A 121,675-nucleotide genomic window follows, 5' to 3' on the forward strand; every position below is an offset into this window, starting at 1 on the left:
ATTTGTATAACAATTTATTTCGTTGTGCAAGACAGCATGTATACAATTCAGCCACGCTACCTATGCTATCCAAAAGCAAGTGTAGAAACATGCAACCCAAAAGAACCAGGTCTTATGCTGAGGCAATCACAAGCCTGCCCAGGATCCAGACTGTGGTGCAAAATCCACCTTCCCTTCTCCCTTGGGTCTCCTTTTAGTCTGAAGCAGCCACCTCTAATAGAACCAGAAAGCCCCACATTGTCATCTCCCTCCCTCTTCCTCTTACACGTCTCTGCCATTTCTCCTGGTTAGTGCTTTTTCTCTACCTGTGCTTTGGTGTGGAAATTCGTTTTGGTTTTGGAAGCCATAGCAGGAAAAATTCACTTCCCCTGAGTCTTAATAGCCCCTTCTTCACCACCCTTGCTTCTCTGTCCTGGGAGATACATTTGTCCCTTGGTCTGAGGCCAGCAAATTCTATATGCCCCACATCCAGAATAAAGTAAATATGAAGACCAGCCTCTCTCAATATTTTTGATCACCTCTCATAGAATAACGTCATTGAGCTGTGATGCGGAAGACCCCATCCACCAGCCGTGACAATGGAGAGGAAGGAACACACTCTCTTTCCATGTTTGTCTACTATTGGAAACGTGGAAGATGCAGAAAAGTAGGAAAGATGCCGAGAATCTCACCAGTCAGGGATCATCAGCTGTTAAACAAAATTTATAGGAGGACATTTATTTGAACTCAGCTCCTGAACTGAACCCAACAGACAAAACCAATATGGAGCCATTCACGCTCAATGAAACTCATTAACTTGGGAATCCACTCAGAACTGAGTTTGAGTTAGTTACAGCAGTTGAGCTTTAGTCAATTGTAGGCAGCCAGCTGACCAAACAAGATGAAAACACAGAACTGTAACCAATGAAGTTGTCCTTTTTCCTCGCTTTCATTCTCTGCCCATTGATGCTGTCTGACCATGTAGCAGGCAGAGCATCTTTGAACCCGTCCAGTTCGTTGAATCATTTATTTAAAGGACGAGAGTTCTGAGTCCAGAGAAGGGAGATACCTTGGTCAAAGCCACATTCAGTTTTTGAACCTGACCTGTTCAATGGAAAGCCCAGGCTCTTAAACATCACCCAAGTCATCCCAAAATGCAGAAACCTCAGACTGCCATCCCCAACCGAATTTGGGTTTTAGTTATAGGAAAGGAACCAACTTCTTTCCCTCCCTGAGTTCTGAAAGTGACTCTTCTCATTCACTCACCACCTCATTCTCAGAACTTTCCAGAACATCCATCCAATAATATTCAGAGAGTTTATAAGATACCAATACTCTATAGCAATTTTGTCTAATAAAAACATAATGTGAGCCACAAATATCATTTTAAATTTTCTAGTAGCCATATTAAACAAGCAAAAAGAGACAGGTGATGTCAATTTTTAAATTAGTTTTGTTTAACCCAATAGCACCAAAATACTATTTCAGTATATGTCACCAACCACATTGCAAGCACTCAAAAGCCACATGTGGCCAATGGGTACCATATTGGAAACTGTATAGAACAGTTTTATAGACTAGAGTGCAGTGTGCATTAGAATAAACCAGAAATCTTACTACATGGACACTCCTGGGGCCCATTCTTCAAGGTTCTGACTCAGTAGGTCAGCGAAGAGATCTGCACTTTTAGCAGGTTCTCCCAAGTGACTCCAATGAAAGCATTCTGCAGAATACACACTGATGTAGGAGATTGTTCAGGGCAGAGTGGAAGGTTCACCTGATCCTCAGGGTACCAGAATAACTCATAGGATCTACTTCCCTAAGAGAAGGCACCAGTACAATTTTCACTATTCTCTGACTCAGTAAGTGGATTTGATAGGTGTATGTGATGATGTGGGTGCCCCAGATTAATAGGACATCAGGACATTGGGTTGGGCCCATTGATTCTTGCATCACATTTATATTTGCACCACAACCCATTTCTTTGAGTGATGCTTGAGGTAAAATATTGATGACCCTAATAAATGGGGAAGGAGCTCAGACAGAATCCCATTCCCTTCAAAGCAAGACAACTTTGAATGACTGTGTATCTACCTAATGTCTTCTCTTTGTTTTATTCAAGAGTCTACTAATTGGTTAAGACCACTTCCTATACACAGACATGCCTCCAGGCGTCGACTCAGTTACAAACAAGGAAGGACAAGGGTAGAAATGGCCAGACCACCTGGGTTTTCCTTCTTGTAATGTTTCTCAAAGCATCGTCTGAGGACCAGTAAGACCAGATAGGGCAGTGATGCTAGGCATGCAATAGACAGTCCTGCAAATTGGCAAAGTCCTCATCTAGGGACAGATTCATATGGTCAGGTGTAGACTCAGAATCTCCAAGGTCCAGTACCCCCATGACCTTCTGCCCCTGGATTATTCTGAAGCAGGGGATTAGGGTGAAACTAGTGGAACCCATGTACAACCTCACTGGTCTCATCAGAATGAAACTACAAAATTCAGTAATCCCTCTCTCTTTTTTAACTTTAATCATACATGTATTATTCACAATAGCAAAGGCATGGAATCAACCTAAATGTCCATTGATGGTAGACTGGATAAAGAAAATGTGGTACATGTACACCGTGGCACCATGGAATACTATGCAGCCATATAAAAGAACACGATCATGTTGTTTGTAGCAACATGGATGAAACCGGAAGCCGTCATCCTTAGCAAACTAATGCAGGAATAGAAAACCAAATGCCGCCTGTTCTCACTTATAAGTGGGAGCCAAATGATGAGAACGCATGAACACAAAGAAGGGAGCAGCAGACACTGGGGTCTACATGAGTGGAGGGTGGGAGGAGGGCGAGGATCAAAAAAATACCTCTTGGGTACTATGCTTATTAGCTGGGTGACAAAATTATCTGCACACCAAACCCCCATGACACACAGCTTACCTACATAACAAACCTGCATATGTACCCCTGAACCTAAAATAAAAGTTTAAAAATTTATGCAAAAGTTATTCACATTCTAAATTTCCAATTATACAATATTTCAACCAATACAAGGAAATTGACTAAAATTTAAAAGTTTCCTCACCTCCTCTATAAATACACTCTTCCCCAGAGGTAACCACTGTTAACACCTAAATTTAAATCCTTCTGGCATATTTTCAATGCATTTACATATTAAAGATGTATACATATGTAAAGATATTTTGTTTTATTGGTAGAGTAATAGGTATGTACTGTACTATGACTTGCTTTGTCACTTAAATGTCTTAGAAATCACTCCACACCAGCTCTATAGGATCTAAATATAACTCCACCTTATTGTTTGTTTGTTTGTTTGAGACAGAGCCTCGCTCTGTTGGCCAAGCTGAAGTACAGTGGCACAATCTTGGCTCACTGCAGCCCCCATCTCCCAGGTTCAAATGATTCTCGAGCCTCAGTCTCCTGAGTAACTGGGATTACAGGTACACACAGCCACCCCCGGCTAAGTTTTGTATTTTTAGTAGAGACAAGATTTCACCATGTTGCCCAGGCTAGTCTCAAACTCCTGACCTCAAGTGATTCACCCACCTTGGCCTCCCAATGTGCTGGAATTACAGGCGTGAGCCACTGCACCCAGCAACTACCTCATTGTTTTTAACCAATGCATAGTATTCTACAGTACAAAAGGTCCATATGTGATTTAGCCTTTCTTCTCTTTATTGGTGAGCATTTAAGTCTGCGCGTGTGAATGTGTGTGTTGCTATTACAAGCAATGCTGCAACAAACTTCCTTGTTCAATTTTGCCATGGGCTTAGGGAATAATGAATAAATAACCACCAATCTTGAGCCCACAAGTCCTCATTCAAAGTTGGAATCTTTTAAGGAACCAGTTCCCTGACTCTTTTCCAGCTGTAGGTATTTGCAGTGCAAGCTCCCCTTAGTCTGCTTCTCGCCGAGAATATTCAAAAGCACATCTCCACTTTCATGCAAAGGCCTATCTCCTCCAACCCCAGAGAGAAAAGGTCTCCTTCCTTTTTCCATTTCAAGATCCACTTCATTTCGCAGTTTGAGACTTATCTTTCCCTGCCAAAATTTACCCAAGAGAATATGCATTATTTTCAGGTCTCGTAGTCCCTGCTCCACCAACAAAAGACTAGAAGCTGGCTTCATGGCTGGCACAGGTCACTAAGTCCCTCTTCCCTCAACACACAATTATTGAGCCCTTTTTCATGTGCTAGGAACCTGAGGCAGAAGGATCAACAAGACGGAACTTGGATCCTGTCCTGATGCAGTTTACAATCTAGTGGGGGAGACACAGCCTGCCCCCACATAAAGCAAGCAAATAAACAAATTATTAAGTATAAACTGTCCCAGTTTATATGCAGAAAGGAGACAGAAACCAAGCTAAAGAACTATGACTGGGGCTGGGCGCAGTGGCTCATGCCTGTATCCCAGCACTTTGGGAAGCCGAGGTGGGTGGATCACCTGAGGTCAGGAGTTCGAGACCAGCCTGACCAACATGGAGAAACCCAGTCTCTACTAAAAACACAAAATTAGCCGGCCGTGGTGGCGCATGCCTATAATCCCAGCTACTCAGGAGGCTGAGGTAGGAGAATCGCTTGAACCTGGGAGGCAGAGATTGCACTGAGCTGAGATCATTCCATTGCACTCCAGCCTGGGCAACAAGAGCAAAACTCCGTCTCAAAAAGAAAAAAAAAAAAAGAATACTGACTGGAGATTGAAAGATTCTTCTTTAGATGCAGTCTTGAGGATGGAGTCTCTGGGGAGACATTTTTGCTAAGATTTCAACTGAAGAGTCAACCATGCAAACGAAGAGTCAGTAGAGTTGGAAGCAAAGAAGGGTCCAGGCAGAAGGAGTGGCAGGTGCACATCCATCTTGTGAAAGGGAACAAGGTGTGTTCTGAGAGCTGATGGAACAGTGTGTTTAGAGCCAAGCGAGGGAAGAAAACTCTTGGCTTGAATTTGGAGATGGGGGCAGGAGATCAGATGATTGAGGGCTTTGTAGCTTACAGGGAGGAGTTTGGATTTCATTCCAAATGTAATGAGAAGCCTTGAGAGAATTTTCACCAGGGTTATAGTGATCTTAACATTGCTAAAGACCATTTTAACTGCTGTGGAGAACAGATTAGAAGACGGAGCTGTAAGACTGAAGGGAGGGAACTAGTAAGAAGACTACTGGACTAGTTAATAGGATAACCAACAGTACACAGGCCAAACTGTGCTTTTAAAAAAAAATCCCATTTAGGGAACCAGCAGGGAAATTGGGGGTGTGCTGGGTCAAACTCCATCCATCGGTCCTCTAACATATGTCAGTATGGTCCTCCCTACCACAATTATTTCATTAGTGATTTTGGCCCATCATGGACTGCAAACAGGACTTAAAACAAGGTCATACACCTGCACACACGGCCCAAGACAATGTCCAGGCATACAGCAGTCTATGTTCAGATCCAGAAAAAAAAAATCTAACTTTAAGATGGCTCAGTTCTGCCACTATGTTCATTTTATATTGCTAGAAGTAGATTTAGCATCTCAGTCTGAAGCACCTGCATTATTGTTACTTTACTATACTTAGAGATTCTCCAAGACTATTGGGAGGTATTTGCCTGGCATCTGCACAGCTAGTTGGAGCCTCCAAAATGGTCCTTCCAAAAGAAATAAAAGGACTGTCCATAAAGCAAATTTTGAACTCCTCCTAAAAATAAAAACTGATTATCACACCCAAATTGGCAGTTCTTTCCAGATTTCAAAACTTGAACTCCAATCTTCACCTGACATTCCTGTTACTCTAAAATGCCAATATGCTAATGAGAACAATGCTGCATGCAGACTGGCCTTGTTTCCCCGAGCATCTTCGCAGGTGGTTGTCTTTTGCTGCATCTGGAAAGCATTTTTATTTTGGGGCTCTGTTTTCTCAGTTGGTCTGCCCACGGTCCAGGTCTGGGATTTCAGGTTAATTTCTGGATGTGCACAAGTGACTAGACTACTTTGACCCCTTCAGACGTCATGAAACATTATCTTCACAGATATTAACCAAAACTGGGTATAAAATGCCAGCTCATTTTGAAGCCCAAGACATTGGATAATGTTTAAAGTCTATCCTTCTCCTGGCAAGACAGTGACAGCACAGTCCGTTAGGGTATATTTTGTAGGTTTCCAGTGAAAACAGTGGCCACTGCTGTATATTCTTAAATAGTTTTAGGAAATATGGCATGCAATACAAACAAAGTGGAAGGAAAAACCAGGTCTTTTACCTGGATTCAACAAAATCCTAAGCTAGCAGGCTCCACTGATATTGTGAAAACCGATTTGCAAACAGTGCTGTCTTCCTCGCCAATGTGTTTCCAGGACAGTTTCTTGATAAACCAAGTCAGTGGTTGAAGAAAGGAAGAACAAGCTAAGGAGTTACGGAGGCACAGGTCTCTTGATTTGGGGCAGGAGTCATTGGAAGAGGTCAATTGTCAGATGGCAGCCTGATCTGGTCGCAGGCTGTCCTAGGATTCAGCCTGAATGTATTGTCATCCATCATAGGGAAAACACAATAAATCCTTCCTCCTTGAGCATTTGTAACACAGCTTCTGTTTCTAAATCCATAAATCCAGGAGGTAAACAGAGATGGCATCTCTCATTTTTCCTACACACACAATTCCTTTTGGCCCTGCACCAATCAGTGGGACCAGTTCACATGCTTATACTTTGCACTTCAGGTCTCTGAAATATTTCGTCATCACCCCACAGCCATCATCACCAACATCAGTAATTTGCATTTACACTGTTTAAAGTATTTTACATTTATTATCTCATCTCACCCAATCAGATCATCCCCATTTTATACAGGAATAACTGGATCCTAAAGTCAATTTACAGCAACAGCAGTAATGAGAGTGTCCACTCATCACACTCTAGCTAGGACTAGACCTTATAATGTTCTAATTGGACAATTTGAAAGGCAAAATTTTTTCTTTCCAGTTTCCATTTATTTGATGCCTATTAAAGATGAACATTTTCTTAATATGCTTGTGGGTCATTTGTATTTCTCTCTTTGGAAATTAACTTTTTATGCCCTTTGCACATTTTTCTTTCAGATTTTTTTAAAGATTTTTTTACATCATAAAACTATTAATCTTTGCAATGTTAGTTGTAAGTCTCTCCCTCCCCCATTGCCTCTTGTCCTTTAATTTTGCTCAACGTGCTTTGTTGTACAAAGTTCTATTTTTTTAATTGAATCCATTACTATTTTTCTCAGTGATTTGGTGATTTTTTTCTGAGTTTTATGCTTGGAAAAATCCTATCTCAAACTGAGATATAGATTTACTTTTATTTTATTCTAGCTTTTTTGGTTCTTACAGATTTTTGAATATCTGTTTAATTCATTTGAAATGTATTTGCGAACATAGCATAATAGTGAAGAAATACATTGATTGCTTCTTTCCCCCTAAACAAACAATTTTTCTAACATGACTTCTTAAGTTTACCTATTTCCATTGGCCCGTGGTGCCTTCTTTGTCATGGTCTCATATGATACGTATGTTCTGGCTTTGGTCCATAGTATTTCATTTCTTTCATTGATTATTTCTTGTGCCAATGCCACATTATTTTCATTGTTTCAGCCTTATAAAACGTTTTCTAATTTGGTTGGGCAATTACCTTTGCTGTCAAAATGTCATTGAATTATCACTTTTGTTTTTTCCAAAATATCTTTAATCTCACCCAGTAATTCTTTTTTTTTTTTTTTTTTTTTTTTTTTTGAGACGGAGTCTCGCTCTGTCGCCCAGGCTGGAGTGCAGTGGCGCGATCTCGGCTCACTGCAAGCTCCGCCTCCCGGGTTCCCGCCATTCTCCTGCCTCAGCCTCCTGAGTAGCTGGGACTACAGGCGCCCGCCACCGCGCCCGGCTAATTTTTTGTATTTTTAGTAGAGACGGGGTTTCACCGTGGTCTCGATCTCCTGACCTTGTGATCCGCCCGCCTCGGCCTCCCAAAGTGCTGGGATTACAGGCGTGAGCCACCGCGCCCGGCTCACCCAGTAATTCTTTCAGGTGGACTTTAGCACAGTTTTTGCAAGATCCTTAAAAGTCTCAATAGCATTTTGGTTGAAATATTGTGAAGTTATATATACATTTTTAAATAATTGATGCCTTGGCAATATCTAAACCCCTCATTTTAAAAAGAGGTATTTTTTAAGATATACTCCTCAGTGAAATTGTATATGTTTATCAATATAAATTACATAAATTTACCATTGTGATTACTTCTAAGTGTCTGTGTGGCAGCTATGGATGAATCGTTTTTCCGTTATGACTTACAATTAATTATTGGTGAGACCTTAAAGGTTTTGCTTTAAAGATTTGTCTATCCACTGTGCTGAATTCCCTACAGATTTAAAAATTTTTTATTATCTTCAGTTTCCTAAGTGTCAATTAATATAATCTGCAAGTAAACAATTAAAAGTTCTCTATTTAATAGTTGTAGCTCTTATTTCTGTTTCCTACATTGTTACATGATCACAAACTTCCAAATTAATTAGGGAAGAAAATGTCTTTGGGAACCTTTATAATTTTAATGTGAATGCTTTGTGTATTTCTCTACTATCAAAGATGTTGACTTTTATTTTACATTAATATTTCACTATATTAAGAAAGTAACCAATTGCTCCACACTTCGATTAATTTTCTGAGTAATTAGTGCAGAATTTTATCTAGTGGTTTTTCTTAACATTTTTGTCTATCATATTTATTGGACTTAGAAGTGGGATGCATTACATTTAAGTTAGTTTAAAACACACGTTAATGTATATTTCTTAAATAAGATTTTTCACTTGAAATATTCAGTATTGTGCCTAGAACATAATAGGAATGTAATAACTATTTCATTCGTAAATTGCTTTTATTATCATTGATACTATTTATCAAAGACTAGAATGAAACACCACCTGTTGACACACCAAGAGACAGAATTAGCATGCTTTTTTCCCTTATTATTATGCCTTTTTTTTGTTTTCTCCAACACGTCTTGTCTTTCCAAACAGGTATCAGCATTCATAATTAATTTTGTTGTCAAAATATTTGCATTGTCAAGTTTTCTATTGTAATTATCCTTCCAAGTGGCTGGAATTCATCTTGAAGCATTGTTTTAAAGGAATAGTTAGATTTTTTTTTCTTTTCTAAGCCATTGCATATGCTAGAACAACCTGAGCATAAAAGAGACAAGTTTTTTCTTTTCTTTCTTTTTTTTTTTTTTTTTTGGAGACAAAGTCTTGCTCTGTCACCCAAGCTTGGTGTGATCTCTGCTCACTGCAACCTCCACCTCCAGGGTTCAAGTGATTCTCCTGCCTCAGCTTCCCGAATAGCTGGGATTGCAGGCACCCACTACCACGCCCAGCTAATTTTTGTAGTTTTTTTAGTAGAGATGGGGTTTCACCATGTTGGCCAGGCTGGTCTCGAACTCCTGACCTCAGATGATCAGCCTGCCTGGGCCTCCCAAAGTGCTAGGATTACAAGTGTGAGCCACCATGCCCAGCCAAAAATATTTTAAAAACCTTTTCAGCAGTGCTCTATCATGACAAATATCACCACCACAAAACAGAGATCAGCCAGCGGCAAGCAGTCATTGAACTCTGGAAGGAAGAGGGGGAAAGAAAAACAAAACAAAAAGTAAAAAAAAAATTTATCCTTAACTGTTTATAAATATCAGGCTTTCTCTGCACTGGATATCAAAATAATTTTGTAGTTCTCAATTCAGCTCCATCAGTCTTATGATTGGTGAAATTTTCTTTCAGATTTTGACAACAGTTTCAGTATCAGCTTGGGTTTTCAAGGTTGTATGAGTTTTCATTTTTCTATGTCTTCTTAGGGTCTTTTAATACAAAGTTGGAAAACACTGTGTCCAGTATCATTTTTAAACAGGTGCCCACTGATCACATTCGACATAGCACTATGTAACTTTTTGGCAGTTTAGAAGAGTTTGAGCATTATCCAAGTATCAGACAGACCTCAGATTGTGTATTAGTTGAGAATCTTTTTGTTTGGTGGAATAAAAACCCCAAACTAAAGTGGCTGAAGCAATAAATATAATTCAGAGATTCGCGTAATGAAAACATCCACAAGAGGGCTTCAGGTAAGACTTGTGCTAGTGAGTCAATGATATCACCAAAGTCCTGGTATCTGTCCATCTCTCTTTTCTGTCTTTCCCAAACAGAGTAGCACCTATACTGGACATTGCCTCATGGCAGCAAAATGGCTGCAGAAGCATCCACTTTCATATCTTCACACTGCACCCTCCAGGGAAAGAAAGCAAGAATATTCTGAAGGCTTCTGCAAAATAAAAGTGAATTTCTCTAGAAGGTTCAAAATTTACCTCCTTGCATCTTAGTGGCTCTTCAGGGGTGAGATACCCATCCCAAAACCAATCGCTGTAGCCAGGAGGTGAAATGCATTGATTTAAACCAATCACAACCCACCCCTGACACAAGAGTCAGTCCCACTCAAAGTGCACAGCTGAAATAGGCAAGACACTAAGTTACTCAAGGGGAAATCATGACCCCTGTGGGAAGAAGAAGAGTAATGGTTGATGAGGCAATCAATAAGCATCCACTTAGTATGAGTGGCACCTCCACCTCTTATCTTGTCAGGATTCTGTTGACTCTAAGTGACAGCAACCCACCAGATTAATTATCTGCTGTCACATAACAAATCAACCCAAAACATAGCAACTTAACAGCAACAAGCATTTATTATTTCACAGTTTTTGTAGCTCAGAATCAGGGTCTCTCATGAGATTGTAGTGAGGATGTAAGTTGGGGCTGTATTCATCTGAAGGCTAGATGGTGCACTCGCTGGTGACGCACAGTTACTTAACCATGTGAGCCTCTCTGCAAAGCTGCCTGAGCTTCCTTACAACATGGCTGCTGGCTTCCACCAAAGGAAGTGGTCCAAAAGAGAGAAAGAGCAAATGGAAAACTGCAGTGCCTTTATAACCCAGTGTCCAAAGTTACATGCCATTTACTTTCACTTTATTCAGAGTCAATAAGTCCAGTCCACATGTCAGGGGAGGAGAATTAGACTCTATTTCTTGAATGGAGGGAGATCTGATTGCAGATTTTTTTTTTTTTTTTTTTTTTTTTTTGAGACACAGTCTCGGTCTATTGCCCAGGCTGGAGTGCAGTGGTGTGATCTTGGCTCACTGCAGCCTCTGCCTCCCTGGTTCAAGCAATTCTCCTGTCTCAGCCTCCCATGTAGCTGGGACTACAGGCATGCACTGCCATGCCCAGCTAGTTTTTGTATTTTTAGTAAAGATGGGGTTTCACCATGTTGGCCAGGATGGTCTTGATCTCCTGATCTCATGATCCACCCACCTTGGCCTCCCAAAGTGCTGGGATTACAGGCACAAGCCACCACACCTGGCCTATTTGCAGATATTTTAAAGCCACCAAACCCACCTCAAACATACTTAAGACACAAAGGAGGTTTGTTGGCTTCAGGGCAGGGAAAGATGATGTGGTTTCTTATAGGGAAAGAAGAGGTGCAAAAATCAAGTCCCTAGGAGCTAAAACTGGACACTGAACATGACCCACATTCTCTCATTTGTTTCTTCTCTTTGCTTTTTCAGGTCCTCTTTACCCATTGGTCTCATTTTATTTCTAAGGCAGAAAGAAGAATTTCTCCACATGGTGGGCAAAATAACCACCAGTCCCCCAGCTTAGCAACCCCAGAAAGAAAGAAAATTGCTTACTTCAGCATTTGAACGTCAATTTATGGGATGGATTCTAGTTGGACATGCTGGGTCAGTGTCCACTCAAGAGCAATCATAATTGTCCAAAAGATAAGTCCATTGATTGGTTTGGCCTGCATCTCATGCTCAATCCTTAGGTCAGGGGTCATTCCCAAATTAAGGAGAGAATGGGATAAAAGAACTATCACTTTTCAAGATGGCTGCTTACTACCTACGTGACTTTGAGGAACATACCCGAACTCTCTACGCCTCGGCTTCCTTGGTTTCAAGTTGCAAACAATAAAGCCTCCCTGCAGGATTGGTTTAGTATTCAACGAGAGGATGCATATGAAGTGCTTAATACAGTAATGGCATACAGTCAATGCTCAGGAAAGATAGCTCCTATAACTTATTATTTCTTGTTCTTGATGTCTTCTGTGAAAACAAGCTCCTTGAAGATAGAGATCAAGTCCCCCTATATAATAGCCCTAGCCTTTATGGTTTTGCCAGGATGAGGGAAGGAAGTGTGCCACCCCACAGCTCTGTATAGAGCCTTAACGTGGCTCATTAGAAAAGTGAGCAGCCTAGCAGAAATCTCTGCATACTCTTGGAGGCCTGCAAAAACCTCCTTCAAGCACGCTCCCCATAATATATTCTGCTGGTGCCATTAGTAATAAAGGAGCAGATGTTGAACAAGGAGCCTGCCCCTGGCAATATCTGTTAATTGATGTGATGTGTGTTCCTTTTCTTTTCTTTTTCTTTTTTTTTTTTTTTTAGATGGAGTCTCACTCTGTCGCCCAGGCTGGAGTGCAGTGGTGCAATCTTGGCTCACTGCAATCTCCAATCTCCAATCTCCACCTTCCAGGTTCAAATGATTCTCCTGCCTCAGCCTCCCGAGTAGCTGGGATTACAGAGACCCGCCACCACACCTGGCTAATTTTTGTATTTTTAGTAGAGACATGGTTTCACTGTATTGGCCAGGCTGGTCTTGAACTTCTCACCTTGTGATCCTCCCACCTCGGCCTCCCAAAGTGCTAGGATTACAGGTGTGAGCCACCGCGCATGGCCTGATGTGTGTTTTAATGGAAGCTTGATCAAGGTGTTTTATGCCTGGCTATGAGGGAAACCCTAGAATTGGGCAGATTCAGGATGATCTTCTAAAAAGAACTTTAGGGAAAATATTAGGGTCTTAGCAAAATCTCTATAATCTCTATACCAGCAAAGAAGTAAATACTTGTCTTTAAAAATAGGAGGAGGGTGGCCGGGTGCGGTGGCTCATGCCTGTAATCCCAGCACTTTGGGAGGCCGAGGAGGGCGGATCATGAGGGCAGGAGATCAAGAGCATCCTGGCTAACATGGTGAAACCCCATCTCTACTAAAAAAATAATAATAATGCACAAAAATTAGCCGGGCAGGGTGGCAGGTGCCTGTAGTCCCAGCTACATGGGAGACTGAGGCAGAAGAATGGTGTGAACCCAGGAAGAAGAGCTTGCAGTGAGCCAAGATTGCACCACTGCACTCCAGCCTCGGCGACAGAGTGAAACTCCATCTCAAAAAAAAAAAAAAAAAAAGGAGGAGGGTGTAGTACAAGTGACTTATTTATAGCAGGAATAGAGAGGGGACCATTTTAAACCTGCCTTCCTTTTTATGAGTTTGATGTGATTCCCATAGGTACACAAACAGTCTCATATACATAGACATAGACATATACACATGGACACAAACACACTCACAGATAATCCTCACAAGCCCACTAAATGGAAATAAGAGAGGCAAAGAGAAAAAGGAAAACACACACACACGCAAGTATAGAGGTAAACAGATCAAGAGAGATGCGCACAGGCACAAGCTCACTTTCTTATGTACCCATCAACCTGGCCAGTCTGCACTTCTTGGGAAATGATAGCTGATTCAGCTTAACAGGGAGCAGCTGTACTATCGGCCTTGAAAGATTCCTTGACCAGAAGAAGGCTTAAATATATGACCACTACCCAAGGCAAAGAGATATAAAGCCTCATGTCAGGTTTCAGCTTGTGGGTCCGGTTAATTTTCAGCTTTAGAAGGGGACAGACAAGATCTATCAACCTGGTACACTCGTCAATCCTCAGTGGTTCATCTGACATCAAGAGAGTGGGGAAGAATAATTTGTGGGGGCTACCTTGCGAACCTGGGATATCCTCCTCCCAGCCTTGCTAATAAGAGGCAAGACAATCAAAATAACAGCTCATAACATATAGCGAACTCTTACCATTTGCCTGGCACCATGCTCTGTTCTGTAAGCACGTCATCTCATTCTATTTCCACAACAACCCAGCCACATTTCAGAGATTAGAACCAGGACCAGAGGAAATCCAATTAGCATCGTCTGAATCATTTTGATTCATTATGTGTAAGTCAGCCACCCAAAAGGTGTTTCCAAGAAGAAAAATTACTAATTGGTCACCGGGATGAACTAAAGTGTAGAAGCATCCAGATGTAGCATTAGGTTAGGTAGTAAACTTCACAGACTGGAATAAATAATGCACCAAGCCTAAATAACCTCTTAGGCCAAATCAAGTGGTGCTGAGTTTAAACCTGGATTGGAAATTGAGTCTATGATTCTAAGGGCATACAGAATCCCCAGTTTACAAAGGGAGTTCCACTTTCCTCATTTCCTTTGCTAAGGACATATGAGATTATTTAGCTACTCTGCAAAGCTGTGGTCAGTCTTCAGTGGATGAGACGGAAAAGGCAGCACTTCTAGGAAGGGGTAGAGTCATCTCAGCCCTGGGTGAAAGGGTACAGAGGAGTTCTAAGTCAGTACTTTTTGGTTGCAAGTAATGACAATCTGTCTATGTCATTGGTGCAGACCAAAAACACAGAAGTTGAGTAAGTAATAGTCATCACACCCACTGCAGCAAAATTTTACCAACATTCAGTAAATAGTGGAAGAGTCACTGTTACAATGTTGGTGGGAGTGTAAATTAGTTCAACCATTGTGGAAGACAGTGTGGCAATTCCTCAAAGACCTGGGGACAGAAATACTGTTTAACCCAGCAATAAATCATTCAATTAAAAAGACACATGCACGCGTATGTTCAACAGCAGCACTATTCACAATAGCAAAGACATGGAAGCAACCTAAATGTCCATCAATGATAGACAGGATAAAGAAAATGTGGTACGTAGACACCATGGAGTATTATGCAGCCATAAAAGGCAATGAGATCATGCCCTTTGCAGGAACATGGGTGGGGTTGGAAGCCATCATCCTTAGCTAACTAATGCGGAAACAGAAAGCCAAATACCATATGTTCTCACTTATAAGCGGGAACTGAATGATGAGAACACATGGACATATGAGTGGGAGCAACACTCCTGTCAGACAGTGGGATCGGGGGAGGGAGAGCATCAGGAAGAATAGCTAATGGATGCTGGGGTTAATACCTGGGTGATGGGATGATCTGTGCAGCAAACCACCATGGCACACATTTAGTCTGTAACAAACCTGCATATCCTGCACATGTACCCCTGAACTTAAAATAAAAGTTGAAGGAAAAAATAATAATAAAGTGCAATCATCAAGGAAAAACAATAAAGTAAGGACTTAAGTCAAATGGGAATTAATCACGTTGTAAGTACTCAGAACTTACCCAAGGGCAGGAATGTAGTTAGGCTACAGAAAGAGGCCGGCAAATGAAAATCCATCAGTAGCCAGTGTCTTTCCACCTCTCACCTGTGCTTCAGAGTCATTCAGAGTCATTCTCTCCCTGCAAACATGCACAATACATAGAAAAACAGAAAAAAAAAGGGTCAGGGTTGGGGGCGTGCCTCTGCTCCTGAGCTGCAACAGACCAGCTTGATCGAAGCTAAAATCTTCCAAATTCCCTGGGAAGAGACTACGATTAGCCCAGCTGGGGTCACATGGACACTCTTGGTCCAATCAGCTGCAGCCAGAGGGCTCAGATCACATGGTACCACCATAGCTATTGGGATTTGCCCCTGTGATTTTTTTAATGGGATGGAAAGTTTCCCTAGCAAGGAAAACTTTTGCCAACTGGTAAGACCCTCAGACAGTTGTCTGCTACAAAGATATAGGAGGAGAAGTGGGTAGAGAACAAACTGGTACCTAACATTTTGGAGTGTTTCCAAGTACAAGGCATTATGCCAAGAAAGTACTTAAAATACATTACATCAAGTCTGTCTTAGTTTTTCTTTTTTTTTTTATTTTTTGTTTTTTAGAGACAGGGTTTCACCATGTTGCCCAGGCTAGTCTCAAACACCTGGTCTCAAGCAATCCGCCCACCTCAGCCTCCCAAAGAGCTGGGATTACAGGTGTGAGCTACCACACCCAGGATGGTCTTTCTTATTTTTTTCAACTTCTGCATCTAAACTTTTTTCATAGGGGTTCAAAATAAGCCCAGGGCACTCAACCAAAAACAAACATCATTCCATTCCCCTCCATTCTCCTGCCCCACACTTCAGCCTTCCAACCCCCATTGTCCCCCGCCCTCAAAATATTTACTTTCCCAGTTACAAAGCAAATGGCAACAAATAATAGCTACTATCTATATTAGCTGCAGTCAGTCAAGAATGTTCAACTGTATTTATTTTGAGCCTAACCCACCTACCTGTAATTTCCATTCACCTGGTTCAGTCCTCTGGAAGATAATTTGAATCTCTCCTTAACAAGCCATCTATTGAAATCTGTATTAGTGTGCTGGTGTTGCCATAACAAAGTACTACAGACTGGTGGCTTAAACAATAGACTTTTATTGTCTCACAAGTCCAGAGGCTGGAAGTCTGAGATCAAGGTGTCAGCAGAATTGGTTTCTTCTGATGCCTCCCTCCTTAGCTTCTAGATGGTCATCTTCTCTCTGTGTATGTGTGGGTCTTAAACTCTTCTTATAAGACAGTCTGATTGAATTAGGGCTCACCCTGATAGCCTCATTTTTAACTTTTTTACCTCTTTACAGACCATATCACTAAATATATTCACAGTCTGAGGTACTGGGGGTCAGGACTTCAACATAAGACTTTTGGGGATATAGAATTCAGCCAATAACAAAGTCTTTGGAGGCAGTTCCCATTCTACCCCCAAGTCTGTAATGTCAGCTTAAAAAAAAAATCACAATATATAAATTTAGAAAAGAAGAGAAGGAGGTTGTATTTATTGTAAAGGGTTACAGCCTGCAAAGTGACCATTCCACAGGCTGAGAAGCACAGCCTCTGGCCAATAGCCCAGAGACAAGCACTTTGAAAAAGGGGTTGAGGCAAGAGATATAGAGATTTAGAGATTTATGCTAAATAGTTTGGCTAAACATACATATTCAACAGGTTAAAGGAGGAACTATGAATATTCATGAAGGAGGTCCTGATGCATGTGCGTTTAACAAACATGCATGTGACGTATGACCCATGTTCACTTTGCAGGGAAGATTCAACATTTAACTGTATTATAATTAGGCCCTACGCATCAAAGGGTCTTTTCAGGACATGAAAGCGTACGAGTCCACAATCTCTGTAAATTGTCCAGAACTAGTCCATGGTCAGTGGTCTTTTTACAGGAGAAAGTTACTGAAATCAGTTCTTTCTCCAATCCAAGCTGTAGTTGTGGCTGGTGAAACAGGGGGTCAGTTAATCAGCATCTGCCAGCTGGATGAGCGTAATTGTTTTAATATTGCGTATCTTGAGGCCAGTGCTTGTTTAGCTGTTAAAGAAAAAGAAAAACCTGTCTTTTAAGTGTAGGGGTGCGTGACTCAACCCTTGCCTGATGCACATGGCCTTAGGTCCTACTTATAATTTGGTGTCTTGTTGTCACAGAGTCTCCTCTGTCAGTCTTATGGTCTCTATTTTAACATTAATGTGGGTCAGTTGTTGTGTCTAAACTCCAGAAGGGAGAGGGCAAAAGGAGCGTGTCTAACATTCTATCCCATCAAAACTAGGAACTAAGTTTGTAAGGTATTGTCGCCTCGGCCACACGGAGGTGTCTACTGAGTTGGTGAGGGGCTTACGATTTTATTTTTAGTTGACAAATCTCACCACTAAAGAGCCACTTCTACACTACAAGTCTTTCTGATTCCCAGGACATACTTTATCAAGGTAAAAAGGTGTAAGACTTCCCCCATGGGAAAAGGCATGTTTTAAACAAATGCCTCAGAAAAGAGCTAGCTGCCATCTCAGATAAAAAACACTCCTGAGAATGGGGCTTGGTGGATACCTGGGTTGGATGCACAAAAATCTCAGAGAGGAGAGAGAAAGGGGACAAGTCCTATGTCAGATTTCCCCCCCTCACTGAAGCTATGCAGATCTAGAGGTAGTTCATATGGCATAGCTTTGGTCCTTCCATGGTAACTCTGAAGACCTACAGAGATGACTTAGAAGGTCAACAATGCCCCTGCACCCACCAAGCTCATACTACATAGTGTTTAAGATGACAGCATCTTTTACAACTTTGCTTTTCAACAAAAGCATCCTACATTTGACCATAGCCTTTGTCCCTCTCTGATGTGGACATAACCAGGTTAAGATTCTGTATCTTTCTCCTCAGTCTCTGCTCAACTGAGTGTCAAGGGCTTTCCTGAATTTCTTTGGGATCCAGGAAGGTGTTTGAATTCCAAGTTTTAAGCTTCACTCTTCCGGGAGACTTCCACAGGCACAATTTCAACTCCTTGGTCCATGGAGAAAGGGGTGGTGATTGGTGATGAGCTAATTTAGTATCTACTGCCAATGTACTCAGTAGTTAAATAGATTAAATTAATTCTCCTTACAGCAGAAGCTTTCAACGTTGGCTGCACATTGTATTCACCTTGGGAGCTTTAAAAAAAATACTGATGACTGAGTCCCACCCCTAGATTCTGGTTTAATTGGCTTGGGGTGCAGTGTAGGCTTTGGGATATTTTAAAGCTCTCCTGGTTATACCAATTGAAAGCAAGTTGAGAATGATTGTCTTGTTGTGGTGGTTCTCAAAATGTGGTCCCCAGACCAGTGACATCACCATCACCTGGGCACTTATTTGCAGATTTTCAGGTCACATCTCAGATGTAGGCTTAGCAATCTGTAGTTTCACCCCTCACCAGGTAATTGTGATACACAATGAAGTTTCAGAACCACTGTTCTGGAGGTCCTCAGGGTTTGGCTGCCACTTGCTTATAAATAGATATTTGACAGGTCCTGCTCAGCTTCTTCCTACTGACTGCTCACAACCAAAGTCCCTTTGTTCCACCTCTAAGTTCAGACCACCTTCATTTCTAGATGTAATTCTCACTTGAGGTGGGAAGGACGCAAGGGACCCAGGCTCAATACTGAGGCTGATTATACACAATGGAGCACTATTCAGCCATAAAAAAGAATGAGATCCTGTCATTTCCAACAACACAGATGGAACTAGAGGTCATTACGTTAAGTGGAATAAGCCAGGCGCAGAAAGACAAACATCACATGTTTCCACTTATTTGTGAAATCTAAAAATCAAAACAATTGAAATCATAGACGTAGAGTGGAGGGATGGTTAGCAGGGGCTGAGAAGGGTGGTAGGGATGGTTAATGGGTGCAAAAAAAAAAAAAGTTAGAAAGAATGAATAAGATCCAGTATTTGATAGTACAACAGGGTGACTAGAGTCAATAATAATTTAATTGTACATTTTAAAACAGCCAAGAACATAATTGATTGTAACTCAAAGGATAAATGCTTGAGGGGATGGATACCCCATTCTCCATGATGTGACTATTATGTATTGCATGCCTGGATCAGAACATCTTGTGTAACGCATAAAGAGATGCATTTAATAAATAGATACGTTTAGTATGTACCCACAAACATTATAAACAAGAAATTTTTGAAGTAATAATTCTCTCTCTCTCACACACACACACACACACACACAAATACTAAAGCTGAGCATAGCGTTCGTCTTCCTAGCAGACTTGTTCTGAACCTTGGCATCCATCTTTAAGGTGTGAACCTGCTTCATAAACCCAGTTCCAATCTGGCCCACCAGTTCTGATAACTATGCTAGTGCCTTATTCCTCAGGGTCAAAACACTTTTTTCTGAGTTATCCCCCTCAGACCTCCAATCCCTCTAACATTGGTAAACCTAATAATTTATATTGATCCCATCTTACCCCCAAACCAATGTCTTCTTCTGAATTTTCTCTGAATTAACTGATTATTTCTCTCCATAGCTACTCTCCTACGTACATTTTTTAAAGGAAGTAATGAATTATGTGGGTGCAGGTTTATTGCCTGACTTTAAAAAATAACACCTACTCAGAAAACTTAGAGAAATCGCAGGGACAAAGAAGCAAATAAAAACCATCTGTCATCCCACCTCTCCGAGACAACCATTGTTAACATTTTGGGATGCTTCCTTCCTTCTTGTTCCCTTGCACATTTATGTTATGATCTACTTTATTCCAAAAACCATACTAGGTGGGTTACAAAAGGGCATAAAACACAAGACAGAAAATGTTTGATATGTCTTATTGATCGAATTATCGGTCTTGATGCTTCAATGCTTCACTGTAGTACGTTATATAACCACAACCTTGACATAACGAGTGGAAGGCATGTCCCCAAACACATACCTTGAGTTTGGGATTGGCTGTGCAACTTGCTTTGGCTAGTGGTATATTAGCAATACATGATGCAAACAGAGGCTCACAACATACTTGCTTTGTTGGGCTTGCTCTGTTATACTCCACAGATCTGTCATGTGAAGAACATACCATAGTGTCCACTGCCCCTTTGATCTGGGTCCCAAAATGGCAGACCTAGAGAAGATTGCCTGTATTAGTCCATTCTTGCACTGCTATGAAGAAATGCTTAAGACTGGGTAATTTATAAAGAAGAGAGGTTTAATTGGCTCATGATTTCACAGGCTGTACAGGAAGCATGATGCTGGCATCTCCTTGGCTTTTGTGGAGGCCTCCAAAAACTTACGATCATGGCAGAAGGCAAAGCAGAGATGAAGTGTCTCACACGGTAGGAGCAGGAGCAAGAGAGAGCAAAGGGAGTGGGAAGGCGGGATGCTGCACCCCCTTAAACAACCAGATCTCATGAGAACTCACTATCATGAAAACGGCACCAAGGGGATGGTGCTAAACCATTCATGAGAAATCCACCCCCGTGATCCAATCACCTCCCACGGGGCCCCACCTCCAACACAGAGGACTACAGTTCAACATGAGATTTGGTGGAGACCCAGCTCCAAGCCGTATTGCCGCACGCCACCCCTCAACGAGCCTATAGATGCGAGAGCAATAAACAGTTTCTTATTATTGTATGCCGCTGAATTGTGTGTCCTTTTTAAATCTACTTTTATTATGGCAATAGCTAATTGATATCCTCTTTCACTTATCCTGAGATGCACAGGTTTTCACATTATAACATTGTTGAAGTCAAAGTGTGTCTTATAATCAATGGCATGCCATAGTTTTCTTGGCAAGGTTGTTTTTTCTTCCTTAACACTATATAAAAAATGGAGCATATTATATTTGGTGGCATCCTAGATACTATGAAATACAGTAGGTGAAAAATCAGTTAAAAAGTACAACATATGTTAATGTTCCATCAAAATTCATAGTTATGCACACAACATATATATCTCATATTTGTGTGCTTTGCAGACATATATTTTATGTACGTGTGTATATGTGTACACATATATATACACACACATATACACATACATATATACACATGCATATCCATAAATTCAAAAAGGAAAACTTGGTTGTTCTAAAGAACATAAGAATATATACTGGGGAGATAACTTCTCTTTGGTTTAGTAGAACAACTGAATAGTAATTTTTGAATGTGAGATTCAAGGCTCTTTGTATAAGTCTAGATGGAATGAAACAAAAAGAGAATTAGATTGTTTATTATACTAACAAAAATTACTAAATCATATGCTGGTTGATCAAGACAGCAATTGGGATGGCGGGAGGCTAGAACTTGCAGAGAAGCATGACAGTAAGTAAAATAAGTAATTCTCCATGGTGGAAAACAGTCAATGAATCTCAAGACTGATGTTTAACACTTTTTGCAATTAACCACAGTTTATCCTAGACCTTTTTCACATCACAGCTTTTCCGAGAAGATAAAAGGAAAGGTGCCACTATGTCCCATTTGGGGTGATAGATCCTAGGAGGCAGAATAGTGAGTAGATAGAGGGAATTTACTAACTCAACAGATACCTTTTTAGGGCACTCAACTACTCATGGGTTGAGAAATAGATGCTCAAGCTATGTTAACTTTAAAGGCAGGAGCGTTCCCAAAGATTCTCAAGAAGAGAAAGCTAGAGTAACACACTCAAAAAGAAAAAAAAACAACAACTAAAAGGAAGTGCGCTAAAACGTTGGCAGCAGTTGTCATTAAGTAATGGAATTGTGGGTTGTTTCTATTTTCCCTTTATTTGTACTTGTCTACGCTTTCTAAAATTTCCACGATGCAGCTGTACTGACTTCATAAGCATAAGAACAAATGTTTTTATTGTGTCCATGAGAAAGGGAAAAGAAAATTATGGAACTGTCAAATGGAGCCAGGCGTGTGACTGAGATCATGAACTATGTTTGTACCTGCTCATTTTCATGAATCAAGAGTATTCCCCCATTTTATTGCAAATTCTTCACAGTATCATTAGTGATGGCTACATAACAGCATATAAATGAATGCATCATAACTGATTTAATCCTCTGCTGTTATACAGTTGGGAAATAATTGAGTTATTTCCATTTCCCATCCTATTGTCTGTTAACTGTGCTGAACATTTTGTATATAAATCTCGTCCACCCCATCAACATTTTAATATGCCTAATTTTCTGACTATCTAAATGCCTTGCTTTCTTACTTTTCTTACCTCCTAGAACACTCCATGACCATGAGCTAAATATCCTCAATGCCTTTTGATTACTCACCCATGTTTGGTCACTGTCTCCCCAGATTACTGTGGTCTGATTCATGAGCAGGAACCCCTTCCAGCTCTAGCCAGCATTTATAAGGCCCAGGCTTCCGTTGCTTCAATTCAAAACAGCATTGTCACTACGCTGCTCACTTCTCTTAAAACTGTGTCTCAAAACACACTTCCAGGAGCCATATGCGTTTATCACTGGAGCAATAAATGATGATGGTGCTGTTATTCATCAAATGGTCAGAGTAACTGTGTCATTGGGTGTGCCCAAGTTCCTATGAGTCCTCAGACATCAACCCCAGTTTCTTATTCGTAAATTTTTAAAAGATTTTTATTTTTCCATAAGTTATTGCAGTACAGGTGAAATGTGGTTACATGACTAAGTTCTTTAGCGGTGATTTGTGAGGTTTTGGTGCACCCATCACCAGAGCAGTATGCACTGCACTATATTTGTAGTCTTTTATCCTTCACCCCTCTCCTACCATTCCCCCTAAGTCTCCAAAGTCCATTGTATCATTCTTAGGCCTTTGCATCCTTACAGCTTAGCTCCTACATATCAGTGAGAAGATACGATGTTTGGTTTTTCATTCCTGAGTTACTTCACTTAGAATAATAGTCTCCAATCTCATTCAGGTCGCTGCAAATGCCGTTAATTCATTCCTTTTTATGACTGAGTAGTATCTCATCATATAAATAGACCACAGTTTCTTTATCCACTCGTTGATTGATGGGCATTTGGATTAGTTCCATGATTTTGCAACTGCAAATTGTTATGCCATAAACTGCAAGTATCTTTTTCATGTAACTTGTTTTCCTCTGGGTAGATACCCCGTAGTGGGATTGCTGGATGGCAGCTCTACTTTTAGCTCTTTAAGGAATTTCTACACTGTTTTCCATAGTGGTTGTACTAGTTTACATTCCCACCAGCAGTGTAGAAGTGTTCCCTGTTCACTGCATCCACGCCAACATCTACTGTTTTTTGATTTTTTGATTAGGGCCATTCTTGCAGTAGTAAGGTGGTATCACATTGTGGTTTTGATTTGCATTTCCCTGATCATTAGTGATGTTGAGCATTTTTCATATGTTTGTTGGCCATTTGTGTATCTTCTTTTGAGAATTGTCTATTCACTTCCTTAGCCCATTTTTTGATGGAATTGTTTGTTTTTTTCTTACTGATTTGTTTGAGTTCTTTGTAGATTCTGGATATTTGTCCTTTGTTAGAAGTACAGATTGTGAAGATTTTCTCCCACTCAGTGGGTTGTCTGTTTACTGTGCTTACTGTTCCTTTTGCGTGCCAAAGCTCTTCAGTTTAATTAAGTCCCAACTATTTAGCTTTGTTTTTATTGCATTTGCTTTTGGGTTCTTGGTCATGAAATCCTTGCCTAAAACACTGTATAGAAGGGTTTGTTGTGGGGTTTTTTTTTTTTTTTCCTACCAGGGGGGTTAGGGAAGGACCATCAGTTGGGGGCAGGGCTAGACATGTCTGACCTCAGACTCTCCTTGTGCGGATCTTGCTGCAGTTGAGTATTTGGGGTGTCTCCTGGGTCCTGAAGCAGCAGTCCACTTCCCTCAGAAGGTCTGTGGGTCCTCTTGGGATTGCTGGTTTGTTCTTGAAGTTGATCTGGAGCTAAAATTCACGAGGTGAGCCTCCGCACCCTGCTCTGTCTGTCCAAGTTGGAGCCGTAATCTAGTCCTACCTCCCGTCCGCCACGATGATCCCCAATTTCTTTTTACAATTTATTTTTATTCTCTTTAGAGACAGAGATGAGTTCTGACTCTGCCACTCAACCTGGAGTGCAGTGGTGTGATCATAGCTCACTGCAGCCTCAAACTTCTGGCTCAAACAATCCTCCCACTCCAGAGTAGCTGGGACTACAGGTTTGCACGACCATGCCCAGCTAATCAAAAAAAAACATTTGATACAAGATCACACTTTGTTGCCTAGGCTTGTCTTGAATTCCTGAACTCAAGCAATACTCCCACCTCGGCCTCCCAAAGCACTGGGAACACATATATGAGCCACTATAGCTGGCCACAACCCTAATTTCTCTCCTCTCTCTCTTTCTGTCTCTCTGTCTCTGTCTCTGTCACTCTGTCATATTTTTAAGAACCATATGAGGCCGGGCGTGGTGTCTCACACCTGTAATCCCAGCACTTTGGGAGGTCAAGGCTGGTGGATCACCTGAGGTCAGGAGTTCGAGACCAGCCTGATCAATATGGAGAAACCCCATCTCTACTAAAAATACAAAATTAGCCAGGTGTGGTGGCACACGCCTGTAATCCCAGCTACCCGGGAGGCTGAGGCAGGAGAACAGCTTGAACCTGGAAGGCAGAGGTTGCGGTGAGCCACGATCGCACCATTGCACTTCAGCCTGGGCAACAAGAGCAAAATTCCATCTCAAAAATAAAAATAAAAAAAAGAAGAACTGTATGAATCAGCAACATTCCCAGCAGGTCATGTAGGAAACAGACAAGATTCACTGATTTCCCTTTACCTGATGGGGCTTTAAGCAATTCTGGTTTTATAGGGATGCAGGGACACACACAGCCCACAGGCTCTGTGCCTTGCATTATGAGAGTTCATAAAGCCTCGTAAGACCTGACTAGCCTTGAGCAAACTGGCCCCAGTTTGCTCATCTGACAGATTAGGCTGTGGCTTTAAGCTCAGAGTCAGTGGAATCTCTTTGCTTGGCTTATAAAATATGCTCAGTCCTCAGAATCCTTTGCTTCTTCCCAGAGGAAGCCTGAGGAGACTGACACTGTTGTAATACCAAGGACAAGCTTGGGCTCCACCCCCATATCCCTCTCTCTCTCTCTCTCACACACACACACACACGCACACGCACGCACGCACGCACACACACAGGAGCCTTAAGCAAACCTTGATCTTGTAATGTTGGAAACCCTATCAGAAAACAGAGTCCCTGTGCCTTCTTATCTCTGTCTCAGCGCAGAAAGGAGGGAGTGATTGACATATGGATTAATGTCAATGACATTCTAGTCTGATAAAGTGCTTCTGTGGGCCCTGGGAGAGATGGATTTCCAAAGTCGTGGGCAGGTAAGTTGGGAGAAGAGGAGAGCTGACTATTGTCTGGACTGACAATTGAGCCCTCTTGAGAGAAAGTTGTCAAAGCTTAATCAGATGCCCCCTAGTGCAATGCCTTGGGCACTCATTGTTTTGCCTTTCCAGAATCTATTTGCTTCTATTAACAGTGTTGCCACCCTACTTTCTTCTAAAGGAATCTCTTCTCTCCCTCTTAGGTCCATGAGGTTTTATGGACCTGACACCACCATCTCTTTGGCTCCAGAGGCAGTCAGGGCATCAAATCTGGCCAGTACCACCACTGCATTCCCTCCCACATGATGATTGGTTTAAGAGTAGGCACGTTACTCAAATCCAGTCAATCAGGGCCCATGAATATCATTCATGAACCCATAGCCAATACACGGGAAAATTAAAGAATGGGGATAAACAAGACTTTCTACCATAGTGATATGGACAGGAGACAGGAAAATACTGGGTAGAAGAGGGCAGTTCCCAGCAAAGGCCTCACCCTCAAGGCTGGATACCTGCAGCCCTAAGTAAGAACAGATATTCCTGTTTTCACACCCCAAAAGTTGCCTTTTGGCCCACCACGCCTCCTATCCTGTACCCATATAAACCCCAAGCGCAGGCTCAAGAAGCAGACGAACAGAAAAGGAGACAAGTAGATGAACAACAGGATGGTGTGACAGAGGAAGAGAAAAAAGAAGAAGCGCCTGAGCACTGAGAGGAGTTTGGCTGGGGGTGGCTGGAGAGGAGTTCGGCCACCACGGGACAGTCAAACTCCAGGAGAAGATCATCTTCCCATTCCGTCCCCCCATCAGCTCCTCATCCATCCTGTTGAGAATCACCTCTACCACTCAATAAAACCCCTGCATTCATCCTCCAAGTCTGTGTGTGACCTGATTCTTCTGGAATGCTGGACATGGGCTCAGGATACAGAAAGCTGTCACACTGGCCCTCTGTCCTTGCAGAAAGTCGGAGGGTCCACTGAGCTGGTTAACACTTAAGCCATCCACAGACAGCAAGGCTAAAAGGGCACACAGTAACACACCCCCACTTGGGCTCTGCACCTGTCCATCTGTGTGCTCTTCCTCCTGTAAGGGGTTTGAACATCAGCAGTGACCGAAAAGACAAGCCACACCCCTGTCACACATCATTCAGTGGGGTCAGGGAACTCTCTCGGTTCAACAGGATTTGAGCACCTAAATGTAGGATATCAAGATTTCCAAATGACGTTAAGTGACTGTGCTCCCTTTTTGTTTAAGTTGATGGGACTTAGGTTTTCTTTTATTTAAAATCAACAAACATCAAACACCTGCAACAAACAGACACTATGAGAAGCTCCAGCCGTTGACGTGTCACTGGCTAAATACAGTGGGTAGAACCCCAAGATGCCTCTCTGTGAATAGGGTTATAAGGAAATTCCAGTGACAATACACACAGAGAAGTTTAATGAGAAAAGCATTGTGTTAGGGATCAGAAAACAGATTTGCACACAAGTTTCTAGCAATATGACCCTAGACAAGTTATTCAGCATTTGTAAGCCTCCATTCCCTTGACTGTAAAATAGGATATATATATATGTGTGTGTGTGTGTGTGTGTGTGTGTGTGTGTGTGTATTCAGCCCTTATAATGATCTAATTATATATGTTTGTATTATATATATATGTGTGTGTGTGTGTATATGTCTGAATAAGAAATGTCTTTGCATATGCACGTGTATGTTCACTGCAGCATTATTCACAATAGCGAAGACATGGAATCAACCTAAATACCCATCAATGATAGACTGGATTAAAAAACTGTGGTACACATACATCATGGAACACTATGCAGCCATAAAAAAGAATGAGATTATGCCCCTTGCAGGGACATGGATGGAGCTGGAGGCTACTATCCTTAGCAAACTAATGCAGGAACAGAAAACCAAATACTGTATCTCCTCACTCACAAGTAGGAGCTAAATGATGAGAACACATGGACACATAGAGGGGAACAAGGCAGACTGGGGCCTCTCAGCAGGTGGAAGGTGGAAGGAGGGAGAGGATAAGGAAAAATAACTTTTGGGTACTAGGCTTAATACCTGGGTGATGAAATAATCTGTATAACAAACCCCCAAGACATAAGTTTACCTGTGTAACAAGCCTGCACGTGTACCCATGAATTTAAAAGATTTTTTTGTTTTTGTTGTTGTTGTTGTTTTTTGTTTGTTTGTCTGTTTGTTTGGTTTTGTTTTTTTGAGACAGGGTTTCACTGTGTTGCCCAGGCTGGAGGGCGGTGGCACCATCTCTGCTCACTGCAACCTCCACCTCCCCGGTTCAAGCGATTCTCCCACCTCAGCCTCCCAAGTAGCTGAGACTGCAGGCACACATGACTATGCCCGGCTAATTTTTGTATTTTTTGGTAGAGATGCAGTTTCACCATATTGGCCAGGCTGGTCTCAAACTCCTGACGTCAAGTGATCCACCCATCTTGGCCTCCCAAAGTGCTGGGATTACAGGTGTGAGCCACCACGCCCGGCCTAAAAGTTTTTCTAAAATGTCTTTAAAGCACCTATTACAGTGCCTTGCATGCAAGGCAGGGAGTGTAAACGTGTTGCATAGTATTTCTCTTTCTCAGCATACCATTAGGTAACTACCTACCCCTTGTGAACTTCCACTTTCTCATGTGTAAAATGAGGGCTTTTTCACTACCTCTGTGGTTTTCAATCCTTGCTGCAAACCAAAATTACCAGGAGAGTTTTAAAACATACAGATGCTCAGGCTTTCTGCCCAGAGATACTGATTTAATTGGTCTGAGTGGGGACTCTTGGCATTGACATCTTTTAAATCCTCTCAGGTGATGCTGATATGAAGATGGGGTTGAGAACCATGGCACTGGATGAGGATCGCTTTACGAGTTAGCAATCTAAGGCTCTTATGAAGAAAAAATAATTTCATCATTAAAGCTATACATTTTCCTGCAGAAATGTCCTGAGATGATGCATTTGAAAATGAGCAATTAGCCCTTCAGCAGAAGATGTTTTAAAACTTTTACTCAGACTCAACAAAGTCCATCTCTGTCTAAGGAGAAAATTCATTAAGAGCAGAAAAGGTTTACCACTCTGAGATTATTCGGCAAACTCTCATACTGCCTCTGCCATGCTTTTGTTAGGACTCTTATCCCTAAGTAAAAAAAACCTTGGGGGAAAGAGATATCAATTTTATTTTGTAAAAATATTTGATGGAGCTAATGAGTGTGTGTGTTTTTAATAGTTCCCTTGGGAAATGCTACACAGTAAATATAATTGAAAGTGGGAGATGGAACTGATTATTCATCAAGCATGTATTTTAAGAACCCAATTATGAAAAGAATAATGCAATGTGGAACATGAAATGGCTGCTAACAATGCTGCATATTTTCTAAAGTGTTTTAGAGAGCTCTCAAATCCCTAAGATTGATAAAATTACAACAATGATATCTTGCTCAGCCCTTGCTATTTGCAGTGTCTCATATTTATAAAAGAGAATAGAACACATCCTCTTCTCAGAACAAAATTCTTGTAGGGAAATAGGCCATTGTCTCTAAAAATCCAGATGAAAAAACACCATATAGTATTCACATTAACAGAAATCTGCAATAACAGTGGAACAAGAACTGAAATATGGCATAATAAAGTGAGATTTTATTTCAAGCTCCAACATAAATTACCTGGATAGCCTTAAAAACTTTAGGCTCTAGGGGACGTCTGCTTCCAGCCAAGACGTGTAACCAAGACTTGATTTACTCTTTTGCCTGAAACAACCACAAAAAAACCCACAAAAATATATGAAACAATGATTTTCAGTACACTGGACTTCAGGTAACAAACAATGGCAGTCCCCGAGAGATTAAAAATAAATGAGGTAAGGCCTAGGACTTCCCTAGCATTAGCCTTGAGAGATGTTCCAGACACAATACCCGGAAGGGAGAAACCAGGAAGAGCCCAGTGGTCTTCCTGAGTTGAGAAGCTAGGTTCCCAAAAGCCCAAAACAGCTAGGGTTTGCAGGACAGGGTGCTGGAGAGGACCCTGGAGAGGAACCTGAAGAACCTGAAGATTTGTCAAAAGTCTTCCTTGAGTATTCAGCAAAGTACTGATTGGCTCATATGCATAGGGAACTTTCCAAGACAAAGAGAGGCCATTTGAAGGATTAGAAGGAACAGTAGCAAGCATTCCCATTAAGCCAGAAATCATCTACAAGCCGAACCGAAAACTTCGTAACTTAGAGTACTCAAGAGGGTCTTGCCTCACTAGTGGGGAACAATTAGCCCTAAACTAAACACTACTCTGATCTCATCTAACGAGTCTTAAAAGCAATATCCAAAAGATTCAATCTGTTTCCAACAACAACTGCATTTCAGAAAAAGAAAAATCTCTAAGTTTATAGGAATGCAGAAATATCCAACAGCTAACTATGTCTGGCATCCAATCAAAGACGACCAGCATGCAAAAAAAGAAGGAAAATACAGATTATGAGGAGAAAAATCAATCAGTTGAAACTGACCCAAAACAGACACAGATGTTAGAATTAGAAGACAAGGACATAAAATCAGTTATTACAACTGCATTGCATATGTTCAAAAAGTTAAGTAGAAACATGGAATATATTTTGAAAGATCCAAACAGAACTTCTAGAGGTGAGAACTACGGTGTCTGAAATAAAATAGATACAGGCTGAGATTAACCAAAGATATTCCAAAAGAAAGATCATGAATTCAAAGAGCAATAGAAACAATCTTGAGTGAAACACAGACAGAAAAAACGTAAAAATGAAAAAGAGCATCTGAACTGTGGAACAACTTCCACAGTTATTATAATTATATATAATTAAAGAATTCAAAGGAGAGAAGGGGGAAAGAAACATCTTTGAAAAAATAATGATCAAAAAGTTTGCAAATCTAATAAAAAAAAAAACTGAACTCACAGATCCAAAAGATTCAGTAAGTTTTAAGTATAAACAAACAAATACAACAAAACATATCATAATCAAATTACTCAAAATCCATGGTAAAGGGAAAATATGAAAAAGAGCCAAAGCAAAATAACATGTTACATAAAGAGGCACAAAGATAGGTATGATGACAGATTTCTCTTCAGAAACAATGCAAGCAAAAAGACAGTGGAGCAATATCTTTAAAATAGTGAAAGAAAAAAAATTCACCTAGAATATATCTAGAAAAAATATTTTTCAAAAAATGCTTTCAATGTGAAGGCAAAATAAAGATGACTGTAGACATTAAAAATGTGAAAGCTGCACTGCAAGAAAGGTTAAAAGAAGCCCTTTCAGGAAAAAGGAAACTTACACCAGATAGAAATATGAATCTACTCAAAGGAATGGTGAGCACCAAAAGTAAATATATAAAATTTCTCTTATTATTTAAACATTTTTGAAAGATAATTGAGTTTTAACAAATTTTTTAAAGTTTGAAGTTTAGAAAATATGCATAAGTAAATATGATAAACATAGCATAAATGCCAGATGGGATCTATACTATTATATATATGAAAGAGTACAACATCCCTTGAAGATAGACTGTGCTAAGTTAGATATGTACTACAAACCTTAAAACAACCACTAAAATACAAAACAAAAAGTTCCAGCCAATAATGGAAACAAAACAAATCATCAAGAAAATTCAATTACTCAAAAGAGGTCAGGACAAGAGAAAAAAGGAACAAAGAACAGATAAGGCAGATAGAAAACAGGCGGTAAGATGAAAGACTCAAACCTATTGTATCAATAGTCACATTAAATGTAAATGGACTAAACGCTTCCAATTAAAAGGAAGAGATTTTCAGGTTAGATTAAAAAAAGTAAGACCCAACTATATGTTACCTATAAGAAAGGCACTCCAAATATACAGACACAAATAGGTTTGAAGTAAATTGATGAGAAAATATATACTATAACAACACTAGTCAATAGAAAGCTGTAGTGGCTATATTAATATCAAACAAAGTCGATTTTAGAGCAAAAAAAAAAACTACCAGGGAAACAGAAAGTCATGTCATAATGATAAAGGGGTCAAATCTTTTAGAGTACATGACAATCCTAAATATTCATGCATCTATATGCACCTAATAACAGAGTTTCAAAACACACAAAACAAAACAAAACAAAAATCTCAAGGAAAAATAGACAAATCCACAATTATATTCAGCCATTTTAAATACTTCTTTCTCAATTATCGATAGAACAAGTGAACATAAATCAGCAAGTACATTAGAGATCTGAACAACACTAACAATCGACTTGACCTAAATGACATTTATAGAACAACTCGGCAACAACAGAAGAATACACATTTTTCTAAAATGCAATAGAGCATTCACCAAGATAAACAATTTTATGAACCATAAAACATGTCTCGGTAAATTTGAAAAAATTTTAGTCATTCAAAGTATGTTCTCTAACCACAATGAAGTCAAATTACAAATAAACTAAAGATATCTAGAAATAAAGACATTTGAAAAATGTCCAAATGTTCGGAAACTAAATACACTTCCAAATAGTCCAATTGTCAAGATAAAAATTAAAAAGAAAACTGGAAGGCATTTTGAAGTAAATGAGAAGGAAATGTATGTATCAAAATTTGTGGGATGCAACTAAAGCAGTTACTTAGAGGAAAATACGTAGCCTCAATGACTGTATTAGAAAAGAAGAAAGCTCTCAAATCAATGACCTCAGCCTGCACTTTAAGAAACTAGAAAAAGAAGAGAAAATTAACTCAAAGTAAGCAGAGAAGGGAAATAATAAAGATAAAAGTGGAAATCAATGAAGTAGAACACAGAAAAATAATAGACAAAATCACTAAAACCAAAAGCTACTTCTTTGACAACAATCAATAAAATTGATAAACCTCTAGCCAGACTTACAAGGGGCAAAAATGAATAGAAGGCATAAATTACAAATATTAGGAATGAAAGAGGTGACATCACTACAGATATTAAAAGGATAATAAGGGAATATTATGGACAATGTTATGCTAAGTTCAACTACTTAAATTAAAATAAATATATAATCATTCAAATTGATATACAAAAATCAATTGTTATTTCTGTACTGAAGCAACAATTAGAAATTGAAGTTTTGAAATAAATATTATTTACAATGGCAGCAAAAAATGTGAAATACTTAGGACTAAATCAATCTACAAAACAGAAATTAAAGAAGACATAAGTATTGGCCAGACTGGTCATGAACTCCTGACCTCAGGTGACCCACACGCCTGGGCCCCCCAAAGTGTTGGGATTACAGCTGAAAGCCACCTCGCCCAGCCACATGTGTTCTCTTGATGCAATAAATAAGTCATGCAGCCTCTCTGTACCATTTTTTTGTTTTGTTTTGTTTTGAGGCAGAGTCTCGCTCTGTCGCCCAGGCTGGAATGCAGTGGCACAATCTCCGCTCACCACAACCTCTGCCTCCCAGATTCCAGTGATTCTTCCACATCAGCCTCCCAAGTAGCTAGGATTACAGGTGCACGCCAGCACACCAGGCTAATTTTTTTGTAATTTCAGTAGAGACAGGGTTTCACCATGTTGGCCAGGCTGGTCTCAAACTCCTGACCTCAGGTGATCTGCCCACCTTGGCCTCCCAAAGTGCTGGGACTGCAGGTGTGAGCCACTGCACTCGGCCTGAACCTGTTCTTTGACTTAGTATGGGGAATAGCAATGCTTGTTTTAAATTGCACACCCCTGTGTTTATGGTTGCACAGTGATCCATGCACTCATTAAACAAATTTTATTGGGTATTACTAGTTGCTGGCACTGGGCTAGAGGACGCTGATGCTCCGTGGAGTGGAAAAATACATGATTTTTGTGCCCTAAAGCTGAGATTTTGGTGGATGGGAACAAATCATGTATACTCACATTTGCACATTCAATAATTAATTCAGATTGCCAGAAATGTTCATAAGGCACCCAGGGAAAAGGGGGATAACTGGAGGAAGGAGATGCCTACTTTGGATAAATTTTTCAGGGAAGATGTTTTTGGGGGAGGGTAACAGTCAAGCTGAAATCCAAGTAAGTGGACAAAGTTGGTCATGAGAAGAGCAAGCCAGGCTGATGGAACGGAAAGAGAAGAAAAGGGAAAAGGGAAGGGAGAAAAATGATTTAAAAATTTAAAATGTTTTTAAACAGCTAGAAGTGGCAGTTAATCACGTGACAAAGGCACCTCCCCCAACATCTCCACCTGGAAATGTGGAAGGCATACAAAGGAACCGGATGGCAGAGGAAGCTGTGTGCATCCCATGACGATCTCTCCAGCCTTCTGCCTCTAAACACCCCACTGTGCCCGGGGGCAATGCTGCTGGCAAAAAGGGGAAAAGAACCTTCATTTTCTCTTCTCATCCTACTGCCAGGCCCCACTTCCAGATTAGAAATAAAAGGGAAAATCTCCAAGCCACCAGTGGGTTAAAAAGGGAAGAAGGAAAATATGACCAAGTGGCAACATCAACTGAACCTACACACATAGATGTTTATGACTGTAAAAGAGAAAAACAAATGTCTAGAAGGACACATCAAATTCCTAACACTGATTGTCTCTGAGAATAGACTCACAATATGTTACAGCAAGCCTGTATTCCCTCTATAGTAATTATTTGGGCTCACATTTATTAAATATTTCCTAGCTGCCAGGCACCCTGTTGAATGTCTAGTTTATATTACTTTGTCTCATCCTCACAGCAACTCCATAAGGTGGGTACGATTACTGATCTGTTTCACCATTGAAATGATGGAGACTTGGAAGTCAGAAGACATATGAAGGTCTCACAGCAGGAGGCAGCACCAAATTCAGGGCTGTATAATTCCAAAGGTTGGTGCTTTTAACCCACACACTGCCTCCTCCAATTCAAAAAGAATCAATTAAGCTTACATTAACAGAGTACTTAGCACATGCTAGGGGCTATGTACTTAATCCTTACAACAACCATATAAGGCTGGTGCTATCTGGGTCCCCCTTTAGTAGATGAGAAAACTACAGGACAGAGACACTTACTGGCTGGTAAGTGATGCATCCTGGATTCAAACCCAGGTTGTCTGGATCCACAATTGGTGCTTCCACTACTAATCAATCTACAGTGCCTTTAAGAGTTGTGCCTGTTTTGTGCCAAGGACTGGACTGGGGATAAAAAATATATGAGATTGTCCCTTTCTTCAAGGAGAATCATGATTAGGAGGAAATGCTGTGCTAAAAAGAAAAGTCAAAACCAGGATACAGCATGGTAGACCTTGTGTGTTTGCAACTGTGTAAAAACTCGTGCATATGGAAGTCTTTAAAACATTCATATACTTGCAGCACATGACAAGTAATTTCACTTCTAGTAACCTATCCTAAAGAAATCAGCTGAAATGTGGTCAAAATGCATGTGCAAAAATGCTTCTTGCAGCAAAGTATATGATAGCTAAAGCCGTCCCCCTGTGGGGATGTTGAATTAATTATAATTCATCTATTTGAAGGGATATTGTGCAGTCATTAAAATATTATGTTGTAATATTTAATGCTTTTAAAATATCTTTAAAACTTTTAATTACAAGGAGAAATGCTCATGATACAGGATTAAGCAAAACAAGAAAATGAAGATTGCAATTTTAGCACAATCTCAGTCATGTAAAATAATAAGAAATAATTAAAATTACTACCAATAATAATAATAATAGTATGTGAAAATAGGCCAAAGAGTTAATAGTGGTTGTCTCCAGGTGGTGAAATTATGGATGATTTTTGTTCCTGCTTCCTTGTTACTGGAAAATAAGTTCTTTGGAAAGTCATCATATATTACTTTTACAGTGAGGAAAAGGTGAGCATAAAATTATGTGTGGGAGAAAAGGCTAGAAGAAAATACAGAAATATATTAGCAGTGGTTATGATGGTTGGAGACAGTTGCTATTTTTTGTTCCTTTTTCAAGATTTTATGTAAGGCAGTTTTGTCACATTTGTAACGAAAAATATATAAAATTAAAGATTAATAATCCCAGCATTATTTATAAGAATGAAAAGTGGCTAACTGTGGTGGCTCACACCTGTAATCCCAGCACTTTGGGAGGCCCAGGCGGGCAGATCATGAGGTCAGGAGATCGAGACCATCCTGGCTAACACGGCGAAACCCTGTCTCTACTAAACAAAATAAAAAGAAAAAAAATTAGCCGGGCGTGGTGGCAGGTGCCTGTAGTCCCAGCTACTCCGGAGGCTGAGGCAGGAGAATGGCGTGAACCCAGGAGGCGAAGCTTGTAGTGAGCCGAGATCGCGCCACTGCACTCCAGCCTGGGCGACAAACAGAGACTCCATCTCAAAAAAAAAAAAAAATATATATATATATATACACACACACACACACACACACACACACACACACACGCTAGCCCCTTTTGTGTTTAGCCACGTGGCTACAGATCAAATGCATCATTTCCAGGATCGTTTGTGAAGGAGATGTGTCACCTGGCTAGATCCTCACTCTCCAAGGAAACCTTAGCCTGGATACCTATATCACAACAACAGCTCCTTTCAGAAGCAAGTGATGCCATACATCAATACTCACCCTCCACATTCTTGAATCTGAAGATTTCTAGGTGGTTAAGCTAATAGTTATCAAGGAAGATCACCCAGGTTTTCTAATCTTTTTATCCACCATGGTGCATTCTTTTTTTTTACCCCCCCATCAATGGCCTTCAGAACTTCTGCTCAATAACCCTAAGTAAAGTGGAATTACTGTGAACAGTACTAGGTGCCCTGCAGCAGAGTGGGAGGGAAATTGAGACAGTAAGACCTTATTCCTGAATTCAAGGAGCTTATGAGGAAGTAGCATTTGTAGCATTCTTAGAGGCAGTCCCCACCGTGGGTAAGAGCAAAAGCATTACAGCCTGACTTCCAGCGTTGTTGCTCACTATGTAAGTGAACTTGAGCAAGCTTCCTACACTTTCTGTGCCTCCATTTCCTCATCTGTGAAATATAGATAATAGTAGAATACACGCCACTGTGAATAAACCTAAAACTTTGAAAGGTGCCTGGAACATAGCAAGCACTCAACAAATTCTAAGGATTATAATAATTACTTATCTTATTGTAATTATCTGTGTCTATGACTATCTCTCTACCAGATATCAGAGGCTATAACTAGTCAACAGTCTATCTCTTGAGTTCAAGTTGCAGGTATGTTGTATTAGGCAGCCCAAGACTCATGTCTACCAACATAGTGATTCTAGCAGACAAAAAGGCCTTTCTTGATAGATCCAACAGAAATATTGCAAGAAAGCCTATGACTGGCCCAGCTTGGGTCATGTGCACATCCTCGTGCCTGGAGGTGTGGACCATCCCATCCAATGGGATGAGTTTCCTAAAGGAAAGAGAAATTCTAGGGAAAACATGATAGGTAGGTATAATTATAGACATCCACAAAGGGAGGTCATGGTAATGAAGCTGAGATAGCTAGCTGATCCCCCAAATCTATCCTTTTAAAAAAAAATTTTCTAAGCATAACAGACAGGCTACACTTCCCAATCTCTCTTGCAGTCAGGATGGTGACTAACATGTAGGCCATGGAATGGAAGCTGGAAGGCTGAATTCCCTTCTGAGCCCAGGCTTTTAAGAAATGATGTGGGGCCTTCTTTTCACTGTCCTTCCCCTTACACCAGCTGGATGAAGCTGATAAGTAGACACTAGAGAATGATAATTAGACCCTCAAGGAGCCACAAGGCAGATGGAGCCTCAGTCTCCACTTAGACAAGGTCTACCCATCGAAGCTGGTTACCCACCCAGCACTGTTATGTGCCAGGAAACACGTGTCTGTCATGTTGTTCCATTACCTGTCTGGGGCTATTTGTTACTCCCACCTAGCCTATCCTAACTCATACAGATAATAATACTAGAACTATAAATAGGGTTCAACTCATAAAAAGTTTTAAAAATCAATTGGTAAAATTGGCAGCCTACAGAACCATGAGCCAATTAAACCTCTTTTCTTATAAATTACCCAGTCCCAGCTATCTCTTTATTGCCATGCAAGAATGACCTAATACACATTATTATCCCCACTGCACAGATGAGGAAACTGAGGAATAAATAATTAAGTGCTTGGTCAAGTTAAGCAGCTGATAGAGCTGAAACTTTACAACATTGTCACCCACAACCTATCAATAGCCTCTGAGAAAGACAGGGAAGGACCCACAACAAACCCTAAAAGTCAAGCTGAGGGAAACAGAGTGAGTGCTCATTAAATGTCAGTTGAATACTTTGGGAGGCCGAGGCAGGTAGATCACGAGGTCAGGAGATCGAGACCATCCTGGCTACCACGGTGAAACCCCGTCTCTACTAAAAAACAAAAAATTAGCTGGGCGTGGTGGCGGGCACCTGTAGTCCCAGCTACTCGGGAGGCTGAAGCAGGAGAATGGCGTGAGCCCGGGAAGCGGAGCTTGCGGTGAGCTGAGATCGCGCCACTGCACTCCAGCCTGGGCGACAGAGCGAGATTCCATCTCAAAAAAAAAAAAAAGTTAGTTGAATGATTAAAATGTCATAATTCTGGGAAGATCCAACAAATTAAAGATGTAGGGAAACTTCACTCGCTCTACCCTCCCAAAAGATGCTGGAGAGACACTGAGAGATGACTCTGAATCTCTGCTTTTGCTGCATTGGACTTGATGAAAGAAGCTCCCTCAAGTCAGCTCAGATGCCCCTGGCAGTCCTGGGGCCAGGGAATTTATTTCAGAAAAAAAAAAAAAATTGGTGAGGACATGCTTGCTTCATTAGCTGCCCATCCATGTGGAAGACTGACCAAAGAAAGATGTACGTTCCAACCTCTCCGGAGAAAGAACCCAACAGGTTTTGACAGATATCCCTGAAGTCCCTGTCTGCACCTTTTAAACAGTTGGCTTAACAACTGCCTTTAATTTCACCGAACATAAGTTATTGATCCTGATCTCTGTTGCCTGGAAGCCCAATCTTGATTGTGAATTGAGCTATTGATTTGGGGCTCACATTAACCATTGCTGAAGGGATGAATCCTGGGTAACGTGGGAAGGTGGGCTAGCGAGGTGGAAAAGGTGAGGGCTCTGCAGGAAAGTGATTTTAATTAGTAATAATAGCTTCATACTTAGCCAACTGGCCTGTAATACATGCAGTGACATACCTATAGATCAGGCAGACAAACCAGCGGTCGTCCTTCTATAGGAAAATTAAATTAGGTCAATTATCTAACTGTTGGGTGATTTTAGATAGTCACTTAACTCAAAACGTACCTCTTGCTGCATGTGTCAGATCCATAGCTCAGCCCCCAAAGCTTACTCCAGTTTGTATAATTAGTCAGGTTGGCCTCTCCCCTACCCCTTTCCGATGTAACATTTTAATGCTTTGAAATTTCCAACAAAAAAAAGGTCATTAATAGGAGAATGGCTATGTGAAAGGGCTTACATCTCTGCCATTGAATTATTATGGAATCACTTGTTGACACCAACGAACTTGGCAGAGCAGATTCCACAATAGATGTATCATAAGTTAAAAAACCATGTTCCAGAAAGGTATATATAAAATGATCACAGTTTCTTAAAAAATAAATTAACGATAATCATACTGATTATATGAGCCAAGAGAAAGACAAGAAAAGACCCACAACAAACCCTAATATTTGTTAACATTGGGGTGGGCATGGAGGTGGGTAGGGGGAGTACAAGTGTACTATTTAAGATTTAGTAGGCTGGGTGCAATGGCTCTCTCCTGTCATCCCAACACTTTGGAAGGCCAAGTAGGCAAGATTGCTTGATCCCAGGAGTTTGAGACCAGCCTGGGCAACACAGGGAGACCCTGTATGTACAAAAAAAAAATTAAAAAGAAAAATTAGCTAGGCGTAGTGGCATGCCCCTGTAGTACCAGCTACTCAGGAGGCTGAGGCAGGAGGATCACTGGAGCCTAGGAATTCCAGGCTGCAGTGAGCCATGATGGTATCACTGCACTCCAGCCTGAGCAACAGAGCAAGACTCTGTCTCTAAAAATATATTTAATGTATATTTACATAATGTTTACTATGTGCAAGACACTATTTTAGGTATTTATAAATATTAACTCTTTTAATCCCCTATAACTAACTGATATAGGCACCATTAAGATATAGTTTGGATATTTGTCCCCACCTACATCTCATGTTGAATTATAATCCCCAGTGTTGGAGGTGGGGCCTGGTAGGAGGTAACTGGATCATGAGGCTAAATTTCTCATGAATGGTTTGGCACTACCCCTTGGTTTTGTTCTTGCCATGGTGAGTGAGTTCTCACAAGATCTGGTTGTGTAAAGTGTGGCACCTCTCCCACCACACACACTCACTGTCTCTCTCTCTCTCTCTCTCTCTCTCTCTCTCTCTCTCTCTTGCTCCTGCTTTTGCCATGCGACCTGTCTGATCCCCCTTTGCCTTCTGCCATGAGTAAAACCTTCCTTGGGCCTTCCCAGAAGCAGGCACCAGCATTATGCTTCCTATACAGCCTGCAGAACCATGAGCCAATTAAATCTCTTTTCTTATAAACTACCCAGTCTCAGCTATTTCTTTATAGCAGCGCAAGAATGACCTGATACCCATTATTATTCCCACTATACAGATGAGGAAACTGAGGAACCAAGAACGAATCAATTGCTTGGTCAAGTGGAGTAAGTGGTAGAGCTGAAACTTTACACCTTTGTCACCCACAACCTAGCAAAATCTCTGGGATACAGCAAAGGCAGTGCCAAGAGGAAAGTTCATGGCCCCAAACACCCACATCAAAAAGTTTGAAAGAGCACAAACTGAAATTGTAAGGTCACATCTCAAGGAACTAGAGAAACAAGAACAAACCAAACCCAAACCCAGCAGAACAAAGGAAATAACCAAGATCAGAGCAGAACTAAATGAAACAGACAGACAAAAATATAAAAGATAAATAAAAAAAAGGTGTTTCTTCGAAATGATAAATAAAAATGATAGACCATAGCAAGATTAACCAAGAAAAGAAGACAGAAAATCCAAATAACCTCATTAAGAAATAAAACAGGAGATACGACAACTGACACCACTGAAATACAAAAGATCATTCAAGGCTGCTATGAACACCTCTATGCACATAAGCTAGAAAATCTAGAAGAGATGGATAAATTCCTGGAAAAATACAACCCTCCTAGCTTAAATCGGGAAGAATTAGTTACCCAGAACAGACCAATAACAAGCAGCAAGACTGAAATTGTAATAAAAGAAATTACCAACAAAAAAAGTCCCAGTCCAGACGGATTCACAGCAGAATTCTACCAGACATTCAAGGAAGAATTGGTACCAATCCTATTGACACTATTCCACAAGATACAGAAAGAGGGAATCCTCCCTAAATCAATCTATGAAGCCAGTATCACCCTAATAGCAAAACCAAAAAAGGACATAACCAAAAAAGAAAACTACAGATCAATATTCCTGATGAACATAGATGCAAGAATCCTTAACAAAATACTAGCAACACCATATCAAAAAGATAATTCACCATGATTAAGCAGGTTTCATACCACGGATGCAAGGATGGGTTAATATACACAAGTCAATAAATGTGATATACCACATAAACATAATTAAAAACAAGAATTACATGATCATCTCAATAGATACAGAAAAAGCATTAAACAAAATCCAGCATCCCTTTATGATTAAAATTCTCAGCAAAATAGGCATACAAGGGATATACTTCAATGTAATAAAAGCCATCTATGACAAACCTACAGCCAACATAATACTGAATTGGCTAACATTGAAAGCATTCCCTCTGAGAACTGGAACAAAACAAGGATGCCCACTCTAACCACTTCTCTTCAACATAGTACTGGAAGTCTTAGCCAGAGCAATCAGACAGGAGAAAGAAATAAATGGCATCTGAGTTAGTAAAGATGAAGTCAAATTGTCACTGCTTGCTGATGATATGATTGTTTACCTAGAAAACCCTGAAGATTCCTCCAGAAAGCTCCTGGGACTAATAAATGAATTCAGCAAAGTTTCCAGATACAAAACTAACGTACACAAATCAGTAACTCTTCTATACACCAACAGCAACCAAGCCGAGAATCAAATCAAGAACTCAACCCCTCTTACAATAACTGCAAAAAATAAATAAATAAAATACTTAGGTATATACCCCAACCAAGGAGATGAAAAACCTCTACAAGGAAAACTACAAAACATTGCTGAAAGAAATCACAGATGGCACAAACAATTGGAAACACATCCCATGCTCATAAACAGGTAGAATCAATATTGTGAAAATGACCCTACTGCCAAAAGCAATCTACAAATTCAATGCAATTCCCATCAAAATACCACGATCATTCTTCATAAAATCAGAAAAAACAATCCTAAAATTCATGTGGAATCAAAAAAGAGCCTGCATAGCCAAAGCAACAGTAAGCAAAAAGAACAAATCCGGAAGCATCACATTACCTGATTTCAAACTATACTATAAGGCCATAGTCACCAAAATAGCATGGTACTGGTATGAAAATAGGCACGCAGGCAAATGAAACAGAATAGAGAACCCAGAAATAAACCCAAATACTTACAGCCAACTGATCTTCTCCAAAGCAAACAAAAACATAAAGTAGGGAAAGGACACCCTTTCAACTAGTGGTGCTGGGAAAATCGGCAGGTCACATGTAGGAGAATGAAACTGGATCCTCATCTCTCACCTTATACAAAAATCAATTCAAGATGGATCAAGGACTTAAATCCAAGACGTGCAACTATGAAAATTCTAGACGATAACATTGGAAAACCCCTTCTAGACATTGGCTTAGGCAAGGATTTCATAAAAGCAATGCAATAAAAACAAAGATAAATAGTTGGAACTTAATCAGACTAAAGAGCTTTTGCACGACAAAAGGAACAGTTAGCTGAGTAAACAGACAATCCACAGAGTGGGAGAAAATCTTCACAATCTATAAATCTGACAAAGGACTAATATCCAGAATCTACAACAAACTCAAACAAATTAGCAAGAAAAAAACAAACAGTCTCATCGAAAAAGTGGCCTAAGGACATGAATAGACAATTCTCAAAAGAAGATATACAAATGGCTGACAAACATATGAAAAAATGTTCAGCTCTACTAATGATCAGGGAAATGCAAATCCAAACCACAATGTGATACCACCTTTCTCCTGCAAGAATGGCCATAATCAAAAACTCAAAAAATAATAGATGTTGGCATGGATATGGTGAACAGGGAACACTTCTACACTGCTGGTGGGAATGTAAACTAGTACAACCACATGAAAAGCAGTATAGAGATGCCTTAAAGAATTAAAAGTAGATCTACCATTTGATTCAGCAATCCCACTACTGGGCATCTACCCAGCAGAAAAGAAGTCATTATATGCAAAAAGACACTTGCACATGTGTGTTTATAGCAGAACAATTAGCAATTGCAAAATCATGGAAACAACCCATCAATCAATGAGTGGATAAAGAAACTGTGGTTTATATACTTATATACAATGGAATACCACTTAGCTATAAAAAGGAATGAATTAATGTATTCACAGCAACCTGAATGACTGAACTTGGAGACTATTTTTCTAAGTGAAGTAACTCAGGACTGGGAAACCAAACATCATGTGTTCTCACTGATAAATGGGAGCTAAGCTTATGAGGATGCAAAGACATAAGAATGACACAATGGACTTTGGGGACTCACGGGGAATGGATGGGAAGGGGGTGAGGGATAAAAGAATACAAACTGTGTGCAGTGTATGCTGCTAAGGTGATGGGTGCACCAAAATCTCACAGATCACCACTAAAGAACTTACTCATGTAACCAAACACCACCTGTTCCCCAATAACCTATGGAAATAAGTAATTTTAAAAATAAATAAATAAATAAACACAAATAAAAGGAGGGTCACCAATAAATAACAGTAGTTGACTTAGGGATTCCAGTGAATTTGTACTTATTCACATACTTTTATATATTATTCAAATATTTTAGAATGAGCATGAACTATTTATATCACTGAATGAAAGTAAAGTATTATTTAGCCCCACTCAATCAGACCAGTGGCTAATTTATTCACTTATCAAGTACGTGTTATGTGCCTACTACATGCCAGTCAGTGTGCTGAGAAGTTTGCATGCATAGTCTCATGCAACCTGCCCACTATTTCTGAACTGTCCTATTATCTACATTTTACAGATGTGGAAATGAACGCTTAGAGCTTGCTCAAATCCCCAACAAAAGGTTGTGGTGAAGAAGGAAATAAACCCATGAGTCTCTGGACCAGTACCACACAATAGAAATATTATGTGTGCTAAATGTGTAATTTTACATTTTCTAGTAGCCACATTTAAAATTAAAAGTAGGTGAAATTAATAGTAATACTATATTTTATTTACTCCATTATATCCAACTTAGTATTTCAACATATAATCAGTATTTTAAAAACTATTAATGAAATAGTCTACCGTGTCTCTTTCACTCAGTCTTTAAAATGCAGTATTTCACCCTTAAGAACACCTCATTTCAGACACTAAATTTTCACTGTAAACATCTGATCTGTAGTTAGATTTCACAAAATGTATACTTGGAAAGATAGATTCACGTGCTCAAGTTGTTTCCGGCATACACATTTTTGGTTGTCACAACTGAGGTGTGAGGCGAGACTTGACTCCAGAAGCAGGGCTCAGACACTGGACCAAATTGAGGGCTAGCTAAAACAGGGATGAGGTGGAAGCAGCTTTCCAGAAGACATGCCCATCCGTGTCCCATGCCAGTTTACCACAGCCATGGCAACACTCAGGATTTACCACTCCTTTCTACGGTGACTACCCAATGACTCAAAAGCTCTCACCCTTTTCCTAGAAATTTCTGCATAAACTACCCCATAATTTGCATATAATTAAAAATAGGTATAAATATGACTTCAAAACTGTCCTCAGCTGCTACTCTCTGCCCTGCTCTGTAGGAGCAGTCATGGAGCTGTAACACTGATGCTTCAATAAAGCTGTTTTCTTCTACCCTACCACCGGCTCACCCTTGAATTCTTTTCTAACAAAGCCAAGAACGCTTGTGGGCTAAGCCCCATTTGGGGGCTTGCCTGCCCTGCATTACAACAGGAAGAGGGGAGTGCTACTGGCAACTGGGGGATAAAGGCCAGGGGAGCTGCTAACATCCTACAATGCACAGGACACCCCTCTCCCCACAATGTAGAATTATCGGGCCCAAAATATCAATAGCGCTGAGGTTGAGAAACCCTGCTTTAGACCAGTTCACTCTTCTTTTGTTTTGCTAAATAAAGCACCAAATAACCTGAGTCCACCAGTCACAGACCCACATCATCAGCATGGAAATTGCACAGAGGATGTAGCATCTCACATACCCACAAGGGCCACACGGCTCAGGGAACGACCACCAGGCAGCCACCCTAGTGATCCATAATCTTCACTGAAATAAACTGGGCTGGGAGTAGCCATGAACAGCCCAGACCCCTTTCCCACATCTGAGCCCAGAGCTACAGCTCAGCAGGAAGCCAAGTCTGTTTGACAAGTGTAAGCTCCTTGTCAATACTGCTAAAGGTTTCAAAGCCTCTCTCTCCAAGATGGAGGTGTCCTCTGAAGGAGAAACTTCCCAGCACAATTCAAACGGCAGTAGCTTCCTGGAGCGGAGCCTGACCTTGTGCGGGCGGGAGCTCAGTATAGGGGGGAGCAACGTTGATTTCTGAAGACTGTCAACTGAGAGCTACTTTGGGCTGAGTTGTAGGGAACTGGAGATCTATAAACCTTTTTATGTGCAGAGAGAAAGGAGCCAGCATGGTTTCCAATGAGTTTCCCAGGCGAGAGGAGACAACCAGAGGCTGAGTGACAGTCGGACAAGGAGCAAGTTTCCCTTTTATTAACAGGCTCATAGAGCTACTTTAAAAAATAAATTAAAACTAGAAAAATATCCTTGGATTTCCTGCTGGAAGGGAAGGAGGATGGGGCTTGTGCTGGTCAGCCTGGCAGTGACATTGCAGGGACAGGCTCTTGCAAGATCAGCTGAATGTTCGGAGGCTGCAAAGCACACCCTAGGGCAAGTAGCTCTTGAGCTTTGACCCCAGGTAATTGGCACTTGCATTCTGAAGCCTCAGGTGAGTCCTGAGACAAAAAGCCCATCCCCAAGCCCTGACTCTACAGTCTGGAGGAGGGGACCTCTGAGAGTTCCTTCGGCACAATTCATTCAGGCCCTGAGATGGAGACCTGTAAATCACCATCAAGCCTGTCCTGAGACTCCTCACTCATCTGGAGGCAAGCCCCGGAGCCTGGTGTCAAATGGATGCTCCAGCCATTTTTCTTGCCTGTCCTCTGCTCCTCCTTTCCCCAACTCCAGTTTCCTTTCTGTCTCCTTTCTGTTCCTTTCCCTCCTTCCTTCTGTTCTTTTTTCCCTCCTCAAAGGATTCCAATTGCCACTGTGTAAAGTGAGGCACACCTCATTTCTCGTGTGAGCAGATATAACCAGGACATGTCACTCCACCGTATATAATTCTCAGTGGCTTCCCCTGGGGTCAAGCAAGCCCCTAGCATGGAACACAAAACATCATAGCTGACTCCAGACAGCTTTCCAATCTCACCCCCAATACCACTGCGTGCGTGCGTGCGCGCACGCGCACACACACACACACACACACACACACACACACAGATACATCACTGTCTGCCCTTCCCAAGCATGGCATATCATTTTAAGCCTCTACTCACAATTATAATAAGCTAACGTTTAATAAATGGTTTCCTCTATGCCAGAAGATTTCTATTGATTCATTCATTGAATTTTCACAGGAATTGGATGAGGTTAATTCTGTCGTCCTCATTTTTCAGATGCAGAAACAGGGGTTTAATGAGGCTAAAATGACCATCGGAGATGACGTAGTGCTACAGATGGGATTTGATCCCAGCCAGGTCCAACAGCACAACCACAGTGACCCTTGCTGCCTCCACACCTATGTCCCTGGACCTGCCCGTCTCCCCATTGGAAACCCTGACTCTTTTTCTAGGTGAAATAAAACCATTTGCTTTTTTTTTTTTTTCTGTATAAACTGACTCTGATATGTATGTGCCCTGAAACTGTCTTTTTTTTTTATTTCGCTTAACATATGTATTGAATGCCAAAAACCACGAGAGACACTGGCACTACAGTAATGAATAGAAAGCAACCTTCAAAATGAGGCCACTGGATTTTAGATTTTATGAAGCCAGGCACCAGATCTGTGTTGTTTGCTAGGTCCCTGAGACCTAGCACAGGACTTGCTATGGAGGAGGCATTCGAAATTCATTGAACCTGCACGTTGTGCACATGTACCCTAGAACTTAAAGTATAATTTTAAAAAAATCCATTGAACACAGAAAGTGGAATATTGAATAAATGAAGGCAAATTCAGAGGGAGCTGGCATCTCCTTGCTGAGATTCCATCTTGAAAATAACCCTGAGGCAGTATCCTTAGAGAGACGGTCCCATAGCCATAGCCCATCAGCACTACGGATGCCATCCTTCATTCATTCAATAAATGTTAATCAGACTCCTGTTAAACACTGCGCCCTAGGTTAGGTGCTGGAGATGACAAAGAATAAAACACAGTCCCTGCCCTTGAGGGCGTTAGCTGGCAAGAGAGCAAAAGACAATTACAGTGTGGTGTCCTGAGTCTGCTACCACAGGAGTCAACTATGAAGTGAGGATTATGAGAGGACAGGGATGAGCTCCTAATCATATGTGAGAGATCATGGGAGGCTTCCTGGAGAAAATGACATCTGAGCAGAGACTTGACAGATGAGAAGGAATTAGCCAGATCTGAGAGAGAGAGAGAGAGAGAGAGAGAGAGAGAGAGAGAGAGAGAGAACACCTGGAGAGAGAGAGAGAGAGAACACCTGGGGATGGTATTGAGAAACGTGCTCCAGGTGGAGGTGTCAAGATACATGGGATGCAGAGGCGAAAGAAAAGAGAAACTTCATTATGGCTTGTGCACATGTGGAACATAAAAAAACTGGTAGGCAATGGTCAGGTGCAGTGGCTCACGCCTGTAATATAAATGCTTTGGGAGGCTGAGGTGGGAGAATCATTTGAGACTGGAGTTCAAGATCAGCCTAGGCAACATAGCAAGACCCTGTCTCTACAAAAAGCCTTTTTAAAAAAATTAGCCAGTCTTGGTGGTGTGTGCCTGTAGTTCCAGCTACTTGGAAGGCTGAGGCAGAAGGATCCCTTGAGCCCAGGAATTCAAGGCTGCAATGAGCTGTGATTGTGCCACTGCGCTCCAGTCTGGGGAACAGAGCAGAACCCGCACCTCTAAAATTAAAAAGAAAAAAAGAAAAAAATAGATGTTGGGCACTAACACTAAAGAAAGAGCTCCTCTCATGCTATGTGAAAGGCTTGAATTTTATTCAGAAGGATTGTTGATCTCATTCACACAAGATAAAGAAATAAAATAAAGAAAGAAAGAAAATAAAATAAAGACGTCGGTTTGATACTCTGGAAGGAGAATGGGATTCCCAGTCTGCCAAATCAAAAAAAAAAAAAAAAGAAAAAAACCCCAAAAACTATGGCAGCAGCACCATAGTGGCCCTTTCCCTATGTTTCTGCCTCTGAAAAGTTTCCTGGGACGCTGGTTCCCTTCCTGGTACGCCCACACGGAGGTAGGGGTGTGGTGGGCAGTAACTCATCTGCCTCAGGGATTCCTATCCATCAGCCTCCCTTTGATGATATTTTGCTACTTGTCACCTTTGTCAAACAAATTCCTATTTTTTAAATTTTTTCTTTATTGGATTTTATAATATTGATCAGATTAAAGCAAAATTTTAAAAAGGGGCAAGTACGGTGAGGAGAGAAGGTAGGAGATTAAGAGAAGGTACAGTGTCAGTCCTCATATATCGCGGCTGAGTGGCAGCCTTGTCTCATCTTTGCACTCCTAGGAGCAATAAACGCCAGAAATGCTTGGGCGAGGAAAGAGCAAGTTGAAGAAAATGATGTTAAGTTTGACTCGGTTATTGCTAGAAAAGCTGACACTGTTATCACCGCTTTGTGACTGGGCCTTCACTCTGCTTGGAATATTTTTCCTCCTCTCTCCTCCACTGCACTTTTCAAAATTCAACACAGTTATCTTCAATTCGGTTGACATTAATTAAGCACCAACTGCATGCCAAGTCCTGGGAAATCAGAGAAACATGCCCCATTCACTGTCATTGAGGATCTCAAAATCTTAAGCCATAATCAACTAGAATTGGATTACAGGAAATTTGCTTTAAATAGTCATTACCCTTGATAATACCCTTTGCAGCATGCTTTATACATGTGTTATCGCTTCTAATCCTCACAGCAACCCCAGGAGGTAGGTTTCCACTGAGCCTCGTTTTATGAATGAGGAAACAAGCTCTTAGAGGCTTAAAGACTTGCCCGAGATCACCCAACCAGGAAAGGGTGAAGGTGGGATTCTTAATCTAAAGGTTCGGTCACCACAGTATACATTTTGTAAGTGGCAGGGCTAAGTCTTGAGTCATTGTCTGCAGGAATCCAAACTCCCTGTAACTAATCATCAAGTAATAGCACTATTTGGAAACTAGGTTTAATGCTGGTATGTGGTTTGAACTCCAATACCGCATTCTTCCCACACAACATAAAGATATACTCTGTGTTGTGAGACTATCAAAGGAGACTTCAGTCATTCCATCCAGGACTGGAGAAGACTTCAAAAAGGAGGGGACACTGAAAATTAATCACGGTAACAGTCTCTACCATTTAGTGGGCATGTATTGTGAGCTTGATGCTGTACCAGGCTTTAATACATCATCTCATTTCATCCTTAAAACAACAGTCTATCAGCTCCATTCTGGCTGCCATAGCACAATACCACAGACTGGGTGGCTTACAGATAACAGAAATGTATTTCTTACAGTTCTGGAAGCTGGAAGTCCAAGATTCGGCCGCCAGCATGATCTGGTTCTGGTGAGGGTCTTTTTCCACACTGCAGACAATGATTTTCTCATTGTCTCCCTACCCAGAAAAAAGAGAGTGAGAGAGTTATTTGAGGTGCCTTTTATTAGGTCACTAATACCATTCACGAGGGCTCTACACTTACGACCTAATCACTTCCCAAAGGCCCCACCTCCTGATACCATCACGTTGGGCTTTAGAATTTCAAAATACGAGTTTGCAGGGGACACAAACATTCAATGCATAATACTCTCTAAGCTAAATTCCTGTGATGAAGACTTGGTTTCCCACCCAAAACTATGTACCCCCTTCTACCTTGTTAAAAGAGCCGGCATCTTCTTCACTATCCTCCATGCAGCCAGTGAAGTATGGGTGCCTTCCTTCCTTACTAAGAGAGCCGGCATCTTCTTCACTATCCTCCATGCAGCCAGTGAAGTATGGGTGCCTTCCTTCCTTACTAAGAGAGCCGGCATCTTCTTCACTATCCTCCATGCAGCCAGTGAAGTATGGGTGCCTTCCTTCCTTACTAAGAGAGCTGGCATCTTCTTCACTATCCTCCATGCAGCCAGTGAAGTATGGGTGCCTTCCTTCCTTACTAAGAGAGCCGGCATCTTCTTCACTATCCTCCATGCAGCCAGTGAAGTATGGGTGCCTTCCTTCCTTACTAAGAGAGCTGGCATCTTCTTCACTATCCTCCATGCAGCCAGTGAAGTATGGGTGCCTTCCTTCCTTACTAAGAGAGCTGGCATCTTCTTCACTATCCTCCATGAAGCCAGTGAACTTCGGGTGCCTTCCCAACCCATGAATCTTGACTTCTCTAAGCCAAGCAATCTTCAAAGCACAAGCACGTGACTCTGCTCTGGTCATTGAAATACGATGGAAATTCTGCTGTAGAGCTTCTGGGAAAGGTTTGCTCACTGTGAAGAAAAAAAAAAAACCATGGCATGGATGTTTTCTTTGCTCTATCTGGGTGTTGTCAGCTGTATATACTATCTAGATAAGCAGGCTTCATCTTAGATGATGCAGGATCCAGCCTAAGAAGAAAAGCCAATATTGTGTAGATGTCAGCACAGAAAAACAGAGAACAAAATCAACAAAATAAAAACCTGATGACTTGATAACATGGTTGACCTGCTGACTTAGTCACCTCTGGGACCACTGGACCCCAGTCTTTTTGTATAAGCCACTTTTAATTATGTTTTCTGTAGCCAAGAGCATCCTAAATGAAAACAGGATCACTGACCCCAATGTATAGAAGACCACACTGAGACTCACAGAGACTGATAAGTGTCAGAACCAGGATTCAAACTCAGGATTTCTGGCTTCTAATCTTGTGGTCCTTCTGTTGCATACCACAAATGAGATGAAAGTTAAGAGGCAGAAAATGGGGTGGGAGGGAGTTGAACAACCCAGGCTGGGGAAATAGTATCAGAAGGGTTTGGAAATCAAAATGAAAGGAGAGTGTGCTTGTGTCAAAAGACAGCTGGTTGGGCTGGTGGACGCTGAGAGGTTGGGAAGATGGATTCATTCCCAGTGGGGCTGAAATACCAAGTCAGAGTGAATTCCATTCATTGTCACTGATGAAAGGGGTAGAGAGAGGCTTTCTTTCTTTCTCTTTTCCTTTTTTTTTTTTTTTTTTTTGACACGAAGTCTCGTTCTGTCACCCAGGCTGGAGTGCAGTGGCGTGATCTTGGCTCACTGCCACCTCTGCCTCCCAGATTCAAGCGATTCTCCTGCCTCAGCCTCCCCAATAGCTGGGATTACTGGTGACTGCCACCACGCCCGGCTAATTTTTGTATTTTTAGTAGAGAAGGACTTTCTCCATGTTAGCCAGGCTGGTCTCGAACTCCTGACCTTAGGTAATCCACCTGCCTCAGCCTCCCAAAGTGCTAGGATTACAGCCATGAGCCATTGTGCCTGGCCTATATAGAGGCTTTCATCTCATTTGGTGGTGTACAATGGAAGGAATACAAGATTAGATGCCAGAAATCCTGAGTTTGAACCTGGTTCTGACACTACTGCTTAAGCAATGTGAATACTTTATAGTTATAGGCTGAAAGAGATCGGGGGGCACCATAGGGAGCCACTGTCACAGCCCCAGTTTGAGGGACTGGCTCTAGGGCAGTGGGGGTGGGTATGGAAAGAAGGGAACAAGAGTAGAAATCACTATTGATACCCGCCAATGAATTTGGTAAGTGGCTGACAGCAGCAAATGGGAAAAGGTCAAAGTGACCTTCCATCAACACCCATCCACCCTACCGGAGAAAAGCTTTCCTCAGCTACGCTGATATGTGTTCCCTCATCAGCAGGAAGGATGACTTGTGTATGCATGTCTGTTTCAGATAATGATTTCTCCAACTCTCTATGTTCCAGGAACCTGTATCAAAAGTTCTTGGCACGGTGGAATGGCTCATATCTGTAATCCCAGTACTTTGGGAGGCCAAGGTAGGCAGATTGCCTGAGCCCAGGAGTTTAAGACTAGACTGGGCAATATGGTGAGAAACCCTGTCTCTACAAAAAACACAAAATGAAATTAGCCAGGCATGGTGACATGCACCTGTAGTCCCAGCTACTTAAGAGGCTGAGATGGGAGGATCACCTGAGCTCAGGAGGTCGAGGCTGCAATGAGCTGAGATTGTGCCACTGCACTCCAGCCTGGGTGACAGAAGGAGATCCTGTCTCAAAAACAAAAAAGTTCTTGTGCTTGCAATGGCCTGCACATCTGCCTTGTTTATGTGTCTGATGGAGTGTTCTGCCACTCCCCTGCTCTCTATGTCCAGCTCAACCCACCTTCTTTCTGCTACTCAAATATAGCAAGAGGGTTCCCAGCTCATGGATCTTATCCTTGTTCTTCTTTCTGCCTTAAATTCAACTTCCAGGTTCCTTTTCTTCTCATCATGCAGGTCTCAGCTAGAATTTCACCTCCATAGAGAAGCTTCCCTAGAGGTCCTACCCACCTCCCCCAGAGAACTGCAGAGAGAAAAAAAGAGAAAGAGACTGACTTTGTCTTCTGCTTTTGACATTATGAGAAAATCCTGGGTGCTTTAAGAATAAACATTGTAGACAATAGAAGTACCAAGTGCAGAATGTCATTTCCATGCAAATGACCCAGACAAGCAAAGCACTGACTCACCCCAAGAAGAATCTACCTGGGGGAAAAAAAAAATGTTGTTTACAAGAACAATACCAGATGTTGGACTTGGAAGGCCGCGTCTTGACATTTGAAGGCTACCGAGGGAGATACAGGGACTCGAGGGCAGGCAAAGAAAAAGCAGCATAACAGAGTTCATTTAGAAGTGACTTTACATATTAAGTTAATTCCCAGTATAATTCAAGAGTCTGATGGGGGATGGAGGAATAATGGAAAAAAAGGAGTCCTCTAAAAGTGCTGAAGAGGGAGCAAGACCCATAACTCCATCTACAAGTAATGGTAGTTGAAATTGGTTGTCCCTGATTTGAATTATCTTGATGGCATCGTTATTTTTAATTGTGATTAGTGGTTGTAATGTGCTAATAAATAAGACGAGAGACAAGGTACAACCTTGCCTTGTCCCACAAATGAGTTGGAATCGAGACTGCTGGAGGCGGGCAGGCTCTGGACCGGAGGAGCCCCAATCAGGACAGGCGCCTAAGAACTAAAGGATGATTCCCGTGAGCTTTTGAGACAGAACACTTATGAGTAAATTTCCTCTACTCTGAGATCAAGCCATTCCACCAAAAAATAAGGAAGCACTGGGCTTGTTTTTCCTTACGGTAGCTCTTCTCTGGAAGAAAGTCACTCATGTGTCCCACGCACCTCACTAGAAAGAACACTCAGAAAGCTGTTTTCCCAGCTTGTTAACAATATCATCCGTCCTAGAGCAAGGCATGGGCACGGTGACCCACTGGAAGGTTCTCCTCTAAATGCTTTGAAGATATTCTCAGTGATAGGAAATTTTGGAGGTGGTTAAGTAGGTAGGTGAGAGGTTAATTCCAGAACCAAGATGGCCAACAATCCAGGACTCCAGCACTGGCATTATATGTGTCCCCAGTAAAACCCTAAGGGAAACATATTCATTTCCTAGGACCCCATGACAAAGGATCGCAAAGTAGGAGACTTAAAACAACAGAAATTTATTCTCTCAAAGATCTAGAGGCCAGGAGTCTGAAATCAAGGTGTGCACAGGGCCACGCTCTCTTCCAGATTCTTGTGGTTGCCGACAACCCTTGCGTTCATGGCTGGAAGCTGCCTAACGGATCTCTGCCTCCACAGTCACAGGGCCATCCTCCCTCTGTGCGTCTGTCTCTCCACACAGCACTCACCTATTCATGTGTCTGTCTCTGTGTCTCTTCCCCTCTTCAATGACATCTGTCATATTGGATTAAGGGCTCATTCTATACCAAGATGACCTCAGCTTAGCTTGTATCTTAATTACTCTACAAAGACCCTGTTTCTAAATAAGGTAACACTCACAGGTACCAGGGGCTAAGACTTCAGCATGTCTTTTGGAAGAATGTGATTCAATCCATAAGAGGAAGTGAATTGGCGTGATTGGGGGAAAAGCTGATGGGAAAGACAGACAAAGACAATGAGAAAGAAAAGAAAAGAAAAGAAAAGAAAAGAAAGGAAAGGAAAAGAAAGAAGGAAGGAAGGAAGGAAAAAAGAAAGAAAGAAAGAAAGAAAGAAAGAAAGAAAGAAAGAAAGAAAGAAAGAAAGAAAGAAAGAAAGAAAGAAAAGAGAGAGAGAGGAAGGAAGGAAGGAGGGAGGGAGGGAAGAAGGGAGGGAGGGAAGGAAGGAAGGGAAGAAAGAAAAGAGAAGAAAAGAGGAAAGAGGAGGGAAAGAGGGAGGAAAGGAAGGAAGGAAGGAAAAGAGGAGGGAGACAAAGAAAAAGAAGGAAATAAAGCTGGTGGGAAAGAAAGAAGAGGAAGGAAGGAAAGGAAGGAAGGAAGGAAGGAAGGAAGGAAGGAAGGAAGGAAGGAAGGAAAGAAGGAAGGAAGGAAGGAGATACTGCAACATGGAAAGGAGTCTAATTTATGTAAAATTTCTTGTGGACATTTACAGCTTTGTGATGACATGTCTATTTCCATCAAGTAGATCAAGTCAATAACATTTCCTGAACTTTGGCAAGTCATATGAGCCTCTGTCTACTTAGCACTGCCCTAGGATCCCTGATCAGAGTCACCAGGGGCATAGATAGCAGCAGTGGATTCAGGCCACCCTAATTCACTCCACCTGAGACTTAGAAAGGTTATCACTTAACCCAGCTCTCATTGCTGGCAAATGGCAGATAAGATTTTAATCCAAGACATGCTCTTTTCATTGTGCTGCAATGCTTTCCTGAATGTTAATTTTAGTTGAATGAATCTGTAAATAAATTAATGAACGAACGACTGAAGAAAGTATTCAGTCACACATGCAGTGGCCTCCAGTGCTTCTGGAGATGTTTTGGGGTCTGGAATAACACAGGAAGGTTATCTCACTTACTCATGTGATCCAGAGCTTGGTGGAAATGCAATCAGCATTCTCTGCGAGGATCCAATCTTCCAACGCCAAGCCACCAGATTAAAAATAGCCCTTTTGTCCCATCTTCTTCTTCTCCCTGAAACAGATGCTGGGGCTCAGCCTTGCCCTGCAACTCATCCTAATTTGCCTCTTGTCATTCATCCACTGTGGCTGGTCCACAGTAATGTTCTACTTTTAGGACCAGAAGAACTTGGGCTGCTGTCAAGGGAAGAGACTATTAATATCAAGTTAATGTGTGTAATAGGCTGGTCACCATGGTCCTCAATAAAGACAGCTGCTATGAATAGTAGTAGAAATATTGGTATTCACATTAGCAAGATCATGACCATTTATTTGGTTGATTGTACTAGTTTGCTAGGGCCGTTGTAACAAAGTTCAACAAACTAGCTGGTTTAAACTATAGAAATGTATTTGCTTACAACTCTTGAAGACTAGAAACCTGAGATTGAGGTGTCACCAGGGTTGGTTCATTTTTAGGGCCATCAGAGATCTGTCCTGTGCCTCTCTCCTGAGCTTGCAGTTGTCTGTCTTCTCCCTATGTCTTCCCTCTGATTCTGTGTGCAAATTTCCTCTTTTTATGAGGACACCACCATGTCGAATTAGCTCACCCTAATGACCTCATTTTAAATCACCTCTTTAAAGAAACTACCTGCAAATACAGTCACATTCAAAAGTCCTGAGGATTAAGACTTAATGGTATTAGTTTGGGGAGGGATACAATTTATCCCATAGCACTGTTTCTACTTGCTATATGGAGACCTAAGGCAAAGTCTTTTAAAAAAGGTTTTGTTTTCAGACAGAGATTCACTGTGTTGCCCAGGCTGGAGTACAGTGGTACAATCTCAGCTTACTGCAACCTCCATCTCCCAGGTTCAAGTGATTCTCCTGCCTCAGCCTCCCAGGTATCTGGGACTACAGGCACCTCCCACCACACCTGGCTAATTTTTGTATTTTTGGTAGAGATAGGGTTTCACCATGTTGGCCAAGCTGGTCTTGAATTCCTGACCTTAAGTGATCCGCCAGCCTCAGCCCAGCCTCACAAAGGCGTGGGATTATAGGCATGTGTAATCCCACCGCGCCCAGCCTAAAATCAAAGTAGAAATTACAGATCCCTACTTTCAAACTACCCATAGTCATGGACAAACTCTAAACTCCGTGTTCCTACCTACAAGTACAAGACTGAAGTCAGGAGATGTGAGAATGAAGTGGAAGGAAAGCGGCTTTGGAAGAATTATCTGGGCTTTGAAGAGTGGGTAAAGTTGAGGTGAATGGAGGAGAGGAAAAAAGTGTGTGCTAGACAAGGGCTAGAACACAAATAACAGATCAGAGGTAGAAAGCTCATTTTTACCTCTGTTTTTGAGATTCTAGTAGTAACATTCTCCACTCCTAGATTTGCCTAAGGAAATACTCATAGCCATTCAGACTATGGTTTGGAATTCAGAGCCCTTAGAGACACTAGCTCTGTCCCATTTTGTAGCACCTCTCCGTCTTTCAAGAGTGAGCCTCCTCTTTCCGTGTGTCTGCTCTGGGGGATTATCAGACCCAGCTAATGGAGGGGAGTTAACAGGAAGTGTCAGGGAGTTTTATAAAATTATCGTGTCAACTCTCTTCCTGTCAGTGTGCATAAGGGAAGAAGACAAGAAAAATGATATTGTCGTTTAATAGTTCACTTTAGATCTTCATCTCTTATCACTCATCATTGCTCCATATTAATTACTCTGTATTGGCAATCTCTGGCTGTCAGTTGTTCCATAAAAGATCTTACTGAGCTCATGGCTGGACAGCTTTCATTAGGAAGCAATTTGAACCACATTTAACTGGAGAAGATTAACAGATTAACTGGGACCATTACCCTACCTGCCTCTCTGCCTCCAGTGAAGGTGTAGCATGGTCTTGAATCCTGGCATAGCCACTGCCTGGTTGCATTGCACTGAACATGTCACCTCGCCTCTTTGATCTCAGTATCCCAATATGCAAAATGGGACAGTACAATCCTCTTTGGAGGACTATTGTAAGGTTGTTGTTTTGTTTTGAGACAGGGTCTCCCTCTGTCACCCAGGCTGAAGTGCAGTGGCACAAATACGGCTCACTGCAGCCTCAATCTTCTAGACTCAAGCAATCCTCCCACCTTGGCATTCCAAACAGCTGGGACAACAGACACAAACCACCATATTCAGCTAATTTTTTTTTTTTTTAGTAGAGACAGGGTCTCACTATGTTGCCCAGACTGGTCTCGAACTCCTGAGCTCAAGCAATCCTCTCACCTCAGCCTCCCAAAGTGCTGGGATTACAGGCATGAGCCACTGTGCCCAACCAAGGCTTTAAATAAATGTAAAAATATCTGACAGTCACCGGTACAGAGCTGGTGCCAGCAAATGACACCTGTTAGTATTTACACTTAGTATAAATGGAATGAGAGAAGGTTCAATGGACTTACTCCAAAACTTACCTCCCCTTTCAAAATATTACCCCCTGCTCTCATTTTTCCCATCAAGAAGGGTTCAGTTCAGCTCAGCAATCATTTACCAGGTGTAAGTGCCAGATGCGATGTCCACTCTAGGGATAGAGAGAATAACCTGGGATATCCCTAAGTCTTTGAACCTGCCAGCCACAGAAGTACATAGTTTCCTCTGCCTGGAATATCCTTTCCTGTTGACCCACCAGAAGGGGTCGCTCTCTCTGAGTTCGGTCTACATGTGCCTTTCTCTGGGAAGCCTTGTGTGATGCTCCCAAGCAGCACCCGCCCTGCCTCTTTACAGCTCTTATCACAGTGGTGCTCATATACCTGTGATGTGACCGTGGGACTGCTAGCCTCTCCTGCGGATTTGCAGCTCCCAGAGGGCAGAACCATATTTGTTCTGTGCATTGTTGAATCCCCAGTGCCTGGTGCACTGAAAGGAGGGAGGATTGAAAGAGCTCACGAAGAAGAGTCAAATACAAAAACGGGGCAAAAAGATGCAATTACACCTGAGCGGAATCAACCTAGATACCGCTAAGACATCAGCTTGTCCTCCTCTGGGCCATCAGCTTAGCAAAAGGCAGCTCCAGGCCAGGTGCGATGGCTCACACCTGTAATCCCAGCACTTTGGGAGGCTGAGGCGGGCAGATCACCTGAGGTCGGGAGTTTGAGACCAGCCTGACCAACATGGAGAAACCCCGTCTCTACTAAAAATACAAAATTAGCCAGGCATGGTGGTGTGTGCCTATGATCCCAGCTACTTGGGAGGCTGAGGCAGTAGAATCACTTGAACTTGGGAGGCAGAGGTTGGGGTGAGCTGAGATCACGCCATTGCACTCCAGCCTGGGCAACAAGAGCAAAACTCTGTCAAAAAAAAAAAAAAAGAAGAAAGAAAGAAAAGAAAAGAAAAAAGAAGAAAGGAAAGGAAAGGAAAGGAAAGGAAAGGAAAGGAAAGGAAAGGAAAGGGAAAGGGAGAGGAAAAGGGAAAGGCAAGGCAAGGCAAGGCAAGGCAGCTCTACCTTCTATTTCTCAATTGTTCTTTTTTGGGAGAAGGTGCAAGCAGCCCTAGAGTCCCATGGAAGCAGCTTTCTCCCAATACTCGACCCACTACCTCCCCACCAGGAGAGAAACTCCAAAGAGAGAGGGCCCTTTATTTCTCTTGCTTATTGCCATAGCAGATGAGGCACCTGAGGCTCGATCCAGAGCCAAATACGGAAGGAGAAGAAGTACAAAATTAAGATTCTGAAGACCTGAGTAGAGGCCTTGGCTTAACCACTTAGTCATGGTGTGATCTTGGGCAAATCACTTCATTTCTCTGAGCCTCGGATTCCTAAGCTAGAAAATGGAAGAAAAAAAAATAATAACACATACCTTAAAGGATGGTGGTGAGAATGAAATACAGTGAGGCTTGTAAAAATATTTGAAACCTCGGCCAGGCGCGGTGGCTCACGCCTGTAATCCCAGCACTTTGGGAGGCCAAGGTGGGCGGATGACTTGAAGTCAGGAGTTCGAGACCAGCCTGGCCAACATGGTGAAACCGTCTCTACTAAAAATACAAAAATGAGCCAAGCATTGTGGCACATGCCTGTAGTCCCAGCTACCTGGGAGGCTGAGGCAGGAGAATGGCTTGAACCCAGGAGGTGAAAGTTGCAGAGAGCCAGGATTGTGCTATTGCACTCCAGCCTAGGCAACAGAGCAAGACTCCGGCTCAAAAAAAAAAAAAAAAAAAAAAAAAAGAACCTCTAAAGTCTAGACATCTTGGGGAAACCTTTTTTCCTCATTATTGCATCAGTGCATGGGTCTTTGGAAGGCATTTTGAATGTGATTTCAACTCATTTTGCTTCAACAAACATATAGGAGACTCCTGCACATTTCCAAGCTCTAGACTTTGCCACAGTCGCCACAAACAACAATAACAATAGTAAGAGCTACCATTTGTTGATCGCTCAAGGGTTCCAGGCACTATGCCTTGTGCTTTCAATGCATTGCTTCATTTATCCTCACAACCCTGTTAACTGTGTTCAATTATTAATCCTGTCTTTGCAGATGAGAAAATTATACCCCAGAGAGTTAAAGTGACTCTTCTAGGGCAACACGGATAAGTGGAAGGACCAGAATTTGACCCCTGAACTCACTGAATCCAGAATCCATGCTTTTATTCAGTACCCAGAATAAACAGACAAACAACCCAATGTAAAAAAGGGTCTGTGATTTTAAAACACACTCTCCAAAAGAAAAGAAAAAGAGAAAGCGCTCAACACGATTAGTCATCAGAAAAACAAAAATTAAAACTAAACAAAATACCACTTTACATCCACCAGAATAACACTTTTTAAAAAAAAAAAAAAGAAGAAAATGAATGAGACCAAATGTTCATGAAATTGTGGAGCAACTGGAACTCTTCTAAGATGCTTTAGAAATACGCTGCTTATATAACTCTTTCCAAAAATGTTAGCAGTTTTTCATAAAAACAAATATATACTTATTCTATGACTCAACAATTTCACTTCTGGCCGGGCACAGTGACTTACCAGGCCTGTTATCCCAGCAGTGAGCTGTGATCATGCTACTGCACTCCAGCCTAAGTAACAGAGTGAGATCCTGTCAAAAACGAAAAAAAAAAAAAAAAAAAAGAGGCCGAGGTAGGAGGATCGTTTGAGTTCAGGAGTTTGAGACCAGCCTGGGAACATAATGAGACCACTTCTCTACAAAACAAATTTAAAAATTAGCCAGACGTGGTGGCATGCACCTATAGTTTCAGCTACTTGGTAGACTGAGGCAAAAGGAATGCCTGAGCCCAGGAGGTCAAGGCTGCAATGAGCGGTAATCTGCACCATACTCCAGCCTAGGTGACAGAGCAAGACCCTGTTTCCAAAAAATATATATATATATATATTTCTAAATATTTACCCAAGATAAATGAAAATACATGCTCACAAAAAGATTTGTACAAACAATGCTCATAGCAGCTTTATTCATAATAGCTGATGACTAGAAACATCCCAGGTGTCTAGGTAAATAGGAGAATGAATAAGCAAACTGTGGTACATCCACACAACATAATACCATTCAGCAATAAAAGGAAATAACCTCCTAATACATGCAACATAAATGAAGCTCAAAAACATTATGTTGAGTGAGAGAAGTGTTAGAGAAACCAATATACATGCCATGATTTCATTTATGTGAAATCCTAGAACAGTGCTCTATTCCACTACAGGAAGAAAAATCGGAACAACACTTACCTCTGGATGGTAGCTTAGGAACCCACTGAGAAAGAGCTTGAGGAAACTCTCTGGGGTGATGATAATGTTTATACCAAGATAAGGGCTTGTAGGCTGGGCACAGTGGCTCATGCCTATGATGCCAGCACTTTGGGAGGCCAAGGTGGGCGGATCAGTTGAGGTCAGGAGTTCGAGACCATCCTGGCCAACATGGTGAAACCCCATTTCTACTAAAAAAAAAAAAAAATAGCCAGGCCTGGTGGCATGCACCTGTAGTCCCATCTACTCAGGAAGCTGGGGCAGGAGAATCATTTGCACCCGGGAGGCAGAGGTTGCAGTGAACCAAGATTGCACCACTGTACTCCAGGTCGGGAGACAGAGTGAGACTCCATATCAAAAAACAGAAAAGAAAAGAAAAAGATAAGGGCTTGCATTTATCAAAATTTGGCTAATATACATTTAAGATTTTACTGTTTACAAATTTTATACCAAAAGAAAAATCTGTAAAAAAAGTGGAAATAAATAATATAAGCAATATCATTAATGACGGATTACTCAGAAAAGGGTCAGTATTTTTACAGTACCTTCCATAGTGTGATGATAGACATCAAAGGACTATCCCAAAATGTCTCCCCCAACAGACCTGCAAGAAGGACTACAGTTCCAGGAAAAAAGATCCACCAATTTGCAATAGCAAGCTGTAAATACCTGTACAGGAATAAACCTCTCTGCAACAGAGATCTCTTTCCTGACCAGCACATCTTAGTGGCCCTGGGGGTTGCCCATCAACCCCCAGCCACCTTGTTTCTCTTCCTGAGCTCTGGGCAGGGCTCACAAGAGCTTCCCTGGCAAAGGCAGTCGCCTTGCCCTCTGGGTGCCCAGCCCACACTCCCAGCACCTGCTAATTGCAAGACACAACATATGGCAGGCAGCCTGGTTGCAGACCCCGCGGCTCCCCTGACTTGCAGCCCAACCGTGGAGGCAGGCTGCATGCTGAGCTGCTGGGATCGAAGAGGTGTCATTAGAAAATGATTCATAGCCCTTTGCCTTAATGAGGACTCACACCCGAGGGCTTCCAATTACCCAATCGATGGCTAGAGTGCGGCTCCCAGCCAGCGGCCTCTTGTTTTCCCTTCTCTTCTTTAAAAATATTTGCAAGAGGGTTCATTGAACTCTTTCTCTCCTCTCCTTGGCCGACCCAAGCCCAGGGAGGAAACCAACCCAGACAACCATCCCAGGAAGTTCCCTGGGGCAGGCTGATGAATCCTGCATGGCTCAGCCTAGAAGACAGAAAACTCCAGGTGAATTCCCCACCTAGGCAGGGCCAGATCTGGGAGGTGACATGTGAGCTCAAAGGCTGGGAAAACAGCAATGTGCAAGGGATCAAATGCCCTGGTGTTGGAAATAGCTTGGCACATTTGATGAGAGGCCTGTTGTGAGCCAGGAAAGAGTGGAGGGAAATGATGCTGGAGAGATGGACATTAGCTAAGAGTGAGCTGAAGGAAGGAAACACAAGAGCTTTGGACTCAGTCTGGGCATAGATTCCCGTTCCCCACCTCCCTGTGTGCATAATATATGCATGGTGAAAATTACTAGTGTCCACCAAAATCCATCATTCCCTTCTGTAATAACGATATATTTATAGCTGTGATATAGCTGCCCAGCCTGAAACTCACTATTTTCTAGTCTTCCCTGAAAATAGATGGAAGATCTTGCCCAAAGGATGTTATATGAAAGTGTGTGCATGTGTGTGTGTGCATGTACATGTACAGCTTCCAAGCGTGGCCCATAAAATCTTGCATGTGTGATCAACCTGTATGTATAATTTACCACTTACTGGGAATAGCAGTATGACCCTAGTGGATGCCACAACCACTGGTAAATGTAAAGAATTGAGACCAAGAATGACTGAGTGGAGCCCAGTACCTCCCTTCCTGGACTCTATCAGCAGAGAGAATCAAACTTCTTTGTTCTTTAAGCCTCTTAATTTGGCAGCCTCGCCGTTATACCAGCTTAGCCTAATCTGGGTAACATCATTTGGTGAACATTTTATTTTCTGTATATTTCAATTCCTCATCTGCAAAGAATAATTTCTTCCTCTCAAGACTTTTATGGAAAGTAGATGAGCAGACATCAAGATGCCCAGATATCAAAGGGGCTCGGTTAGGACGTCCTCCTGTCCACCCTTCCGTCTACAGCAATTTCTACACAGGACTCTGGTGTCTGACTACACCCTCTTCTCCACCTTCCCACCCCAATACTTGTTCCATAGCTGCTTCTTCTAGGTGATTACAATGAAGGCAGGGCCTGTCATCTCGCACAGAATTCTGCATCTTTCTGTCACCTGTTTTTCGGCTGTCCACAGTGACAGCCAGACGATGGATCTCTTTGTTCTAGCACTGCTGTCTCTCAAAGGCTCAGAACTCTTTGTTGATTTCTTTTCACTGCTGCATTCTGGAAGTCAAGTGGAAGTCACACAACTCTGTAGGACTTCCTCACAGGTCACTTTGGGAACTCACCTCTAGCTCGGCCTAATGCAGTAAAAATTAAAATGTGTGGAGAGGATAGAATTGTTGACAGTTGACGCCGAAAGATTCCTATTAGAACATCTCTTCCAACCCTTTGGCAATACAGATGAGGAAACTAAGAAGCAAATATGAGAAAACTAGCCCAAGGTCACACAGAAAATTAAGCAATGTAAGTGCAAAAGCAGTCAAAATCAGATGTCACCAACGTTTTCATTTTTAGGGCTTAAACAAATACTGATTCACACAAAATACCTCTATAAGACAAGTAAGAGTTGGGCTGATGAGATCAACTCCCCTACTTTAAAGAGAGAATAAGCCCTACTTCTTTTGTGATGAGTGTTATTTCTGGTGTACCTGTGTATCTAAAATCCAGTTTCAATAATTTCTAGAAATCAGCCCTGGATGTTTACATAATAAACATTGTTTAGTCCCTCCCTCCTATGTGCCAGGCACTGTGCACAATACTTGAGATTCACTGGAGAAAAAAACCAGAAATCATCTCAGCCTTGAAGGACTCATGGCTAAGAGGAAGGCAAAGCAAAGAATCACACAATTATTAATAGAAAGTACTTCTAGGGGTAAGTATACAGAACAATGAGAATTTACAAAAAAAGGGACTGAGCAGGTGTTGGAGGCAGAGAAGCCTTTCTTAAAGAAGAGGACTTTTCTGTAATCCCAGCACTTTGGGAGGCCGAGACGGGTGGATCACGAGGTCAGGAGATCGAGACCATCCTGGCTAACACGGTGAAACCCCGTCTCTACTAAAAATACAAAAAACTAGCCAGGCGAGGTGGCGGGCGCCTGTAGTCCCAGCTACTCGGGAGGCTGAGGCAGGAGAATGGCGTAAACCCGGGAGGCGGAGCTTGCAGTGAGCTGAGATCCGGCCACTGCAGTCCAGCCTGGGCAACAGAGCGAGACTCCATCTCAAAAAAAAAAAAAAAAAAAAAAAAAAGAAGAGGCATTTTGAGCTGGGAGGGCACTGCATGGTCCATTTCTTATCCTCACATTCCCTCATTTATCCACTCAGTCATTCAACAAGCAAGGATCAACTGCTTACTGAATACAAGGCCCCATGCAAGGTATAGGAGATACTGCATTGAACAAGACAAATCAACATCCTGCCATGATGGTTTTACACTCTTGCCATACCTGACTCTTAATTTCTCGCCTGCCTCCGACTGCTATGGCCAGGTTCTTCTATCATCTCATCTGTCAGGACTAGGCAACATCTGATTACATTCCTAACCATTATCTGCTTGTCTCGGCATCAGATATGCGTGCTGAATTAGGCCAGCTTCCCAATGTAAATATCCTAAGAAAAGGCAACTTTGTACTACAGTGTGAATGACTGATATCCAGATTGTGTGAAGCATGGCTGGAGGAACTGGAAGTGCATTTCCTGAAGAAGGGAAAACTCAGCTATGCGGGGTCAATGACTTCAAATATGTTAATGACTGTTTGGGAGAACAGAGCTCAAATGGAGTCAATAGGGTAAAAGGAACATGGAGAGATTTCAACATCACACCACTTAGAGCTGTCTGACAATGAAAAGGGCTTCTTCCAAAGGAAGTGAGCTCCTCCTCACTGATGATATTTAGGCAGAAGCTAGATGGCCACTTACTGAGACCGGTTGGCAAGACAGTTCCTATGTGCCCTTCGGCCTCTTAGAATTTATTATTCTATCATTGCATTCTGAACATAAGTTCAAAATTAGAATCTTTTAAAAAAAAGAAAAGAAAACAGAGTCTTGTCACTTCCAAGATCAGGTTTTAGAAAATTAAAATATTTAAAAATTAAAGAAAACAAAAAACAGGGTCTTGCTCTGTCACCCAGGCTGGAGCGCAGTGGCATGATGGTGGTTCACAGCAGCCTAGACCGCCTGGGCTCAAGTGATCTTCCCACCACAGCCTCCTGAGTAGCTGGGACTACAGCTGCATGCCACCATACCCAGATAATTGTTGTATCGTTTACAGAGACAAGGTTTTACCATGTTCCCCAGGCTAGTCTCGAACTTCTGGGCTTAAGCGATCCACCCACCTTGGGCCTCCCAAAGTGCTGGGATTACGGGCAAGAGCCACCACGCTCAGCCTACAACTAGATTCATAATCTTCTTTCCAAAACCTGTTCCTCCCACAACCTTTCCCATCTCACTTAACAAAACTTCGAGTTGCTCAAGACAAAATCCTTGGAGTTCTCCTTGATGACTCTCTGTCTTTCCCACCTCATATTCAACATGCTAGGAAGTCTGATGGGCTCCACCTGAACTTACATCAGCATCTGACCACATCTTGCCATCTCCATGGTTATCACACTGATGGAAGCCATCAATAACCACTTACCCCTATTTATCATAATACCATGTGTGAGGCCCCAAACGTTCACAGACCTAGCCCTCAAGCTTACTGCGTGATAGAAGAAAAAGATACAAATTAAATGATCACACAGATTTAATTTGTAATTATAAATAGTTCCAAGGGGAGGACTCTGGTGCTATGAGAAGGTAACTTCATTAACTCAGTAGCATCAATTGTATTTTAACTATACCCAATAATCTTTCATATCATTATAGAACTATAAAGTTTTTATTGGCTTTTACTAGCTGATGTAATTCTCCCAGAAACCTGGTGAGGTGGAAAAATGAAGCTGCATCTCCATTTTACAGATGAGGAAATTTGGGCTTAGAGTGGTAAACTGAGTCACTGAAGGCCACATAACAAGAAAAAGAATGGAACTGACAGTCAAGCAAACCACCAGGGCTCTCTCATGGCCTCTAAGGCAGGTGTATAAACACCTTTAATTCAAACGTTTCCCAGTCCCACTAGGGAATGGTTAACGACTTTGGGAGAAGAGAGCTAAGGGTAACCATTAAATACATGGGAAGGCATAATGCATGTTCCAGAGGTTCAGATCAGTACGGCAAGCCTCAGCCACGCACCTGTGTACTCTCCTCTCCCTGCGGATATAAACATGGAAGAGCTGCTTGTCACTTTAGAAGAGTGAATAGGTCATAAGAGCAAAGACATGGAATCAACCCAAATGCCCGTCAATGGTAGACTGGGTAAATAAAATGTGGTAAATATACACCATGGAATACTATGCAGCCAAAACAAAGAATGAGATCGTGTCCTTTGCAGGAACATGGATGCAGCTGGAGGCCATTATCCCTAGCAGACTAATGAAGGAATAGAAAACCCAACACCACATGTTCTCATTTATAAGTGGGAGCTAAATGATGAAAACACATGCATACTAAAAGGGGAGCAACAGACGTGGGGCCTACCAGAGAGTGGAGGGTGTGAGGAGGGAGAGGATCAGGAAAAATAACTCACAGGTACTGGACTTAATACCTGGGTGATGAAATAATCTGTACAACAAACCCTGAAGGCACGAGTTTACCTATGTAACAAGCCTGCACATGTACCCCTGAACTTGAAAGTTGAAAAAAAAAAAAAGAAAACAGTAGGCTGGGCGCGGTGCCTCACGCCTATAATCCCAGCGCTTTGGGAGGCCGAGGCGGGCAGATTACTAGGTCAAGAGATCGAGATCATCCTGGCCGACATGGTGAAACCCTGTATCTACTAAAAACACAAAAACTAGCCAGGCGTGGTGGCGTGCATCTGTAATCCCTGCTACTGAGGAGGCTGAGGCAAGAGAATCACTTGAACCCAGGAGACAGAGGTTGCATTGAGCCGAGATCACACCACTGCACTCCAGCCTGGTGACAGAGCGAGACTCTGTCTCAAAAATAAATAAATAAATAAATACAAGAGTGAATAGGGAAAAAATAGAAAGGCGGCAACATTTACAATGGTCAAGGGTTATATCCCTGCTAATATGTAAACCAACAGTACAGTTTAATTATTCTAAAATGCATTCAGGTCATCAGGCTGCTCTAGGGATGGGAGAAATGATTTGGGGTAGTCTCCATGTCATTGTCAAGAATTTTGGAGGAGTTATTTCAGTTTGGATCAGAGATACAAATTCCTGATGCTCCAGGAGTCTGAACTACCTCCTAAAGTTAGACTCTTGCAGAAGAGATATGAGCCGCTGCCTCCAAGGTGAAAGATAAAAATGTCCAAAGGCCTGGACTCCAAGTACATGATGTACCCATCACCATGGAGCTTGAAGGTGCCAATGCTCTAACCATTTTGTCTGCACTTTCTGCACTTTATGCAATGAATGATAAGTATCATCAGGTCAAATCTCTTCTTCTTGAACATCATGGTATGATATGCGAAATAATTAAACTTACTTACTTGCTCTTTCCTTCTTTTTTATTTTCCTTTATTTTCTAGGCCCCATTCCAGAAAAGATTTAAGATGAATGCACCTAAGTCATAAAGTAGAAAATTATGAACTCTAATTAACATATTATTAATTCATAAGATGTGAGAGGGAAAAGATCTTATACATCAAGTTCAGAGAGGTTAATCAAGTCATCAAAAGCTATAGAAAGTCACTGTTCAATAATGATTTTATTGAATGCCTACTCGGTACACAGTCTTGTGTTTTTATAATAGATTTTTATTTGCTTCAATGCATATTTAATTGAGCATATATTGTACAGATCAAAATCAAGATTAGACCTTGAGATAGAGTGGAAATAAACACATTTTGAATACTTACTATGTGCTAAAAACAGTACCTTATGTCCAATTTTATGTACATAATGTCATTGCATCCTCACTAAAACCCTTGGGAGGGGTAATATTGGTTACTGGTTTTAGCTCCTAACTCTCCTGTGGCTGTGGACCTAGGGTCCTGCAAATGAGGATGGAAATGATTTTGCAGTGAAATTTACCTGTTATTGACCAGCTCACCAATGCACTGGAGGTAGGCAACATTCTAAACCAAGCTTGATGCAGAGAGGGAGCTTTTCACAATGATTTCGTCAACTCTAAAATTACAGTAACTTCCTACACTAATTCAACAACCTTTCCCACCCTCCCCAGTAATTACCCACATCTCTATAGAACCGCATGGTGAAGAAATGGAAAGAACCTTAGCAGTAAAGAGGTAATTAATCTCTCTTCATTCTTTCCTGAGAGGTGTAATCTTATTCCTTGAACAACCAAATAAACTATTACGTTGGTGCAAAAGTAATTGTGGTTTTTGCCGTTACTTTTAATGTACTCCCAGCCTACTTTTGCAACAACAGAATTGTTCTAAATTCTATGTTTTATATACTAAATTGGAAAAGCCAAATATTTCTCACCCTTCTTACCTGTAGCCTTACTATAAAATGACTGTGTGTTTTCACAGCTACTCGGGAGGCTAAGGTAGGAGGATTGCTTGAGCCCAGGAGGTTTAGACTAAAGTGATTTGTGACTATCACTGCACTCCAGTCTAAGCAACAGAGGGAGACCCTGTCTCAAAAGAAAAACAAATCTGAAAATGAATCTAAAATAGGTATTAGGATTACGGCTTGAGTCAGATAACCCCTTTTAAGCAATTAAGAATGTGCTGGTGTGCTGATGCCAGGCCCAGGTCTAGAGGGCTATTAGCTAACAAGAGTACTCTAACTCAATTCATCGGACAGCAAAGAAACAAAGAAAAAGTCATCATGCAGACGTCCAGTCACTCAAAGTCAAAGGGCCTTAAGATAATGTCAGTTTTCTAGCAGCGAATGGGGACTAGAGCTAGGTTTGGACAGTTGACATTCAAAACTCTTTGTCTTTATTGCTCATCCTCATTTAATAAGAGAACATTGCATGATCCATAATATTTTCTTCATCCATGTGTTCTCCATGTTACAATGGACACTCAGGGAGCTTAGGCAACTCTGAGGACTGACAAGAAGCAAAATTTGATTCCAACTTGGGTTTCCACGTCTTTTTTTGCTGCAGGAGGTTTCTCCCTTCACTAAGGTCTCCACCTGACACTATGGAGACACTGAAATCCAAGGAGGCTAAATGATCCCATTGTTCCACAGAGCTAGAATGCAGGTCAAGCAATGCGATTGCAATTGATTTTTCCAGGATGTAACACCAGCACATTCTTTTTTTTTTTTTTTTTTTTCTTTTTTTTTGAGATGGAGTCTCACTCTGTCACCCAGGCTGAAGTGCAGTGGTGCGATCTCGGCTCACTGCAACCTCTGCCTCCTGGGTTCAAGTGATTCTTCTGCCCCAGCCTCCTGAGTAGCTGGTACTACAGGCGCCCGCCACCAGGCTCAGCTAATTTTTGTACTTATAGTAGAGATAGGGTTTCACCATACTGGCCAGACTGATCTCAAACTCTTGACCTTGTGATCTGCCTGCCTCAGCTTCCCAAAGTTCTGGGCTTACAGGCATGAGCCACCGCGCCTGGCACCAGCACCTTCTTAATTGTTTAAAAGGAGTTGCCTGACTCAAACCATGATCCTAATGGCTATTTTAGATTCATTTTTAGATTTGTTTTTTGAGATAGGGTTTCCCTCTGTTGCTCAGGCTGGCATGCAGTGGTACAATCACAGCTCACTTTAGCCTCAACCTCCTGGGCTCAAGCAATCCTCCCACCTCGGCCTCCTGAGTAGCTGTGAGTACACACACGTGCCACCACATCTGGCTAATTTTTGTTTTGTTTCGTTTGTAGAGACAGGGTTTCACCATATTGCCCACACTGGTCTCAAACTCCTGGGCTCAAGGGATCCATCCTCCTCGGCCCCGCAAAGCGCTGGGATTACAGACATGGACCACTGTGCCTGGCCACATTTTTGTATTCTTGTTCTTGGGCATTCTTATCTATTGGCTCAACTTGCTCCTCTAATTGGTGCCTCTCTGGTGGTCCTAAAACATAAACGTCTGACTCCAGCTTGATTCTATTCAGTCCCATTGGCCAGGTCAGTCGGCCTCTTGTCTCCCATTAAGGGGAAATTGGAGCATGGGTCCACTCTTAGAAGTTAATTCACTTCTTCACCTTGGGGTAAACTCAGCATTTAGCAGTACACACTCAACAAATGAGCCTCTGAGCTCAGGGATAAAAATAAATAAGTAAAAGTCTTGCCCTTAAACCGGACAGTATGAATCGTAATTAAAAACCCCTATTATGCCATTTCAACAGGAACACTCCCGCCGTCATTAAGCTAAAACAGAATTCCTTCAGGGAGAAATTATTTCTCATTTGATTTCTGTCAGAATGGCTTTGACTTTGAGGATACATCTACACAATGGTGTCTCCAGGCTCCACCTCTGAGGCTCTGCTCAGACAAAGGAGACGTTTGCTTCGAACAGATGAAACCTGATGAAAGATTCATTTCAAATTAACTTTCCCTGATTATTTCTCTTTTGTAATCTTTATTATAACTTTAAGCGGAGGGAAAATAGAAAGACGAAAAGCAATCCTCCCTAGATCCACACATAAATCTTCATAGTAGCCATTCAACAGTATCATTAATTCCCCTGGAATATTCCCACAATGCAAAGTAGCAGACACTTATGCAATGGCGATTTATTGGGAAATCAAGCCCTCATCCATTCTTTGATGTTGTGTTATTAAATTGAAAAGGGAACAGCACTGGCAAGATGGATGAAGGCGAGGAAGAATACAGCATGGACTAGTCCTGATGCTCTGAAGTCCCGTCTTGAAGGTCATGATAGAAACAAGGTAGGTGGAAAATAAATTAACCTCTGAGGGCCCAGGTGGTGCCCAGCTCTGGGCTTTGTAGCGGGGCTCTTGGCTGAGCCGAAGCTGGGCTTCAGATCGCTTCCAGTGGGTGGAGATAGCAAACAGTCCTATCCATTTGCAGCTCCATAGAGGCTGAGAAACAACCTTGGAAGAGAGCCCAAACCCTGACCAATATAAGGATCTAGGCATATTTCAGACATAACTGAGGAGTTAGGGTGTCTCAACAGAAGTTGTCTTAGAGGAGGGAACAAGGGGCTCCTGAGGGAACAAAGTGAAACAGAAAGCAGAGCCTGTCATTGCAAGTTAGATGCAGGGGCAAGACATGAGCATCTAAGGGAAGGAGGATTCTAAGACAGGAGGGAAGAGGCTGTGTACTCTCCATCCACTTCAAGAAGTGACTTAAAAAATGGGCATCACTAAAGGCTGTAATATCTCGAGTGTCCAGCAGCTTAATAGTGTGATGCCCCAACCAAGCATAACACAAAAGGTGTATTTGTCATGTTTCATGTGAGATATCACCTCAGTCTCAGATGTTGGTAGTTCCAGCCTGCTGACATTGGATGTGTCTGCATTCTCATGCCCCTGCACGGAAACACCAGTGATGGTAAGAGAACAGAACCCCAGCCTTACTGTGTCAACTCCATGGGATTGGTACCCCAAAGCAGGGGATTTGTAACCCATCAAGAAACAGAAAAGAGTGTGAGACTTTGATTATAAAACTTCAACAAATCAAACCGTGGGGTTCCCTCACTGGACATAGCACAGAAGCAGCATGGCCTTCTCACTTTTCAAGCATTACAACTTAAATCTTTGGTACCCAGAATTCAAAAAAAAAAGCATTTCCTGGCCAGGTGTGGTGGCTCACATCTGTAGTCCCAGCACTTTGGGAGGCTGAGGTGGGAGAATCACTTGAGGATGGGAGTTCAATACCAGCTTAGGCAACATAGCAAAACTCCATCTCTACAAACAAATAAATTTAATTTAATTTAATTAGCCGGACATGGTGACAAGCACCTATGTACCCTGCCCCTCTGGAGGCTGAAGTGGGAGGATTGTTTGAGCCCAGGAGATTGAGGCTACAGTGAACTATGATCACACCACTGAATTCCAGCCTGGGCAAAAGAGCAAGACGCTGTCTCAAAAAAAGAAAATAAAAAAGGCTTCTCCAGTTTCCGCAGTTTTGAGGAGGGACAGAGCTCTAACTCTCTGAAACCTAGACGGTGGAAAGCTATAACTGAGAACATAGGTCATGCTGCCACACTTTGCCTAGGTTTGCATAGAAAAGAAATAAGTCTGATTTTTGGACATTCATGGGCACCATGAGGATTCTTGAAAACATTGGGGTAAGGAGGTTTCCCTATTGTCAAGAACTCAGGTTATAACTGTGATATAATTTTATTTGGTACTCACAGATGAGTAAAGCCCAAAGCATATGCATCTCATCCCACTTAATACTTAGAAACATCCTGAGAAAAGGGAATTACTGATCTTTCATTGAAAACAGGGAACAGGTTCAACCGGGTTACATAATCTGCCCAAGGTCATACAGATGGTAGCAGAGCCTGGACTCACATTCCACATTCTATGCACTTTCTCTGCTTCCATATTTCCATGCTGTCTTTCAAACTATAAAAAGTTCATGCTATTGGAGCAATATTCAGAAGGGAAGGTCACAGGTAACAGATATAACTAGAGTAGGGGTCGGAGAAAAGGGTACCCAGACTGCTTGAGAGTTGGAGCAGCCTTCAATGAAGAGGTGAAAACTTTTCCTGGAGAACGATTGCTATTGCAGATGATGGGGACTAGAACGGATGTTGAGCTAAAGAGCTGTGATGACAACACTGAGGCCCAGACAGGTAACCTAACTTTCCCAAAGTCACACAGCTAGTATGTGGTGCAGCCAGGATCTAAACCTAGACCACATGGATTTCCAAAGCCCATGTTCTTGAATGTTATGGTGCACAGTCTTTCAGGTGGCTGCTTGTGGTTCTTTGACCTAAGACGGAAGGCAGGAAAGGAGATAGGAATGTCGTAGAGAAAGGAGGGCCGGAGCTTAGAGGTGGAAATCTCTGTGGCCATATTTACATCGAACCCAGAACAAGCCTCGCCCTGACATCTTCCTTGGCACTTCTCAGTCCCTTCATCTGGTCACATGGTTTTCACCTTCATCGTGACCTCCACAGGGAGACTGGCACACAAGATTCAACAAGGGACGGTAGAGGGGTTGAAGCCAAGACCAGAAATCAGGTCATGAGGAGCCTCAAATACCAGCCTGACTTGGGACTGGTGGGTTGATGGAGCATGATTGAAGAGTTCTAATCAAAGAACCTAAAAAACCACCTTCCAAGGTGATCCTGAAATTTGTCAATATTTGCAACCAGCCAGTGTAGTCGGCTTCTTAAGGTGAGGAAGAGATGGCTACTCAGAGGATGCTAGAGATTCTGTGGACAATTTCAATTCCAGCTGTGATGTCTTTGTGGTTACTCCATAGCCACTAGGTTGTTGAAACCGACTAATCCCCCATTTATCCGTTGTAGCATATTATCTCTACCACCTCTCTTATCTTTTAGGGAAGGCAGCTAAGTTATGCTCCATGGGCCTTAAGCTTACTATCTCCCATTATTTACTCCAATCCCATTAAAGTGCCATCTTATAACTTCCATCCTGACCCCAGAAGCTGTATCTGCATCTTAACTTGGGAGGGGTTGCAGGATTCAGAGTACATTTGAGCACTATCTGAATATCTGCTCCAGTCTATGGTAAGAAGAGAGAAAGAGAAAACCGTAAGAGATGCCTGGAGATTCATGGATCCAACTCATTCAACCTATCAATGGACAGAGGTCTATATGGGTGAAAGGATTTTCCCAAAATCACCCAGACAAGTTTGAGCCCTCAGAGAGCAACAGCTCAACACACACGAACCCTCCTTTCTCAAGGTAGGTTCTCTTCTCTTGCCCAATAATTCTTTTCTTATCTTTCAGAAAGGAAATAAAAGCAGTTTGATCTACTGGACAACTGGAGTTTACCCTTGACTCCTTCTCTTATTCATCCTCTGGGGGAGGAGGGAATATAAGAGAAATAACCTGATTTAGGTATTGAGATTCTGAAAAGAAGGAGGGGTTGGTTTGGATGCTTAGAAAAATGATGTCACCAACTATAAGAAAAAAAAGAAAAGGAAAAAATATTTTGAAAGAAGGTGATGGTGTTGACAAATATACAGACACTCTCTGGAGATGAGGAGCAGATAGTTGGCTATGTTATTCCTAAGTCTTTAGGAAGGCATCTAGACTGAATAAATGATCTAAACTATAAATGGAATAAATGTGGAGTATCTGAGGATGCTGGCGTGCTGAGAAACACCAATAATAATACATGTAGAAGTTGTAGGAGAAAAATATTCAAGGAAGATCCAGAAAGGAACTGGCCAGAGAGGCATGCAAATATCCAGGGGAGTTAGGTGTAATACAAGCCAAGAGTCATGGTATTTCAAGAAGGAGCCAAAATCAACAGGAGCAGACGCATCAACAAGGACCAGCATGGTAGACTGGACCTAACCAAGCAGATGACACTGAGTACCACAGAGAGCTTCACTGGAGTATTGGGAGGAGAAGCCTAATCATAATAAACTGGTCGGGGGGTGGAGGGCAGTGGAGGTGAGAAATGGAAGAAAGTAACAGTGGACAAGTCTTTCAGAAAATACTAGATGAGAAATAGGAAGGAGAATGGATGAAAGCTTCAGAGGGGGAGCCAATGGAAGGATATTTAGAGGCGAGAGAAACTTGAGCATATTGATACCTTGACAAGGCAGACACAAAAGGAAGGGGGAAATGGAAACTCCAGGAGAAAATGATGTGTCCTGTGGAAGAGAAGAGATATCTCATTTACTGAGCCTGGAGGAAATGAGATGATGATGGGCCAGATGTAAATACAACTGCAGGAAGCTGGGAAAAGAAGAGTCTCATGATCTCCATTTTTTTTCTAATGAATTTAGGAGTCAGCATAGGCTAAGTTTTGCTGCAGGAAAAAAAATGCCCCCAGTATCTCAGAGGCTTAACACACTGTGTGGTAACTTGGGTCCACAGGGTGTCCTCCTCATTGCAGTCACTTGAGGACCTGGGCTGCTGGCGATGCACTCCACCATACTTAATTGCTACTGCAATGGGAAGGGAATTCAGTAAATTGCATATCTGTCTTTAAAGCTCCTGCCCATATTTCATTGACCAAAGCAAGCCACGTGGGTAAGCCTAACCTCAAGGTTAACATTTGACCAGAAAGTAGAGAGCTAGAAATATTTCGTAAATGGCACAGATGGTCATTGCAAGGAAGTGAGAGATATGTTGTCTACAGTCAGGGAAATTGAGTGGGAGTGTGGAAAAGTCTTTAAGGGAATTGAAAAAGGGAGATGATTTCAAACAAATGAAAGGACTGATGGGTGGCCTTGACAACCTGACTGAGTTTGGCATCCATAATTTATAGTGCTGCTAGTTTCACTAGTTGCGGGACTTTTAGCAAAACCCATTTCCTCTCTGAGGCTCTGTCTTCTGATCTGTAAAACGGAGGAGTTGGATCGGATGGCCTGTAAGTTTCTCTACCAAATTCCAAGATTCATCATTTGGACAGTGAATCTGATGATACTGAAACACCATGCCATTTAACACCCCTATGCCGACCACAGGTCTTAGAAGGGAATAGAATGTCTGAGATGCCTGCTGTGATACACACTCTACATCAGCATTGACATCATGGGGCCCTGATGCATTAGGTGAGTAAAGCAGAGCCCATTCTTTCCCATCTTAACAGATGCTACATGGATATAGAGGTCAATGGATTTGATTTTCTTTTTCTTTGTCCTATTCACCACCACCACTCCAGTTCTCTGCCTCCAATTCACTGCTGGTGAATGCAGTCACACCACTGGAGTGGGTGGAGGAGGAAGGGAGACGGGGAGGCTGAGGGAGGAAGGAGGGAAGGAAGAAGGGGGAAAGGCATTAATAGAACAGAAGCAGGCAATGATGAATTAAGGGAGCAGCCATTAATTTTTCATTTTGACAGATTATCGTCCGTCAGAAGGCAGAAGAGATGGCTCTTGTGCCCAGAGAGGAGACACTTGCTCTTTGTAATACAGGCTTCTCTTTTTTTCTGGAATTAGGTGGTGGGCACCCAAAGAATAAAAAATTTATGATAATCTATAATTTACATGTTAGAAGATAAATAATGAACTAAATCCTGTCATTAAATTGGTCCTTCATTTTTCTTAATTCCCTGGGTGATAAATCTGATTTTGCAACAGCATTTAGTATAAATTAATTTTTGTGTAAAGTTGGGGGAAGGCAAACTGTTTTAAACACTTCAGATATAGATTGTCCCGGACATTGCATTGCTTGGGGTCTTAAGATACAAGAGTCCTACCAATGTGGCTTTACATGAAGACTGGCATAAATTAAGGGACGATGTTCACGGGGTATTTTGCAAACCAACACTGATTCTGTAAAGCTTTGGAGTTTCATGAGTGGAAACATGAAGTCCCAGGACAGAGTTGGGGCTGGCTTGCACAGGAGGACAGCTGGAGAGGATGGCTTTGTTGAGCACCATGACGATGTCTTCCCTGAATGCTGACTAATGACATGACAGAAAAAAGCACTGCCTTTTAACCCCTCCATTTCCCCAACTGTAAAGTGAGGGCAATCATTGTTTAAAGGCATCGGTTAGATGATATATGTAAAACAAATATTGGCATAGCGGGCAGTCATCAGGGGATAGCTGACATCAATAAAGCACTGGCATGCAATGGATTACATGATAGTAGTTAACGATTATTCAGAGCCCAGTGTGTTCTTGACCCTGTTTCAAGACTTTCAGATGCATTAACCCTTACATTCCTTGAACCTAACCTATGAAGTGAGTGTTGCCATTTTCCCGATTTTGCTCTTGAGGAAACTGAATTATTATAGACATGGCTACCTTGGGCCAGGCATGTATTGATATATTCCAGGAGCAAGAGATATAGTGGTGGATAAAATAGAAAAAAAATTCCCCACATTCACAGAGCTTACATTCTTGTGAAAGGGATGAAGGCAATAACAAAATTAATGAGTACAATATGCAACCTAGAAGAAAGTGATAAGTATTTGGGGAGAAAAATAAAGCAGATGTGGGCACAGCGGCTCCCACTTATAATCCCAGAACTTTGGGAGCCAGAGGTAGGTGGATCACTTGGGCCCAGGTGTTTGAGACCAGCCTGGTCAACATGGCGAAACCTCGTCTCTACTAAAAATACAAAGTAATTAGCTGAGCGTGGTGGCGCACACCTGTAATCCCAGCTACTCCGGAGGCTGAGGCGCCGGAGGACCCACTTGAATCCGAGAGGCAGGGGTTGCAGTGAACTGACCCTGTGCTGCACTCCAGCCTGGGCGACAGAGTGAGACTCTGTCTCAAAATAAATAAATAAGTAAATTTTTAAAAATAAGGCAGAGAAGGCCCATAGAGAATAGAAGAGGGGTGCTACAATTTTAAGGGGTTGTCATTTTTAATAGATAAGTATAGCATGCCTGTTTCCAGAACTGGGATTCTGAATCATTCTGCCACCTTGTTTAAGGGAAAGACTATGGGTTCCCGAATCAGACAGACGAATGTATGCTTTGAATGAGATCTCTGCCTTGTATTCGCCTTGAAACCCGGGGCAATTTGCTTACTCTCTCCAAGCCTCAGATTTCCCGACTGCAAAATGAAAATATCGCTTCAGCAGGGTTGTCATGAAGATGGAGAACGATGGAGACGAAGGTGAGGCCACGTGGCCTTTTAATACATTCCTTTTCTTATCTGTACCTTGGAGGTAATAGTGACACCTACCACTTAGGTGTGCTGTACAGAATAAATGAGATAATCTATATTAGCACAAATAAAAAAGAATTTATAGGTGGCCCCAAGGGCCTACCTGAGTTTAGCATCCATTAATTTTTGTGGCCAAATATCAAGAGTTGTATGACCTGAAGCAAGATCATTTTCTCATCTGTCAAATAGCAGCAGTGGACCAGATGGCCATGATGTAAGTAAACATAACACTATGGTATAAGCAAAGCATCAAACCTACCTGGCACAAGGTAATAAGTAATAATAACAGCCAGTTACAAATGCCCTCAGAGCTGTGCTAACACTTTGCACGCATTGCCTTCCCTAAAGCTCACCATAACCTTAAGAGAGAGATAATGCTACTATCCCCACTTTACAGACATGCAAATAGGGTCAACGAGCTTAAGAAATTTTCCCCAAGCTCACCCAGTAACCAAGTGGCAAAATTGGATCTAGGGACTTAGTCTTCTATCCCAGGATGATTTTCTTGCCTGAATGGACTAGCATCATGAAGACAGATCTCAGGACATAATAGGTGCTCATTAAATGTTTGTTTAGTAAAAAGAATGATGAGTAAGCCATTGTTTCTTCCATGAACGAGGACACTGAAAAAGAGGATTGGATCCAGTGTCCCCAAGGGAATGAATGAGTCTTTTATAATAACCCCCTTCCAAAAGTCTTCACATTCCATTATATTGCCTGACATAAAATGTTCCAGTGGAATTTACGTGATAGGTTCCCTTAATGTCTGAACGTAGTCCTTCCTCTTTCTCAACCTTTCATGATAAATGCACTCTAATGGCCCACCTTGATGGTTTAGTGAGGGAGGATGACAGAATTCAAAGCCACTCTTGCTTTCTGGGTACAAAGAGATGATAGAGAGAGGTCACTGGAAGCCTCTATAAAATTACTAAAGATTTGGGCCAGATGGTATTTGCCATAATTTTTTAGGACTCAGCCATAGCAGTCAGGCACATCTGCAATGTGCTAGCTTTCAACCTACTGGAACTGATAGAAGAAGAATATCAGTGGGATAGGTCTATAGGATGACCTGGTGGAGCTAATTATTGTGTAGATGGAAAACTGAAGCTCACAGAGAAAAAGTGGCTTACCCCCGGTCACATAGCAAGATAATCTCAGAGCCTTGACTATTAACGCAGGAATCTTACCTCCCTGAAGAGCGTTTTCCAACAAGACTGCTCTGACGATCCAAGTTATCCTTTAGGAAAAATTTAACGCAGTCATGGAAAAAAAATGTCGCCATTCAATTCCTCAAGGACAGAAATTCCTAGAACCAGAAATACCATTTGACCCATCAATCCCATTACTGGGTATATACCCAAAGGAATATAAATCATTCCACTATAAAGACACTATAAAGACATGTTTTTTGTAGCGCTATTCGCGATAGCAAAGACATGGAACCAACCCAAGTGGCCATCAATGATTGACTGGATAGAGAAAATGTGGTCCATATACACCATGGAATACTATGCAGCCATAAAAACAAATGAGATCATGTCCTTTGCAGGGACATAGAGGGAGCTGGAAGCCGTCATCCTCAGCAAACTCACACAGGAACAGAAAACCAAACACCGCACGTTCTCACACATGAGTGGTAGTTGAATAATGAGAACACACAGACACAGGGAGGGGAACAACACACACCAGGGCCTGTTGGAAGTGGGAGGTGGGGGGCAAGGGGAGGGAACTTAGAGGGTGGGTCAATAGGTACAGCAAACCACCATGGCACACATATACCTGTGTAACAAACCTGCATATTCTGCACATATATCCCAGGGGTTTTTTTAGAAGAAATAAAGAAAAACAATTTTTTTTTAAATGTCACCATTGCACATCTTGGCTAGATCTCCTCTCAGTTGAAATTAGACTTAAGCTACAACAAAAGAGGTGCAGACAAGACAACAGGAAGAGCTGAGAGTGATTGTCAGAATATATATTAGAGGCAGGTAATAGCCCAGTGATTCCTAGACCCTGTCGAGAAGAGAGATGCTATGGCCATGGAGGCAACCAAGCCCTCTGCCTCCAGGCCAGAATAGATTTCACCAGGAAGAGGTTTCTTCCAATTCCTAAAATGCCATGATATCAGGTACTTCCTTACCATATTCTCCCAAAAGGTACTGATTTTCCTCTGACTGCAAATCTTTATGTGAAGGCTGATCCTCTCATTCACTTATTACTTAATGTGTATTGAATGCCGACTGTATACAGGACAATAGGAATACAGAGTTCAGCAAGATAGACTTGAGTTCCATCTCCATAGAGAGACAGGAAGCACCTGCAGAGACAGAGAATAAATGAGAGACAGAAGAAAAAAAAACAGAGACAGAGAGAAAGAGTAGAGACACAGAAAATGTTATAGGGTAAAACCAGGAGAGACCCACAGAGCAGTAGGGATGCAGGGAGACACAGAGAAATTGACAGGGAGAGATATGGAGCAGAAGAGATAGAGAGAGAAAACCGAGCATCTCACAGAAACAGCAAGTGACAGATGAGACAGAAACAGAGTAATTCACCACTGATAGTATCCATCCAAGTCACAAAGTGATTGGCCCAAAGGCTGAGCATGTGACCTACATGGGGCCAATCAGCGACTTTCTCTGGGATTAATCTATGGCTTCTAGGCAGGAGAGTTCTAGGCAAAGACTTCTATGATAAGACACAATTTCTCATGACTCCAATCAATGACAAATATCTCAAGAAGTTTTTTTTCCCAAAGGGAAAGATAGCCACAGGAGACAGGTATAAAGGCCACAGTACGGAGATACACAGTACAGTCAAGATATTGGTTAGGCACTTTTAGGCAACACCTTTTATTTTGTCATGTGCCTCATCTCTTTCTTCCTCAGCTCCTCACTTTGAGACACACTCGCTTGCAAGAGTCACAAGCACAACAGAAGTCGGGAGCCCGGAATAATCTCCCGGGTAACCCAAGAATAAAAGCTCGTCAGTCCCCACAGGGCATCCTGGGATTCTGTTCAGCTCACCTGCCAAAAGAAAGAGGTGCCTACGAATTGGGGTGGGAGGCAAACTTCCCTTCGCTTTTTATTCTCATCCAGTGCCGTGGTTTCCTATGGCTTCCACGTACTATAACTCCCAAATGTATACACCCAGCCACACTCTCCCTTGAGTTACAGACTCGCCCAGCCAATTGCTACTTGATACTGCAACTTGCACGCATTTTAGGTGTCTCAAGTTCAACATGTCCAAAATTAAACTCCTAGTTTCCTCAATTTAAAAAAAAAAAAAAAAAACCTATACATAAATAAGCCTTTTCTAAATTCCAAGGAGGGAATTTAGAGTTGGATTATTTTATAAGTCAGTGTCTTTCTGGCAATCTGCCATTACCCCTCCTGGCTACCCAGGAGAAAAACATCAGTACCCAAAAGTTGGGAGAATCACTAAGGGTTTCTAGGGGACTCCCAGGAAATCTGGGAGAAAGGAGTGCTTTCCTCCCCACCCATCCATGGTGACGCTTTTGCTTCCAGGACAGGGATGGATAAAAGAACTCACTGTGTGATCTGCCTGCAAGTCTCATTCTTCAAAGGTAATCAGCCCTGAGCACTCTCTGGAGTGAAAGGACCTATTTTTGTTGCAACAATGAGAGGTTTTACCTAAAGGGCCAATTAAACCATGAGAGATCATTTGCAGATAGATTTTGGAGGCGGGATTTCTGTTGTTGTGTTTGTTTCTTTGCAAAGACGTCAATAATCACTAGAATTTAGTTCCATGAAAAGTAAAATAAATATCAAAGAGCTTTTCTGCAAATTACTGTTCTGAGGGTCAGATTTGAAGATTTCTCTCTATGGCTTCAGGACCACTAGAAATTCTGCCCCACTCCAGAAGCCTTCTCCCCTCCCAGAGACTGTGTAAATCTCAGAAAAAGACTCTAATTGGTCTTTTGGGGTCAACATTCATCCCTTGGACCCACCATTGTTGCTAAAGGATGGGGCTCTCTGATTGGCCAGTTATTTGCACACAATTGTAGTGACTGTTAATGAAGGAAGAAAAATAGGAAAGATCTCTGGATGGATTTTTTAAAGAAACAGCTACTGGTTTCCATCCCTCTATTACTGGATTTCTTTGATGAACACCATAATGATGATGATGATGACAATTTAATGTTCATATCCCAAACATGTGTCAACACTTTTCATGCATGATCTCATTTAGATATGACAACAATCCTATGATGTAGGGACCATTGACAGAAGACAAAACCAAGGCTTAGAGAAAGTAAAACACTTACCCAAAGTCACTCTGCTAGGAAGGAAAACTGTTTGAAAGTTCCTGCCTTAATAGATGCATTAGTTATCTATTGCTATATGGCAAATTATCCCAAAACTTAGCAGCTTCAGATAACAAACATTTGTTATCTCATAGTTTCTGTGGGCCAGGAATCCAGGCATGGCTGAGCTGGGTGCCTCTGCCTCTAGGTCCCTCAGAGTCTATATAATCAAGCAGTCCACCAGGGCTGCAGTCTGATCTGAAGGCTTGACTGCAGGAAAATCTGTTTCTAGGCTCATTCATGGGGTGGTTGGCAGAACTCAGTTCCACATAAGCTGTTGGACCACGGGCCTCAGTTTCTCACTGGTCATTCATCACAGGCCTTCCTTAGTTCCTCGTTATAGGGGCTTCTCCATTTAGCAGCTTACAACTTGGCACTGGGCTTAATCACAGCAGCAGGCTAGAGAGTATGCAAGATAGAATTTACCATCTTTTTGGAACCTTCCTTCCAAGGTGAATCCCATCACTTTTGCCTGATCCTATTGGCTAGAAGTAAGTCACTAGGTTGAGTCACATTTAAGGGAAGACAATTGCATAAGGAAGTGGGAACTTTTAGTGCTATCATAGAGGCTGCCTACTGCAGTACTTTTCTTTTTGGATAAACAGGCTGCATTCATATACAAACCATTTAGTATTGCGGAGGGGCCTTCTCCTTCAACCCTCCAAATTCATTCACTGGATTTGTTTGGACCAAATCCTCACCGGATCACCTGACATGTTCATTTCTGAGTCTAACTACACTTTTCCTTGGCTGCATTTTTTTTTCCTCTTCATGTCTGCACCACTCCTGAAACATTTGAACCTGTGAAGCATCATATACTGTGATGAGCTTGGGAGCAGCTAATCTCATCCCTCATTTTGCAGATAAGAGCACTGAGGCACAGCTAAGGAAAGGAACCTTCCTGAAACCCCACAGGAAGCCAGAGGCAGGCTGGGACTCTCAATCTCATCCGCTCCCAGTATGCAGCACTTCCTAACACACCGGGATCCTTGCTGGGAAATCAATCCAAACCAGGCACTTGAACTCTACGGAGATTGCCAACATTTCATCAACATACAAATGAGGGAAACGTTGAGGCAATGCTTCTCCCCTCGTCCCCATCCCTTTCTTCACAGGGAGCTGACTTCGTTGCCTCCTGGGAGCAGGACGGACTCACTTGTTAACTGAGCAGTGAACAAGCCTTTTTGTATGAAAATCTAAGGAGCTCTTGCACTGTGTCTGATGTGGTTTCAAGGTACACAATGCCCTCTAGTCTTGAGTCAGGGTAATTCCAAGAGAAAAGATTCTGAAAACAATGGGGAATTATAAAATACACAAAATCTAACACTGGATGTAATTATTCACAACAAAGCGGCCCAACTTGGCAGTCCAAGGGTTCCAGGGACTCCCAAAATTCCATGTAAGTCAGTCTATAATGTAAAACATTTTGTGGAAAGCGTCTGTGGCTTTCATTGAATTTTTTTTTTTTTTTTTTTTTTTTTTTTTTTTTTTTTTTGAGACAAGCTCTCTCAGTAGCCCAGGCTGGAGCGCAGTCTTGGCTCACGGCAACCATCTTGGCTCACAGCAACCTCTGCCTCCCAGGTTCAAGCCATTCTTATGCCTCAGCCTCCCGTGTTGCTGAGATTACAGGCATGTGCCACCACACCCGGCTAATTCTTGCGTTTTTAGTAGAGATGGGTTTTCACCATGTTAGCCAGGCTGCTCTCAAACTCTGGGCCTCAACTGATCCTCCTGCCTCGACCTCCCAAACTGCTGAGACTACAAACATGAGCCACTAGGCCCCACCAGCTTTCACTGAATTTTGAAAGAGTAACCATAGCTATGTCACTAAACAAAAAGGTTGAGACCCCTAATTTGGACTCTCAAAACTGTTTGGAACATCTTCACTGGTGTAAAAGAAATGTCCAAAATGAGCTTCAGAGCATGTGCTTTTTAGATACAAAAGTACTTTGGGAGTTTAATATCATATATCTTCTCTGTTTGGCCCAACTTTCAAAGCTGTTCATTCCTTCCTGTAGACTGTCATTGGGAAGCCAATATCTGTATTTCAGGGTTCGATTTAATTCAGTAGGTGTTTGCTAAATGCCTGTTCCATTCTAAGCACTGGGGGTTCAAAAAGGAACCACAGTGGGCACTAGTTCATTTTTGCCAGTCCGTGTTCCTCTCCCATTCTTTTGGCAACACCATCCCAATTTCCTCCTGAAACCACTCACTTTTCTGTTCCTATTCCTGAGCCAAGGCCTCTGATCAGGTTGAGTCCCCAGCACCGGAGACCAAGAAGTAACCAGCCATTCAGTGCTTCCCACCCATCTTCCCGCCCACAGAGATGGCTTCAGGGAAGGGTCACTCCGAGCTATTAATAAATCTTGGAGCTGAGCTAGATCAACCCAGAAAGAGGGTCCTGCATTTACCTGCCACCGGAGTTAAACCTGCAAAGACAGAGAGTGAATCTCCAGCAAAGACTGAGAAATGGAGCCAAAAGATGCAAAGACGAAATTGAGCCCTAGATGACGCCACATGGAAAAGTAACCCAGACATTAGACGTTTCTTTTCCCCCTAACAAAAGTGAGTCTCACTCTGTCGCCCAGGCTGGAGTGCAGTGGTATGATCCCGGCTCACTGCAACCTCCGCCTCCTGGGTTCAAGCAATTCTCCTGCCTCAGCCTCCCAAGTGGCCGGGATTATAGGCACGCGCTGCCACACCCGGCTATTTTTTGTACTTTTTGTAGAGATGGGGTTTCACCATGTTGATCAGGCTGGTCTCGAAGTCCTGACCTCAAGTGATCTACCTGCCTCGACCTCCCAAAGTGCTGGGATTACAGGTGTGAGCCACCGTACCCTGCCAGCTTTATATCACTTTCAACAGAAAGAATTTTAGTGGCTACTCTGCCCTTGAGGAACACATAATCCAATAAGGTAATTTGTTTATAATTCGTAATAGTACACAACAAATGCCATAAGTAAACACACACACACATATAAATATGTATATTAAAATATGTGACTGGTCGCAGTAGCTCACGCCTGTAATCCCAGCACTTTGGGATTTGGGAGGCTGAGGCGGGCAGATCACCTGAGGTCGGGGATTCAAGACCAGTCTGGCCAACATGGTGAAATCTCATCTCTACTAAAAATACAAAAAGAAGCTGGGTGTGGTGGCATGCACCTGTAATTCCAGCTACTCGGGAGGTTGAGGCAGGAGAATTGCTTGAACCTAGCAGGTGGAGTTTACAGCGAGCCGAGATCTCGCCATTGCACTCCAGCCTGGGCAACAAGAGTGAAAACTCCACCTTAAAAAAAAAAAGTGTGTTGATACATATATAAATATATAATTTATATATTTATAGTTATAAATTATATAATGCATACAATTTATCTATAAATATATATTTTACATAAACATATATATACAAAGTTCAGAAAAAAGTGAAGGGAATATAAAACACCACCTGTAGGAATTTGTATTCTGCCTTGACGGAATAAAAGGATTTGCATAGGAAACAATCCAAAGGAAGGACATTTGTTAAGGAAAGACTAGTGGAGCCAGGACAGTGCTGGGTGTGTCTCAGCCTCTGAACGGGCTCTCACAGACAAGTCAAGAAGCCTCCTAGAAATTATGACTTTCCATATGTAATTGTCTCAGACCTCAGCTACACAGACCACAAAATAAGATCACATTTTCTTTTCACATTATTTTTTCTTGAGATATCAATCATATGCCACACAATTTACCCTTTCAAAATGTACAATTCAATGTTTTTTTGTGTTGTTGTTGTTGTTGTTGTTGTTGTTGTAAGACAGGATCTCACTGTGTCATCCAGGCTGGAGTGCAGTGATGCGATCTTGGTTCACTGCAACTTCTGCCTCCTGGGCTCAAGCGATCCTCCTGCCTCAGCCTCCCAAGTAGCTGGGACTGCAAGCATGTATCACCAAGCCAAGCTAATTTTTGCATTTTTTGTAAAGACACGGTTTTGTCATGTTTCCCAGGCTGGTCTCAAACTCCTAAGCTCAAGTGATCTGCCCACCTTGACCTCCCAAAGTGCTGGGATTACAGGCATGAGCCACTGCACCCAGCAATTCAGTCGTTTTCAGTATAGTCCACAAAGTTAGGCAGCCATCATCACTATCTAATTCCAGAACATTTTCATCATCCTTAAGAAGGAGCCCGGTACCCATCATCATCACTCCCCCACTGCCCCTTTATTCAACAGTAATCTGCTTTCCTTTTTTGGAAACAGAGTCTTACTCTGTCACCCAGGCTGGAGTATAGTGCTGCTACCACCATTCACCACAGCCTCAACCTCCTGGGCTGAGGTGATTCTCTCACCTCAGCCTCCTGAGTAGCTGGGACTACAGGCACATGCCACCATGCCCAGCTAATTTTTGCATTTTTTTGTAGATACAGGGTCTTACTATGTTGCCCGGGCCAGTCTAGAAATCCTGGGTTCAAGCAATTTTCCTTTCTTGGCCTCCCCAAAGTGCTGGGATTACAAGCATGAGCCACAGTGCCAGGCTGTAATCTGCCTTCTATTTCTATGGATTTAATTCTTCCGGACATTTCTAATAAATGCAATCATATAACGTGTGTCTTTTTGTGTCTGGCTTCCTTCACTTAGCATATCGTATTCAAAGTTCCTCCATGTTGTGGCGTGTATCAAAACTTCATTCCTTTTTAATGGTTGAATAATATTCCTTCATGTGTATAGACCACATTGTATTTATCGAATCATCAGTTAATGGACATAGGGAATGTTTCTACCTTTTGGCTATTACGAATAATGCTGCTACAAACACTGGTGTGCAGATTTTTCTGTGGACATACTTTCAATTCTCTTAGATATATACCTAGGGATAGAACTGCAGGGTGATATGGTAACTCTATATTTAACTTTTTGAGCAATGGCCAGACTGTTTTCCAAGGGAGATGCACTGTTTTACATTTATACTAGCAGTGTAGGAGGGTTCCAATTTGTCCACACTTGCTATTGTCTGTCTTTTTTATTATGGCCATCCTAATGGGGGTGAAGTGGTATCTCATTGCAGCAACTTGCATTTCCCTAATAACTAACATATTTCCTTCTAATGACCAAATCATGATCCTTGTGTCCCTTCTAGCCTGATTACTACACATTAGCCTTTTAAAAAGTGATCTCCAATGATTAATTTCTCCTAGTGCCTCCTGTCAGCCTCTTTGCTGCAATTACCAAGTCAAATCATCCCATTCCCGCTCCCCGTCTGCAGATCATGCTGGAGTACACCTGCTGCTCATAAACCCACAAAGGCAGACTTTACTGTGGCTACTACTCAAAGGCCATGCCAAGAACTCCTTCTCCTGCAGCCCCCCTGGCTTGCAATCTTGCTAAGTTCAGGAGAAAGGGTACAGAGTGATGTTGGATTCCATTAGGAGACAGAAAATTATGTTTTTTCCAACTCTGGGGCCAAAATCAGCCTGCACAGAGTCTGAAAACTCTTTAAAGAAATTTTCTCTAACCTTCTGACCACCTCTCCTCTAATCAAAGGCATTCAAACCCAGCTTATAGAGCCAGGTAAGAAATGGAATCCACAGAACCAACCCATCCACCAGTACTCTTCTAAGCCCCTTCCCCAAACTCCTTCCTCTTCTAGTTCAATGATTATCAGCATGATCAACATTTGGGACCAGATTAATTCTTTTTCTTGGGAGGATGTCCTGTGTATGGTGGGATATTTAGCAGCACCCCTGGTCTCTGTTTAACCACCCTCACTTGTGGCAATCAAAAATGTCTCCAAATACTGTTAAATGTTCCCCCAAAAAGGGAGGTTGCAAAATTGCCCCGGTTGAGAACCACTGTATTAATTTGGAGTAGGCAGAACTCCAAGAGGGACCTCGAGATCCCAGCCCCCTGACGCAGGTACTCTGTGGGTGGTAGGACCTAGGAATATCATGGGCTGTCACTTCCATGATTAGGTTGCACCTTCAAGCAAGAACCATTTAGTAGCTGAGCTAAAGCAACTCCAGAACTGTGAGAGATTATAATAAAATTATTGTTATTCCAAGCCACTCTTTTGGAGTATTCTATTATACAGCAACTCCTTAAATAACATCATTTCAATCAATGTCATTTCATTATAACATTGGTGAGAGAAAGAATCCATTCTCAGCCAGGGGCATTGTCTGTATGGAGTCTGCACCTTCTCCCCATGTCTGTTATAGATTTTCCCTGGGTACGCCAGTTTACTCCAACATCCCAAAGATGTACACATTAGGCTCGCTGGCGTGTCTGCTTGGTCCCAGTCTGAGTGGCTGTAGGGGAGTGTGTGAGTGCACCTGGCAATGATGGGATTGGTCCTGTCCAGGACTGGTTTCTGCCTTGAACTGTGAGCTGCCAGGGGAGGCTCCAGCCACTAGAGACCCTGAACTGGAATGAGCAGTTTAGAAAAATGAATGAATATAAATTATTGTTAAAAATTCATAAAGTATATGATAATCATACAAATGCATGACAATAAACGATGCAGTAAAATAGCACTCTGCAAGCCCGCCATATTTGTAATTTTTTTTTTTTTTTTAATTGAGACGGAGTTTCGCTCTTGTTTCCCAGGTTGGAGTGCAATGGCACAATCTCGGCTCACCTCAACCTCTGCTTCCCAGGTTCAAGCGATTCTCCTGCCTCAACCTCCCGAGTAGCTGGGATTACAGGCTAATTTTCTATTTTTAGTAGAGACAGGGTTTCTCCATGATGATCAGGCTAGTCTCGAACTCCTGACTTCAGGTGATCTGCCTGTCTTGGCCTCCCAAAGTGCTGGGATTACAGGCGTGAGCCACTGCGCCCGACTTGTGATTGTTTATTAACTGTGTGGTGGCAAGAAGTGCTCCTTTCAATTTTCACTTCTAAACACTTATTCCTTGATTCCTCAATTTAACCAAAAGCTATCACTCATCGATTAACCAAAAATTGAATAAATAGGCTCACGGTGACTCATGCCTGTAATCTCAGCACTTTGGGAGGCAAAGGTGGGCAGATCACTTGAAACCAGTAGTTCGAGACCAGCCTGGCCAACACGGTAAAACCCCGTCTCTACTAAAAATACAAAAATTAGCCTGGCACGGTGGTAGACGCCTGTAATCCCAGCTACTCAGGAGGAGTGAGCCAAGATCGCACCACTGTACTCCAGCCTGGGAGTACAGTGAGACTCCATCTCAAAAAACAACAACAGCAACAACAACAAAAAATGGATAAATAATTATCTCGCTTGTTTTTATTAATCTTTCTTAAATACATATATAGCTCACACTTATGTCAAGATTTTAGAAGTGTTCTGGGTCTTTATTTAGGAGTTTGGTGATGTTTTTGTGACCAGAAAGATGCTGCAGTAATTTAACTCTTGTTTCTATCAATTAGCCTACGGTAACATTGGTTTCCTTATATGTCATTTCACTTGAGGCTGCTGTTCACAAGAACCTGTCAATGACATTAAGTGAGGAGTTACCGTTCAGTAACAGATAACAGAAACAGACTTTGGTCTCTGGAAGTGGGAGGCTGCCATAACAAAACCTAAACTGCAGTAATGGCTTTGAGACGGGGGTGTGTACACATTACAAAGGCTTTGAGAAATGTTAGCCGAGGTTTGATGGCCCTTGAGGAGGCTGCTGGTGAGGGCTTAGTAAAGTTAGAAAAATGTCATGATCCTTGTTATGTAATTATGAAAGGTTTAGCAGCACTGTCACCTGTGCCAAAGTAGAGACTAGAAAATATACAGAATTAACTGTTTAATTTGGATGAAGAGATTAGAATTCCAAACAGAATGTTGATACTAGTTTCTTTTAGTAGATAAGGATGGAGGCCAGGCATGGGGCTAACAGCTGTAATCTCAGAACTTTGGGAGTCCAAGGTGGGCAGATCATTTGAGGTCAAGAGTACGAGACCAGCCTGGCCAACATGGTGAAACCCTGTCTCTACTAAAAATACAAAAAAGTTAGCCAGGTGTGGTGGCACGCACCTGTAATCCCAGCTACTTAGGAGTCTGAGGCAGGAGAATCACTCAAACCCAGGAGGTGGAGGTTGCAGTAAGCCAAGATCGTGCTGTTGCATTCCAGCCTGGGCAACAGAGTGAGAGCCTGTCTCAATCAGTCAATCAATCAATCAATAAAAGTATGGAGAAACATGACTTGAAAAAGGAACTGTTTGATTTTCAACCAAATTTAAAGCAAGTTGTGAAGGATCCTGGACTGATGGGTTTGAAAATAAAGTTGTTTCTCATTTCTAGCCTCTCTACATGAAAAAAAAAAAAAATTCTTATATTAAGAAATGACCTTAGAACAAATATCAAATCCAGAGTAGAACTATGAGATCCTTTCTTCAGGCTTTAGAAAAATTTAAGGTGGTGCCTCACAGACCCTTGCAGCAAACAAAAGGTCCTCTAAGGATCTTACAGGCATGCCTCTGAGACATTCCTCACTCAACTTCATCAACGTTAAACTCATAACAATAAGGACAACGTTTCACAGCAGCTTTCCAGGGAGCCCAAGGTAGAGAATCACTTTTATCAACAAGATTTGTGGGTATTGATTGTAGCTAATTGAGTGAACTCAAATAAGAGTCACAAAAAAATCCTCAAAGTTTTTAAGAAAATTATGCTGGCAAAAACATCACCAGCTTCATAGTTGAAGCTGGTGATGTTCTGCCAACCTATTTTTCTGGACAGAACTCATACAAAGCAAAAAGGAGTCTTTAGACACTCCCTCCAAAAAGTACTATGGATAGGAATCAGGCTGGGAAAAAAAAAAAAAAAAAAAAAACTATTCAGCTGCAAACACCAGCTGTTTTATAGAGAAGGAAGGATAATTCAGAAGGTGAACCAGGATTCCATTGCATAGAGAATTATTCCCAGGAAATAGAGCTAAATAGTAATTAAAGAACTAGCAACATGTACTCAGCTATATTTCAAAATGTCTATGGACCAATGAGTGCTGTGTGACTGCTATTTTCCCATGTTTTGAATGCGAGTGTCTATAATGATCTATGCCTGTCTCACCATGGTATGTTGGTGAGACACTCAGGAAGCTTCATTCACACCTGAACTTCACTTAGATAACAAGATCCTGGACCTCAAGCACAAGGTTAATAGCATAAAATGATATGGCATCGAGGTGTTTTAGAGGAGGGGTTGAGTGTATTTTGCAAGTGGAAGGGCTGAGAATGATCATGACCAGAAGGCAGATTATGATTGCATTTCCAAAATCCGTCATCGGCAACGATGCTTCTGGCCCCACATGCTACTACAGAACTTTGTTACTCTCCCATCAAGAGATGGAGTCTGTGCCCCCTTTCCTTGAATTAAGGCCTTTGGGATCACCACAATAAATAGAATGTGATAGAGTGAGGCTGCACGACTTCTGAAGCTTGGTCACAAAAGGTGATACAGCCCTGCACCCCTCCCTCCACCCACACTTCTTTGGAGCCCTGGGCTGCCCTGTAAGAAGCCTCGTTGTCCTGGAGCCGCTATGCTGAAGAGTCCACAGGGAGATACACAAAGAGAAAGAAAGTGATTCCCAAGGAGCCTGTGTCAGTCAGGAATCTCCAGAGGGACAGAACTAATAAGATATATGTCTCTCTGAAAGGGAATTTCTTAGGGAGAACTGACTCACACAATCATAAGGCAAAGTCCCATGATAGGCTGCCTGCAAGCTGGGGAAGAAAGAAGCCAGTAGTATTCAATCCGAGTCCAAAAGCCTCAAAACCAGGGAAGCCGACAGTGCAGCCTTCAGTCTGTGGCTGAAGACTGTTGTTTTAGTGGTTGTTTAGAAGTGTGTAGCACCTCCCGACCACGCGCAGTGGCTCACGCCTGTAATCCCAGCACTTTGGGAGGCTGAGGTGGGCAGATCACGAGGTCAAGAGATCGAAACCATCCTGGCTAACACAGTGAAACCCCGTCTCTGCTAAAAATACAAAACATTAGCCGGGCGTGGTGGCGGGCGCCTGTAGTCCCAGCTACTAGGGAGGCTGAGGCAGGAGAGTGGCGTGAACCTGGGAGGCAGAGGTTGCAAGTGAGTCAAGATCACTCCACCACACTCCAGCCTGGGCAACAGAGCAAGACTCTGTCAAAAAAGAAGACGTGTGTAGCACCTCCCCTGCCCCTTTCTGCCTGCTCCAGGCTTGTAAGATATTCCTGCTTCCACTTCACCATCCACCATGACTGTAAGCTTCCTGAGGCCTCCCCAGCTATGCTTCCTGCACAGTCTGTGGGACCATGAGTCAATTAAACCTCTTTTCTTTATAAATTACTTAGTCTCAGGTATTTCTTTAGAGGAATGCGAGAACAGACTAATACAGCAAGGAACTACCTCTGCACAATCTGGGAAGACTTGGTAAAGCCAATGAAATTTTAGCCTGATCTTGGAGAATGTTTTCCAGGTGAAAGAAGGGCAAAATACACTGAAGACAGAAATGATACCACATGATTAAAGCACACATAAAAGAGAAAGATTTTTTCTCTGGAATTTAGATATTTTAGGACACACACATGCGCACACACACACATGAGGGCTTCAAAGTTCATGTAAAAGTGGAATTAAAAGAATTAAAAGCCAGTGGGCACGTTGGCTCACACCTGTAATCCCAGCACTTTGGGAAGCCAAGGGAAGAGGACTGCTTGAGGCCAGGAGTTCAAGACCAGCCTGGCCAACATGGTGAAACCCTGTCTCTACTAAAAATTAGCCAGGTGTGGTGGCAGGCAGCTGTAATCCCAGCTACTTGGGAGACTGAGACAGGAGAATCACTAGAACCCAGGAGGCAGAGGTTGCAGTGAGCCAAGATCATGCCACTGCACTCCAGTCTGGGTGACAGAGTGAGACTCTGTCTCAAAAAACCAAAAAAAAAAAAAAAGATAAAAATGAAAATATAAACTTTATTTCTCAACATAATTTCCATCAAGTTCAGGACACTTTTGTAAGCAATAATACCAGCCATTAGTCCATCCCTAAAGAACCGAGAGTCCTAGGAATTCAACCATCTCAATGTAGTCTTTTTTATACTATTAACTGGGGAAAAAAATGAGTGCCCTTTAAAGATTTCTTAAGATTAGGAAATACAAAGAAGTCAGAAGTAGCCAAATCAGGACTATAAGGGAGATGTCTAATGATTTCCAATCAAAACACTTGCAAAATTGCCTTTGTTTGATGAGAAGAATGAGCAGCAGCATTGTCAAGATAGAGAAGAAATTTCTGGTGAAGCTTTCTCAGGTGATTTTCTGCTAAAGCTTTGGATAACTTTCTCAAAACACTCTCATAATAAGCAGATATTATCATTCATAGACCCTCCAAAAAGTCAACAAGCAAAATGTCTTGAGCATCTCAAAAAAGTATTGCCTTGACCTTTGCTCTTGACCAGTCCATTTTACTTTGACTGGACCACTTCCACCTCTTGGTAGCCATTGTTTTGATTGTGTTTTGTCTTCAGTATTGTACTGATAAAGTTGTGTTTCATGTCCTGTTACAGTTCTTTGAGAATGCTTTAGGATCTTGATCCCGTTTGTTTAAATTTTTCATTGAAATCTCTTCTCTTACCTGCAGCTAATCTGGTCACAACAGTTTTGGCACCCATCAAGTAGAAAGTTTGCTCGATTTTTTTTTCTTTTTTTTTGATATGGAGTCTCAGTCTGTCACCAGGGTGGAGTGCAATGGCGCAACTCCTGCCTCCCTAGTTCAAGAGATTCTCCTGCCTCAGCCTCCCAAGTAGCTGGAACTACACGTGCACACCACCACACCCAGCTAATTTTTGTATTTTTAGTAGAGACAGGGTTTCACCATGTTGGTCAGTATGGTCTTGATCTCTTGACCTCATGATCTGCCCACCTCGGCTTCCCAAAGTGCTGGGATTAGAGGCATAAGCCACGGTGCCCGGTCTCCAATTTCAATTTTTTTTTTTTTTTTTTTTTTTTTTGAGACGGAATCTCGCTCTGTTGCCCAGACTGGAGTGCAGTGGTGCCATCTCTGCTCAAGCACAAGCTCTGCCTCCCGAGTTCACGCCATTCTCCTGCCTCAGCCTCCCAAGTAACTGGGACAATTTTAATTTTTGAGTCTGAATTGTGTAAGCTGAACCAATTGAGATGCCTATGGTGTTGGCTATTATTTCTGTGGTTAACGATTGATTCTCTTCAATTAGGACATAACAAGATTAATTTTTTCCTCGCAGATCAATGTGGATGGTCTGCCACTGTGGGCTTCATCTTCAACATCATCTCATATCTTCTTACAACCAGTTATCCATTTGTAAACTGCTGGTTTCCTTGGGGCATTGTCCCCATAAACTTTTCACGCAGCATCAGTGATCTCACCATTCCTCCACTCAAGTCTCACCATAAATTTGATGTCTGTTCTTGCTTCAATGTTAGCAGAATTTATGTTGCTCTGAGAGGGGCTCTTTTCAAATGAATGTCTTGTTCTTCTGAATGTCTAAAACTAGATTGAGTTTAAACATACTGTAACAAGTTAAAACAAGTTTATTTTGGTGGGAAAAAAAAAAAAGAAATCCAAGCATAGTTTTTACATTATGCATGGAAAATATACATTTCCTTGAACTTTCTGAAGACCCCTCATGTACATATAAAAGTTAATTGGCTGAAACACAGAGTATATCAGGACAAATGGCAGGAAGCAAAGCTACAAAAGTCAAGTGGGTGCTAAGACCTATCCTACCACATAGTTATAGTCATCAGGGTCCTGGTCAGACATAAAGCAAGGCAGAGACCATTCAACTGTCATAATCTTAGAAGATTTTATTGGCTGCCTATTACGTTCCCATAAATGTGAACCACAGACCAAACATAATTGTGAGATTATGCAATAACTTCCTCAATCCACTCCCCTCCAATCACAATGATAACCTTAAAAGGAAACACAACTTGCTTCTTTGAACTTCACTTTTGTCCTGAGAGATGTGAATTCCCAAGTTGACCACAGCTTTAAACATCTAAATGTGTATTTTTAACACTGGAAGCATGCATGCTTCACATTTTTCCATGGAAAGCTTAGCAAACAGAGGTGCTATAACTGGCTCCACTGCCTGAAGGCACATTTGTTTAATCAAGGTACTCTAATACAATTAACAGAGAACAAAGGAGAGCCATTATGCAAACAACAAACAATTCAAAGCGATCCAGACTCGGATCCCCCTCCAAGACGGCAGTGGAGTGGCAGATCTAATGTCCTTGTAATATCTGGTCTCTGTATGAGCATTCATGAAATGCCATAGAAACCAAATATTAAAACACCTACAACTTTAAGAGACAAGATAGGTGATGGAAGCCACCAAGAAGCAAGGAGCTCTCTAGTGAAGTGTCAAGAAAGGAGAGAGCTGTTCAGAAGCCGTGCAGGCCTGTTAAGGAGCTAAGTAGTTGGAATGTCTGGGTGACTCCCTAAATAAACACTGAAACACTTTAAATTTGTACATAAATAAAACTAAATCACAGTAGTCAACATAGGAAAGCCAACTATTGTGTTTTGTGTTTTCTGTTTAGCACCTTGAAGACATCATTTCATTCATGTATTCTACAAATATTCATTAAGCATCAACTATGTGCCAGGCACCCTTTTACATATTGAGGATACAGCAGTGAACACCCCAGGCAAGATCTCTGTCCTTATGGAACTTATGTGATAGAAGGAGATAGTAAACCCATAAACAGATGGATCTGTTAATGATGACACAACAATGAAGAAAATAAAATTGAGTAACTAGAGAAGGAAATGGACTACAACAGGAGAAGGGGTCAACTTTAGCCTGGTCAGGCAAGAGGTGACATTTAAACTGAAGAGGAGATACTTGACCTGACACCAGATAAAAAGCTAATTTTACAAAGATCTAGGGAATATGGATTCTATGCAGGAGTGACACCCTGAGGTTGGAAGCAGGCTCAAAGCTTTAAAGAACAGAAAGAAGGTCAATGCAGCTGGGACATCATGGTGAAGAAGAGTCAGGAAATATGGTTGGAGAGAAGGGCACGGGCCAGATGACGAAGGGCCTGGCAGGCCAAGGTAAAGAGCTTGGATATTATTTAAATGCAACGGGGACTGGGTGCAGTTACTCATGCCTCTAATCCCAGCACTTTGGGAGGCCAAGGCAGGATGATCACTTGAGACCGGGAGTTCAAGACCAGCCTGGGCAACATAGTGAGACCCTGTCTCTTAAAAAAAGCAATGTTCTTTACTTAACCAAGCATGGTGGTGCATGTCTGTGGTCCCAGATACTCAGGAGGCTGAGATGGGAGGATCACTTGAGCCCAGGAGGTCAAGGCTGCAGCAACCTGTGATTGCACCACTGCATTCCAGCCTGGGTGGCAGAGTGAGACCCTGTCTGTAAATCAATCAATTGATGTGATGGGAAGTCATTGGAAGTTTTTGAGAAGAAAGATGGGATCTGATCTACATTACTAATCATTGCTATAAATACTGTATGGGCAACAGACTGATAATAAAGCACAAAGGAGTAAGCATAAAAACCATGGTAGTTGCCCCAGCAAAAGATAATAGAAGCTTAGACTTGAGTAGCCACAGTGGAAATTATTTCACTTACCCTTGACAATGACCCATACACTAAGTACCAACCTGCTTATTTCACAGGTGAAAAAACTGAGGATGGACTTATATATTAATAACATGATGAATCACACAACTGGTGAGTAGCAGAGACAAGAGTCACTCAGATCTGCAAGAACCAAAGCCCACACATACTCTCTCCTACCTCTCTGCCACCAGGTGGAGTTGAGAGCTGTTAGAAGGGTCACCAGCGTTCAGAGGCATGGATTCCCAGGTCCTCAAATCCAAGACCAGTAGCACTCTCCCTGAGAAAGGAAGGAATAGTATTCAGCAATAAAAAGTTTGATACATGTAATGCAAATCACATAACACAGATAAGCATCAAAGATACCTGGCTGGGGATCGGCCTTTCTCAAAAGAAGACATACTCCATGATCCCATTTACATTAAATTCTAAAAGAGGCAAAATTAATACATCGTGAAAGAAACCAGAACAGTGGTTAACTGGGGGGAGTAGAAGTTTTATACTTTAAGTTTGATAATAATCAGTTTTGTCACATCATCACAAGGAAGTTTTCTCAGTATCAATGCATAAACATACTTAAAAAACACAAAACCAAGATCAGCGATGCAAGCATTGGTATATAAGGAAATTCTGAATGCTGAACACTGCCAGCCCCACGAACTGGAGATTCTCAAAAAACGGCCATCTAAGACATTTGCCAGTTCTAGGTCACCCTTGTCAATGTGGAGCATTTGCGAACTGTCAGTCTTAAAATCCAGCAAGTGGGAGATGACATGTAGAAATGGCACCTCGAAAGGGAAAGAAAAAAAGGAAGAGCAAATCATCAGCCTTGGACCTCAGGTGGGTGTAGGAGAGAGAATGTATTTGGTGTCTGTCAAATTTTTGCATCCTTCATTGACACTTTGGTCCATGTCACTTTTGTCCATGGCTGGAAGATGCAGCCTCCAGTTGCATCCATTTGCTGCAAAGGGCATGATTTTTGTTCTTTTAGATCTTTCTGGTAAAGAAACCCTTTGTCTTGTTACTGGTGGGATGAAGGTGAAGGCAGGCCCAGATGAATCCTCACCATATGCTGCCATGCTGGCCACCCAGGATGTAGCCCAGAGGTGCAAGGAGCGGGGCATCTCTGCCTTACACATGAAACTCCGGGCCACAGGAGGAAATAAGAACAAGACCCCTGGACCTGGGGCCCAGATGTCCCTCAGAGCCCCTTGCCTGCTCAGGTATGAAGATCTGGCAGAATGAATACGTCACTCCAGTCCCCTCCGACAGCACTCACAGGAAGGGGGGGTCACTGTGGTTGCCGTCTGTGGACAGAAATCCTCAAAATATTTTTCTGTTAATAAATTGCTTTCCTGTAAGAAAATAAAAAGCCAACCAATATGCCCTGAGCACTAATTATATGCCAGAGCCTCTTCTAAAAGCTTGACACGTTGAATCCACCAACAACCCTACGAAACTGGTTCCAGGATTATTCCCATTTTAGAAATGAGAACACTGCAGCACTGAGCACTGAAGGACTGAGATCCTCTGATTGCTTGCTTATATCCCCAGTGAGACCGGAAACTCTTTGAGTCAGGTTCCATGTTCTGTGGCTTCACGGATCTTCAGGTACTGTGATAATGCCAGCCATGGAGTGTGGCAAAAAATCAAAACCACGATGAAACATCAACTGACACCAATCGTAATGGCTATTATTAAAAAGTCAAAAAATGCAGATGCTGGTGGGGCTGTGGAGAAAAGGGAAGACTTAACCTCTGTTGATGAAAATGTAAATTAGTTGTTTGCGGAAAGCACTTTGGAGAGTTCTCAAGGAACTTAGAACAACCATTCAGCCCAGCAACCCCATTATTGGGTATATACCCAAAGGAAAATAAATCTTTCTACCAAACAGACACGTACACTCACACAGTCATCAAAGCAGTATTCACAATAGCAAAGACAATACACAATAGCAATGAAATCAACCTAGGGGCCCATCCATGATGGGCTGGATAAAGAAAATGTGTACCATGGAATACTATGCAGCCACACACAAAAAAAAGCAAAAATCATGTCCTTTGCAGAAATATGAATGTAGGTGGAGGCAATTATCCTAAGCAAATTAACACAAGAACAGAAAACCAAATACCAGATGTTTTGACTTATATGTGGGAGCTAAATATTGGGTACCCATGGACATAAAAACGGGAACAATAGCCACTGCACACCACTAGAGTAGGGAGAACAGGGGGGACAAGGTTTAGAAAAACTAACTATTGGATACTGTGCTTACTACCTGGGTTATGGATTCAATCACACACCAAACCTCAGCATCACACAATATACCAGGTTAAAAACAAACAAACAAAACCTGCATATATACCCCCTGAATCTAAAATAAAAGTTGAAAAAAAAATAAAAATGTGTAGCAAAAGAATGGATGCTGTGTTCTTAGTTCTCCCTCCTGCTCTCCCTTCTCTCTTACTCTCTCTCTCTCTCTCTCCCCCACAACCCACCACTTCACTCTTATTGGCCAAGTGCCTAGTATCACCACTATCCCATTTAATTCTCACAACAACCCTACAAATTCCTTCTCTTTCTGCCTATTTTGTACATGAGAAACTGAGACTCTCAGAGGTTTCAAGTTTTAGAACTAATGTTTTGACTCGGGGATTTTCAACAACTATCTTACATGTTCAGCCCGAGGATGAGACTCCTCCTGAGAACCCTAGGTCTGGGGAAAACTTGCAGATGGAAACGAATAAATCCTGAGGTCGTCTCTAAAGGTGTAACTACAGGGCTCCATAAATGATATTAACAGCTGTGTCTTTACGACTCTACTATAAAGTCAAAAGTGATGCTGTTGATTAAAAATACATAAATTAAAGTAAATAAAGAAGAATGACTGCTCAACCATCAGCTGAAGCCATGTTGTCCCGTGCCAAGTGTCAGCTTCAGGATAGGTTTTGATGTGGGAAGAGTTAAGCCTTGAGTTATTATCAGAATTAGGGTGCTTTATTGGTTCACATCGTCCAATCTTCCCCAGCCATTATGGTTTTGCTGAAACATTAAACTACTTTAAACTTTCATTTTCCTCTTAAAACTAAATTAGTTTGGAGGAAATTGTATTTTCCGAGCTCCAGCACCAGCCTCAGGCAGAGGGAGTTACAGTACAGCGCACAGATAAACAACAATCACGGCCTAATTACTAAGTGGTAAGTGCAGTGTTTCTCAACTTACATTTGCTTTGGAGTTTCTGAGGTCGTGCAGGGAGGCAGCTCTCAAGCACATTTCCTTCAGAAGCTTTGGGTATTTTTTCTTTTTCACTTTTTAATTTCGTTTCAGGGGGTACATGTGCAGGTTTGTTACCTGGGTATATTGTATGATGCTGAGGTTTGGGGTATGGCTGAACTCATCACCCAGGTAATGAGCGTAGATAGTACCCAACCTAGTTTGTCAGCGTTTACCCCCTCCATCCCTTCCCACTCTGGTAGTCCCCAGTGCCTGTCGTTCTCATCTTTATGTCCATGTGCACCCGATGTGTAGCTTCCACTTATAAGTGAGAGCATGTGGTATTTGATGTTGTTTCTGCATTGATTTGCTTGGGGGAATGACCTCCGGCTGCATCCATGTTGCCGCAAAAGGCATGATTTCGTTCTTTTTCATGGCTGCATGGTATTCCATGGTGTATATGCACCACATTTTCTTTATCCAGCCCACCACTGATGGACATCTAGGTTGATTCCACATCTTTGCTGTGTGAATAATGCTGTGATGAACATACAAGAATATATATCTTTTTGGCAGGATGATTTGTGATCCTGTGGGTATATACCCAGTAATAGGATTCTTGAATCCAACTGTAGTTCTATTTTTAGTTCTTTGAGAAATCGCCAAACTGCCTTCCACAGCAGCCGAACTAATTTACATGCCCACCAGCAGTGTATAATTTGAGTTATTCATATGGTGGTCTTCCTTCATCTCTGGCTGTAGAAAGGGGAAGGACAAAGAAATTCACAAAGCACCTAATACGTTTCTGCACTACTAGGTACTAAAGTATGTTATTTCATCCTCACTAGTAGTAATAGGAGATGCCCATTTTACAGAGAAGGACCCTTGAGGCTGGGACTAACAGATGAAGGCTGATCTGCTGAGGTCTTGCTGCATGCTAGAAAATATGCTGGGCTCTTCTTCTACTATAACAGACATCCATTCCTCTGTCTGTCCCGCATGTCCTTTCTTTGGGGAAATGCTCTTTCTTTCATATCAATCATACATACAGTCCCTGAGAAAAGTCATGCGATTGAATCTGAGCCCATCATGGGACCTTAGTCATGTGATTAAAACTGAGCCAATTATACGACGTCCAACAGTCATGTGATTAAAACTCAGCCAATCATAGGACCTCACCACCCTGGCCACAGTGATTGGTCTAAGAGGCAGGAACGTGATAGAATCCAACCCAATCATTCCTCTTCCCCAGGATTTTTCTACCTGGGCCTGGAAGTGGGATACTGCCCTCTCTGGTGGAAAACCTAAGAAAAGTCTAACTTTTACCTATTGGTGGCCATGGGGGCTAATGAAAGCCATTCTCAGAAAGACAAAATAAATGCTTGGCAGGAATATAGAAGAAAGCTGAGAGGTAGGAGGAGAAAGAGAACCCCTCTCTTGCTGTATTTCCATCCTGTCCGTAGTTGGGTTACTATGCCCATAATCCACACACCATCTGTTGCCCTAGATGAATCCAGTCAGGCTGGCCATTTGCAAACAAGAGTACCGATGACAATCTAACAACCATATCTAATTTATTAGGCACATACTGTATGTCAGGCACTAATCTAAGTGTTTCATTTGTCTTGACTCATTAAATCCACATAATTTTTTTTTTAGACGGAATCTTGCTCTGTCGACCAGGCTGGAGTGCAGTAGTGGCCAATCTTGGCTCACTGCAACCTCTGCCTCCTGGGTTCAAGCGATTCTCCTGCCTCAGCCTCCCCAGTAGCTAGGATTAGAGGCACATGCCACCACGCCTGGCTAATTGTATTTTTAGTAGAGACAGGGTTTCACCATGTTGGTCAGATGGTCTCGATATCCTGACCTCGTGATCCGCCCGCCTCGGCCTCCCAAAGTTCTGGGATTACAGACGTGAACCACCGCGCCCGGCCAAATCCACACAATTTTATGAGGTAAGCACTAGTAACTTCCATTTTACGTTTAAGAAAAGTGAGGCATGGAGATATTAAAGCGATTTGCACAAGGTCACAAACCCAGAGTTTCTTCAACTGAAAGATGTGGAATATATAGGTCTTTTCAAAATCAGTTTTTGATTTTACAAACTTTACAAACATTGTGAGTTTCTTTGCAGCAAATATTGACAGAGTCTATACCGATATGGTGCCTCCAGCAGCTTCACTCAAGGGTTCACCCTCCTCTAGCCTCTCACCCCAAGAGGGCCATAAAACCATTCTCAGAAATGGATTCCTCTCTGCTATGGGCTAAGGACCGAATAACCCATTTCACAGATGGGAAAAACAAGTATTAGAGTTTCAGTAAGAGTCTCAATGTGGTGGAGCTAGGATTCTCACCCAACTTCAGAGCTAACACTCTAAATAGCTTCCCTCTATTCCTTCAAGATGAACTCATCTTGTTAGATTTGCTCAGATGCTGCACCAGTTCACAGCCTGAAGCTGATCTCTTTTTATTTCTGCAAATGAAAATATCTTTATTGTGTTTTCTTTTTCTGCTGAATCTGAAGATGGCACAGGCTGCCTGACATTATTCTCAACAGCGGTGCCCCAGCCCACAGATGGTGAGGCCTGAAACTTCCTGTTAGACAACTGTTTCGAACTTTCAGGGCTGATTGCCCCTGGCAGAAGCAGCCCCAAACCAACCAGAGTGTTTGATGCTGCAAGAGTGTGTCAAGGCTGCCTAGCCATTTGCTAGTCCCTTTTAATTTTAAGAGCAAACGGGAGAGGCTGGCTCTGCGGAACAGAGGGGAAGACAGAAAGACAAGGAGAGGGAAGGACAAGGTGAGATGAAATGGTGATTTTGCAAAGCAGCAGTCAAGAGTAAAACTGCTACCATTATTGCTTATTCCCTCGCTGGGATCCTGATAAGACAGGACATTTGCGGTTGCTCATGAAAATGAGGGTTTGACCAGGCTGACCTTGTACACAAGCATGATTCATTCGTTGAAGAACCCAAGGCTCTTCCTGATCCAGGCACTGCAGTGGGCGTGGTCTGGGAAGAGCCCCTCATGTCCCCATCAAAACCTTATCTCACAAGTGGACTCTGAAAACTGACTATTTATGCATGTCTGCAAGTGGCATCTTTGGAGTGGAAGGAGGTAGCATCAATATCAATTAACAGGACCGACACAGTGGCTCACACCTGTAATTCCAGCACTTTGGGAGGCCGAGGCAGGCAGATCACTTGAGGTCAGGAGTTCAAGACCAGCCTGGCCAACATAATGAAACCCCATCTTTACTACGAATACAAAAATTAGCTGAGTGTGGCGGGGGGCACCTGTAATCCCAGCACTCTAGAGGCTGAGGCAGAAGAATCGCTTGAGCCCAGGTGGCAGAGGTTGCAGTGAACTGAGATTGTGCAACTGCACTCCAGCCTGGACGACAAAGACAGACTCCATCCATTTGGTAAGAACCATCACTATTTTTAAATAGGCTGCAATGTTACCAGTGACAAAAGTCTTTGATTCTTCTCCAGAAAAGCAGAGATTGCCAGTTTCTCAGCATCCCCACATGCTGAGAAACATACAGTGCCCTGTACCCACTTACAGTCAGCAGTTTTATTGTTAACTTTCTCCATAAGGAAACTCTCACTCCAGAACTGTTTGGGAAAGAAACTGGGAGAGAGGGGAAAAAATAATAATTATGTATCCAACTCTTGTCAGTTGCAGATTTTTTTTCTTCCCATTTTATATATCTAGTCATCATCTTGCATACATAAAATTTAAGCACCACTGCATTGCTAGCATTTTGCAGAGAGAGATTTTCTAATACAGCACTACCAATTTACTTGAAAGAATAGCCGGTCTGTATTTACAGCTAACGGGCCCACGCTTGTTTATAATGCTCCCGGTGAGCCAGGTGACAGGTGCCGTTGACTTTCCTTCACTCTTTTCCTCATCCGTGTAAGATGCAGGCTTATTATAAATGTGCTTTTTCTATGACAAGGACCAGAGCCGGCACTCTCGGCCTCTTCTTAGGGAAGACAGCAATGGTATTGGTGGGGTAAATGGATTGAACTTCCAGAGCTGGGTTTATATCCTAGATCCGTCACTTTCTATCTGCGTTACTTTGAGCAAATCACTTAACCCTCTTCAGCTCTATTGCTGATGATTTCTTATGTGCAAGATAGAAATAACAATCCTATTTCTTCGGGCTGCTGGAAGGATGGCATGAAATATGGTATGCAGGTGCCCACAGCACACACACTGGGCATGTGCTATACAATGGAACATGTGTCCATTCTTCCCTTCCTTCTAGGTCAAGCCACAGGGACTGGCAAATACTAGGCACTCAATAAATGGTTGAAAGAATATATAGGACTTGGGTGGGGGCAGGGGATATGTGGACAAGATCAGCCTCCCTGCTTCTGGCCAATGGGAAAGTTCAGTGGAGGCCTCTGAACTCAGATTTTGAAAAGTCCCTGTCCTCTTCCTGCTTGGTTGTTGATGGGCCTTTCCAGTTCATTGTACAATTTTAAGACTCCCAGACCAGATGGCTGGAGAGGTCCCTAGGAGCCAGGACTCTCTTTAATGAAAGAACCCATATCAAATTACCACCAGCAGTAAAAGATCATGTTGGATGACATAACTGGCTTGTCCAAGGGGCAGCTGCCTTCAGGCATGGCTAAATCCAGGAGTCAGCGACTGTTGTCCAAGCTCATTCTCTCTTAATTTTTCCCCTGAGTTCATTTCAAGATGGCTCTCTTCATGAGGTAGGTCCTAGATTCCTACATTCCAATGGTTTTAGTTTAAGACAAGGATTCCCAATGGGTCAAATGAGGCCCGTTGCTCATTTTTGTAAATAAAGTTTTATTAGAATACAGCCACACCCATTCATTGAAGTATCTATAGTCTATGGATACTTTTACACTAGAGGCAGCAGCATTGAGTAGCTGCAACACAGACTGAATAGCCCAAAAAGCCTAAAATATTTACCATCCGGCCCTTTACAGAAAAAAAGTTTGCCAATCCCTGACCTAAGTGAAAGATCTCTACTTTTGCCATGCATGAGTGTAAACTCTCAAAGGACATGTTTGGGACATGATTTTCTCCCTGAATCACTCTCTGGGGCCAGGGATGTAAAAAACTCTGACTGGCCAGTCTTCATCCTGGAACCATCTTTGTGGCTGGGAGCTGGAACTGGGCAGGACACCTTGATGGAAAGCCCCACTGAGGCCAGAGAGAATAGAAGAGCAGCACTTCCCCTGGGGAAAAGCAAAGCACTGTCACCACAGAAAAAGAGAGAAGAATTGCTAGAAAAATCGGGGAAGCCCATTACAAATGAATGAATCAATCAACATAGCTTGGGGTGACAGGCACAAATGAAAACTCCCTGCTTTTCAAAAGCATCCCGTCCCAGAAAGTTCACTTTGATACAAGTTTTGGGTCAAAAAGCAGATGCTTATTTTCTGGAAGAAGAACTCACCCGGATTCCTGTGATCAAGAATCCCAGCACTCTCACCACTCATCATCATTCTCACCACTGATGATTCAGCAGAGGAAAGAGAAAACAAAATAAAAAAACCATTGATTCTTCAGTTCGAGATATTGCCAAGGGCGGAGGCTGAATTGTTCATGCCTCTTAAGCCAGAGCTATAATCGGAAGCTGGAAATGACCCTTCAGACACTGCCAAGATCCTCCCTTGTCTCTGGTTAAAGGGTTAGAGATGCTACCTCTTTCCCCAGTGGGGCTACGAAGATAACCCAAGTTCAAACAATTTAGACCAGGAATGCACATACCTGGCAGGTGTCACTCCTCCCTCCATGAGTGTGGAAGGCATAGCTAATCAATCACGGGGATTTTTCAACACAGTAGCCATGCAGTCATTACTAGTTGATATTTATCTCTTTTGGTTAGCCAGAGCCCAGAGTCTTCGTCTGGCCACAAAGAAGACCTTGCAGTACCTTCCTCATTCTAAATACCTACCCCCTTGGGAGGATCGCTTGAGCTCATGAGTTCAAGACCAGCCTGGGAGATATTGTGAAAGCCTGTCTCTATGGAAAAAAAAAAAAAAATGTTTTGAATTAGCCAGAAGTGATGAGGCACACCTGTAGTCCCTGCTACTCAGGAGGATGAGGTGGGAGGATTGCTTGAGCCCAGGAGGTGGAGGGTGCAGTGAGCTGAGATGGCTCCACTGCACTCCGGCATGGACAACAGAGTGAGACCCTGTCTCAAAAAAACAAACCAAAACAAAACAAAAAACCTGCCTAATACCTATTTCTCCATCAATTCCCAGATGTTAACAGTCCTTGTTTCAAAAACATTAAATGAGAAACCAAATGTCCATCAATGGATGAGTGGATTTAAAAAATGTTTTGTATGCATCTACAAAGGAATACTATTTAGCCTTAAAAATAAAGGGAAGTTGGGCCGGGCGCGGTGGCTCACACCTGTAATCCCAGCACTTTGGGAGGCCAAGGTGGGCGGATCATGAGGTCAAGAGATTGAGACCATCCTGGCTAACACGATGAAACCCTGTCTCTACTAAAAACACAGAAAAAGATTAGCTGGGTATGGTGGCACGTGCCTGTAGTCCCAGCTACTCAGGAGACTGAAGCAGGAGGCAAAAGTTGCAGTGAGCTGAGATTGCGCCACTGCACTCCAGCCTGGGCAACAGAGCGAGATTCCATCTCAAAAATAAAAATTAAAAATAAAATAAATAAATAAATAAAGGAAAGTCAGATACTTGCTACATGAATGAAACTTCCCAAGACATTATGCTAAATGAAATAAGCCAGACGCAAAAGGACAAATATTGTATAATTTGCTTATATGAGGTATCTAGAATAGTCAAATTTGTGGAGACAGAAGGTAAAATAAAGGTTACCAGGGCCTGGGAGGAGAGAGAATGGGGAGTTCATGTTGAATGGGTGCAGAGTTTTAGATGGATGGTGGTGATGGTTGTACAACAATCTGAATTTGCTTAATGCCACTGAGCTGGACACTTAAAAGTGGTTAAAATGGCAAATTTGATGTTATGTATTTAACAAATAGCTTTCCATTGCCAGCATGATGTTCAGGATCTTTACTGTTCCTGTCCACAATTCCAGCTTTATCCCTCTATTCTTGATATTTGCAATGCTCCTGCCACACATTCAATACTAAAAAAACATAGTCCACGTTTGTCTGTTTTTATCATCATCCCTTACTCAAGCTATTTCTGCAGCCTGTGGAGCAGACTGTGGTGTTACACATTCCTTTTTGCCCAGATCTTATAACCCATTCCTCCTTTTTTTTTCCTTTGGGGACTCCTTTTCCACACCACATGACCTCAATATCCTGCAAATCTCACTCTAAACCCACCTTTCTTCTTTAATCCTCATTAAAGTCCTTTGAGGCAGAATTCATCTCACCTTTCATGCTTTCCCATAGCACCTTGCTTTATGAGCTCATCTGTTTGCCTTGTTCTAAGAGAGGTTGTGTTTGTCTTTCTCCTCCACCCTTTCCCCTTGATAATACAGAATCACACTGAGTTCAGATATGCATGGCCATGAGAAACACGCACCATAATGCCCGTTCAGGAATGAATTCAGAACATTGTTCCCAGGGATTCTCGTGCATAAGCTCACCTAGGAGTGTCTTTCAAACGTAGGTTCTTGCCTCACCCTAGAGATCCCAGTTCAGTTTGTTCAGTGCAGGTGGTTCATGGACCACCCTTTGAGAAACATTGTCCTGGAACCTAAGTCAACGTAAGTTTTAAACTCCAGTCTGTGATAGTATAAGCCAGAGACTGGGGTAAATAGCAATGGGTATTAAGAAGAAAGCTGCAATTTATACCTAAATGTAATATTTCTTTAAATTTCACTGCATTTTTTATTTCATGACCAATCTATTTCTTACTTTGTTTCATGCAAATAATACTAAATATTGTCATTTCCATAACTAGTTTCTCTCTTTTTTTTTCTTGGCAAGGTCACCCAGGCTGGAGTGTAATGGTGCTATCATGGCTCACTACAGCTTCTGCCTCCTGGGCTCAAGCAATCCTCCTACCTCACTCAACCTCCCAGTAGCTGAGATTACAGACACAGGCTATGTCCATGCTAATTTTTGTATGTTTTGTAGAGCTGGGGTTTCATCAAGTTGTCCAGGCTGGTCTCAAACTCCTGGCCTCAAGTAATCTGCCCACCTCAGTCTCCCAAAGTGCTGGGATTACAGGCATGAGTCACAATGCCTGACCTTGTTTTTCTATAATAGTAGAATTGTGAGATTCTCCCTGAGGTTGTCACTTTCTACTCGATTAGCCACACCTAGGCTATTTTAACCACCATGATAAACCATGGGTAAGTACCACCATCCATATGAAGAGAGCAACCTGATTTGTAGGCATAGCGCGTAGGAGGTAACACCCAGCCTCCATTCGTGCATTCAACTAATACCTACCCAGCACCGTGCCATGGAAATGTACCCTGAGAAGGTAGATAAATAAAAGATTGAATAATCTGCCAGTTAGAATAGCCAAGCTGACAATCTGGGAGGCTGAACCAAAAGTTGTTGATAAAGTGACTGTCCAGTAAGACGTAAAGGAAGAGGAATACCTCTAACCCACGAATTCACCATGGTCATTCTTATTTCTCATTGCTTGCCTTCTCCAAACCTTTAATTTAACAACCTCAAGGTCTCTTCTTTGACCATCCCTGTACCAATTGTAGTGACTCAAGGAGTGATGCATGCAAATTCATCAGGCTCAAGTCATGTTTCATCCCTGGGGCTGAAAAGGGGAGGCTGGGTCAGTTCTTATCCAACCATAAAGACTAGGAACCAGGGAGGGGCAGTTCCCCAAAGGAAAATGCTTTGCGATAATCAGAAGTTAGGGCTGTGTTTGTTAGTTTGGATAAAGAAGCTGTAATATTATATATATACATACATATATATATATATGATGGAATACTATTCAGTGAGTGAATAAACTGTGGTATAGATATACGATGAAATATATAGATATACAATGAAATACTACTCATTCCTAAAAAGGAATTAATTAATGGCATTTGCAGCAACCTGGATGAGATTGGAGACTATTATTCTAACTGAAGTAGTTCAGGAATGGAACACCAAACATCGCATGTCCTCACTCCTAAGTGGGAGCTAAGCTATGAGGATGCAAAGGCCTAAGAATGACACAATGGACTTTGAGGGCTCAGAGTGAAAAAGTGAGAAGAGGGTGAGGGATAAAAGACTACAAATTGTGTGCAGGGTATACTGCTTGGGTGATGGGTGCACCAAAATCCCACAAATCACCACTAAATAACTTACTCATGTAACCAAACACCTGTTCCCTAATAACCTAAGGAAATAAAAAATTTAAGTTAAAAAAAAAGAAGTTAGGGCTAATGCCAGATGACCCCAACAGATTCCCCTTTGCAGAGCTCTCTCTACATTAATAAATCCAGCTGTGTAAACTCCTTGCTCCAAGGAATTATGACTCCATTGGGGTCCTTCCGTCCCCATCCCTAGTCCTTGCCCGCCAGCATTTCGGGGCTCTACATTCTGTCTCTGAAATACGCCTACACCTGGCATGACAGGATGAGGAATTAGGAACTGGTTACTGGTAATGGAAGAGGCAGACAGTCTCTGCTTTTTCCCATCACAAACAGGCAACTATGAGAGAGGCCGTTAGAAAAGATATGATCCCTGAAGAGCTGCCATTTGTAGACCTTTAAATTTTTCCACTGCACCCTGGTATGGCTATTCATTAATATTATTATTATCTTCCATTGAGATGAATGGGAGTACTGATTGCTCCTCTCCCACAAATCTCTCCATTGCCATACTCGCCTTTAGACAAATACCAACCTAAAGGCCAATGATTGACTCTCAATCATTGAGAGTCACAAATCACCACTAACAAATTTACTCATGTAACCAAACACCACCTGTTCCCCAATAACCTAAGGAAATTTTTTTAAAAATTAAGTTACAAAAAGAAGTTAGGGCTAATACTAGATGACCCCAACAGATTCCCCTTTTCAGAGGTCTCTCTACATTAATAAATCCAGCTGTGTAACCTCATTGCTCCCAGGGATTATGACCCCCTTGGGGCCCTTCCCTGGCTCCTAGACTTTATGGTTGGGTGAGAACTGGCCCAGCCTCCCCTTTTCAGCCCCAGAGATGAAACATGGCTTGAACCTGATGAAATTTAGCATTTGTTTTGCCAAATGAATAATGGAAGAGGACTGGAAATAAGGAAGAAGATTGAAGTCCCACAACTGAGCTGCCTGTGCCAAGCTGCCTGCCACCGTCTTGGGACCCTTTGCTTCTTTTTATTTCTCTCTGTTGCCCTCCAAGATGCCTTCTTCTGCCTGCCCCACTTCCACATATTCTTATTTCTGGAGCCACACCACTGGTTCCATAGTTTGGGGTAGAGAGAGAGAGAAATCTCTTTGAAATAAAGCATGGCACAGTGAACACAAAGGGCCTATGGAGCCAAACACGCAAGCCCATGCCCTAGTCCTGCCCTTCCTTAGCTGGGTGCCCTTGAGCTGTTACCAATCAATCCTTCAGAGCAGCTTTGGTTGGTTGTTTGTTTTTTCAACTTTTATTTTAGGCTCAAGGAGTACATGCGCAGCTCTGTTATGAGTAAATTGTGTGTCACAGAGGCTTGGGGTACCTGTTATTTTGTCACCCAGGTAATAAGCATAGTACTTGATAGGTCGTTTTTTGATCCTCACCCTCCTCCCACCCTCCACCCTCAAGCAGGCCCCAGTATCTGTTGTTTCCTTCTTTGTGCCCATGTGTATTCAATGTCTAGCTCCCTCTTTTAAGTGGGAACATGCAGTATTTGGTTTTCTGTTCCTATGTTAGTTTGCTTAGGATAATGGCCTCCAGCTCCATCCATGTTGCTGCAGAGGACATAATCTCGTTACTTTTTATGGAACAGACTCAGTTTTATGGACATAAATGAAGACCGTCCAAATATGAACAAGCAAAGGCTATTTATTTGGAGCTTGCTGTAGCAATGGAGTCAGCCACCATTACTTGCATTTGGCAGAGACTCAAAAGCAGACAGAGGAGTGGGAAAGTGTCACCGTGGAGAAAAGGGGTGGCTTCAGGTCTGCCTGATCAGAAGCTGTCAACACTGGGAAGCGGTAGGGGAATAATTAGAAGTGGTCATCTTATGTGATTGGTTAGAGGGCATATTTGGCTTTCTCTGGTTGGTCTTAAGTTGGAAATAGGAACAAAAATTAGGGAAGCTGTCAGTTTATTGACCAAGTTTTGACCCTGACCATATTGGGCTGATTTCTGCAGAGGTTGTGCTTTGATTCCTTGGCTGGTGACTACAGAGGTGCCAGGTCACAGATGTGTTGTCATATATGGTCTGGCCATTGTTCATTTGTATATTCAGTGTCTCCATTTCCTCCCTGGTAAAATGGAAATGAAAATAGTCCTCAACTCATCGGACTGCAGGGAGAACAATAAGGCACGGTTTAAAAACCACTTGGCCTCACATCTGCTATTCATTCATGCATTCGACAAATGTTTTTTCAAGCAAATCTTCTTGGTGATGGCAATACTACGAAAAGCAACCAAGTGGACAGACATGGGGACTCACACCTGTAATCCCAGCACTGTGGGAAGCTGAGGTGGGTGGATCACTTAAGATCAGGAGTTCAAGACCAGCCTGGCTAACATGGTGAAACCCCATCTCTACCAAAAATTTAAAAAAAATTTTTAAAAAGCCAGGCATGGTGGCACACGCCAGTAATCCCAGCTACTCAAGAGGCTGAGGTTAGGGAATCGCTTGAACCCAGGAGGCAGAGATTGCAGTGAGCCAAAATCACACCACTGCACTTTAGCCTGGGTGACAGCGTGAGACTCTGTCTCAAAAGAAAAGAAAAGAAAAGAAAAGAAAAGCTAGCAAGAAAGGCTCCTAATTTCATGGAACTCCTATTCTCGTGGTGACAACCACGAGACAACCCATAAGGCAGCAAACAACAGATAAAACAATTTCAGACCATGATAAATGTTATAAAGACAATAAAGAGGGCATGGGAACACAGTTTATTGGGGAGTGCAGGCAGGTTGTTACTTTAGAAAGGGAGTTCAGTATCAAGTATCTATAATAAACAATAATTTATCGTATATTTTCAAATAGCTAGAAAAGTAGGTTTTGAATATTCTAAACATGATCCTGACGTTTTCTCTACATATATGGAAATACCACACTGTGCCCCATAAATATGTACAATTATCTGTCAGTTAAAAATAATAATAATTTTTTAAGTAAGCAAAAAAAAAAAAAAAAAAAAGATCTGAAAAAAGGAAAAAAGAAAGGGTGTTCAGGAAAGACCTATTTATAAGGATGATATCAGGCCTGGAAGAAGCCAGCCACACAATAGGCCGGGGTAAGAGAAGTCTAGACAGAGGGGAACAGACGGTGCACAGGCCTAAGATATGGCATTTTCAAGGAGCATGACGAAGGCCAGAGTGCCTGGAACAGGCAATTGCTGGACGGAGGAAGATGAGGACCTGATGTCAGAGAGACAGGCTTGGGTCAGCTCACAGACAGCCGATCAGCCTGCCCAGGCATTCGGGGTGATGGACGTCCTAAATACTCCAACTTGATCATCACGCATTTTATGCTTGCATCAAAATATCACGTGAACCCCTTAAATATGTACCATTATCATGCATCCATTTTTAAAGAGCAAAGAGAAGTCATTGTTGGGTTGAAACAAGGCAGTGACAAGTAACCTAATTTTTACTTCCAATGGATTGTCCAGAATTAAGAAACCATCACGGTGATCTGGACAAGGGGTGGCTGTGGCTTAGACTAAGGCACATCAAAGACAAAGGAAAATTATCCAATTCAGTGTGTCTGTTTGGGGCAGAGCTGATAAAGCTTGCTGCTGGAGCAGGACTTGAATAGGAAAGAAAAGAGAAGAAGCAGAGATGGTTCCTGGGTATGGTGGATGGAGAAGGAGCCACAGTTATTATCTTAATGACTACATTAGCCAGTTTGGGTGGGGACGACATGCTTATCCTCATCTCAAGCCTGTTTTGAAGACACGTGAAAAATAACTTTGAGGGCAGAGCACGGTGGCTCATGCGTGTAATCCCAACACTTTAGGAGGCCAAGGCAGGAGAATCGCTTGAGGCCAGGAGTTCGAGAGCAGCTGGCACAACATAGGGAGACCCCCGTATCTATAAAGAACTTTAAAAAATAGCTGGGCATGCTGATGTGCACCTGTAATCCCAGCTACTCAGGAGGCTGAGATGGGAGGATTGCTTGAGCCTGGGAGGTTGAGGCTGCAGTGAGCTATGATTATACCACTGCACGCCAGCCTGGACAACAGAGCAAAACTTGTTGCTAAAAAAAATAAAATAACTTTGTGGTCCAGAGCTCCATGAATGCACATGGACAGACTCGTTTTTCTGTCTTATCTCTTCTTATTTGACTCGCAGCGCTCAGTGAAGGCAGCTGCCTAGAAAAGCCACCCCCATTCCTCTCAGAGCCCCTCCCTTCCTTTCCATGGCAGGAGGGGGAGAGAGGTTGCCACAGCCAAACTTTCCTAATTACCTTCACAGCGGCTCGCAGGTCCCTGGCTGACTCTCCTGAGAAAGAGAAATCGCCTTTAGATGTGGGGCCCAAGCAGGGAGCTGGCCTTTGATTGGCCAGAGATAATTGGGCTCTTGTCTGGGTCTGGGAATGGTCTGTTCAGGAACATTAGCGAAGGCCACTGGCGTCTTGCTGGGACTGGGCATGCAGAGAGACAGAATGAACCAAGCAAGGGGCCTTGTGGTCATCAGAAACGCAGCTGGGGCCCTGGGCTGCCTCGGATCCCCTGGGGGTGGAAGGAGGACCAGCCCACCGGCATTTTCAGGAGCTATGGTGGGTGTCCTCTCTGATTGCTTCTCCCAAAAGCCCCCTTTTGGAACAAAGTGGACACAGCACCAAGTTCCAAGAAGCTGAGAGATTTGGGTTCAATCACCTACTCTACCCTTGATACAGTTCACTTTCATGAACCTCCATTTTCACATCTGTAAAATGGAGATAATGACACTACCTTGTTGGTTTTGTTCAAGGGTTAAGGGAAGTCTTATATACGAAAGTGTCTCAAAGAGTCCATAGAACGTAACTGATCAATAGGGTTCCTTTCATCCCCAACTTTTGATGGGGCCATTCTTGAAATGTTTTCCTGGTCCTGGCACCCAACTCAAACCATATGAGTCCCCAGACTCTTCCTGGACTCCTCCAGTGGGGAGTGATCTCCCCTACCCCACATTCCAACCCGCCTTCCTTGTCCCCACCTTCACTGCCTCTTGGCTCCTACTGAAGCCACTTGATGGACTACTGACAAGGTCCCTGTTACAACAGTTGTTGCCATTTACTAAATGTTTGCTACACACCAGGCCGTGTGTTGAGCATTTTCCATGCGTTATCCCATGTCATCCTCACATCTACCCCATAAGGCAGTGTCATTAACATCTCTCTTTTAGACATAAGGAAACAGAGGCTCAGAAACGCTAAAACAGGCTACACACAGTGGCTCACACCTATAATCCTAGCATTTTGGGAGGCCGAGGTGGGAAAATAACTTGAGGCCAGGAATTTGAGACCAGCCTGGGTAACATAGCTAGACCCCATCTTTAGAAACATAAAAAATAAATTAGCCAGGTATCAAAAATAAATTAGCTGAGTAACCTGTAGTCCCAGCTACTCAGAAGGCTGAAGTGGGAGGACTGCTTGAGTCCAGGAGTTTGAAGCTACAATGAGCTATGATTGTGCTCTAGCCTGGGCAACACAGTGAGACCCTGTCTCAAAAAAGAGAGACAGAGAGGAAGGAAGGAAGGGAAGGAGGGAGGGAGGGAGGGAAGGAGGGAGGGAGGGAGGGAAAGGAGAGAAAGGGGAGAAAGAAAGGAGAGAAAGAAAAAGAAAGAGAAAAAGAAAAGAAAAAAAAGGAGAAAGAAAGGCTAAAACGCTTCTGCAAAGTCGCTCCATTAGTAAATGGCAGAGCTGGCCTTCAGACCCTTGGCCTGTCAGACACCAGCATCTATATCCTAACTACCACACTGTACCTGGGTGACATCGCCATTTAACATGCTCTCTGCACATGCTCACCTTACTTTCTCACTCAAGGTTCATAATAACCCAGAAAAGGAGGAATTATTTTCTCTCTTCTCTATCAAACTTACTTCATACATGAAAAAATAAAATCAAGGCCCAGCAGGATAAAGTAACTTACGCAAATCTCACCTCAGTTAATGGATTTTAACCTATGAGGCATATGGGTGAGGAATAAGGACACAGCATTGCAATACAGCCTTTTCCCATCAACATAGCCTGTTTCTTAGAAAACAAAAATGCAGTTATCCTAGGACCTCGCTGCTGGTTGTAAATGTGAAGTTAGAGCCTTATTTCTAACTCTGGAATTAAATCGTTCACCCTTGCGTTTAGAATGTGAGAATTAACAACTGTCGGTTATTTTCTGATACTTGTCACATTTTCTCTAAAGGGCAAAGATGAAGGCATCTTCTCCGTGTCAGCAGGAAAATCCCCAGGAAAAGACCAAAAATTAAAAAAAAGAGCTTCCTAGGCTGTCAATTAAACAAGAGCCTGTTCATGTGCATCCATGGAGCTCTGGACCACAAAGTTATTTTATTTTTTTTAGCGACAAGCTCTTGCTCTGTTGCCCAGGCTGGAGTGCAGTGGCGAAATCATAGCTCACTGCAGCCTCGACCTCCCAGGCTCAAGCAATCCTCCCGCCTCAGCCTGCCAGGACCAGGAAAACATTTAAAGAATGGCCCCAGCAGGCCGGGCGCAGTGGCTCAAGCCTGTAATCCCAGCACTTTGGGAGGCCGAGGCAGGGGGATCACGAGGTCGGGAGATCGAAAGCATCCTGGCTAACACGGTGAAACCCCGTCTCTACTAAAAATACCAAAAAAAAAAGTTAGCCGGGCGTGGTGACGGGCACCTGTAGTCCCAGCTACTCAGGAGGCTGAGGCAGGAGAATGGCATGAACCCGGGAGGCGGAGGTTGCAGTGAGCTGAGATCAGGCCACTGCACTCCAGCCTGGGCAACAGAGCGAGACTCCGTCTCAAAAAAAAAAAGAATGGCCCCATCAAACCATACTCTTCTCTTGCACAAATGCTGTTTCCTAGATAAGGTCTTGAAATGTGTTATACCCAATTTTAATTACACTCAAAGGAAGGGGCAGGTTTTTCAGAAGTGTCTAGAAAAAGGATGGCAAATTCCCGGTCGTTGCTATGAAAAAGGGTGGTAACTTCTGGGTGTTGCCATGGCAATGGTCAACTGACCTGGCACTGGCGGGCATGTCTTCTGGAGAGGTGCTTTTGCCTCTTCCCTGTTTCAGCCAGTCTTCAGTCTGGCTCAGAGTAAAGTCCAACCTCCTACCTCACTTGCATAACTCTTCCTTATTTCTCAGCATCACATCAGTAGCTTGAAATTAACCGTGGTAGGAGTATTTACACCACAGTAATAAACAAACGCTACAAATCAGAGTTTTGTTGTTTTCGTTTTTGTTTTCAGAAAACTGGTTGTTAAACATTTACCAGCACACTACTGGTAAACTAGCAGAACAGGAGGGTGGTTAAGGGCACAGGCATTGTAAGCAGACAGACTGGGAAGCCTGCACATATTTACTTTGCACATCAGAAGAGTAGCAGGCAAGATGCAATCACAGTTCGTAGCCCAGCTCTGCCATATATTGACAGGGTGACCTTGGACAAGTGATTCTACCCCTCTACAGATAAGAATTCTAATTGGGAAAAACGGTGGTAGGAAGAGTGAACGCTCACCTCACTGCATTGCTGTGTGTATTTAATGAAACATTGGGCGCTTTAGCTTATTAAGAACTCAAGAAATAGTAGTTTCAAAAGCCAGGAGCTTGAAGACAGAGAAGAAATAGCCCAGCAAGGAAAGAACGAAAGGGCTTGGAGGAAAGCGTTGCCTTCTACAGGGTGAGACCAGACAGCAATGAAGGAGGAATCAGAAAATCCTGGCTTGACTGCAAACCACACCCGTTATATAACTGGGTGCCCAATCGCAACTGTTCTCAGCTTAATTGTCATGAAAGGACTCTTATGAGGATGAAATAGAGCAACACCTATAAAGTATCCAGCCTAATGCAGGGTGTTCAGTCAGCCTTGAGTACCACCCTTCTCTCAATCTGCCACATCAACTGCCTGGTGTTCAACAGTGGATAGAGATTTGCCATCTCTTCCCACAGCCAGAGCTGTTTCATCCTTGATGGTTTCTCTCCCCTCAGCAGCACTCCCCCTCCTCCACTGTCCCTGGGCACTGCCCACACCCCAGTCCCGGCCACCATCATCTCCCATCGAACTCATGAGCCTCCCTTGAGATTCAGGTTTCACCCTTTCTCATTGGTTCATTTCCTCATTATATATTCGACTCTGCCACCTTCTCCCAAGAGCAGTCATCAGGACGCAGATGAGAATGTTTTCTATATGGTCTAATTGCACTCCAGGGAGTCTTACCCGGAGTCTCATCCCTCACTGATGAACAGAAACTCCTCAATGTCTTCCGGAGCCTCCGTTCCTGTTGAGCCTGGAGAGGGGCTCCTTCTCCACCCCGGAAGTCGGGCAGCTCCCCTAAGTCGTTTCTCGCCCACTTTAAGAACCCTTGGTGCATTCTCCACCCACTCGTGTTGGCTCCAACGTGGGAGTGTTGGAGTGGGCTTAAAGTTCACCTCTCGACACTCAGTTACTGAAAATGTCCCCACACACCATCATGAGTGAACACCTCACCCTCAAACACCGCAGCTGGCTGAGGCGTTGTTGTCTTTCTGAAATAGGTTCTGTGAAAGCCCAGTTCTCAGAGTGAAGGTCATTCCAGCAGGGGTGCCGGACAAAAGACTAGTAAGATGTTTATACCCTGGGAATGAATCAGAAGACAGGGCCATAGTGGTAGCTTCCGACAAAGTGAGGCTACAAGGAAAAGCAATCTGAGCTGCAATATTGGGCACATATCAGAAAATGGAGTGCAAGATGAGTTTATTAATAGATAAATGATTCATAGGAAACTTTATGGGGTTGATATCACACCAGCGTGAGAGCTGACCATGTAATGCAGGGCAGGTGAGCCCCAAAACCGGGGCTTAGCCCACAGAGATTCTTGCCTTCACTCAGGAAAGAATTCAAGAGCAAGATGGTGGTAGAAGAAAGCTTAGCTTTAATGAGGCAGCAGCCGTGTTACAATCTCATGATCGCTCCTGCAGAGCAGGGCTACCCCATAAGCAGTGTGTTGAAAGTAGCAGCCTAGGGTCAGGTCTGCAGTCATAGTTATACCCAATTTTAATTACATGCAAATGAAGGGGCAGGTTTTTCAGAAATGTCTAGAAAAAGGATGGCAACTTCCCGGTCGTTGCTATGAAAAATGGTGGTAACTTCTGGGTGTTGCCATGGCAATGAACAACTGACCTGCCACTGGTGGGCATGCCTTCTGGAGAGGTGCTTTTGCCTCTTCCCTGTTTCAGCCACTCTTCAGTCTGGTCCAGAGTAAAGTCCCACCTCCTACCTCACTTGCATAACTCTTCCGTATTTCTCAGCATCACATCAGTAGCTTGAAATTAACCGTGGTGGGAGTATTTACACCACAGTAATAAACAAACGCTACATATCAGAGTTCCGTTGTTTTTGTTTGTGTTTTCGGAAAGCTGGTTGTTAAACATTTACCAGCACACTGCTGGTAGACTAGCAGAACAGGAGGGTGGTTAAAGGCACAGGCATTGTAACCAGACAGACTGGGAAGCCTGCACACATTTACCTTGCTGAGCCTCAATTTTATAATCTGTAAAATGGGTTGAGCCCCCTGAAAGGGATTCATTCAGCTTCAGTGCTCTCACTGTACAAAGTGCTTAGCACAGTCTCAGGGACATAGAAAACACTCCTTAAAAATGGCAATAACCATGCTGCTGGTGCCACTACAACAGAGCTCCGGGTTTCTCCTCCTGACATTGTCTTCACAGTCAGGCCTAACCAGCTTAAAAGAGACACTCAGGGCCAAAGTGAAGCTGAATATATATAGTTTCAGAAGCGCCAAAGTCGAGAAGGAAATTTTTACAACTTCTCATCTTTGCCAACTTACTTTTTGGGTGTTTGTTAAAGAAAATGAATTCAAAAAGCCAAGTCATTCTAGGAGGATTTTTCAATAATTGCCTTTTTTCCCTTCAGATGTTCAGAGATGATTTCCGCCACCATCGAGATACAGATAAAAAGGAAGTCGAGTGTTTCAGTGCCAAGCCCAGCCTGCCTCATGAGCAGGGAGGTTATAACAAGAAGATAGCTGTCTCCGAGAAAAGCTAATCCGTCGTTTTCATGTCCAACCTTTACAAATTGTGCCCGTGTGGCAGAGTCTGAATCACTCTCTCTAACAGCCTCTGAAAACAAATGCAAAACCTTTCAAGTTCATTCAAAGTCATTACAGCACTTTCTAGAACTGAATCAATTACCGTAACCTCTGTGGGTGTGTAAAATATGAAATTACCAGCACCCTCACAGAGCCACAGAATTGGTAAATTAGCAAAAATTGATTATGGGAGCTTTGGGAGCAGCCCCTGGTGTATTAAGCGTCTTGATGACAAACAGCAATATATTATTTGTGAGATTTTGCTTGATGAAATTGTCTTGTCCGTTAACGGTGCTTTGCCTCGGTTACTGCTGATTTTACCATCTCAGAAATTGACATGGGGGTTGAGCGTACCATGTTGTGACTGACAAAAACAAGACAATCCAATTGTTCTGATAGAGCCAATATGTATTTAGAATCAAGATGAGAGTTTGGGCTTTCCAAATGAGCTTACCACGGTTTCTCCTCTCTGGACACCGTGGGTCATACGTAGAGAACAGACTATTATTTAAACACTTTCGATGTGGGAGAGCTGTTTGTCCTTCTCATCACTCCCTTCTCATAATCCATTTCTTACCCTCCTTCCCCCATGTTATCCTATGGATCCACTTTCTGAGCCAGGTTGATTAAGGGCAGGATCACTGTACCCTAAAAGGTCAGTGTCTCCAATCCCAGCACTTTGGGAGGCCAAGGTGGGCAGATCACGAAGTCAGGTGATCAAGACCATCCTGGCCAACACGGTGAAACCCCATCTCTACTGAAAATACAAAAAGAAAAAAAGCTGGGCATGGTGGCACATGCCTGTAGTCCCAGCTACTCTGGAGGCTGAGGCAGGAGAATCACTTGAACCCAGGCCACGGAGGATGCAGTGAGCCAAGATCACGCCACTGCACTCCAGCCTGGGTGACAGAGTGAGACTCTGTCTCAAAAAAAAAAAAAAAAAAAAAAAAAGTCTGTGTTCCCCGTGTAGCATTCTTCTAGTTCCTGCTGCTTTCTTGGTTTATGTCTTGATTTGTCTCAAAGCAAAAAGATAAGCTTCAGATTGTCTTTTCTCAGAAAGGAGACAGAAAAACAAAGGAATGTGGACAATACCTCCCAGCACTAGCACTCTGAGACCTTATGGGATGTCTATCTGGCTCCAATAATGACCCCACTATATATAGGAACCCCTTCCTCTGCCAACCCAGTCATAGCTGAATGATCCCAGGCATGAGCACCTGGTTGGACCTGGGAAAATCTGATTCCCCACTGGGAATTTGATATTTGGAAGACCAAGAGTTAGAAACTGCATGTCATTGGATCTAATGCACTCCAATGAGAAGCATCATGGATTCTTGAGCTCATGTCCCAGAGCAGACTTGGTTTTTGCCTTTATTGATTCTTGGTTATCCAATACTTTCTGGGGCTCCTTAGTACTAAAGCCCCATCTTCTTTCCCCTTCACCTTCCACCATGATTGTAAGTTTCCTGAGGCCTCCCCAGAAGCAGAAGCTGCTATGCTTCAAAGTCATTACAGTACTTTCTAGAACTGAATCAATTACCATAACCTCTGTGGGTGTGTAAAATATGAAATTACCAGCATCCTCACAGAGCCATAGAATTGGTAAATTAGCAAAAATTGATTGTGGGAGCTTTGGGAGCAGCCCCTGATGTATTAAGTGTCTTGATGACAAACAGCAATATATTATTTGCGAGATTTTACTTGATGAAATTGTCCATTAACAGTGCTTTGCCTCAGTTATTGCTGATTTTGCAATCTCAGAAATTGACATGGGGGTTGAACTTACCATGTTATGACTGACAAAAACAAGACTATCCAATTGTTCTGATATAGCCAATATTTATTTTGTATCATGATCAAGATGAGAGTTCGGGCTTTCACCTTCTGTCCTGATTGTAAGTTTCCTGAGGCCTCCCCAGAAGCAGAAGCTGCTCTGCTTCCTATACAGCCTATACAGCCTGCAGAACTGTGAGACAATTAAACGTCTTCTTTTATAAATTACCCAGTCTCAAGTATTTCTTTATAGCAATGCAAGAGCAGATGGTTACACCCTCCAATCTAGCTACACCAAAATAATGCCCACCCATCCCCTGGTCTACAAGAAAAGTTAACGAGTATGAGTTAAGTTGGTGATTTCTCTCCAACCCATGAACATTTTCCTGCCACCAATACTTTAAACGTTGAACATGAAAACATGCTAAGTGGGCCGGGCACAGTGGCTCATGCCTGTAATCGCAGCACTTTGGAAGGCCAAGACAGGTGGATCACCTGAGGTCAGAAGTTCAAGACCAGCCTGGCCAACATGGTGAAACCCTAACTCTACTAAACATACCAAAATTAGCCCAGTATGGTGGTCACACCTGTAGTCCCAGGTACTCCGGAGGTTGAGGCAGGAGAATCACTTGAACTGGAAGTTGGGGGTTGCAGTGAGCCAAGATCACGCCACTGCACTCCATCCAGCCTAGGCAACAGAGTAAAACTATGTCTCAGTAAATAAATAAATAAATATTCCCTCACTGCTCAACTCATGGGTC

At 42.4% G+C, this 121,675-nt stretch overlaps 1 protein-coding gene and 1 pseudogene across 1 annotated transcript; one reads left to right on the top strand and one right to left on the bottom strand.

Moving 5' to 3' along the window:
• Nucleotides 1-15,321: 15,321 nt before the first annotated feature.
• LOC135968933 (uncharacterized) lies at nucleotides 15,322-96,870 on the bottom strand. Its single transcript, XM_065537588.1, has 4 exons — nucleotides 96,768-96,870; nucleotides 49,892-50,493; nucleotides 49,537-49,636; nucleotides 15,322-15,439 (listed from the first exon to the last, which is right to left on the bottom strand). The coding sequence occupies exons 2-4, from the start codon at nucleotides 50,441-50,443 to the stop codon at nucleotides 15,429-15,431; spliced, it is 663 nt and encodes a 220-aa protein (XP_065393660.1). The 5' UTR covers nucleotides 50,444-50,493; nucleotides 96,768-96,870; the 3' UTR covers nucleotides 15,322-15,428.
• Nucleotides 96,871-97,190: 320 nt separating this feature from the next.
• Nucleotides 97,191-98,367, top strand: LOC141409335 (uncharacterized; annotated as a pseudogene).
• Nucleotides 98,368-121,675: the final 23,308 nt, after the last annotated feature.

The sequence above is a fragment of the Macaca fascicularis genome, chromosome 20 (genome assembly GCF_037993035.2).
Source record: "Macaca fascicularis isolate 582-1 chromosome 20, T2T-MFA8v1.1".
Classification (NCBI taxonomy): Eukaryota; Metazoa; Chordata; class Mammalia; order Primates; family Cercopithecidae; genus Macaca; species Macaca fascicularis.

Coding starts and splice junctions, on each gene's coding strand:
- LOC135968933 (XM_065537588.1), bottom strand. CDS start 50,443: ATGACCAGAGCAGAGTCACGTGCTTGTGCTTTGAAGATTGCTTGGCTT. Junction 49,637..49,891: donor ATGCCGGCTCTTTTAACAAG/GTAGAAGGGGGT, acceptor TTTTCTGGGTAG/GGAGACAATGAGAAAATCAT.